Raw genomic sequence first — 119,133 nt, 5'->3', positions numbered from 1 at the left:
ACTCTCACGAACCTCTGCAGTTATAGCTGCACAGTTGGGTAATGGCGTGTTTGCTATCAAAAACAGTGACTTCTCTTATAGACGTCTCTTTTTTTCCCCTTCCTCTCAATTTATGAGTGGGTCGGTGTAGATGTAATGGACTTCGTGCTTGCTTGGTTGTCCTTGGCATTAAGGTTTGCACCCTCCAGATGAATTGACATTTTCTAAAATGAGGAGGAATGCTTTTCAGGCACACCTCCTGGGAAGCAGGGCTTGATTGAACCCTCTGCCCCCTCTTCTTACTCCAGCTTGCATGGCTATCTTTTCATGGGCTTTCTTTCCCTTTTACGTTAATTACTGCCTGTGTTTGGGGTGAGTGCCCTGTGTTATTTATGTTGTTCATTTGTGGGAAAAAAAAACTTTAATTCGCTTCATTAATAAGCTACAACATGCGCACACAAAAAAAAATATAATAGTATGAATCAGCAAGCACAGGAAAAATTTGATTTAGGTCTAAAACTTACATTAGTTGTGGACTGAAACATTTTCATCAGTTCTGCAGCAGTCGATTACAAAGTTTCCACTGGAATGACAAGATCTCATTTAAAAGCTGTGTGACACATGGTCCTTGCACCATTCCTCTTTTAGCAGTTTATATTAGGTTTATTTCAGTCTTTAGAGTACAAATATTGCACTAAGTGTTGGCATTTTTTTTTTCAAACTATGTCTGTTGGGTGTGTGGAATCGGTGTCATTTTGAGCTTGAATACCACAATCAGCAGCTGCAAAATAGCTGCTGATTGTGTTATAATGTAATCCACAATGTGGTATATATGTAATCCTGCTGGGTAATTGACCGTGTCAAAGTATAAATGCTTGTTCTGTGCCATTTAATAACTCTGTTATATATCACTTAAAGTACACACAAAGATCAGCCACTTGGGACAGCTCTCTATTGAGGATACTTGAAGCAGAATAAACCACCAACATATTCTTATTTGTTATACATTACTTACATATTACATTTTTTTTGTGCATGTGAAAAGCTGTGCATAACTTCCCATTTGATGTGTCTGCTTACTAGAGAAGCTGTAAAAACTAATTGTGTCTGCAAGTTTCAAGATTGCATCTGAACCTGTCACAGACAAAAACAAGCACTTTTGCTTTGACACAAACTGTTGACTCCATAAATTATATCGCAACAATTTTTTCCTCAAAAGACAGGAATATGGGCCCCCTCTTAGAAAAAAGAAAGTTTTCTTTAAGTGTAAGAGTTGTTTTCTATTTATTGCATGGCTGTAGATTCACTGTAATGTGCATTGAGTTTACTGGTCAGAGAGACAGCTGGTTACTCCTCCTTCTGTTTGTAGCCGTCTCATATGGAGCTGGAGGTCCTGTGCTACACCAACAGGATTTCCAGCGAAGCCCACAAAATGGTTAGATCCTCCTGAGTTAAACAAACCATCCTTGAACATACCAAAATTTCAAAAAGAAAGGATTCAAGGTGTTAGGATCCTTGTGATAATATTTGACCAATAAACTTTAACACTAAAGCAATTCCTTACGTCTTTCTTTAATGTTCATTGGAAATCATTTTTAGGAAAAACAGAAACAAGTAATTTTCAAGCTTGATAACTGCATATAGTTCTGCCCCCCTAATTAAAAATAGGGGGGCAGAAAAATATGAAATAGAGAGGTAAATGGGAATATTACTATTATTTTTTACATTTTACATTAGAAAGATGTAAGGGCTGTGTTTAGTGACAAGACATGGAAGCACAAGCAAATGGATTTATTCCACATTAACCTATGTAGATGTTATGCAGACACTTTCACTGTATTGTTGTGTGTGTGTGTGTGTGTGTGTGTGTGTGTGTGTGTGTGTGTGTGTGTGTGTGTGTGTGTACGCACACAACAATACAGTGAATGTATATATGGAATTAGCTGCCTATGGCTTTTAGTCAAGCCAAGACATTAGAGCAAAACACAGAAAAGCAATTTAAAATGATATTTCGGTTTATTTGGCTCATGCTTATTTTTATTTTATTATAAAAGCTATTATTTTAGTTTGGCTGACTTTCAATACTCTGCCGTCAGAGTAGCTTTCCATGAGACTTGTTTTTGTTTACCATGTGAGAGGAACTATTACCTGTAATAATCTTCTTGAGGTAACAGGTAATGCAATTTCCAGAAGAAGGGAAGCATGTACAAGTAGAGTAATTTTTACAAAAGTGGAGTTGGTCTTATGCAGACAGCACAGTCTGAAAAAGATAGGTGACTCCAGGGTGGTGGAAATGGTGCATGTAGCAAGGCAGCAGTGGATGGGGAGCAAGTGAAGGCAGAGGCAAGGATTAAATTGTAGATACTTAAAGATGAAGAATGATGCACAGAGTTCAGGGAGGAGCTGAGACAGGCTCTGGGTGGTAGGAAAGTGTCAACAGATGACATGGAAAGTATAGCTGAAGTGATGAGGGAAACATCCAAGAAGGTCTTTGGTGTATCATCTGGACAGAGGAAAGAGGGCAAGGAACTTGGTGGTGGAATGCAAAAGTACAGTAAAGCATTCATTGGAAGAGATTAGCAAAGAAAAAGTGGGATAGTCAGGGAGATGATGAAAGTAGACAGGAGCACTGGGAAGCTAAGCATACCAAAGGGGGAATGGAAAAGGAAGAGGCTATTAGTGAGTTGTATTTGAGCTGGACACTAAGTAAGGAGAAAAAGACTTGTATTGATTGGTTAGACAAAGAGATTTTGCTGGATGGTGCAGCCAGTCAGGGTGGTTAAGGACTGAGATGGAAATGTACTAATGAGTGAAAAGATGGAAGGAACACTTTAATAGCTGATTAATGAAGGAAACAGAGAGTAGGATGGATAAGAGAAAGCTGGTGAATCAGAAAGTGGACAGGGATTAGTAAGGCAGAAGTGAGGGCAACAATGAAGAGGATCAAGAGTGGAAAGACGGTTTGTCCTGTGGACATACTGTGCAGTGGAACAATGGTGATGAGAGGAGCTGTAGTAACTATGGATGAAGTGATGAGCCATACCATGAAGATATGAGGTATCAAGAGAATATCACAATGCCATTGTGCCTTTGTAAATACAGAGAAAGCACATGATCGGGTACCAGGAGAGGGACTGTAGTATTGTATTAGGAAGTCAGGAGTGGCAGAAAAGTATGTGAGGGTGGTGCAGTACATATGAGCACAGTGGTGAGGTGTGGAGTATTGCGACTGAGGTATTTCCTGTGCTTGACAATGTGGTGGTTAAAAAGTGAATGACTTCAACGAATTCTTAAAAAGCATGGAGTCAGGAAAAGGACAGCAAAAGTTCTTCTGCTAAAAATTATTTTTTCTTCTTTGCAGTCTCTTCCAACTCTACTGCTACACTAAAGGAGAAATGTGTCACAATTCGTATATGTGTGCTCTTCTTCCAGGAGAGGACAAGTGAACTTGAAACAAGGGAGCTCATATGACTCCTGTTTTAAAGTCACTACACTGGCTACCAATCAGATTTAGGTTCCATTTTAAAATTCTAGTTTTAACCTTTAGAGTACTACAGGGACAGGCCCCTCCCTGTATTGATGATTTGATTCGTACACATACCTCTTTTTATAACCTGAGGTCATCGAATCAAAACCTTTTAATGGTCCCCCACACTCGTTTTAGAATTCGAAAGGACCGATCTTTCCAAGCTGTTGCACTCAGACTGTGGAATGCACTATTTCTACGGTGTCTGGAGTCGGTGGAGACCTTCAAAAAGCAGCTAAAACCATTTTTATTTCAAAAAGCTTTTAATTAGACCAGGGTTTTTATGATGTATTTATAACTGTATTGTGTTTTCTTACCTTTCTTGTAAAGCACTTTGTGACACATGTCTGTGAAAGGTGCTATATAAATAAACTTTATTTGCTTATTTACTTATGTGTATCTGTGCATCATGAGGATTTATTAATTGATCCATTACCTGATTTATTTTTAAGGACTTCATACAAACAAAGAAAGTACAGATGTACCTGCACTTAGATCAGTCAAATGCTTGCAATGATATAATTAATTATATCTGCTTTATGTCTGCACCAAATGTGGCACTCTAAGACAGACAAAAAGTTAGCCTTCAGTTTTTAGATGATGCCATGTTTGTTGAGATGCTTGAGCACAACTGGTGCAAAGTTTAGATTTCACTTTTGGACCATCTTTGTCAACAAAATACAGCCACACAAACGACTCCTCAAATATAAAATCTATTAATCTCGAGAAGATGTTTAGTAAATATAAACGTGAAATAAATTGGACCATTTTAGGTTAAGTTAGTTAAAAAGGTATTTTCAGTCTGATCCTCCTGGTGCAAAAATTAATGAACAAAGATCATTGATGTAGTGTTTTTGTCTTTGGGAGTCTAATGTCGGTGATTGTAGCATATTGATCAAACATTCGAGCAGCTAACCCTGAGACCATAGCCCTAGGCATTAGAGCACCACATACTTTGTTCCTTTGTTCTTTTAGAGCACAAAATGCTGAGTTTATGACATAGTTGAGCAGGCTCCATGCATCTCTTCTGTATCCCTGGTGACTTGTTGGCAAAACAAACCGTGCTCATTAAAAAAAATACATTAACATCCCCCCTTTAGCTGTGACCTAGCAGCATCATTATGGGTGAAAAATTGGGAGATGTTGTTAATCATGTTCTGGCCTTTTGTGTTAAAGGCCATGTATTGTGAACATTGTAAGGATTAGTTGCCCGTAGATGAAAGCATTTTTCCTGGTTAAACTAGGAGCTTAAAACAAGAGACTGGAATCTGTTTGATGCTTTAATGTATTCTCTTCTTTGAAGATTAATAGTTATTTATGTTTTATTACTAGTTGTCTTTTTAATGTATGCATTGTTTATTCCCACCAGTGTCATTAATCCGTCTGTCATCTATTATGGTCATCCTGGGGCTCCTAATGACAGGACGATTACAAATGGAGATATGTGGTGAGTACCTTTTTGGGGGGTGGGGGGCTTTTTCTCCTACATGAGGAATTTTTCCACTCAACAATATTTAGTGAAGGCCATCAAGTGACATGGTTACGGTTCTTGTGACCTTTAGTGACTTCTGAAATCTATACACGTTTTTGCACTCAAGCATGTAAGATATGCAGTCTGTTTGACATGGGTGGAGAGTGCTATTGCTGTCCTCAGACATCACCTGCTCCTTCCTAGCTAACGGCAGGTTCAGAGGACCATCTATGAGGCCATCCTGAAATCTTCACATGCTGTAATGGCCGCGATCAGACCAGGCTATATTATTTTCTAATCAACTATGGAAATGGTCATGTAGAAAAACTTAAGGGTTACATGATAATATATTATAGAAATATGCTTTTGTTTTTAAGTACAAATCATAACTGTGATGTCTTTTTAAAATCTTTCAGTAGTTAGAAAAATATACAGTTGGAGTCTTGAAAATAATGTCCTTGTGAATTACACTGACAATTCAGTAAATTTTAAATAACATGCATAGTTACATTTTTAACACTTTTTCTGTTTATTGACAAAAATGTGTATTTCGAAGGTGTGAAGTGAACCGACATGCACGGCTTGGCTGACAGGGTTCACCTGGAAGAACTTGTAAAGATTGGCATCCTACATGGCAGCGTGAAGGACATGATGAAGGTCCACCTGGGCTCTGTAATCATGCCCCATGGCCTTGGACATTTGCTGGGTATTGATGTGGAGGATGTAGGAGGTTACCCTGAGGTTAGAACACAACTCATAAATTCTTAAGGTGGCCTACAATATAACAACTAGTCAGCAGTTATTTCCAGGACAGTCTTAGACTGGAGACAGTAGAGGATCAAAACGTTTCTGTTCCTGGAATATTGATGTGTCATCAATGATAAAGAGACCAATGGTGCAGACGTGAGAGAGGAGCAAAAAGAGGCAAAGCTGTGAAGAACAAGTTCAGGATGAGGGCAGCAGTGAGGGGAAGATAAAATGTTGTTTGAACTGTGAACATAAATAGTTTCATGCTGCAGTGGAGGGATTTGTACTGATATGCAGTAAATAAAGAAGACAGTTAACAGTATTTCCAGTAGAACTGCTAAATCTTCACAAGCTAAAATCAACAGTAAGAGAAACACACTTTTGGGGGGGGGGGGGGGGTCAGCTGAATGCAATCAGCATTCCTAATTATTTAAGACCATGTATGTGAGGAGCAGGGTTTTGAATTCAATTCTGGATGTAACAGGGAGCCAATGAAGGGAAGCCAATACAGGATAAATCTGCTCTCTCTTTCTAGTCCCTGTCAGTACTCTTACTGCAGCATTTTGGATTAGCTGAAGGCTTTTCAGGGAGTTTTTAGGAATTCCTGATAATTACAGTAGTCCAGCCTAGAAGTAATAAATGCATGAACTAGTTTTTCATCATCACTCAGAGACAGGATATTTCTAATTTAAGAGATGTTGCGCAAATGGAAGAAAGCAGTCTTACATGTGTGTTTAATATGTGCGTTGAAGGACATGTCTTGATCAAAAATGACTCCAAGGTTCCTCACAGGGTTACTGGAGGCCAAGGTAATGCCATCCAGAGTAAGAATCTGGTTATATACCATATTTCTAAGATTTTCAGGGCCGAGTAAAATACCAATAATTTACAATAATTTCCTTCTCTCACCCCAACTAGTTGCAGCATGGCCCCGCCCCTCCCTGAGCCTGATTCTACCTGTTAAAAAGGAGTTTTTCCTTTCCATTGTCGCCAAAGTGCTTGCTCATAGGAGGTCATATGATTGTTTTGGTTTTCTCTGTATCTATTATTGTAGGCTCTACTGTATAATAGAAAGCACCTTGAAGCGTCTGTTGTTGTGATTGGCGTTATATAAATAAAATTTAATTGAATTGGAAAAAAAAGAAACCGAGTGTGGAAATACCTTAAATCTGCGTTATTTCTGACAGCCGCCAGATCAATCCTTGAATGACAGATCATTCTTAAATGGTTTGACAAACAAACAAAAACCTTCTTCTGAAAATGAGCAAAACCACCCAGAGAAAAGCTTTGAATTCTTTCAGGAATCCTGGGGAACTGCTGCTAAAGACCAATATAAAAACTACAAGAAAGTCTGGTTTCTTTACTGTACTGTAGCTTAAAAAAGCCTCAATTTAGTCAGTGTACATTCACCACTACTGTTATTTACTGTTTAGGGCACTGAGTGAATTAACGAGCCTGGATCGAGGAATCTTCTGATGGGCCACCTGGTGCAAGAATGGATGGTTCTCATGGTGGAGGCTGGCACATACTTAATCAGCCACCTGCTGGACCAGGCTGGCTAACCCTGCCCAGAGCTCCTTCATCAACAATCAAGTGCTGGCTCACTTCTTTGGTTTTGGCGGGATTAGTATGCTTCTTTTTGTTTATGTTGGACCAATATGGTAACAGAACATAGGGCCAACTAATACAGAAATGAATTCAGCACAAAGTATGCACTTGATACTTGTACTGCAGTATGTCAGGATTGGTATTCTTTCATGATTTGCTAAAGGCCACATGTGCAACTTTGAAGAAAAAAGCTATAAAGACAGGATAATGTCACTTTAAGCATGAATACATCAGCGAGTTTAAAATTTAAAGCCCAACTATCTCTAAAATATGTCTATCAGGCCTGACTTTCCATGTCTTTTTACTTTGTCTTGTCTTTAAACACACACTTGCATATAATCACTTGCTTTGGGTGTGGACAAGTCAGACACTGTTGCATGTAGTGAATGAATTGAATAACTAACATTTTAACATATTTTTGATCAATTCAAAGTCATAACAGAACCTAGATTCTTATAGATTTTATAAACAACTTTATGAGCTGGAAATGATTATGGAGAATCACAAATTAGCTTTAACTAATGGTGTAAAACTAACTTATTTTTGTGTCAGAACCATGTTGGGAAATTTCAATTTCATATTGTGTTTTCATTGTCAATCTTGTGTGACTTTTTTGTGCAGTAAGTGGACTTGGTGATGTGAAGTGAAATGCCATGAGCCATGACATCACTATAAATAACATTAGGGCCTTCAGTTATTCTATTATTTGTAACTCATGTTAGTGAGAAGAATTAATATTAAACTAGTGCTCAGACCTTGCATAGTTGAGCTAGAAGTCAATCAACATTTTACTTCATTCACCTATTAATTATATAAGTAAATAATGTAACCATTGTCAAGTTAGAATCAAAAATGCTATGCTCAAATTAAGCATCAATATTAACTAATAGGCGACCGTGACTCAGGGGGTTGGGAAGCGTATCTGTAACCGGATGGTCGCCGGTTCGATCCCCGGGCTCTCTGTCCTGGTCGTTGTGTCCTTGGGCAAGACACTTTACCCTCCCGCCTACTGGTGTGGGCCAGAGGGGCCGATGGCGTGATATGGCAGCCTCGCTTCTGTCAGTCTGCCCCAGGGCAGCTGTGGCTACAACCAAATTCAAATTTTATTTGTCACGTACACAGTCATACACAGTACGATATGTAGTGAAATGCTTGGACAACTGCTCGTGACCTAAAGAAAACAAAAAAGGAAAAGGCTATGAATAAGATAGGAAATAAATATGAAAAATTAAAAAGGGTAAATTTAACTAGGAAGGAATAAAATATAAATTAAGGTTAAAAATGAAATAACTGTACAACACAAATTAGAATGAAGGGTAAATTTAACTGGGAGAATAAGATAAAATATATAAATTAAAGTTGAAAATAAAATAACTGTACAACAAAATACACAATATAGAACTATATAAGAATGTATGAAGAAATATAAATAAATATATACACAATAACAGCAGCATATACACAATAACAGCAGCGTGATTTAAGTAATGAAGTGAAACAATGTCCAGAATGTCCAGTGTGTGTAAGAACTGTATGTGTGGGTCAGTACTGTGTGGTGGTGTGATTGAGAGACCGTATCGCCTGCGGGAAGAAGCTCCTCCTCAGTCTCTCTGTGTTGGTCTTCAGGGAGCGGAATCGCTTTCCTGACCTCAACAGAGAGAACAGTCTGTTGTTGGGATGGCTGAGGTCCTTCACGATCTTCCTGGCCTTGGTCCAGCACCGCCTGCTGTAGATTGAGTGCAGGTCAGGGAGCTCGGAGCGGATGGTGCGCTCAGCTGACCGCACAACCCTCTGTAGAGCTCGTCTGTCCTGCATGGTGCTGTTCCCGAACCAGGTTAAGATGTTTCCCGTCAGGATGCTCTCTATGGTGCAGGAGTAAAAGTTCCTGAGCACCTTGGAGGGCAGTTGGAAGACTCTCAAGCGTCTGAGGTGATAGAGACGCTGACGGGCCTTTTTCACCACGGTGTTGATGTGACAGGACCATGACAGGTCCTGCGTGATGTGAACTCCGAGGTATTTGAAGCTGTCCACTCTCTCCACTGGGCACTCGTTGATGACAGGGGTCTGGTAGTTCCTTTCCTGCTTAGTGCTGAAGTCCACTATCAGCTCCTTTGTCTTACTGACGTTTAGAAGGAGGTTGTTCCTCTGGCACCAGTTCTCCAGATTCCTAATCTCCTTCAGGTAGGCCGTCTCGTTGTTATCAGAGATCAGGCCCACCACGACGGTGTCGTCAGCAAACTTGATGATGGTGGTGGAGCTGGTAGTGGCCACACAGTCATATGTGTACAAAGAGTACAGCAGGGGGCTCAGAACACACCCCTGGGGGGCTCCAGTGCTGAGAGTGGTGGAGGCTGAGACATGTCCGCCCATCCTTACTGCCTGTGGTCTGCCAGTTAGGAAGTTGGAGATCCACAGACACATAGATGAGCTGAGTCCCAGATGCTCCAGCTTGGTGGTGAGTGTGGAGGGAATTATGGTGTTAAATGCAGAGCTGTAGTCTATGAAGAGCATTTTAACATAATTCCCCCTTCTAGTGTCCAAGTGAGTGAGTGATGTGTGGAGGAGATGAGAGATGGCATTGTCTGTGGAACGATTTGGACAGTAAGCAAACTGTAGTGGGTCCAGTGTGTCTGGTAGTGAAGAAATGATGAAGTCTCTGACCAGGCGTTCAAAGCACTTCATCACTACTGAGGTGAGGGCTACAGGGCGATAGTCATTGAGAGAAGCAGGGTGGGGTTTCTTCGGGACAGGAACAATGATGGACTCTTTGAAGCATGTGGGGATCACCGACTGAGATAAAGAGATGTTGAATATCTCAGTGAACACAGGAGCTAGCTGGTATGCGCAGTCTCTTAGGATACGACCTGGGATGCTGTCTGGTCCTGCTGCTTTCCTGGTGTTCACTCTCTTGAAGGCTCTCCTTACTTCATGCTCGGAGATGACGAGCACGTTTCCGGTGCTGGCAGTATCTTCCTGTCTGCAGCCGTTAGCGCCGCTAACACTAGCATTGTTGGAGTCCTTAGCTGCAGCCTCGAAGCGAGCATAGAAAGTGTTCAGCTCGTCTGCCAGAGTCATGGCTGCGTTCGTCATACCGGTTGTTGGTGCTTTATAGTCCGTTATTGTCCTTAGTCCCCGCCACAGGCTCCTAGAGTCACTCTGTTGGAGTTGTGACTCTAGTTTCCTCCCGTAGCGCTGCTTCGCCTCTTTCACCGCCCTCCACACGTTATATGACGCGGCTTTGTACGGGTCCATGTCCCCCGTCATGAGTCCCGTGTTGTAGGCAGCGGTGCGGGATCTCAGAGCGTCGCGGATGGTTTTATCCACCCACGGCTTCTGGTTGGGAAACGTTGTGATAGTCTTTGTCTCCACGGTATCATCCGCTAGTTTCCCGATGAATCCCACAACCGCTTCCGTAAACACGTTGACGTCATCATCGGAGCTGTTTCTGAACATGCCCCAGTCTGCGTCATCGAGTGCGTCCTGTAACGCGGCCACCGATTGATCCGTCCAGCGCGCGACCTTCCTCTGAACCGGAACTTCCTGTTTCAGCCTTTGTTTGTATTTTGGGATGAGGAAGATGGCGGCGTGATCAGATTTGCCAAAAGGAGGGCAGGATTGTGCCTTGTAGCCGTCCTTGACTGTAGTGTAGCAGTGGTCCAGTGTCCTTTCACCTCTGGTGGGGCAGGAGATGTGTTGATAAAAGTTCGGCGCTGCGCGTTTGAGGTTGGCGCTATTAAAGTCCCCCGTCACAATAAGCGCAGCGTCCCGGTGTTGTGTCTGGTGCTGTGTGAGTGCCTCATGCAGCTCGCATAAGGCGGTGACCGTGTCCGCTTGTGGTGGAATATAAACGGCACTTATAATGACCGATGTAAATTCGCGAGGTAGATAAAAAAACCGTAGCTTGCCTCCACCAGTGTGTGAATGTGAGAGTGAATGAATAGTGGCATTGTAAAGCGCTTTGGGTGCCTTGAAAAGCGCTATATAAATCCAAGCCATCATTATTATTATTATTATTAATAATAAATACAAATTCACTTTAAACTGCGGTGTGTTTTGGCCCAGTAGTCGATGACTGCAAAACACTTCATTTTTCTACTTTTTCCACTGTAAGTCATGAAGCATGTGAAACCTGCACTAAATGATTATGAAACGTGAATGAAGCAGTGGAGAATGGGAAAACAAACTATGTCTCTACATGGCTTTGCTATGGTGTCAACAGCCACAAAAGTGTTGGTGTGCTTGACCATGTGATGATAAAAGATTAAGTGTTGAATGAAAATTTTTAAAAGAAGCAGGAAGACTGATAGTTATCAATTTTCTCCGATTTGCTAAATTTGTTTAATCACTTTTTAGTACCTCTGTTGTATCCATGGAACATAAGGTTTTTAGCTGTCAGCGCACAGCATTGTTATGGATGGAGTGTTTTCAGATGTTGCTTCTAATTTCGATTTAACCTTTTGGTATAAAGGTCACGCGTAATGAATAGTTCATGGGGGTTTTATTCCTGATCCAAACAAGCTTAAAAACAAGGACCTGAAAAGCACAGAAGAAATTATCTAGGTTTTATATCCATTCATTCATCCTTTCATCCATCGATTATCTTAGCCCCTTATCAAATTCAGGATGGGGGCTAGATTTTCTATTTTCTGCCATATTCACTTTTTACATGTTTTTATGGTTTTTTTTATTTATTGTTTTTGGTAAATAATAAACACTCAAACTATGCGTGAATATGGATAGAACATTTGTGGCCATAACTGTACAAATAGATAAATTACACAATTATTGAAAATATTATGTGTGTTAGATTATTAACTATCAAAGGTTTCAGTACAACTTAGTGCTGAACAGTTCATACACAATGTACAATGTTTGTTAGTGTTTATGGCTGATCTGTTCCCTGACTGGCCCTTGTTCCAACAATAAGTTGCACCTTTGTCTTTTGTGTTTTTCTTTCGATACCCCTCTGCTCCACCTTTTCTTTTTTTTACATTTCTATAACACCAGGAGTCTATTCTTCAGGAAAAGTGGGTATCTTGCATACATAAAGGATAGGTGAGCAAAAGAGAGCAGGCAAATTGATAGTCACATATGATGCATGGATTCTGAGAGCTCCCTCAGCTCTCCTTTAGCTTTATTATAATATTGCTATTCAAGCCTTTTGCTTTCGAGACATGCTCTGGATTCTGAAATAGCTGGAATATTGATGTTATGTCAAATCAGGATACAGCCACATTCATCGGTTTAACAATTTTTTTTTTTTTGGACAAGTCTGCCTGTGTCTGGTAATTTAAACACGCAATTGTATTTTGCATTCTCTGATGTTCATGGATCAAAGCTGGTGCAGGTCTTTCTGACAACATTAATGAAAAGGTTGTTTTTACCTTTCTGGCTTTGCACCATTCCAAGAGACAAACTCTTGAGTTGAAAAATAAAGCCAACAGAAATGCCCCAAAGTGTTTTTTCTCTAGTGCCAACTTGAGTTAGATTTGTCTCTTTATTAATTTATTGTAATTTTGCCTCTACAGCAGATTTTAAATCAAACAACCAGGCTCCGATTAAAGTGTAGTGTTTTAGCCTTCCCTAATGGGTTCTAACAAATTACAAAGAATTACTGTTTATTAAAGTCTGAAATCAAGTGACAAAAGTATATATATTTTAAAAAACAAAACATTGTCACATTGTCCAGAAACTTATAGGCTTAACTGTAGATGCCAGTTATCTGTGAATTAAATGATGCCAGATAAATCTATCATCACTAAACATTCAGACCTTTCTAAACTATAGACACAATGTGTATTTTATTTATTGTCTATAAAAGTTAAATTTTCAGAGCAGGTCAAACTGGAAGCATGTGAAATATTAACTTTATTTTCTGAAACTAAGAATTGGAGAAGAGACACAAACTGCTGCATCAGATGGTGAATTTTCAAAAATCCAATAAAAAAATGTATATGCAATGAGTGTGACCCCTCAAAACATTTTTTTAAAAACATTTAAAAGTAAGGTTGAAGAGTTTATGGAATTTTAGCATTTCACAAAAAGGAAGCATGAAATTTCACATTGTCATTCTCTATCATTTTTGACACCTCACATCTATCTTTGGAACACTTCAGGGTTCATAGAGAGTATAGGAGATGTAGCTACTGTAATAACTATCACTGGTTTTGGACTCTGCATTGTGAAGTGTCAGGACACCTGTCAATCAATGTGGCCCTGCCCCTAACTCAATTATCAAGGTGGATGAGTTATAAAATTGAAGACAAAAACTATCCATAGAGCACCAACTATTTCTAAACCAGGATTTAAATCTTTCTAATGCTGTAAAGTTGCATCTAGCTTCTAGTCCCACTCAGAGAAACTGCAGTTTTTAACACTCCCACATTGGCTTCAATTTTAAGATGCATTTTCCCCCTTGGGGTAATCCTAATTCGAAATCTATAAAGAACTTGAAAATACAGCAGTAAAATGCAGCCTTTTTGCAAATAACAGAAGAAATTAATGCTGCAGAAAATCGTTAGCTCAGCGGTGAAATAAACATTTTAATTTAAGTTTACTATTTTAACACTGAGTGTGCTCTCGCTGCTGTGTATTTCTAATTTGAGAACCGCAGAGCTCTGAAATGAGATTCATTTAAATATTAAAGGTTGCTGTCCCAGAGCCTAATAAAGAAAATGTGAAAATTGCTTTAGACTGTCAGCAAATCAAAGGGGAATTAATTTTATTGACTGAATCCTTGGTGATAAATAACCTGATCGATTTTCTATTGGTGTCTTTGCACATTGTTTTTTTTTTTTTTTTTTTTGGGGGGGGGGGGGGGTGTCAGGAAAATAAAGTAACCTGTTTTTGGTAATTCAGTTATACACTTTTTACTCAAAAATGTATTTTCCTGATTTCTAGGCTATTACCATGAAGGGTGGTTGGGTTACTATTTACTACATTGTTGTGTCTACCTTGCTTATTAATGGAGGTGTCACTGTTCTCACAGACGTCCAAACTCATTCAACCCAGAATTACACCTAAACCTGCCAGCCATGAAATTCTATGAGAACATATATTATCCTTTTGAATCAGATATCAGGCAAGATCCAGTCAGACACCAAGATTTATATTTACAACCTCACCTACCTGCTTGTTGAAGGAAGGTCAGACTGAGTATCATCTTGCTCTACTGAACAAATCCTGTGGATTACCTCCAGCTACAACTAAAAACATGCTAGAGCTTCTATCTTTGCTGAGCAGAGTAATTACTCTGGATATAATAGTTATAATATTGATTGTGGAATGAAATAATAACATCACATAACATCTATACCAGTCAGCCAAAAGATTAATATCACTGCCAGGCGCAGTGAATAGCAGCGATCACTTCTTTACAGTGCAGTTTCTGCTGGGAAATCTTGAATTCTGGTATTCTTGTGGATGTTACCTTGACATAAACTAACCACTTAAAAAATGTTGTAGACTAACTCCAAGAACTCCCAAGTGGCATCTACATGCCCAGCAGTGCTTGAGGAAAACAATAAAGAGCCCGGGGCACTGATGATGCAAACTCCCTGGATCCCAATCCGATCAAGCATCCGTGTTATGCACCAAAACAAGCCCAATCCTTGGAGGCCCAGGCCCACAACTCAAAGGACCCAAAGGATCCACTGGCAACATCCTGGTGCCAGAGAGATATGTCACTCTCAGAGGTCCCCTGTCCATGCCTCAGTGGGTCAGAGCTGTTTAGTTGACCTCAAGGGAGATCTACACAAGATCAGGCAGGTGGTTTTAATCCATCTACTAGATTAGCAGATTGGATCATCAGGACATTTACCAGTGACCAGGTAAGTCAGACATTAGCTGTGAAGATAAGAATTAAAATCCATTCAGAAGTCAAGGAGGTTCACAAACAGTTCAATTCAGAACAAATTAATTCATTTCACTGAAATCTGACAAACTCTAGAAGGACTAGCAGTTCTTGTGAATTTTGGAGGGACAAACAGATGGATGACTGGCCGTTGCAGAACCTCATCAGTCCTTTGGCAGGATGACCAAAAAAACAAAACAACCAGAAAAAAATATTCTATTGACATCCAGAGATATAATTACAATGAATTCTTTTTGGACACAAGAGTCAGGTAAAGAGCATCAGATGTCTGTGTTTTCTCAGACTTATCTGCTGGCTGGTTATTGTCATGTCGATGATAACTGCGCCACTCAGAGGTTATTTTATTAGAGTGCACAACGATCTCACCTATTCAAAGTCAGGGTTTGAAAATTTCCTTATGACTCATAATCACCATACTATACTCTGAAACAAAATTGTAGGCCAGCCTGCACACTTTGCATTTTGTTTTGACCAGAAATATTTTGGAATATTAAAGGTTCATTTTTATTTTCACTTGACATACAGTGTAAAGAAAAAAGCATTTTATATTTCTTATATTATGCAATAAATACAAGAAATGTCTGTCATGATCTTTAAAGCCCAGCTGTTCTAGTGTGACCTTCTTTTCTGTGCCATTACTGAACCTTAATGTTAATATCTTAATAACTTAAGACATATCTTAAAGGATATCAGTGCCTTAATAAGCCTTTTTAACACTTGCGCCGCATCCTTGAACTTTTCTAGACATTACCCTACATTCCACCAGAGACATTATAAGAGAAAGAAATGGCACTCAAAGAATCCAAAGTTGAATTCTGTTGTGGTAGACAGATAACTTCCAGCTGAAGAAAGCTTTCCCCAACAATTATTTTTCCCAAAACATTATTTTGGGGAAACTGAGACAATATTTTAAGCAGTTTTTGTCAGATTTTACTGGTGAATATATACATCAGTTTTTATATCCTGGTGACTACTAAAATTAAAGTTAAACTTAGATAACTATGGCCTTATTAGTAGGGCTGCCAAGTGACTAGATCTGCTTCTAGCACACTGACGACTATCAAAAAAAAACAGGAAGCATGAGACAAAAGCAGACTTGACACAGAGACGTGGACATGACAGGTTTAACACCAAGCACATAACGTAAAACTGAACAGACTAAACCTTCTCTAGGGATAAGACACCAGGCATACGAGGGAGGCACAGAGACAAAGAAGACACTGAACAGAGGGAGCACAGAATCAAAACCTAAGAGCTAAACTCTTAATGGGAATAAAACAGAAACACCAGGTAACAAAAACAGCAATACTAGAGAATCAGAACAAAACCCATAATACAGAATAACACCAGAGCTTAAAACATTAGGTCTCCGACCCAGGACTATGAAGAGAATTTTGATTAAATTGTCTTTAACCTGCTAGCTCCGTACTACCTGTATGCTCTACCAGATTCTAAACTACATTTCCTTTGGTGAGAATGTGGTTGAAACAAGTCATCCTATCCTTTGATGGAGGACAACTTCAAAAATTCTCCCAATCTGATTGGCCCAACATTATCCAGAGTTCATGTTGGAAAACAGTAATAGTGTTTGTAAATATGAAAGTGGTCATTTCAATTGTACCTCTTTGTAACAAAAAAAATTATCTGTGGCACCAGATATAGTGTTTGTACTACAATCTTCTAGAAGTTGTGATTGCATGAATCATTAGTGTAAGTCCTGTTCCATGTGCATCTCTTCAATAAAACACGTTTTTTAAAATTTGAATGAACATTCATGAAAAGTCATAAACTTTGATTTATTGGTGAATATATTTTATGGAAGTATGTAAAACCTCAACAGGAGTACATAATGTAGAGATGACATGTGGACAGTGCTTTGGGGTTACCCAGCTAAGAAGCTAGTTTTTAAAAAGATGAAAGTATTTTACATTATAAAGTCCATATTTTCTGAACATAGGGAACAGATGCATTAACTCTACAAACACTTGACTGGTCAGAATTTGATAAGAAATAATGTTTGCTTGTAAAGCAGCCCTTCTTTGGGTATCTGGTTTCTCCAGTTCTCCCCCCGTCTCACTAAAGATTCCACCCTTTTGTAAGAATGTGTAATTATGGACTGATCTACACAGACTGTGTTAGTCATTACGCAAATATAAATTGCTGCATTGTTAGTAGATCGCTCTCAAACATTTTCACTCCCATTACCTCTTTTTTGTGATGTGGTGTGAGAACAAATGTAAACCACTGATTCCTGTAAACATTTGAACGCTCTTGATGGGGACACGATGACTTGTTTGCATGTTTGCATTCTTGTTCTGCAGTGACGTCAAAATACAAATAGAGGGAGCATCTGCCATGAGAACTCCTTTGATGGGATTAGTTAGTATGTTTAATTGGCATCAAATTGCATAAACATAATTATAATTTGTTTGCTGATCTTGTTTTTCTATTTATATTTAAGGATGCAGCAAACTCTTAGATGTACTGAGTATTGATGATTAACATAATTTCATATATAATTAAATTAAGCAAGCATTTTTACTTTTGTTTTATTTGTTGATTAATAATGATGTTACTGTTGTTTTCTTTGCACTAGTATTTGTTCTTTTGTTAACTGTATGTGCTAACAATTTTAAATCAACCCAATCTGACCCTAAACCCTTTTGGAAAAAAAGTCTGAGATGGTTGTTTTATTAAACAAAATGTAACCATTTGTACCATATTGCATTTTTAAGTATAATGTGATCCTTTGTTGTTTTTCTGTTATTATTTTTTTGTACTAGCTTCTTAGTAAACAACACTCTTATACACCCAGTCATTGTGGAATGGTAAGTAATTAAAATGTATTACTAAGAAAGCCCATTTGCGATAAGAGCAAAATGGTTTTTGCCTAAGAGGTTGATCAGTCGGATTCTTGCAAACCTTGGCAATTACAGGAGCCCGGTCAGGTAATTATGTGTCTGCCATCATAATAAGAAATAGGAGCTTCTCTTTTGGTTGTTGTTGTCCTTTTTCCCCCCTCTTAGAATAAGAACTACATAATGGACTCTGTGCTCACCTGGTTGTCCTTGGCATTATTGGACTCTCCAGATGAATTGATGTTTCCTGCCTGTGATGAGGAGAAATGTTTTTCAGGCACAGCTCATGTGGAGCGAGGCTTGACTGAACCCTCTGATCCCTCTTCCTGCAGGGTTTTTTTTTTTTTTGTTGTTGTTGGTAGGCTTTAATTAGTTAAATGTTTCTTATGAGTGCCTTGTACTAGTTGTGTGGTTTATTTGTGTAGAAATCTTGAATCACAAGTGAACACAGAAACAAATAAGAACAATATGGAATGATAGCAGTTGAAAAAAGCAAAGTTTTGATTTAAGCAAAAAATACTGGTACATTTTATAGTGGATTGAAATATTTCCAGCTCCCCACCAATCAATATGTATTTACTGGGATGCCAAGAACGACATGACAATATCTGTCTTTTCTGGCTATATCAGTGCATGCATGAATTAAAGCAGTCCTTATTTGACTTGACTTTCAACTAGTCCCGTTTTATACAACTTCAATGCAAATGAAGTTACCACACTTTCAATGAAGCATATTTTATGTAAATGCATCTACTGTATGTATGTATAGATAAGTTGATAGATAGATATATTACTAATACCATATTACTAATATTTTAACTACATTCAAATAAATAATAATTGCCGTGGTTATAGGTGTGGTACAGTATTATGTAATGTTTGGCCTGTAATGTCTGTGATAGATCAGGAACTGCCAAGAATACATGAAACAGAGAACTGGTCAGGGATTTGATCTAGATTCAGAAAATGGTTGTGGTCATGTTGGACTCATTAGCAGACATATAACAGACACAGGCTTATAACATTTAGTCAGAGGCTTGAAATAGAAAATAAAAAAAGGATGATAAGGTTAATTATTTCAGTTTGATTTGTTCATGTTTTTAATATTGCTATGTCAGAGCGGCTTTCCATCGTGCTCACTTAATTGCATGATTACATGGAGGAACCATTAAACATCTTACACAGCTTGATCCACGAAGGTGTTTGATGGGCTTGACAGTGTGATGATTAAAGACTGTGTGCAGAATGAATTCTTAAAAAGCAGGGAGTCAGAAAAAGGGCAACAGAAGCTGATTAGTGTTTTCTCTTCTTTCTTTGCAATCTGTTACAGCACTACTGACACAACTCATAACCCTGCCTCTGTACAATGTAATGGTTTATCAGTTAGTTCATTGCCTGTTTTATTTCGGTTGACATCAGAAAGGTGTGCAATCAAATTAAAACTGACTGAAGTTATACTTACATTTTGCAGTGGAAGTATGTACATTATCTGTACATACCTGCTATCCCTATTTGTCTTACTGAATTATAAATAAAATGTCAGTATTTGCAGCATATTACATTTTAACTCCAAGTTGACGAGTTGTACCTTTTTAATTTACAAATTAATTCCAGCAATTGTAGCATATCAACTAGTCTCCAAGACTACAGCTCAATGTTAGAGCACCTTATACATACATTTTCTGTTTCACTGGGCACTCTTGTGAAAAAAAAAAAAATACTTTTTAGCATAATGCAGAATATATTACAAGTCTCTTTGTTACTCCTACCTTTAGAGAGCACTGTGTTGTTGTTTCCAGGTGAGTTGTGGTCAAAACTAAATCTTTATCACTACAACACTATATTAACATCCTCCCTTTAACAGGGTACCTGGATGAAAAAGCATCAAGAGGAAAAATTGTGAGACGGTGCTAATCATGCTCTGCCATTACTATTTAAGTCCATGCATATGTACATTCTAGGGATTAGTGGTCAATATTTGTAAATGATTTCCCTGTTTAGAATAATAGCTTGAAACATGAGATTGGAATACATTTGCTGCTTTAGATTATTCTCTCATTTTGAAGAAAAATAGTTTTATATTGTTATTTCTCTTTTTAATTTATTTATTCCCACTAGGGGCAATAATTTTCTATCATATGGCCATCAAGGCTCTCCCCACTGACAAGACAATTACAGGTGGAGATATGGTAGTACTTTTCAATGATTTTCAGCACTCCGGGCTTCCTGCTTTAAACTTAAACATGATAAAGATTCTCCTAAATGAGGAACTATTTTATTACTGCCAGACATTCCAACCAGCAGTCTTTTTAAAATACCCTTCAGCAAATCCCTTCAAGCGCTATTGTTACTGTTCTTGTGCTGTTAAGTCCCTTTGCCATCTATTTACATTTCTTGCCCTTAAAATAAAGTCTGCTTAATGACCTGATGTTTTGTGCCCAGCAGTCTGTTTGAGATTGTGGAGAGTACTACTGCTACCCCTCTGTTATCCTCTGCTCCTTCCCAACCAACAGCAAGTTCAACCCTGACCTGAGGACCATCTAAGACCCCATCCTGAAATCCTTAGACACTGTAATCACTGCTGTCAGGTCATATTCTTATCGGTTTTACTAAGGACACTTCATTTAACAACCAGATTTAAGGAAATGTCATTAAAAGTGAATCTTTTGTCCTTCCCTAGAGGGGCCAAAATTTGTCTTTATAGTTCCAGGATTATATTTTCAGGATTTAAGTACAGTTAAATATGTATTATTTTGTATTCACAAAAGTTGGAGTGATCTGAAAAGTAACGTCTTTGCAAATTACAGTCCTAAGTAACATGTAAAGCTGCCTGTAGCATGGAGGACATGATCAAGGTCACCATACTGGGTCTGTATTCGTGCCTTGTGCCGTCCGACACTTGCTGGGGATGTGTATGATGTATGAGGTTACATGTGAACAGAATTCTTAAATTCTGAGATTGCCCACATCACAACAAGTAGTCAGTAGTTGTTTCTGTAGCATTCTCGAGACAGTAGAGAATGAAAACGTTTCTGTTCCTGGAATATTGATGCGACATCAATAATAAAGAGCCCAATGGTGCAGAAGTGAGAGGGGAACAAAAAGAGGCCAAGCTGCAAGGAACAAGTTCAGGATGAGGGCAGGAGCGAGGGGAAGATGAAATGTTGTCTGAGCTATGAATCCAAAAGATTTCATGCTGTGTTGGAGGATTTGTACACAACACCTCCCATTAGACAAGTAAAGATAGAAAAACAGCTACTCCAGTGGAGCTGCATCAATGTTCACCAACGTTTTATGAAAATTGTGAAACGAATAATATTATTTCACCTATTTTTAGGGGCATCAAGCATATTGAACTGGCACTGTTTTGATGGGCCACCTGGTGCAGGATCAGAGGGTTATCAGCATAGCAGAGCCTGGCATATACTTCAGACATCAACTACCTGCTGGATTAGGCCCCGCTAACCCTTCCCTGAATTGCTTCATCAGCAACCAAGTGCTGGCTCACTTCTGCAGCTTTGTAGGGGTTTGTGTACAGTTGTTCCTAAAACCCTTTATGAGCTATTCATACTTGTGTAATTCTCTGTCTGGCATGTTATCAAAGTGAAGGAGAGAAAAACACTTCAGACATTTCAGTCTGGGGGTCTGTCATTTTTCAATTAAATAAATTATCAAAACCCACAACCTGCATTTTCTTGTAAAGTATCCCTAAAGCAGCTTCCAAGCCGTTTTGCTGATGGCTAAACCGAAATGTCAGATATACAGAACTGTGTATAATTGAATCCATCACAGAAAGCACTGATCAATATCCTCTTTGTCATTCTGAAACTGAAATTAAATTTATTTGACAAAATGTCAGACACCATGCTAAGTAGGACACATCTGACATTAAGCTTGATTATTGAATTTCCAGGATGTCAGAGTCCAAGACAAGTTGATAGTTCAGAATTAATTTGCAACCATTACAACTGTAACTCAACCACTTCAAAGTTAAGTCAATATTAGCTTGGAAACAGTGAGTTCAAGTATTTTCTGTTGTTTAACAGCTTATATGACCTTCATTTTATATTTCTTTCATTTTAGAACAATCACACCAACAGTTGTTACCTTCTCGCCAGGTTCTTGCCCATTCCAGCTTTGTGCAGATCTGCAATGCCCTTTAACAGCTTTTTGGTGTTGCCCACAATGATGGAGAGGTTAGAATGTTAGAGGTTAGAACTAATTCAACAGAATCAGAAAACTTTATTAATCCTCTAGGAAATTATTGTCTATGTATTTACAGTTATGTTTTATATACATAACGAGTTGGCAGGTCCACGGGAGCCAGACTTCTGGCTGGGTTGTAGGGCATCCCACAGTTATACATGTTATAATGTTTTGCTGATTTAAAAAACAATATTCTGAAATATCCTGAAATCCAGCTGTGTGTACTGTTTCAACATTGGATGTTTCAGGTTGGTGGAAAACACAAGTATTAATATTAATTAAAATCATCTTTCTTGGGATACAGTTTTTATGATTCAATCAATGGATTCACTTATCTACTCATTCCCTCCCTGTTAGCACAAACACTGCTAAACACTAAGCTATCCCCCCTCAACACATTATTTCCCAGCATCTTTATTTAGGTTTCTGTCTACACAGTGAAGTTAACATAAGATTTAACACAGAAACCCAGACAAGTGGACTAAACCATCTGCTGAGCCATTATAGGAAGAGGAAATAGGTTTCCTTATATTGAGACTGGCATTCTGTTTAGGCCATCTCTTTTATGGTCCACATATTTCTCATTTTCTTTCTCCTATTTTCTTTCTCACACACTTTTTGACAATTATGACTGCTTTACCACTAATCATGTTGGTTGGCCCCATCTAATATTGTAGGATATTTACTTTATACTTTAAAGCCATTTGGGACATTTGGATCTTTTACTTGCCTATTAATATCCTTCAAAATGTGAATCAGCAGTACTGCAGTGACTGAACATGACTGCTAAGGAGCCACTGACGGGGCCTCTTGCAAATCCATCCTTTTGGTTTAAAAAAAACTGCATGAGAGCTGTACAATATGGATGAAAGTAAGTCACACTAATCCCCCAAGAGCTGTGTGCACAGCCAGTAGTCATCATCAGCTAGTCCACAGATGTCAGCTGCGAACTAGCTCAAAGGCAAAGTCTTTATGTTATCACCCAAATAATCTCATGACACGTTTGACTACACATGCTGTAAATTTAGTTCATCTCCTCACACGGATCCTTTATCCCCCCATACTATCACATGACCTCTTTTAAAAACAAGAATATGAAACTAAGCTCTTTCTGTAGTTTATTGCACTTTTATCAGTTGTGCTTGCATCTGTTGACAGGATTGTTCCTGAAGACCACTTCAACATGAAAAAGGCCATTTATGAGGTGGAGCGTGATGCAAGTCTGTGTTGGTTTTGGTCTTTACTGCAGGTCTGATGTGACCTTTTTTTCTGTGCAGTAATTGAACCTTGATGATATGACATGAGCCATGACATTTCTACAAAGGACAACAAGGGTGGCTGTGGCAGGAAGTAGAGGAGGTCATCAACATTTGGACAGGCTTCTCTAGCGCACATATTGATGTACCTTACTTGAATCCTAAATTAACCCCAAACTATGTATAGGTGTGTGAGTATGCATGATATATAGATAGCAGCTACAGGAAAATAGTCACGAAGACTCACAAAATACAATATGAATTTCAACTAAATTCTAGGTGAGTAGCCAGACCTTCCATCCATTTTAATCCATTTACTTCATTTCAATTACAAAAGTGAAATTTAAAAATTAATTGCTTTTAGCCAAATATATTTAGCACAGCATTTCATTTAAATTATACACAAAGCTGCAGCCTTTCAGCACTCAGGTGGCATTGCTGCCTGGAAAAGACCTTAAAACCATTTTGCTCCAATCCCAGTGAAATCTCAGATCACACGCTGCAATTCAGCCCTCATTTTTTCTAGTCGTATAGCCATATCTTTGTGCAATTTTAGCAGAACTGAACTGACAAATTCATAAAATGCCAACTCAAAACACTAAGCTACCAGCGCCTCCAGGACAACTTTTGCCAGAATAACGTACACACTTCTGCAGACAAACTCACAAGTTGAAAATAGTACCAACTATGCTGTCAAAGCTGGCAATAATATATCTTTGTTGAAAATGTTTCATGATTTTTTTTTTAATAAAGCTGTCAGTGTACGCTGAGCATTGCCTCGATTAACTTGTAACTACTTTCTATTCTTGAATTCTGTCATTTTTAACGAGTAAGAATCCAAATATTTGGTTTCCCATCAGAAACCTTCCTAATAGCTACTAAAACACGGAATACCTTAAATGAATCAAGATACTAGGATCCCATAAGGCTGCAAACTGTTTAAGTGGTATTGATTTGAACTTGACACAAGTGCTCAGAGCAGAGCAGTTAACACAATTGCCTTTGACCAATAAGCTGTAACATTAGAGCAATATATTTGCAATACTGTCTCACGAAATTTCAGTTATGACCTCTTCTGGAGCTGTGCAATAATAAACAGTAAATCAGTTAGTGCCTGAGGGCTTACTCATTGACTTTCTCAACTTTTTGAAAACTCTGCTCAGGCTCCTCAGGGTTTGTACTTTTTGAGTTCCTTGAAATGTTTTATGTTTACTCTAAAAAATCTTAACCACACATGAGATAAGGACTTCACTTGGCAGGCCACAGTTCTCCCCGAGCCCCACATTGCATCTGAATGTTAAAGTCTCGTGTGGCAGGGGCTTCACTCCAGGAGCAGGGAATCCACTTTGAGGTAAGGCAAATCAGGCTGACACTGGCGCCATCACATGGTGATGTTAGGAATGACATCGTAAAAAGTCTGTTGAAGCAACATACACTATAGCCTTCATCAACAGGATGAGGATATTATGCTAAATATTTTTTAACAAAGCATTTGAGTCCAGGGCACAGCTTTCTGATAAGACATTTAAGGCCGTTCATACATACTATTAATAAGTAATAAATCATTTCCTAATGTTTTCAGAAGTGTAACTTTATTATCTTTATGAGAGTAAACGAATGGACTGTTTAATCACGTGTGTAATAAGACAAATCCTGAAAAAACAGAGACTAATATCACTTAAAATGGGGCACTTTATGCTCTATAATAGTACAGCTCAAAGACAAAATTATATTCAATGTAAAAAAAATTCTTTGCAAACATTTATTGCTTTAGGTTTGGAAGATTTTTATTAATTTTATGTTGAAATTCACTTAATTCAGATGTAGTGTTTTGATAGAAACATGCCTTTTTGATTGTACTGAGTGATGATACTGCTATTAAATCCACTAATGAATGGGGTTGTGCTTCTAAGTTTCTAATAATCCCTTAGCAGTGAGAATTTTGTTGTTGTACTGAACATATTAAAAAGCTCACTACAAAAACAAGGAGGATTTTCCATTGTAATAATGTTGGCATCAATAGGTTACAACTGAACTATAATGTAACAGTAAATTGTTTAACAACTAATAGCAAATACACCACCTTATAAACTCATTATAGACTGTGATTTGTTCAAATCTAGTATTATGATTGCATTTTCCCCCTACAAAAGAAGAAGCATGTGAAGGCTAGACAAACAGAGTATTAAAATTGATAATAAGCGGTGTATTTTACCAATGGAAACTAATGAGAAGACAATAAAACACCACATGTTGCTGTCAAGAGCCATAAAAGTGTTTGATGTGCCTGACCGTGTGATGATAAAAGATTGAGTAGTGAATTAATTTTTAAAAAGAATGGAGGCGGAAGAGGACAGTATAAATCCTTTATAAAAAAAAGAAATGTATTCTCTGATCTCTCCTTTGATAAATTATTATTATTTATTTTTAGCTTTTTTTCTACCTTTCAGCTTGTCAGAAAGCTGGAACACTACTGGAGGGATTTGTCGTAATCAAATATCTGTGGGACATAAGGTTTTTAACTGTCAGCACACAGCATTGTCATGGAAGAAGTGTTTTCAGATGTTGCTTCTAGTCATAGTTTGGTCTTAGAATGAAGGCCACAAGTAATGAATATTTCTTGGAGTGTTTTTCTCGGTCATGGAGAGCTTAAAAAACAGAGGCATAGTTGTTGGATTCTTTTTTCTTTTCTTTTTTTTACTAAAATCTAAGAAAGACTTAAACACTTAAAGGACTGCAATCCATATGATTATGGACTGAAATACTTTATTTAATTGTTTTAATCCCAGAAAATTATTCAGATATTTATTCAGATTTCAGACAAATGCTGACTCGACCTCAGTAATGAAATGATCTGGGCAGGGCTACTGTGACCTTGCAGAACACATTTTTACTGGGAACTCAAGTATTAACACGCCAGTTATAGCAAAATTTCACACAGTTTCATGTGCCAGTTAAACTGTTCAAAAGAAAAGTTGTCTTGCATCAACGTGGCATATTTGTGTCCAAACAAACAAAACATCATTTTTTAACTGCTTATTAGCTAAAAATTGATTTGAAAGAGTCCTGCAAATCACATTTTCTTAATAAATGCCACTCTTTTTTAGAGGCATACAATTCTAAAAATGCAATATGCAACTTAATGGAAATCATAACTTTTGTTTAAAAAAATAATTTGGACAATATTTTGATTTACAACAAAACTGTAGTTAAATTAAATAGTTAATTATAACTACTACTGTGCCATTTACAGTTAATATCTGTGTGTATGTGTATTAAATATCTGTAAATTTATATGTTAATGGAGTTATACAACCAAATACATGTAACAAATTGTAAGAAAGGATTTATGATAGGGTGGGGCATGAACAAAAAGAAAAAGTGGGTATTACTTACTGAAGGAGCCGGGATTAAAAGAAAGTATAAATAAAAAATAAGTATTATATTTTCTATATATATTGTTGTATTATTTTAAAATGTTCAAAATAAAGTCATACACTATATTACAGTAATGTACAGTCTGGTAAAATTGTATTACGTATTTGTTTGTCTTATCAAATTTTTATACCTGAGGTCATTATTATCTTGTCAACTGTATTTGTCAGCAGCTCCCCTATGATACTATGCACTGGTTAAGCAAAGATTTAATCCCTGCATCATGGTCTATATATGAAATAATTTAATTTTAGTTTTTTTTTCCAAAGAAGTTAAATGGGTTACTGCTCTTTATTTAAGAAGTTTGTAGTCTGACCGTACAAGAGTACTTCATGCATACACAGACTGGGTAAAGGTTGCACTTGGTTAAGAATTCACCCGGAAGAGATTGTGGAGACCATTATTCTGTATGGCAGTTTGGAGGATATAATGAAGTTTCACCGTGGGCTCTGTATTCATGCCTCATAGTCTAAGACACCTACTGACCGCCAATGTGCAAGGCGTAGGAGGTTACCCTGAGGTTAGAACAGAACACAGTTCTATGGTTGTCTGCATCACAACATGTAGTCAGTAAATATTCCTCTAATAGCCAATGTTTCAAGACAGTAGAGGATGAAAGCACTTTTCTGTTCCTGGAATTTTGATGTGTCATCAATAATAGAGAAAAGATTGGTGCAGAAGTGAGAGGGCAATAAAAAGGGGTCAAGCTGCAGGAAGAAGTTCATGATGAGGGCAGGAGTGAGGGGAAGATTAGATGTTGTTTGAGCTCTGAATACAGATGGTTTCATTCTGTGGTGATTTTTGCACACTTCCACAATTTCGACAGCTAAATACAGAAACGCTGTCGCTCCACTGGAGTTACTGAATGCGTACTAGCAGAAGAAAAATGCTGTGAACCAGGGCTAAGTCAGTGGATATATTAATGGCTCATATTGTGAGCAATAATTTGCTTCACTAATTTTATTTACAGTAATACAATAAATACAGATTAGATGGCAGAGTGAAATGTCATTAGTTTAAACCTGTTAATCTTTTCAATCGACCAGAAACAAAACAAAAACACTTTTGCAAGTTCAATGCTTATGCTTAAGCTCAATGTTTTAAAGTGTTAATATCTTCATAGGAAAGACTATAAGTAATTAGTGCATTGCTCCTTCTCCATCACTCCAGGATCTACCACAATTTCTGTGCTGTGCTGATTATATTTGTTGGGAGTGCTGAGCTCAGGGTCTACATGCCAAACTCTAACTGCTGCAAAAAAAGAATGCACAATGTGATGTGAAACTGATTCACAAGGAAAAGCTGCTGAAAAGTCTACTGCCTATTAGAGAAAATTTCCTCAAGAAAATTAACATCGGAACAGCTGGGATCTAAAATAAAGCAAATACAGATGTTTTATTAGTTGCAGTCATATATTGAATACTTAATTCAGTTGTTTCATGATTGAATTAAGATTTAAAAGAAATCATGCCATCATGTTGACACTTCAAAATAGTTATTTCTCTGATAGAGGAAAATATCTGCAAAATATCTGGATACAGTACTTATGAATCAGAGGTAAGTTAATCTTTCTTGGAGGGAAACAATAATAGCATTTACAACAAGAGCCGAGCATTTCAGAGGTACTGTGTGCACTTTTGTACAAAACTGAAAATGGCTGTTTTATGGTAGAAAAAGATTGGTCACTAATAAGGATTTACTATAAATGCAAACCAGATGTATGTATCACCATATCAAGAACTGTAAAACATTGAAATGATTTCTCTTTAGAGTCAAATGTAAATAATATATTATAGATAATTCAGTATATTTTGTTCATAGGAATTACACAGTGTGGAATGATCATATCCCACTAGAAATAAAGAAATATGTACAGTTAGTTTCAACTCTCCAAAAATGCAAAAGTTTTCTGATTATCTGCTTCTGTCATCCAGCAGGCTGTGAAATGCCTACACCGAGTTCAAAGTTGTGACTAGTTTAAAGGCAACAAAAGTTTTATCACCACAGCTAAAAAGAGGCCACGGGTGGTTCATGTAACAACAGGGAACCACACAAATAAATAAAGAGGGAGATTTTTCTTTCTCTTCAGTTACTGGCAGAGTGTTGGGCTGTCCAAGAAGCCTGAAAACCTTTTTTTTTTATCATTCACATTGTCATACATACATTTATACATACATATTACATAGGCTGCTTTTGGACCTCGTAGCTGTGTAGGGAGAAAAAGACATGGTTTGCCAGAAAACAGTCAAATATATGCAATTGGCAGCAGGGAAGGTGCACAGTATTTGTTTTTCAGGAAAAGGTGGTGATCTGCTACTGTCGGCAGTTTGGTGAGGTTACATATCTTTGGTCAGCAGTGGATGCGAAATAACTGACAACATGTGCGATTACATTAACTGCCATAAATCTGAGTTCTGCTGTGTAACCATATATGGTCCATGTTACACAGTCAGCTCGTGCTCTCCTCTTCATAAGTAATCCACAAGCGTCATTGTCGGTAAACAGTACCTGCAAACTGTTCCCACTGAAGCAAAGAAGAGGGATTCTTTGAATAAGACACAGATCAAATCCTTTAAGTGTTTTAGATTCTCCACTTTGATACTGATGCCTCTCACCACAGCTGACATCTGCAGTGAGTGGATTCTTGGCACACACCATTTTTCCCTCATAACAGCTGTCTTCAAATAAACCAACAAAAATGTCCCTTCTTCACTTTCCACAGTTGGCAAAAACAACAAGTGCCTATTTTAGGCAAGGTCCAGCCAGTCTATTCTTCCCAGCTGCCACAGGACCAGAGGGCCTCCAGGGGGTACTGACTCTGGACCACCATGGAGCGGAGTGACCCTGGTAGAGAGCGCTAGCTTTGTCGGCGATAGGTCGACTGTTTGTGGGCCACCCGGGAACATGAAGCACAGCATGTTGTCTTGTAGTAATCATACACGCAGAGGCGAGCCTGGACCACCACATTGCAGTTGAAGTATTTGTCTCTGCAGTTCTCATCTGAATACAAAATAAGAGTTGATAATATAATTCAATAAAGATATGGCAGTGGAGCCACAGAGTTTCAGGGAAACTGGGAGGACATTCCCTTTATTATGCTCACAATGTGTTGATGCTAAAAATCATCAATAAATATTCATTCAGGTCAATCGTATAAAACATTGACTGACCTATCAGAGGTATGCAGGGCTCTGGGTTGCAGTCCTCCTTCTCTTCTGGTTTCAACTGCACATCGCAGCCCTCTCTGGACAGCATGTCATCAGACAGACAGCGCACCTCTCTCACACGGAAACCTCCTTCACATGTTTTGGAGCACTTGAAGAGCAAGAGTCAGTGACAGTAATCATTCTCATATGCTTGCCCTAAAGTCAGTGAGGATATCACAGCGAATATTCTAAACATTACGATCAAAATTTGATCAACTATTTCAATTAAATTTCTAATAGGGAAAATGGGATAATCTGGTTTTGAGGTGTCAGATGTAAAAAGGTGATGCTAGGCACCAATCCGAGTTTAGTGGGCTGCTTGGGTACTGTCAGTTAAATCTGACCAGTCAGAATCCTGAAAAGAAAGGTTCAAGGGAAATTGTGCTATTGATGTCCTTTAATTAGTATTAATTAAACTTTACATTTATTTAATGTCAAAAACACCAGGACACATTTTAGAGGGTTTAAATAAAACTGTTACATATTAAACGGTAACAAAAATGGTACATAGCAAATAAAGATTTATAACCTACTTATTTATAAGTATTTATAAGTAGGTTATAAATCTTATTATAAAATAAGATACCTATAAATATAGGTTATAAATCTTATTTATAACCTATATTTATAACCTACTTATTACCTATTAATCAGGAGACTCATCAGCTAGCTCTCACAGATAGTTAGCTCTCGGAATGGGAAAGGGGCTAAAACCTGCAATCTTTTTAATGAACAGCAGGGAGCGACTCCTCTGCTTTAAAAAGACAGATAGTATAAAAGCCAAGAAAAAATAATTTATAATATATAATATATATAAACTCAAAATCCTGACGAGTTTGCAATCTCACGGGCAAGTTTCAAGAAATTTTAATAAGGCTTGACATTCATTACTATTTAGAGTAAAATAAATGACATAAATAGGATTGGCTTTAGAGCAGGGCTATGTGTGATTGGCAAGTCGCTGCTATTGGCTATGAAGTCTCCACAGAGACAGATCTACCAGTTGTGATATGCGGTTAAAAAAGTACCTAAGGGTTCAAAACAAAGTGCCCACAAACCAATGAGTGACATCACTGTGCCTACACCACTTTTATGTACAACTCAAACAACCATCTACGATAGATTTAAAGTGATTTCTTATCAGTCGTTTTAAGCACTGTGAGGATTCTAAGCATCTAAACTGTGATAGAGGGTTTTATATCTTACTCACAGCACTCCAGTCAGTGTGGTACCACTTTGCTCCACAGGCCTTGAGGCTACAGCTCTGCTGCCTGAGAGGTTTGTCCAGGGATGAGCACTCATATGGTGGCATGACAGTGAATCCTTCATTTGACTTCATCAAACACACCACTGACCTCTGCTGGGTGCCGGTGCCACACTCTGCAGAGCACTATGTTCAGTTAAACACAAAATCAGGAAAGAAAAACCCATGTGACATATTAATGTAAAGTCCTACATATCTGACAACTTCCCCGTACGTACAATGTAACCTCCAGTTGTGTTCATACCTGGCTCCAGGGTCCTGTGAACCACTCAATTCGATTCTCACACGGACCGTTGTTGCAGACCTGAGAGTCTGCGGGCCGTTCGCTGCCACATCCTTCCAGAGGGAGACTGCTGATTTGGTTGGTCAGGCAGAGAACTCCCCGTGTCCGTACACCCATACCACATTCAGCTGAGCACTGTGGAGCAAAACGTATTAGAGTTTAGGTCAAATTTTTGCACAAAGTAGAAACATAGGGTGAAAAATACATTAAAGAGAACGCACACAAGTCAAATGTGTGCAAAGGTGGTATGAGTTTGTGAGGAGGAAATAGAGAACCTAACTGTGCCCACTTTGAAACTTCATATCTTAGCTGGCTTTGTAGTTCGTATGTTTCAAATCAAGAGGAATCTAGGCAATCCTGCAAAATTAAAGTCATTCACTTTCTTCTTTTAGTCCTATTGTATTGCCGTAAAGTTAAATGGTATCATTACTGTAAAACAAAAAACACGTGCTTCTGTTGGATTCTCATGTCATCCACCGAGGTCTTCCTTTCCCTGCAAGAACTTAATATTTGTTCATGGCTAATCTGTTCTGCTGCTTACAAAAGTCATGCAATGTAACCTGAAAGCAGGAACAGCCTAAAGCACAGCCTATGATCGCGTGGCAACCACTGTCTTTATTGATTTTATTTTCTCATAGTTTTCCTCATAGGCATGAAACTTTCTACCTGACCTTAGTTGTATGTTTCCCTGCCAAAATCATCAAAAGGTATCTATATCAGCTGGCCATCAAGAATAGCTACTTGAGTGATGAAGACAGACCTTCTGTATACAAAGACTAGCTCTGTTATTAGAAATGAATGAAAGTTACTGTGTCTCCTGCTGACACTTACCCTGTTGCCCCACTCAGTGTAGAACCAGCTCTTGGCACAAGCTCCCATATCACAGTTCTCCACATCATTGGGCCGCAGATTCATGTTGCACTCCTCATCAGGAACAAAGTCGCCCACATTGCTGACACAGTGTACCTCTCGTGACCTCTGACCCAGCCCACATGGCACAGAGCACTATGAAGATACATACTACATGGATAGTGTTGTACTATGGAGGTATGTATAGCTAAGGAGACTGTACCATTTTCTTTTCATGAGTGTGCTTATTTGCTCAATTTAGATATAAGATATAAGAGTAGAGAACAGGAGTACAGATTCAAGATAACTTTCATAACTTCAGGGTCAGTTCAGAAAAGTCTTGTAAGTTAAATTAAGTCTGACTGCTGCCACTCACAGAAGTCCACTCTGAGCGAATCTGCCACTCACTGCAGATCTTTAGCTGGCAGGTACTGGCAGTTTCAGGCCGCTCCAGGTGTCGACAGCGGCTCGTGTGGACATTGAGGGTGCGGTTGGCGTAAACCTGGCGACACAAGACCTGCCGATGCTGCATGCCCAGACCGCAGGTTTTGCTGCACTCTGACCATTCTCCAATATCCCAGCTATTAAATAAAATGAAAAGCATTAGTGTCCAAAATGCGACATTCATTTGTTGTATTTTCTGTGATTTGTTCCTTTAGGGACAGAAACTGTACAAAATTAAGAGGATGTAAAAAACTTGGTTCACCTGAAAATCATCAATTTCTATATTTTAAAACAACAGTTTAAAAAAAATTGTATGAATATTTCCACATGGATGGTAAAATTTAAAATACATTCTTCCTCGTCATCTCTCAGTGTGATCTGAAATGCCTGGATAGAAAATTTGCTTAAAGGATCGAACCTTGGGGTGATATTTACAGCTTATATTAAGGCTTCATTGCGTACATGCATACTATTAAGTCAACTTGCATGTAGAATAAAAAACACTTTTTAAATTTAGACGTCTGCAATTTGCACTCTAGAAACAGAGGATAAATTTCTCACAATGCTGGGCAGGGCTGCAAGTTGCAGGCCTCTTCCTGTGGACTTGGTCGGCTGCTGCTGTCACACAAAGAGTCCGATACCTGGACCTGAGTCAGCCGGTTGACACAGTGAAAGATGGAATATCTGAAACCTAAAAAGTAGAAATTTAGGCACTAACTCCTGAAACAAATTTTGATTGTTGTATATACCGCATGGGGAAATCTTTTGTGCAATTAAAAGTTCAGTAAAGTCATATTTTACTCAATGTCATAAAGACCAAATGATTAATGTTTTAGCAATGCAACTTTTGAGTTTTGACTTTAGGTATAGTTTAACATGCACATGGAGACACATAATTTTTACATAATTGATAACTGGATGTAACATAATTTTAATGCCATATAAATGCAGACTTGCATCACAAACAGATATATATACACATCAAAAAAAAAAAACTGTAAAACCTCAAGCAAACTTTTTTCACCGTTTTGTTATTTTATTACTCTCTCTGTAACTAAAAAGAAAAAAAAAAGCTCAACATAAACTTCTTTAACTGACCTTTACCACAGGAAGCACTGCACTCTGTAGCACCAGTCAGTTTCCAGTTGTATTCTCTCTCACGTCTGGGTGGCTGTACGGAGGGTACCTGGTTTTCAGTGGGAGGAGGCGAATATCTTCCACTGCCAGCTGGATTAAAGTTTTCCTGATGATTCTGCTGGTCGTATCCATCCTGTCCATTCACAGCATTCCCTAAGATGTGAAGTGTCATCAATTTGATATACTCTATGGATAGATATAGCTAGCTATATATAGGCCTGCAACGAACACGCACTTATTAATTTATCTAAAAGTTATTTTCTCCACTGGTTGTTTGCTTGGTCGTTTGTACACAGTAGGAGGGGCCAAAAGTGGGTCTTATTTACCTTCCGGCCTGCGGCTTGGTTGCTGAGGGCTCACGAGCTTCTCAGATGGGAGAATGTACTCATAGTGAACACCAGGATTTGGCTGCTGGAAGATCATCTGAGTGAAAGTAGATGAGACTTAGACAACAATTTCAAAACAGAACTGTAAGCCTTTCAACATTTGCACTTTCAAAATTTTACGCCGTTTCTCAGGTCAGCAAAAACAAAACAAACAAACAAACAAAAAAAAAAACAAGGAGACCCAACACCGTAACTTTCCTGGGGTTCAAGCTGATTTTTTTACTCACATAAACGTCCAGAATCTCATTTGTGGGGCCTTCAGCGAGAAAGGATTCCCCAGCTGTGCTACTGATTTCATTGGGTCGGCGGTAGGTGAACATGGTCCCTGCACCCTCATACTTTCCTGGCCGGTCAATTGCCCAGTTTCCATTAATGATTGATCGCCCTGATCGGCTTCGCAAAGCTGGTAGACACAGAGAGACTGACAATCAAGACTGACAAACACATGAGAAAAACATGTAACCAAAAAGCTCTTCTATATAATTATTGTTTAATGTAAAACTATTTGGCATAATGGGATCTGTATTCTTTTTAAAAGTGGCTCAAACCCAAAAAGGTAATTACAGTAGCTAACTGAATAAAAGCTCTCACATGCACTTTCAGAGCAATGTCTTTTTCAAATGTGACAATCTGTTTGTGCTGGCAAATCTTTCATGCAAATCCTGTAACAAAATCTCCCAAGAGGTTTTTCCACTGATTTCATGGATTAAATACAAAAGGGCCATTAGAAAGACATTAGAAGTGTAACATTAGACAGGCTTGTAAAAGAGTGTTTGGACAACTAAAAGCACTATTAGAGATGCAGAGCGTAGAACAAAGGCCTATTGAAGGGAAAATCAGGGACGTGATGAGGATATAGTTGATGGCTCCTGCCTGATTCTAGTCTCGTTTGCATTTTAAAACATATGTTGCTCCCTGGAACTGTGTAATCTTTTTATAAATTCAATGCATAACACCTTCAGATCATTCCTCTTTATTTTACCTTTATAAATGTGCCACAGATTTTTAAACTGAAAACATATCCACTTAGAGAACACACGTTTTTTTTCTTGCTATGTGTGAATGAAGAATGAAGAGTTTGTAAATGCTGTATAAGGTGCAGCAAAGTTTTTCATATAAATACTAGTATTTTTTGTCTGTACATAACTCTGTGTACTTGTGTATATAAATGGTCAGTTCAAATTAAAGAAAGCTGAGCATACTTGGCATCTAAGCAGCTGGGGTTTGAAAGACAGCCACTGAATTCGTCGTCTTAATGTTTCCAGTTTTTTATTTTTTTTATTGGGTGGTGAAATTCCGCACTTTAATTAAAAAAGATTGTGAGTCCTGAAGGGTAAGATCCTCTGATGAAAGCATGTTTATGCACTTTCCTCAGGGAAAGCAGTTGCGGGTGGGTGGATGGGGGGTGGTGGGGTGGACTAGGACTGCTCTCCTCTTCCTCTAAACCCAATGCTGAGTCAGGGCAAGGTTCTCAGTAAACAATGTCTGACATTCCAACAGCCATTTCTGAATAAATAAGCCTCTACTGTCCCACTGTTGCACCTCAGTAAAAAGTGTGGGTCACTCAAAGGCTCCACTAAACAACATTAAGACACAGTGGGTGGCGATATAGGCATAAGGCCAAAGAAATCCTAAAAAGCAAAATGGTGTTTAATAAAACAAATGTAACAAAACAGCTCCTACCTGCTCAGGCTTATTTAGTGCTAATGTAACAAACATTTCTCACATTCATCATTTAATGATTTCTTTTCATGACTTTCTTTTCACTGGTGTCATACATGTAACACTACGCATGGCAGATGGCGGTTTTCTGACGTATGTTCTGAGCTGCTGAAAGCAGAACTCTGCAGCAAACTGTGACTAATGGAACTGTAAACCAGGATGGAAACTAAAATGCTCTATTTGCTGCGAGACAGCTAAATTAGCAGTTACCAACGACAAGCACTCTTAGAGGCCTCTTATTTAAAGTATATGGCCAACATTCAAGCATTTCTATACTGTTCACACAGTTTTAGCAACTAATACCTAAAACCTCTTTTCTCAAGCAAACTAGCAGATGTCAAAATATTATTATAGTATGACTGATGTGCTGCTAAGAAACGATCTCTGTTATTTTTTTCCCAAACATAATTCATTTAGCTGTCACATATGCAATGAAATATAATGTGATGTGAACGGAAACATTTTTATATTTGGCATCTGCGTTTAAATAAAGAATATGCCCAGCACAGCATGGCAGAGAGTAAAGACTGAGTAGGAGTAAGCACTATGGAGGAAGGTGGGGCTTTTAGATTACAGGTCATTCAGGGCCACTGTAGTCAAAAGAACATTTAAATTACTGTAGAAAGAAATAACACTCTCTTTGGCTCTATTAGGAGAGCACACGTCTCCACAATTCCACAAAGCCACAGGAGGAGATACCAGCTGTAAGACTGTACAGAACATCAGGCTTCAGTGACAACAGGTATGGCCCCGAAAGAACATGAAAGGAAGATGGAGTCGAGGGGAGTTACAACGCGACTTCAGGCACAACTGTGGTCAGGCTAATGCAGCTTAAAACACAGAGTGTATTAGTTGATATAGAGCATAGCTGAGATCCACTGAAGATTATGACTGATCTTGACTGCCTGAACGAATGCTGAACTAATAAAGAGTAACAAAAAAGTGGGAAAAAGGGTGTAATTTTAATTTAGGTGCTTTAAATTACTTGTTAGTGCTCATAATCAAAACAGTGAAATGCTAAAGCAGTTCTGTTGGCTAAAATGCTAAACTTAACTTATACATTCACCCAGCTGCAATACAGCAGCTAGAATAAAATTAAGGAAACCAGCCATGAGCAAGAAGACAAAACTGCACTAACTGGCTATTCTTCGTCAGTACAGCCACAGCACAGTATCCTGTGAGTATGTTTACCACCCACCTAGGTAGTTTCTGCTCTTCACCATCTCAGTAACATTGATCTTGGTGGCTCCTTCTGGGATCTCCACTATCTTGTGATAGCCGATCTTGGATAAACTATGTTTGAACACTCCTGAAACCAGCCTACAGGTTGAGTTGTCACCTCCACACACGCCACACTTGTCCACCACCCTTCCTGATCCGAGATACTCATCGCATCCTAGACTCTGCGGGACAGAGAGAGAAGTAATGAGGTAATGAGATATAGTGATAATCTTTACTTAGTGAAAGAGCAGTAAAGTGTGCTAATCATAAAACATTTTTAGTGAAAAAAATAGGAATAACAGAGATTATGCAGAATAAACACAGATCATATAGATCAAAAAATCTGCTAAATAAACACAATGAAGTCATTTACTTAACTATAACATAAGAAAGGCTAATTAGCATGATCATCGTTACTTTCCAGAAGGCATCGTTTTGGAATGACAGCCTCTGAATTGATGGCAAATTTCCTCTCGACAGTATGAGGTTTCTTCATCACACTGGTGGCAATAAATTACAGGATACTTGGTCACAGTAAAAATAGAACAGTTAACATCAGCAATCCATAAATTGAGTCAAAGCAGCAGTAAAAGTCTGTCGCTGTTAAACAGGTGGCCCAGAAGTCAAAACTGGTTGCAGTGCGCTACCGTACAGTCAGACATGCTAAGCTTTAGCATGTCTGACAAGCTTAAGTCCAGTACAACCACATTTACCAACATAACGGTAGGGAAAGAAATTGTGACACGAAAGAGCCACCTTCAAAACTCTAAATCAGATTACAACTTTCACCAGGCGTTAATGTAAATTCACAGATGCAGCTGATGCATTCCACTTGGTGTAACCCCAGCATACTCCACTCAGCATAAAAAACTGTTAAATATAACCCTCAACGAAGAAGACCAATACTGGTCGATTTCACCATTTCACATATGTTCCTGTAGTGAAATGATCTAAACAAAAATAAAGGAAGTATATAAGAAAAAAATAGGATCATCCCCATGGATTTTGCAGAAATAGATCACCATAAATCAGTTGCAGAACAGTGAAAATACAGAAACACAGTGGAAAATGGAGAAACAGGTGGAGAAGGGTATAAGAAAGTGATGAAAAGAGAGAGAACGGAGAGGTGGAAGAAGAAATAGTGGCCATGGGTGGACTAAGGGGGTGAACTCAAAATGAAATTCTTGCTCTCTCCCACCCATAGCAGGCCAGTCAGCTCTTGGCCAAAGCATCAGCTGGGCCAAAGCAAACATGAAATGCCTTCTTCAACACAGGAAATAAGTGATGGGAGAAAAGAACAGCAAACTAAGAGTGCTGAAATTTTTTTAAATAAAACTCCCAAAAGCTTTGGTGGTCAGCATGGAATTATGTTGGAAACTCTGTATGAAAATCACTAAACATAACAGAATAACATTCAGAGAAGCACCGTTGCACTTTATGATCTCACTTTACAGATCGACGAATACAGAGCAATTCAAAAGCTACAATCTGGCTGTAACGAAATGCATAATATATGGTAAAACGCATCTGAGGACATTTAAACTGGCTACAGCACAGCATATCTACCATGGAAAACAAATTAAAATGGAGTCAAGTAGGGCTGTCTGTTTAAATGACTACCAATGAATGAATATCTCCTCTGCATCTCCATTTTCATCGTAAATCCCTTCAAACTAAAACAACACCATTATAGAAGCGAGGCAGCATTTGCCTGAAAAAGGGAAAAAAGTTCCTCTCATAAAACAGATGCTGACATGGTGAGAGGTTATCTGTGGACGTTTGGATGGGAAAATGTTTAAACCAAAACACGTTAATGTAGGAGTGGAGAATTTATTGACTTCAAATCTGAATAGTTAGTGTAATATATTGTGACTGTGGATGTAAAAACAACCAGGATTTTCATTCTTCTGATATGAGGAAGGGCCAAGAGATTCTACACTCTGTACACATATTAGAAAGGTAAGGAATTTCTCGATATCGATATCTCGATTAAAATCAAGGTTTTTTTGGTCTTGTAAGTTGTACAAAGCACTAACATTGCTCTGCATACTTTTCTGACAAACATGAGTCCATCAAAATGATGTGAAGACGGTGACATTTGAATACATCTTTAACATCTATATATCACTAGCTGCTACAAGTTAAACTCAAACAGAAATCTCAGTGTGGCTGTTAAAAAAAAAGAGACAACTTTTAAACCTCACCCTAGTTTCTGAGAACACGTCAATGTTTTTTTCGCCTTCTCTCTGTGGGTGGTTTGTGCCATCTGTTGAGGAAAACCACCCTGTTTTTAGTGGAACTGTAACAGGATTTTGAAAATGTCGCTAAAGCCCACCTTCATCTGGAAATGGTTACATGTGTCAGGACAGTGGAGTCGACCTTAAGTTAACTCATGAACACTGAAAACAGCATCATCTTAAAGCAGATCCTGATGATATTTTCCCATGCAATGCAGCTGGGTTAAAGTCATCACATTGCAGAGTTTTCTGTAACAAACTGAATTCTACACAGTTTTGCCAAAGGCACTTGTCACTGGAGATATCATCTACTCCCAGAAAACACAACAAGACATTTAGAATTAGACACAGATCCTGAGAAGTGAGCCTGAGAAGTTAGTCTCTTTCTTATTGAACAGCAAGTCTATCCTTAGTGGCCTATATTTCAATGTACTTCTCGCTGCAGCTTTAATATTTGAATACTGAAAAACAGTAGAGCAGAGACCTCAGGACCCACTGCTTAGTATTGTGGTCATGACTGAAAATCCTAAAATGATTTAATATAAATAAATAATAAAACACTAATGACGTCATGTAAATGCAGAGACATTAACCTCTTGAACCCAATAATCTATTGTACTCCTTTGCTTTAATGCTTTATTGCATAGCCAATACATGTCTTCTTCTTACGGCCACTCATATATGACACTGTTTGTTCATTAAAAGTAGTATTATTGTTCATATTCCAGCTTTATAACTTTGCTGTCATCAGATGATTATTTATGTTTTTAATAGGTCAAGACAATATATATAATTCTATTTTAGATTTGTTATTAAGTCGATTTTGTAGTAGAAGTATGTAAAATAGAAACGTTACAGTGTGTAAAATCTCACCACTAGATGTCAGTAGACTGCAGATTGCAGTCACCTAAGTTCTGTTTTCCCCTCTCAATTAAAGTGCATAATCCTAGCTATGGTGGCGTCTGTAGAGCTCTGTTTATCTGTATTGAGGGAAGGCTTTCGATCTGCTGTCAGCTGTCAATGTGTGTTCACGTCTATTTACTTTGGACAGACGGTTCAAATTCTTTAAGGAGTCCAATGCTCTTCAATTACACCTTTACCTTTACCTAGAACGTTTCTACCTATCTAGTCACATACATAAAGAGCCATTAGGCAGAACAATTCAATTAAATTCAGTTTTAATTATATAGTGCCAAATTACAACAACAACTGCCCTGAGGCACTGTATACTGTAAGGTTAACACTCTATTAACAGGGAAAGCTCAGTAGGTAGGGTGGAAGCCCCATGATCAGAAGGTCGGTGGTCCGAATCCACTGAATGGCTACCCTGAGATACCCCTGAGCAAGGTACCGTCCCTACACATTGCTGCCCACTGCTTCACTGAGTGAATGGGTTAAATGCAGAGAGGAAGTATACCTTCTTTCTTTCTATAATAATACAACAGTGATGCCCATCTCAGGCGCTGATGGTGGGCAACGTGGCACAAACCAGCACCCCTACCATTGTATTTTTAATGGATTCATTCCAAGTTAATGAGAATGGATCAATTAATGCATCATTTTGTTGGAAGCCATAATTAACAATGTACATTTATGAGTACAATATACTTTTTTATTAAACAAACCCAAAAATGGCTTCCTGTGACTTAAAGTATTTCTTAAACAATTTTTATATTAATTATCTTATAATTATTGACCTAAAAAATTATCAATTTTAAACATCAACCACGTGATAACAGTGACTGTAGACCACCATAATCAGCTGCTTTTTCTAATATTCCAGTTTATCTAAACTCCGGTCAGTATACAGTACTGTATAGAGAGTATACGAGGCCAACAAGGGAGTGTGTCCTGATCTATAGTTTTGAGCAGGACATTACTAGATATATATTATTTTTGGATCTTTTTTGTACACTGTTTTAATTAACCTAACAACCAGATGACTAAAAAACTGGTGACAGACTAGACTTAAAAAGGTATACATCTATGTCTGTAACTGACTAATCCATATATATTTGCAGAATTTGAGAACCAAAATGAACATTTTGTAAAAAAACAAAAAAACAACAAAAAAACAAAACAAAAAAACCCACAGAAGCCATTAGTGTAGATTAAAAATTCTCATTTTTGAACTACAGCAATAAAATTATTTTATGAAGTTAAATGTCAATTTAAAATAATTACAGATAGAACAAATGTCCTGCTATATCCGCCAGTAAGCTGCTAAACATTCTAGTCTACAATTTGGCACCACGGTGATAATTTGCAGTGGATTTATCACCACACAGTGCTGTATCTTTGTTTCAACAACAACTTCCTAGAAATTAGGATGATAACAAGAAAAGAAAACCAGTAAATGGATTTGAATTATCTACAGTTTTGGCACAGAAAACCAAAATACAAAGTGAGCAAATCTGTACACTGTACTGCAGAGACACGTTGTGCACTGTTAATGTAAAATAATGATTATTGAAGTTATAAAGTGTTTAAAAGAGTCAATATGCAAATCTGATGTCACATGTGCTCATATACACTACTCTTTATTGTTATTGTAACTAAAACCTTTATCAAAACATTGCAACTAAATTCTTATAAGTCTCTTAATGAGTTTAACATTATATTAAAAGGATATAAAGGGACAATACAGTAAATGATTAACACAGTGCCCATGATCAGTTTGTTGCAATTTTGCTCTTACAGAGGCCACGCAGCTGTAAGGGCAATACATGTTTAGAGGGAGCGAATGAATAAAATATCAGATTTGCGAAGAATGCAAAGAAATGATATTTTCTTCCTAATAGCAGCTGGCATAATTTTACAATTACCTTGCAATAATATCCATGCTGGAGGCCTGGTTTGTGGCTACACATTATGAATAAAAAGTTAATGCTCTGAATGATATCATCCTGAAATTAACAACAGTGCTAGATGTAGCTCATCTGTACTGTAGTAAATCAAGTTAGAAATGTCATGGGGGTGGGGGTGGGCACGTTTTACAGCATCCAGAGGATGGTCGGTGTACTCCAACCCACCTCTGGCGCTGGTGCCCTACTCTCAATTTTGTTTGTGTCCGTTTGTGTCCGCGTGCGCCTGTTCGTCTGTGTCTATATGTCAGGTTGGGTCTTAGACTCAACCTCTCTGGGTACATCTCAGGCCCTCTAAAGTACGAAGGCCTATCTCCCCTCACCACACTCCCTGCCGGTGGCTGATGCCCTCAGACGTTGGTGTGTTGGTGGTCTTTGTCGTCTGGGGCTGTACCGGCTCACTCCTGGTGGCCGATTGGCGGGGCCGGGCGCCTGTGGCCCGGCTGGGCTCCTTCCGGGGGGTGGGGTGCCCTCAGGCCTCTGGCCTCTGGGCCTGAAGCTCGGTCCTCTCTGGCACAGCTGGCTGCCGGCAGAGCCCGCGGGCACGCCACTGCAACCCCCTCTGGTCTCTGCTCCGTAGCTGCGGGATGACCTCTCCTTTGGGGCTCTACTCAGCTCTTCCCAGGAGGGTGGCACGGTTTCCCCCCCCCTTTGGTGGTCCTCCTCGGGTCCTTGTACTCTGGGGCCTCTGGATATCTGGGGCCTGGATCTCCTCCATACCTGCTTCATACCCTGGTGGACGGGGCTATGGCTCCCCACACTCCCTAGCAGATCGTTACATGGAGAAACCTTTGGAATACAAGCATGCTGATCCACACAGATGTGCACACAGGTGTACACACGGGTGTTCACTGATGCGGACTACACCTTTCTTGGCTGCTGCCTCAAAGCACATTGTGCGCTGTCTATCGTGCGTGCTGCACAATATCGTTTATTATTTAGTATCTACTGTTATCTACTGCTAGCTAGTTTATTGTGATGGTGCTGTTTTTTTTATTATGTTGCTCTTTGTTTGCTTTCTCTTCTGTTTTTTTTCTCCACACAGGTGATCCAGGTGTTTTGTTTGTTTGTGGGGTTTTTTTGGTTTCTTTCTTCCCCCCTTCTCACCGTCTCTTCTCCCCTTTGGTTTTCTTTCTCTCCCTCTCTTTCTTTCATTCTTTCTCCCTGTCCTATCCCCCAGTCATGTCTGTCCCGTTTGTAGCAACCGAAATTAAAATAAATTCATAATTATAATAAAGGTCAATCAAATGGACCAATATGGCAAGGCCATGATGATCCACTTGGTAAAATAAATCCGCTTGGCATCTTTCTTGGCCTTAAGACATCAATTCTGATGGCTAAAGATCCAAACGGGACACAAAAAAAAAGAAAAAAGAAAAAAGAAAAAGAAAAGAAATGTCATGGAAAACAGGCACTCCTTGGCAGAGGAACCTCTCAAAGCAGAAAAACACTGTAACTGCTGCAGAAACTAAATCTTTTGTGAGGTTTCGCCAGGCAGGGTTATTTGTGTTTTTGCACTTTGAAAGTTTGCCACATATTAACAGGGATAACAGCTCTTTGTGACACATGTCTGGAGCCTGACAACACATTTAAAGCAATTTAATCCTTGGTTGAAATGATGCTTACTTCTCAACATCATGATTTACTCACATGAAATAAATTCTTGACATTAACAGGCTTATAGAAGGCAGTGGCCTACATCTTATTTCTTACAAACTACCCGAACTACAAAGCTCCAAGCTTGGGAAAACAAAGGCACCAGTTTCTGCACATTGTCAGATGGTGTTTAGGGTGCTGAGACAGAATCATCTGCAGCTGACAGACACATCCAGTCCTGGGGTGACAGACTGACTTACAGCAGCACATGCTTGCGGCTAGACCACCGAGCTACACTGCAACGTAGCATCCAGATGTGGGCAGCTGCACTATACCAACTAGGATCTAGGAGACTACATGAGGTCCATTGATGTGTTTTCAGTTTTAGGCTCAACATAACACAGTGATTTACATGTTATGCATTGCCAATATAAATTTGCATATTTCAGCTTCAAAGACTTGTTTATTTGTTATGTCCAGATATAAGTAAATTCTGTCCAACTGTCTTACACAGATAGCATGGACACAGCTACTGCAAGTATGATATTTATGTCATTCCTATAGCTTTCTTCTTTCTGTTTAATGATATGAATGCAGTAAAGCATTTAGACTTCAACAGTACATAAAAGGGTCGGCAGAAAGCACAGACAGCTGGCAGCAAGTTATAAGAAAAGAAAGCGAAAAAACCTTAAAGTGAGTAAAACTGCAGTTCCTTGAAATAGCAGTTGAGACTGGTTTCAAAAGCTAGCATTAAAATAATGATATGACAAATAATTTGTCACACTGTGTAGTCAGGCGGTACAAGACCCCTGTGCTCTGTTTTAGTGAGTAAAATTCTAGTGTTTTATTTGTTTTATTTGTACGATACACACGCCTGTAGGACGCACCCACAGTCGATATATGTACTGTGTTATTGTTTTAAGCTATAGTGTTAGCTGATAACGGAGAACTCCACTTGAAAATATGCTTCCTCCAGGCTTGAAAAAAAACCCATAAAACAAATAAAAAGAAATCAGAGCATCAAACAATGACGGTCATAAGCCAGAGGGTGACATAGTGGCTGTATCACATTGTTCTGCGGTTGGTTTTTTTTTTATGGCAATTTGAGTTTAAAATGACAACTCTCAGGTCTGACTTTCTTACCCTGAATAACTCACATCTTGCTGGGCCAAACTCTGCAGAGAAAAAAAAATGTAATGGAGGCGGTTATGAATAAAAGGATGTTTTCTCAGTCTGGAGAGGCTGCGGTGGTTAAGCCCCCCCAAGTCTTAATCCACATGAATCCACACTGGATCCCCACCATAACCTTTTAACCTGTGTTTTGGCAGTTTTTCCCTCAGCTTTCCTATCAACCCCAAAAGAAAAGCAAAATAACAATACTGTGAGCCATGAACTGCTGTCTCCTTTTCTCTATTTTCATTATACCAAATATACCAAAGCAATATTACTAACACTTGTGTAAACAAAACTGACACAAAAGTGGAGGTTTTAACTCTTTAACTGACAATGAATTAGACATCGTGCTTTCCACCAAGACGCTTCTCACAATAAAACTACTCTTACATAAAACTGCATCCTGTGATGGAATTAGTCCAGTACTGTAAAACATATTTATGAGCATAAGGTTAAAGGAGCCTGTTTGGTGCACATGTTGGGCATTTCTACAGATTCACACATAGAAAGGTTGTAAAATTCTTTGGAAAATGGCCAATGAAGTGATCATGACTTGGTCAGCTGTGACGCTCAAGTTCATCTGGAAATTCAATACAGCCCCGACTTGGCTTCCAGGTTGAGAATACAGAGGCAGTATCATCCCAACGACAAAGAATTTACAGTGGAAGTAATTTCAAGACGTGATGTTGTGTCTGGAAATGACATTATGGATATTGTACAAACATTTCTAGGACCAAAAAACAAAAAATCTGTAAAGATTGATATCAAATATGGTTGGAGGTTTGGTTTGGATTTAAATAAAATACACAAAGCGCACATCAGACCATAGTAGCATCTGTCCCCCACATGTTAAGATGCTATGGAACTTTAATTGGCTTTAATGAGGAAAGGCCTGCGACACTGCTTTTATCTCAGTCAGCACTTCAAACACATCTGTATCTGTGGAGTTAACATTACTATTGAGCTCTCGCATGACAATCTTAAACATAAACTGACATGACCGAATGATTTAGTCTTTCCTGTGTAAACAATTTAGTTTAACAACAGAGAAAGAAAATCCTCCTTCACTGTTTTGCAGATCACATTAACCTTTATGCTAATTTCTATATTTAATAATAGACTTTTCTGGAAGTAAATCAACAATATGACCAAAACTTGCAGATTTATTTTAGTTTTGGAAATCTGGTTTATAAAAAAAGAGATGACTTTTCTCTAAGCCAGTCCTCTAAACAATGTTTGCCTTGTTTTTATTTTTGAGTTTGTCCACATGTCTGTGTCCTTGGGGTTGTAGTATTTCAGACAAGAATTTAAAGAGACTGAAGGATAGTCTTTTCTGTGTCCTTTAAAACCCCAAAACAAAAAGCTGTTATTGTTCAGCTTATTACCAGCAGAGCCTTAGTTAAGGAGGACAAGGAATATTAATTGCATTAAAATATAAAGCAGCAAGTTACAGTTAAAAAAAAAGACCCACTCTGATACCTCATACACTGTTTACTATTTCTCCCTGCGGTGACAGCTAGTGCTGGATGATAGCATATTCATTAAAAACCAAAGTTACAAAAGGCTGAGTAAACAGACTTCCAGCAAACACTCTTTATCACACAGCTTTGCACAAAAACAAAAACCTGCAAAGGTCACTTTATAAGGGAAAGCTAGAGTCTTTTAACACAATATAATGTGTCCAGCTATCAAGCTTATGCAGTATTTAAGAGTTCGTTTACAAGTTTCTCCTTTAAAAAAACAAAAAACACTGAACAGCCCGTCTTTAAGCTTAATTAAACATTAAGTGTACATGGTAGAAAAGAAACAAACTGAGATTGTCCACTGACTCTAACCCTAATTATTTCAAGATAACAATCATATTCAGTTCTGTTTAATTCAATTACATTTATATAAGCACCAAAACACAACAGTTGCCTCAAGGTATTTTATATTGTAAGGTAAAGACCCTACAGAGAAAACGCCAACAATTAGCCCCTAAGAGCAAACACTTGGCAACAGTGGGAAGGAAAAACTCATTTTTAACAGGAAGAAACCAGGCTCAGGGAGAGGCAGCCATCTGCCATGACAAGTTGGGGTTGAGGACTCGTGCAATCAATGTGTTTTCATTATAGTTACACCAGTCACCTAGAAAGTGCATGTTCTTAGCAAGTGGTCAATTGCCACTTATTTATTTTTATATATATATATATATATATATATATATATATATATATATATATATATATATATATATATATCGCAAGTTCGATTCCTGCCTGGGGCGTCTGTATCCAGTAAGGGTCCTAAGGCTAGACCCCCTATGCTAAGCGAGCCTACCGCAGACATGAGTGAGACAGATAAATATGAAGGCATGCCGGCTCGGACGTCGCCCGGATCAACAAGGTCCGCGTCAGGTGTTGAGGAACCAGGGCACCCTGACGAAAAGTGGGCTACTGGAACAAGAAGGCATCGGTGGGCAATACATTGGGAAGATGGCCCCAACTGACCGAGTGCTCAGTGAATACCTCAGGCAGCAGAAACCCAAGAAAGAGGGAGACGAGGAACCATCATGGAAGGACAGGCCCCTGCACGGTATGTACCACCGGCAGATAGAGGAGGTGGCTGATATCCAGAAATCCTACCAGTGGCTGGACAAAGCTGGACTGAAAGACAGCACAGAGGCACTAATCATGGCAGCACAAGAACAAGCTCTGAGCACAAGATCCATAGAGGCTGGGGTCTATCACACCAGGCAAGACCCCAGGTGCAGGCTGTGTAAAGATGCCCCAGAGACAATCCAGCACATAACAGCAGGGTGCAAGATGCTAGCAGGCAAGGCATACATGGAACGCCATAACCAAGTGGCCGGCATAGTGTACAGGAACATCTGTGCCGAGTATAACCTGGAAGTCCCGAGGTCAAAATGGGAGATGCCCCCAAGGGTGGTGGAGAATGACCGAGCTAAGATCCTGTGGGACTTCCAGATACAGACGGACAAAATGGTGGTGGCTAACCAACCGGACATAGTGGTGGTAGACAAACAGAAGAAGACGGCCGTAGTGATCGATGTAGCGGTTCCGAATGACAGCAATATCAGGAAGAAGGAACACGAAAAGCTGGAGAAATACCAAGGGCTCAGAGAAGAGCTCGAGAGGATGTGGAGGGTGAAGGTAACGGTGGTCCCCGTGGTAATCGGAGCACTAGGTGCGGTGACTCCCAAGCTAGGCGAGTGGCTCCAGCAGATCCCGGGAACAACATCGGAGATCTCTGTCCAGAAGAGCGCAGTCCTGGAAACAGCTAAGATACTGCGCAGGACCCTCAAGCTCCCAGGCCTCTGGTAGAGGACCCGAGATATATATCTCTCTATAGATAGCTATATATCTCTCTATAGATAGCTATATAGCTATCTATAGAGAGATATAGCTATCACTTCATCAATATCTCAATACTTGCAGATTTGATCAGTTTAGAACTTTTTCTCAGATTTTGCTTCTATCTCGAATATGCTGGTTTGAAGCCATAAATAGAAACCAAAGCTCTAGTGGGGGTTTTTTATGATAATCACTCAGCCTTCCACTCTCCAAAACACAGTATGTTTTGAAATCAATAACAAAAAAAGTTCAACCAAAATGGGCTGACAAGCTGGAATTAAAGTATTTACTGTAACATTGGATAAGCAGTAAGGACAAAACACCTGTGGTTTAAAAAAATACAAATTGCATTGCATTTCTGTTTCTGCTGATAAAATAAACAAATAAGCAACTTACCAAAATGTTATTTTTGAATTTACAAGGTTCCACACTTGATTTCAGGCTACTGCATGAAAGCACATCTGTAACCTTTTATGTACAGAGAGAGTGGCAAGATGTTTGATCCCAACAGTAAAAAAGAAGCCTCATCCAAACCACAAAATGCCCTCACAGACTATAGAGCAAAGGGCACAGTTACTTCACTAAAGGCATCCATGCTTGTAAAACACTCAGAAATAGAAGTGTGATCAATCTACAGCCATTAAAACGTATAGAGTTTCTCCTGACTTCACAGCCCTGATTTAGAAGAACTGCTTTGGAAAGAGAATCACAGACTCTGAACAGCTCCTGCTGAGAACATCCACAAAAAGACAGAGACTAATCACAGGGGCTGAACAAACTAAATACTGCCAGAATTTTGCAGTGTGTGCCAGTAAAACGTATGTGATATAAACCACAATACTGCTGTAACCATAATATTCTGTTTGGGGGCCTCTGAGACTTCAGGTGGCCTTTAAGAACTCAAAAACTGAATATGAGCTGATTGCTCTGTTGTCTCCATCTGTCAATTACTGTCCCAGTTTTAACAAAAATCAGCCTCAAAACATTCATTACGCATTATATATGCTTCACAGTGGGTGCTTAATGTAGCCAGTATATTTGGGGGTTTCCTCAGCAATACATTTATCAGCCAGTTTTATCAGGATGAAACTGACAATTGTTTTGCAATTATCTGTGAATGGCTTTGTGGCAAGTAAAATCATTGTATTCTACTGTTTTGTCAACATATCTGGTTTACAAAAAAGTCAAAATAAAACTATCTAAAGGAAAACTAAATATATGAATTGAGTTGATTTTAAATGTTGTGTTTGCAAGTAGAGCAGTGGGGTCAGTCTAATATCATATAGATATTCACAGAAAATACAGGCAAATAGTAGATATAACAGAGTTATTCCTGCACGAGGCAGTGTCAGCTGTCTTTATCCTGTAGTTATTGAGAATGTAAATTAACATCAAAGGGGTTTTCATCAATTCAGCCACGTCTTACCAACTGTTTATGTACTGATATATTATAATGTTTATTTAAGCTTGATAGGCATGTAGTTTAAAGTCATATAAAATTTGGAAAGACATCCTCATCAAGCCTGTTGGCACATCATGAGTTTACATTAACACCCGCAGGCATCTCACACTGGCCTCATTAATTCCAGGCAAATACAGGTGATGTAAAACCAGATGAGCTGATGCACAAGTGGTGACAGGCTAATGCAGGATGACAGTCTATCCTTAATAGAGCTTTAAGTACATCTTTATAGTCCCAAGACAGGCCTGACTCACTGAGTCTTCCACTAGGAGGGAAATCTAACTCCACAAGCAGCCAGTGAATGTGCTGTGGAAAAATAAACAGCCCAGAGAGCAAGCAGAGCCACAGTGAGAACAGCAATACTGTAAATACTTCCACTCAGTAGTTGGACCACAAGATCATGGGGCTATAATGACAGTTCAAGTTATGGAGTGACACTGCCCAGTACTAATTGCAACCACAGGACACTAGATGGAAAGAAGTACCAGGCTTACTTGCAACTAACTCTATAGATTTGGATGTTTTACTCAGACCTCTAATCAATAAAGTAAATAGCATTTCTCATGGTGACAGGCATGAAGCCACATATCAGCAACATATCAGCAACTGTAAAGAGTACAAAACAAACTGAAAAAGATGAAGAAATCCCCCTTCTGTCATGGCCAGAGTATTGGTATCAATGAAAATCGCCCCTCTCTACCAGGTTCCCCCAGGACTCAGAGGTGAGGCAGATCCTACCTGTGACCGCAGCTTCCCCTGCACACGCATGTGGAGGCAGACGAGCAGCAGAAGAGCCAGTCCTGACAGCATTCTCTCATGTGGGCACGGAAATGTTCAAGCGGTCACTGAGGCGTCCACACGGGTCCAGTGGCTGCTCCCGTCAGCCTCTTCTATACCGCTGTAGCTCAGAGAATGCCAAAAGAACTCAACCCTCTCACTATTGAACTGATCTCTATGAGCTCCCCTTGTAAACTGAGCTGGGGGAGGTGCAGCTGGGGGAGGTAAGGGGGACCAGGTTTTTTTTTGTTTTTTTTTTAGAGGAGGGAGGGTGAGCGGTAGAGAATGAACTGGAGGGAGAGAGAAAAGAGATGAAAAGCAGGCAGAGTGTAAGAGTGTGGCAGCTACAACTACAGTAAATTGGAAGTTAGAGAGGAAGTTTTGAAGACTTTTTTTCAGTTTGGCAAAAAGAGAGGAAGGAAATTCTTGAGGGTCTAAAATGAAAGTGTAAGATAACCCGCAGGGTTATGTGCTACGACAGGTAGGCATGCAATCTTCAAAAGATGCCAAAAAAAGTCAATTACAGAATTACACACTTAAGTAGAAGTTCACCTTCATGCTTGTTGCTAATACTACAATGACACAATGCAGAAAAAACTTCACCTACAAGTGAAAAAGACCCCATATGAAAAACACATTTTGTTCGCGAACAACAACTCAAAAACAATAAGATTCTTGTGTCCTATTGGAGCCACATTGCAGCGCTGGAAGGATAACTGCTGCAGCCAAGAAGACCTGACTCATCATATGGTTTTCCTATATTGCACCACCATTGTTTCCACAACATTAAATCCTAATTCACCAGGACATTTTGAGGTAAGGAAGACACTCTTCATCATACTATGTGACAGTTGGTTTTCACATAATATAATATACACAGCACAAGCACATTGGGGCCGTTGTGGCTGGACCTATCGGAGCACAAAGAGACCCTTGCAAACACAGGCCAGAAATAAGCTTAAGATAATTGAAAACTTTTCTATTTTGAAAAGGCACATGGAAACCATGGAAACATGCTGCTGCAAATGGCTTATTGACTATAAGGTTATACCTCTGATGAGCAAACAAAGGTCAGACATTCTGTTTAATAACAGAAAGAAAAACTAAACTGATAAAGCCCTTAAATCTTGTGCCCAAAGTTCAGCAAGTTATTTCAAGACTTTATGTTTTAATATCTAACATATTGTTATTTATGTTGTATTGTGAAAGTGTGTGGAGACTGTAGGTCTGAGTTGTAATTACTACAAACGACCAGTCACTCACTGATTCTTTGTTTTCAAAGATTTTGACAGTGATGTGTATTTGTGAGCCTTGTGATGAATACCATGTGACTACTTTGAAAACATGATATGTTTGCAAGAAACGGAATCAGACATTTATTCAAACAATCGTATCATTGTGTAACACAGCATTTTTTTCCTCAATAGAAAAAAAATTGAATTTAGTTCACAGTAAGGTATCACGCACATACCAACATTCAAAATTACATTATGACTGCTGCACATGACTTGTATTTTGTCCACTCACATCAAATGTTTAACTGCACAACAATTAAAACTACAGACTCTGCAATTTATGCCACTCCTTTTTGGGAAAAACCATGACACCTTAAGCTGAGGTGCGATTCTGCCTCACAACTGTTTAGTGTAAGGTGGTCATATTCAGATTCAGTCACAGCTGACTTAAGGCAGTTTCTGTCTCTTTTTTTGTTTCCGAAAATGGTTAGAATTACTTTAACGGGGGGGAGGGGGGGGGGGGGGGGGCTATGTAAATAGTAAAACTCAGTGACGTGAACATTTTCAACAGCCATTAGGTGTGCGCTTTCCATTCTGTCAGCCAGTTTCTTGTCCACATTATGCCGTGTGTTCTTTTTCTTTTGGTTTTCAGAACAAAGCACTCCAACATGCAGCTGTAGCCAAAAGCCCCTTCTCCTTCTGCTCCACTGTACAACAGTTTTGCTTCCTGTAAATTTCCACCAGGGGCAAGAAGAGAAAGAGCATTGTAATATGTTTAGTTATTCTCTACACTGATCACTTGGACTAGTGACATGCTTTCCTCAGAAGTGAAAGTCTTTTAAAAGCCTTTCAGTGCTTGATAGGAAAGAAATTTAACCAAATACATATATGTAACTTGTTTTAAAAGACTACTACAATCTCAGGAAATAGGAACAGGATAAAAAAAACTACACAGGTTTACACAGAAGAACTGAAAATGTTTATTTAATAAACTGAATAACCGGACACCAAGACTCGCTTTGTCTTGATACAACTAACTGCAAATTTGAAATGCTTTCAACAGCAGCTCATGCCTAATCTGCTTCCAGTAAAACTATTAGCTACTATGAAGCTTGGAACCTAAAATTTATGTGTGCAGTCACATGTTTTAAGTGAGCTGAACAGCGTGCCAAATATTTGCTTGGTAATGATATGTATTTTGGCAGTATTCTTAATAAATCACACCCTTCCACCACCTTCTTTTTAATATGCTGTTAAACTGTTTCACAGAGCTAGGCACTGAGTGCAAGGAGGACCAAGAAACAAATATCTGCACACCTGCATCTGGCTTCGATTGTGTTGGAAGTATGTCAGCAAACACACACATGCACAAACACACACACACACACATACACGCACACAAAGTATTGTATTGAACCACTCTAACTGTAAACACAGCTACTACTTCCCTAACCTTCCCCTTTAGTTAAAACTTATCTTCTCCTTAAAACTGATCGATTTCCAGATTTGCTTTTTTTCACCATGGGCCACACACATACAGTACATACCATGAACCAGCATGTACATCTTGCACAGTAAGCAACCAAGTGACAATAATCTCTCCAGTCAAGCACAGCTGCAGACACATAGGATGGGAATGGCCCCTTTCAGCAGCACATCTGTCATGATGAACATACAGACATCATCTTCTTCTCCCTTGATGTTTCTCTTTCATTACGGAGGCATAGCCCAGAGGTTGGACAGAGCCAGACTGATTCTCCAGTATATCCCAGGATCCTTCCCTCTACAAGTGGGTCAGCTCTGAAGCAAGCTTGGCTTAAGGCGACTGATTCCTCCAGTTTCCAGCCCACACACGCCAGAGTCATGCTCTACTGCAGGTGGGCTCAACATTACTGTATACTGTCAGAGTCCAACAGACACATGCTCATATAACCCTGTATTCAGCTTCTGTTCTTATTCTCTGTCATGTTTTTAATTTCTTGCCATTTGCTGTTTGGGTGGTATTTAAATCTAAAGTTAAGTAGCCAAAACTTGACAGCAAACATTTTTAGCAAGTGTGTCGTCAGGGACTGTCTACCTGACAGCTGTAATATCTTTGTTACTACTCTTTTACACTTACATCATTCTTTCCTTGTGTTACTTTAGAGTAGAAAGAAGAATACCTGCAGAAATTCAACCCCTCCAATGATCTTTATAGACCTCTTGTAAACACTTTACACTGATTTTAATTTGGTCATTAAAAGTCAAGAAAAGGCAGAAAGTAGGAAGGAGAGAAAACATCATCATTTTGGTGCATCTGGGATACATATTAGTCAGCAAGGCCAGACATGTAGGTCCCATGATTGTTCCCTTCAAGCAATGTGTTTGACTGAAGAAGGCAGGTTTGGAGTGGAGGAAGGCAAGTTAATGAATAAAGCAGGCTGAGAAGGGAGTTAGGATGGGAGGGGCAAGGTGTGGCTGAAGTAAGCTGCTGCTTCTATTTGTCCTTGGCCTGTGATGGACAGACTCTGCAGCTGAAGTTATATTCCTGCCACGAGCTGTGCAAAGCCAAGTGTAAAAGTCTTCACTAAACACTATAGCAGCCATTGTCAAACATTAGTCCCTCATCGTTGCCTGTGCTGTTTGAATTAGCATAATGGACTACGTGTCCTCCTACGTGGCTATCACTGTAGCTTGATGCTATACTGTACATCTACTGTAAATGTCAGAGGTAGTACCTGCATTCATGTTATAGGTTCATCTTCTTTTGACTTGCTCAACTCCACCCACTTTTATAGTTTATAGTTATAGTTTATTTATTTATATAGCACATTTTATTACAACAGGAGCGTTGACCAAAGTGCTGTACAAAAATACAACACACCTAATAAAATAACTGTACAAGAATACAACACACCTAATAAAATAACTTAGAGTATTGAGATAGCAAAACACCAAATATGAATTAACAAATAACTCTCATGCTGTAATAAAAGCCAGTAAGTACAAATGTGTTTTAAGATAAGATTTAAAAAGATTGACAGTAGGAGCCTGTCTGATGTGTAGGGGTAAATTATTCCACAGCTTAGGCGCTATGACTGCAAATGCTTTTGTGTAATGAAATAAGATTTGATGTGATAGAGTCAAAGTTTACTTTGATTCTTATAGGACTAACCTAATGACATGTTGCCATACTAGATGACAATATCAAATTGTAGTAAATAATATTTCTGCAGATATATAATAATTTGAATTCAGTGGGTCAGTAAAGTCAGTAGGGGGGTGGGGTGGGGGTTGGTTCCCTGTATTTTCTTATGGAGCAATGGGAAGCCTCTGCATGAGCAATCACATTCCAAACAAATACCTTTTTGCTTTGATAATATCAATACCTTTATCTGAGACAGATGAAGATAAAACAGAAGCTGCAGACGGAGGAATGTAATGTGGGAATGATGTATTTTCATAGTTCTTAATTAGACCCTCCCTGTTTACATCATTCAAATGCAAAAGCCCAAAGTCTCTAACGAAGGATTCCGTAAACAAACTTCACAACGATATCATTTTTTAAACCAGACTTTAAAATACAAAGCCTGAGGAGATATTAAATCAAAGCTCTTCACAATATGTTCACATAAACTACCTTTCTAAGGGCTCCCACACACTGTGAGATTTCATGCAACATCGATGATTTAATGCATGCTTAGTGTACTATAATAATACCTAGTGAATCACACACTACAATAACAGTGACAGTTTGTCTTCCTGCTGTGTTCTCATCAGTACAGTCACGACAACAGCTGCTGTCAAACATAAAAACAAAGTTCTGCTGCCGCAACTACACTAGACTTCTTTACTTCTTTACTTTAATGGCAAACATGTTTTTTTTTCATATTTTGTTTGTTGTGGGTTTTTTGCTTTTCACAATTGAATTGATTGTTCAGTCTTTCACATGAGTATCTTCATTTTTTGGCTCTGTCATAATTTTTTCCCAGATAATCTTTGGTGTCAGTGTCTTTAAACAACTTTGAACCTCTCTCACTAACCTGGTGATTATGATGTACCATGTATGATGGACCACAGTTGTGAAACCACAGCCAAAGATATTACTATAATTCTTTTATTGTCTTGTCTTTTGTATGAGGCAGCTCAAAACTGCACAGTGTTTATCCTGCTTAAGTGATAAGTGAAGAAAGCGTATAAGAGTTTTTGATAGCTAATGTCAAAGTCAAATGAGTTTATACATCTGCTGGCGGTGTTTAATTAATAAAGCTGTTAGAATTAGACGTCATCAGATAAAATCGTATTCACGGTGGAGTTTGACCCTGAACAGCAAGAACCTGGAAGAGAGCACAGAAAACCCATACATACCTATTCACACCTGCAGTTCTTAACTTATTTTAAAATAAGTCCTCCTGACCACATATTGAGTGCTTGAGATCACTGACATTCCAAACAAACCGATGAGGCATTAAATGTCCTCAACTGTCTCTTCATTTGACAGCCACCCAGACAGCAGCAAATTACTGTCAACAGCCGTCTCTCTGAAGAAGACCTCTGTGACTCCTGAGTGCTAAAAATACAGTTTTGTATCCATATAGTATAGCCTCATAAACCTGTATGGGAGACCGGGAGATATTAGGAGTCATTGCTCCATTTGTAGTTCAACAGGTTGTTTATCATCCATCTAATGTACCATACATTAGCTAAAGCCCACTCATTGCTGTTAATCTGTTGTATCAGCCAATTATCCCCCTACCTCCAACAGCCTTGTTTTCCAGCTATTCCATTCCTATACAGAAACTCCAAAACTATTCAAAGCTATTTAGAAACGTTAGTTTCTATCTGGTGTCCTCCTTAACCAAACATGTTGAGCCCACAGCTTAGTTAGTGGAAGGCAAAGTGCCAAACTGTGAAAAAAAAAAAGCATCACAGGCTGAAAAATGAGACCAATATTAAATCTACAGCTCAGTAGATACAGAGAAACAATGTGGTTCTATAAAACCAATTATGTAAGTATTTAGTATATAAATGATAATTTCCTCATAAAAGTCAACGTTTTCCTTAGTTTTTGGTTGCTTATCATGTAAAGTTATTTATCTACCAATATCTAGGGAAGGTATTTTAAGAGGAAAAGTGCTTGTACAAATAGTTTATTTCTGCTGACACCCATATTTAATGTGCCAGCCCAGATGTTGTTTAGCTGAGCTGTGAGAATATGATCAGGAAATGGAAGTTCAAACACTTTTGCTCTTCCTGTGGTCATATAGCCCCATGTGGAGGCTAAAGACTCAGACAACACAGCAACAAAAGTCTACAGCTAGTCCAGCAGCTCTTACAGTAACCTTATAGCACTGACACTGATGGTTACTATGTTCAGCTACTCAGTTTAATGTGTTAATATGCCAACTTCTCTTAATTTGAAGTAAACAAAAAGCCCTCGATTAGCATTCATTTACATTTGATCATGAACTAATGGACAAATTGAAATGTCCTGTAAAAGTTAAGGAAACCTATTATATAATAAAATTGCCCACAGTGGGCATTAATGAGTATACCAAATTTAATGCCAATCAAAGCAACAGTTGTCTGAATATGATGGCAAAACATAAAAGAATCACGAACCACAAAATTATTAGTCACTCTAGGTATCAGCCATGTAATTAATGTAATTCAATAACTGCCAAGACATTTTCTTATTTAAAAACCAAACAAACCTGACCCCACAAATGGAAAACCAAGCTAAGGTTATCAAGATTCTATCTGAAAATGTCATTGCAACTCCTCACTTAACCAAAAGTAAAATACAGGAAATACATCAAATGGAGATCCCATCAAATGCAGACACTTTTCTTTCTCACAGCTTGATTGAGGCCCAAGGTTAAATACCCCCAATCTCCTGAGGAAAGACTTTATGAGCTGTAGCAGAAACCAGCAGAGACCAGGAGAGACGTGATGGAGCAGAACAAGTGTCTGACCCCGAACCTGAAGTGCTGAAGCCTGCTGAAGCTCCACAGGTCACACAGAGGCAGTAACCAGGCCGATGTGGGCCAGTTAGAGCCGGTGGGGGGCAGCAGGGGCCCATTAAGATCCAGGAAGCTGAGGCCTGACTAAGACATTAATCTGTCATCTCCCTCACATCTTTATATTCATTTGTCTTAACTGTCATCCAACTGGAATTTCTATATCCAAGACCCCTGACAGCGACAAGTGCCATAACAAGTGTCTCAGTAACTCTGGTAGGTCCAGTGCTGTGGCTGTATACATGAACCTGACGTTCCATTCCCTGTATAATAGAGCAAGAACCTGTGTCTCAGGAATTTTGTAAGAAATTTGTGTCTTGTTTTCTGTACATTTTATGCTACATTTTGTTTAAAAAATTGAAAATGCAGAGTTAAAAATGGAATTACAAGCACATTTCAAGAGCTTTGTGTCTGTGTTAGGAGAGACACCTAATATAAAGCCTTGACAACAAAGGCAAGATGGACCACTATACACCATAACGAACTGAAATACACAAAGAAGTAAACGCAGGCCCAACCACACCAAAGAACCAAACAAAACAAAAAAAACATGGATACAAAAACTCAGAACTGGTTCAAAGTCCCAGGAACTTGACAGAAGCATCAAAAAGCAACACACCATGCCACAATCTAAAGAAACAGCTGACAAGCATAATTCACACCTATCAGTCTGCAAAGGGTTTGGGACTCCAGTGAACTACACTGAGAGCCATTATCTACACATGGTTAAAACTTCAACAATGGTGAATCTTCCCAGCAGTGGCCGACCTATCAGAATGATTCCAAGAGCACATCAGCGACTCATCTATGAGGTCACAATAGAACCCAGAACAACATCTAAACAACTGGAGGCCTCTCAGCTCTCAGTTAAGGTCATTAAGGTAATTCTGTTTTCTACCAGAAAATCCTGGATGATAGTGTCCAGCCATGGGTTCATGCCCTGAAGCTCAAGCAGTGATTATAAAGACACTAGGAAGTCCACTACTGAATGAAAGAAAATTCAGGGTCCAAGTGATTGTCCATAATCATATCCAATTGTGATGCTTTGAAAAGACATTTAAAAACTTAATGTGCTTTTTTCAAGTTTTATATTAAACACTTTAACCTCCATGCCAGGTCATACACCATGCTGAAGTATCAGAAGAGCTAAAAGTAAGAATTTCATATCATATCTTTTGACGTATGTCTATTAGCTGAAGACAGGCTCTGTAACCATGCAGTGAGTGATGACGGGGAACACCCTATGAGTGTGCAGCTGGGGCTTGTACTGACAGAGATGGGATTGAGGTATCTCTGCCAGTCTGTGCCAGGTTGGCAGCATTGCAGAGCTCTCATCCCCTTTTTAACAAGTCTGTCTGTCCACTACAGTTGGGGATGCATAAAACAGATGCAGCTGTCAGAGTAAAGAAGTGAGGAGTGGCCTTGGCTGTTGTTTGATGAGTTTTGGCCTGAGCCATGCTCTGGGATCTGGATGCTGGGAAACATGCCAGTCAGGGAGGAAGGCCATTGCTAAGACCTCACCATTGCACCGGGTTGGATATCCCATAATTCTGTCATCTTCATTAGGAAAGAACAATTCATCAAAACCTGTACTGGAATCTGCCTGGTCAACCTTTCAGTTCTTATCAGCAAACATTAATCCTAAGAGAGACCAAATCAAAAATATTTTAAAGACCAATACGAGACATAATCAATTTATTGTCCACACAGATCAAGAAAATTTAAACTTCAGCTTTCAGAACTGGATTTCCTGATTTAGATGGTTCCTGCCTAACTGTGTTGAACGGCAGGGAGTAGTGCAAATCCACTACTGCCTCTGTAATAGTTTAGAAAAGATAGATTTTCTTTCCTCAGGTGGGCCCACCACCATCAGAAGAAAAGTGTGTGGTCAGTGATCGCCCTTTAAAAATATACACACCCTTCTCAAATGCACTTCCTCAGTATAAAAAGGAGAGAACTCACAGCTGCACTGAATTCTCAACATAAAGGGATCTTTCTTTCACTGTTCATCTGAAATGAGTAACTACATTCATAGGACCTGGACTTTCCCATGTGCACATGGCACATACAGCTCATTGGAAATATTAAATGTTTCGGCTTTTAAAAGATAAAGGTGATCGTACAAAAACTTATCAGTCAGGATATTAAATGTCCTTAACAAGTCAAAAATTCTGATCATAGAGACATAGTCTTATAATTTTACCAAAATTGTTAACCAGTTTCTTAAACTATTATATATGTCACATGTAAAGTTAAACAGTCTAACCTAATCCCTATGGAACCAAAAGAACCTTTTGATTACATGTCCATAGCCATTTATGTGTTAATGTCCTGAACAATGACTAACTGTTTAGCTTGACTTTTCTGTGTGGAGTTAGCATGTTCTCCTCATGCATGAGGACTCCTGGAGCCCAGCTTCCTCCCACAGTCTAAAGACACGCACGTTAGGTTCACTGGTGAACCTGAACTAGCTGTAGGAGTCAATGAGAGCATGAATGGTGGTCTGTGTTTCTCATTTATCTTCTCTTTCCCATCGTTTGTATTTTGTCCTTTTTCTTTAATGGTCTCATTTTTTTTCTCCTTCTCTTACCCCTCACCCCAGAGTGATCACAGTAGATAGCTGACGCATCATCCAATTTAAAAGAGGTTATTTCTCACTACTGTCACCTGATGCTCGATCATACGTTATCATCTGATTGTTGGGGTTTTCTTACTAATATTGTGGGGGGCTCTAGGAATGTTGACCTATCCAGGATGAATGAGACGAGAACTGGAACTTAGGCTAAGTAAATTGCTGGATGGATACTGTAAAAACAAATGGAAAGCAAGGGCAAGAACAAGAAAGTAATCCTGAAATCTGCCAAGCACTTTACCATACAGAACAAATGATCCATGTGAAGCCACCAACCAAAGGGTCCAATCTCTGGGGCATGTTACCCACAATAATAGACTGACCACTAAACCCACGAGCGGCATGCGTTAAGCCTGTAACCAAGCACATTTCCAAAATGTTATGCCATTTTAAGTGCACATGCAGCAAGAAATTTCAATATAGTCAGTGAATTGAGAATAAAATACCATAAATTTGTCCAATCAGAAGAAAATAAATCATAATCAATTAGGTGTTTGTCCATCAGGTTAAAAAATATGTGACCAAGTCCAAAGGTCAGAGGAAGAGAAAGAACAGAGGAGGGCAGTTATATGCATAATATCAAAGATGTCATGGACCACAGTAACTATGAACTGTGTGGTAAAAGGCCACGTTTTCTCTGTAATCAGTAACAGATCATCACCACAGCAAGCGCATAACTTTTATGGTTTGAATATGGAGAGATAAAATAACAAACTCATTGAGAGACATTTCCTCCTAACCCAAAAATATAGTCCAAATGTTATGAATTAATTTTTCATTATTATGATTAAGTGTCAAAAATTTGCTTGTGGTCACGGTTGCAAACCACAATGAGACCAATATGAATTCCACAGCTAAAATTACGTCCAGACACTAGTGCAAAGGTTTGTGGGGTTTGTTTTTAAAAAAAAGAAGAAGAAGAAAAAAAGAAAAACAGCTCAAGATTTAAAGAGATATTAAAGAACTGTGAGGTAGTGGTTGTAACATGGGACTGTAACAATGATTTAAACTCATGACTTTGTTCCCTTGCTCTTCCTGACCGCTCATCTCTGTTGTTACATGTCAGGGGTGGGCAGCCTTTTCCTCCTGCCGGCCACGAGGACTTAGATAAAGCAAAAAAGCCATAAACTGGATGAATCAAAATGTAGGTAAAGGTTACACTGAAACTGTTATTAACGTTACAATAACCCAAATGCTATTTTGACAGTTAAATTGCCCTACATCTTGCCAACTATCTCATGCACTACTGAACAGGTCACATATAAAACACATTGCACTGGAATCAAACTACCAGCAGCAGAGTCGCTGCAGTAATCTCCCTAGAGATTGCTCAGTATAATGTTGCCTTGAGCATAATGCTAGGGGTTATTTTGATCCTTTTTCAGTATGTGTGAGATGGTCTAGTTCCAGCACAATGATGCACACATATTCACACACAGCTTAAAAAGAGAATTTCCAACAGAGGGAAGGTTCACTCAGTCAGAAAATAGACTATAAGCCTAATAATAATTAATTTTTAAAAAAATCACCTGAGGCAATAATTTGCGCTCCTCATTCTACAAAACGAAGAGCTTGATGTATAAAACACCATGTATCATTTGAGAAATGTTATATTAATTTATCTTGTCAGGTGTAAGAGAACGTGTTGGGGTAGTCAATCAATACTGTAAAAAAAAAAATAAAACTGCCCAAGTTATCCAGTAACAATCCATATACAACAACGTATGCAAGTACTTTTAATCAAGCATCATATTTAATTAAATGTGTTCTTCTTATCAAGCTTTATTCTATTAGAATTTAAAGGAAAATAATGTACTTAGTAGGGCATGACAATTATCTAACAGCTCCAGTTACAAGTACAATTATTTATACAATAAAAGTAAGAAAAATTCATAAAATGTAATGATTGGATATAAATTAAACAACTACATGAGTTAAACTAAAAATAATTAATCTATTAGTTATCTGAAAAAAATGGGATAACTGTTTGAGCCCTTGTTTAAAGGAAAACATAGTTTTAGATTTGTCACTTTTCATATTTAGTTTAATTTTTAAAAAAGTAAAAAAATTGATACATTATCTAAAAGATCCATAAAAATGATCCTACAGTCCTGTATGAAACATTTGCTCCAACTCAACTAAATACAACAACAATATTCGGCTTTCACTTTATCTCACGATTAACAATAATTTATTGATCTAATCATTGGTGTAATATGCATGAACCTTGGACTTTTAGTGATATTTACCGATGCCTCCCCCTTAATGAACCCATTTTTAATGCAGGACTTGAGAGTATTTATAGTGCTTCAGGAAACACTCTGAACCCCTCTCTCATCTGTGGTATCATTTGCTAAAATGATGAATGCTTTAAATATTTACTTTGGAAACATGATACACAAACACTAACTATAAACAGCAAACGTTACACATAACAATTTTTTCCTTCTCGAGAATAGCACACAGTTGGACAAATACCTTTTTTCTCTGGTAATGTGCTTTGGACGTGTTGAAAAATGTACAACAGTAGTATGTGCTATGTACAGACGGGCTCTGACCTGCTGGATCGACTAAGTTTGAATAACTGGTGAAAAATTATTGTATGATTTGGCTCTCATCCAAATACAGAAGCATCAGAGTCTCTGGCAGAGCTCTAGGAGTATATCCGTAACACTTCTCTGTGCCTTGGGGACAGTTTAACAGTTTGTGCAGTAGCTTTGTGTGAGATATCTTCTGATTAATTTGGTGTCAGAGTCTTTTTCTTCACAGAAATGTAATAAGTATTAAGTTTACTTTATATTAATTTAGTCTAGTCTAGCAAATAGCCAACGAAAACTGTTTGAGACAAAAGAAAGTACGCAGATTTTGATGAGACAAAGAGAACACGGAAAACTGCAATTAAAGAAACACAGAGCTTTAAGTGGTGCTATAACAACCATCCAAACACAGACCAAACTCAATTTGTTAGAGCCAACATTTCCCATATGAGCTAAAAAATAATAATAATATCCATCTTGGCCTGTCATTGTTGTTGTCTTTTTGGCCTTCCCATATGGAAAAGAAATAGAAATGACTTATGCCAAACATTTGGGTTTTTTTTATGTCTTATAACATTTACTTGTCTCTTTCAAAAATTTCTAATGTAATTATCAGAATTAAGTATTTAAAAAAAAGGTTTGTGTTTTTCTATTCCATGTGGATTACCATGGAGAAGCAACTGAAAACAGCAATGAATGTATGAAACATGTCGTAAAATACAATCTGGTATTTAACTCTAAAGCGCTCCTGTTGTAACTTTCAATCATGCAGCTTCAATCTCCAAAAAAACTCAGCAAAGTGGCAATAATGTTATGTATTTCAGAGGTAACACATTACCCACTATCACACCAGCACGATTGACATTTCCTCTCCAATAAAATGCCAGAAATAGTATACATTATAATGCGTTTTAACAGGAAACAATGCATGGATATCCAAAATAGATATAGAGTGAATGGCAATAAAAATATCATTATTATCATCACCAATCTGGGTTTTAGGCCAGTTACTGGTCAGGTATGGAAATGTTACTTCCATACTTGACCTGACCTTGCAGTACTCTCTGCTCATCTATAGAGCATAGTAGTTGGTTGGCTCCTGGGTCCAACTGGGCTTTTAAAAGCAGAGCAGCAGCAGAGCAAACTAAATCACTGAGTAATTTGGTATTTTGATCTGTTGCTCGCGTTAAAAAATAGATGAGTAGAAAGTTTTAAAATTTTATGTTGAGTGGGACTTAATATCCTGAGCAAACCACTGAATATCAATAGCTATGATACGTGACTCTAGAAGACAAGGATCAAGTTAGAGGATCACATTTATGTCAGCAGGACTAATCCTGTGGGGATCATTACAATCTCCATCAGAAAAAGTCTTATTATTGAAATACTTGACACCACTAATACATTTGACTTCACAAACATTGTGCTACTGATTTGATTTTTAATGTATTCTACTTAGGGCGACTGTGGCTCAGGGGGTTGGGAATCGCATCTGTAACCGGAAGGTCGCCGGTTCGATCCGTGGACTCTCTGTCCTGGTCATTGTGTCCTTGGGCAAGACACTTTACCCTACTTGCCTACTGGTGTTAGCCAGAGGGGCCAATGGCGCGATATGGCAGCCTCACTTCTGTCAGTCTGCCCCAGGGCAGCTGTGGCTACAACTGTAGCTGCCTCCACCAGTGTATGAATGTGAGAGTGAATGAATAGTGGTATTGTAAAGCGCTTTGGGTGCCTAGAAAAGCGCTATATAAATCCAATCCATTATTATTAAAGGTTTTTAGGTTAGTTTTTTTTTTTTTTTATCAATTAGTTATTGCAGCATTTTGACAAGCTACAGGGTATCATGTGGGTCAAGCAGAGTGCATCAAACCAGCTGACTATCAGCTGATCCAAAGAGGTACCAATGATGACTGACACTTCAAACAGTCTGTTCAAGCAGCCAACTTCCCCGCGATTCCTTCCTGCTCCATGCTGTTGCTGTTGCTACTTATGATTGGATCTGCTGCTTTTCCCCTCTACCTGCCCTGCCTCTTTCTACTGTGGTCTTTTTTATCAATATAGTTGCAATGATATCTCTTGTTTCAGAGATTATGTATATTCCATATGTCAGGTATATATCTTCAAGGTCCTGTAACCTCCAGGAGGGGAGGGAAAACCTTCAGCGTCAACTGCAAACATTTATAAATTCCCACAATAATATGAAATTCCAATCATGACTCTGATTAAATTAAATTATCCAGATGTTTTCACATTATATCTTGGCTTGTAGCTGGGGGGATGTCCTGTTCAGAAGCCTGGACCAGCTGAGAAAATCTCAGTGGAGAAAGAGATGCAGAACAAAATCTCCTTTTCCGAAAAAACTTCTTATGAGTTTCAGTTTTTAAATAATAAGCCAGAACATGAGAAACTGGAACATAAATGGGCATTTGCAGATTAATCATTTTTTGATTCAGACACGCAAAACAATTTATTTTTGATGATTCAACAGTACCCATGTGAAGGATAACAATGCCGATGAATAGTGTGCGTTAGCAGTGAAATGTGAGATCAGAAGGCTTTCTGTCTTGATTAAATCTTAATGTCGCAAAGACTGTTGCTGGATTACAGTTCATGGGAAAGACACTGGGTTAAAAGAGTAAGGTCAGCACAACCAATTGCAATTGAGCCGTGTTTTAAACACATTTCTTGGAGTTAAACCCTGATCAAACAACAGTCACAGTGAATCCAGCACAATGAATACATACCTAACTATAAGCCCACACAGCAACAGCGTCCTGTTTCCAGTAGGGTAATTTTTTTATTTTTGCTGCTTTGCGTCACAGATACTGTACAGTCATGATTCTTATGCTGTGCTGCCCTCTGGTGCTCAAAGCCATCTTTACACCAGTGCTACCGCCTAAGTGTGTAAAGGTTTACTTATATTATAAATGTTTTACACTCCATCTGTACATTTGAATCACTGCTGCTTTACCCAAAAAAGAGGTCATGAAGAGAAAGTGAAGCTCCACTCTAAGGTCATGAAGGATGCAGCAGAAATGCAGCATGAAAACATACAGAGCTTGATGATGACATATTATGTTTGATACAAGTGAGAACAGTTAGAACAAAATGTTGCCCATCTCAGCAAAGCCCTGCAGGATCTTGTAAATAGATGTAATCATGTAGCATGTAGCATTACAATAAATAATACAAAATCCTTCTCTTTTCTACAGTATGTCAGAAAAAGGGTCAGTGTGTGGCCTACCGTACACTTTCCTGCCACACAGAGAGAAGTTTCATTCTGTCCACATGGCGTCCCGTCGATCACCCTTTCTGATTGTCGCACGTAGAACCTGAACCCTATGGCCCGGCAGTTGAGTTCACACTGCTGCTCAATAGGAACTGTAAACAGATTTAGGTATCATGATATAAAGACATATTTCAAGATATGAAAATATGCTGGTTTCACAATACACACAAACAAAAGTAAATTAAAAAAAAACATCAACACATCACTGATGAATGTGCTGACATCCATCTTTAAATATGTGTAAAAAGTTTTGACACTCTCATTGTGTGAATGAAATAAACGTAGATTTTACCATTAAATTTATTATTTTGTAACTACATGAAATCCAGCTGGATTTAAAGACTGAATCCACATTGAAATAAATTGCATATGCATATATGATACATGGGGAGTAACTGTACTTTGATCATATATTTAAATTTGCTAATCTTTTCAAGCACATATCCTTTTGGACACTTTCCAGGCACCATCCTGACCAGGCATATTAAACTACTGTTTTTGCCTTTTATGGTCATATTCACCAAGTTTTTTAAATCATAAGAGTTGTTATGGTCATTACAATATAATGTTTAAGCGCATAATTTACCAAAACATTAGAGTTCTGTGAAAAAAACAAGTGTTACAGTTTTACCCTGTGGCTGTATTCTGAAAAGAACTAAAACAGCACTGGACTGGCCTTGGCTGCTGTTTTAAAACTAAAAGGACAAATTCTCTCTCTTTAAAATGTTAAACATGTTCTACAAAAAAAGATCTTTAATATTGACAAAGGATTATGTTTGATGCAATAAAAGCTGCAAAGTCTAACCTCTGCTTTCCTTTATTCGTGTGCTTTACCAATTAGATATGCTACAAGCCCAAAAGCCAGGCATTTCTTAAACAGATGTACAAGAGTATGTTTAAGCACTGCTCAAGATGGGTGTCAAATGACCCAGACTTAACCTCGTATGTGTACCTGAGGTTATTTAATCTTTATATCTGTCTTATCCATCAGTTAAGGCCACAGCACACAGACAAGATCTCACAATACACATCTGTTTGACAGGATATTATCTCTGGAGGCTGGTATTTCCATTAGCTCAGACAAATGACAGATAGTCAGTTGTTTTGACTGTTGCCTGGATACTTCAGGTGAGTACGTTAAATGAGTTCGTACGTATGAACATTCATCAGTAAGCCTACGGACAGGTGGCATACCGTAGTCCTTACATCAAGCTACACATCAGTTTAAATACGTCATGGGTCAGGGAGCTGAAGGTGTAACACAGTGTGAACATGCAGTTAACTGTGAAATGTGTGACCTCAGGGTTAGGTGAAGCTACTGACTTTGAGCGGCATTTATTACTTCTTCAACAACACTTTACAGGTATTTAGTCATCTCTGTGTTTTAAACTGAGGTTTAGGTTTGCTTTTTTTTCTTTTTTTTTGCCTGTCCCGTTTGGATCTTTAGCCATCAGAATTGTTGTCTGAAGGCCAAGAAAGATGCCAAGCGGCTTTACTTTACCATTTGGATCATCATGGCCTTGCCATATTGGTCCATATGATTGACCTTTATTGTAATTATGTATTTATTTGATTAGATTTTTGGTTGTTACAGACGGGACAGACATGACTGGCGGATAGGACAGGGAGAAAAAAATGAAAGAAAGAGAGGGAGAGAAAAAAAATAGAGGGGAGAAGAAATGGTGAGAAAGGGGGGGAAGAAAAGAAATGGCCAGCACCTCCTCCCAGCCCCTCAGCCCTGACGGTTCACAGAACAGGGGTGAGTGGAGACCCCAAACCTCCCTCCGCCCGCTCATATGTAGTGTTGCTGGGTGTTGTTCTAAAGTGCATTTAAAACACAGGAGGGCATGGTGCTTCCTGCCAGAGAGCAGCAGGCTCCTCCCGAAAACCCTCAGTGCATTTAAAATTGAGGGTAGGGCACCAGCACCAGAGGTGGGTTTGAATACACAGACCATCCTGTGGATGCTGTATAACGTGTCCACCCCCAAGGCCCTATATGTATGTGTTATGAGAGTATGAGTAATGCAGATGTCTAGGTTGTGGATGGTGTAACACAGTGTGAACATGCAGTTAACTGTGAAATGTATGACCTCAGGGGGTTAGGTGAAGCTACTGACTTTGAGCAGCATTTATTACTTCTTCAACAACACTTTACAGGTATTCAGTCATTTGTGTATGTGACATACATACACAAAAGAAGCAAAAAATAATCCTAATATTGACAGCGCTAAACCCCTGCTTTAGTTTTTACGGGGGATTAATTGAGTACTGTCAGTCTCAAAGTCTGAAACGTTTGTCTCTGTCAAGAGATTTCATGGCTCAAGCCTTTTGACTTAATCATGTTGCCCTCAGGATGAACTGTTAGCGGCCTCTCAGCTTTTCATCAAGTGGCATCATTAACTCAAAATTTTTAATAGTAAAAAGTCAGACTTGGGATTAGAATATTTTTTATCTACCTGCAAATTAGGAGAGTGCAAGGGCAAGACCATTACAGTGACGGTAGCCCAAATCAATACTGACTGCAAAATTGACATATGTGAGGAAATTTTGCCCTTTTTGCTCAGTTAAAGACAGTAGAGACACAGTGTCCTTGTTATATGCTATCTGTTATTCTGGGGTAAATATGCATTTAATTCTAAAATAAAGTGAAAATTAATTTATTTGTAGCTCTGGCTCTATATACCACTACAATAGATTTTAAAATCAAATCAGTTATATGACAATGAAGCCATGAGCTTTGAGCTTTATTTCAAGGGGTTTAACAAAAACTCTGCATTAACTGTAACTGTCCAAAGTTTTGAATTAGTGTTTTATAGGATTCCACTGTAATTTTAAATATGAGGCCCAAACAGATGCCAGTGCAAGTGAAGGTGCCATCATGAGATTGAAAGACCAAAATAAGCCTCAGAGAGAGAACAAAAAACTGTAGGACTAGCCAGATCAAAAATCTGGTATATTGTTAAAAAGAAGGAGTGCTTTGGCCAACTCAGTACTAAAGAACACAATGACCATTATTTTCATGGTTAAGAAAAATTATTTTACAACTAGTCAATTAGTCGATACTGCAAGAGTTTCTCAAGGTAAATAAATGGGATCAGTCACCTGATCTCAATCCAACAGAGTATGCTTTTCAGTTATGAAATATAAAAAAGTAGCAACTGAGGGCAGCTGCAGAAAAGGCCTGGCAAAGAATCTCCAGAAGGGAAACACAGCATTTCATGATGTCCATGGGCTCTAGACCTCAGGTGGTCACTGACTAAAAAGGATTTTCATCCAAGTATTAAAAACAATATATACAATCCTTACAGACAGTCATCTCGTTCTCGTCTCTAACAAAAACTAATATGTCAGGATGTACAATCCTAACATATTAGTTTCCTGCTTATATGTTTTGCATTTTAAAGAGAAAAAAAGTCATACTGCTTGTATATACAATCCTTACAGGTAATACAAAGTTATGTGACAACTCTGAATTAAAGCAGAAACTCTACATTTTGATCATATATCGACTGTCTGATTGACTGTCAACTATGGTGGTGTACAGAGGCAAAACTACAAGAAATTTTGTCTTTGTCCCGCAGATTATGAACCTAACCATATATACAGTTTATGTATGCTCACACTGCTCATAAATGTAACCTACCCTCATTAAAAGGTTCCCACTCGTACAGTCTGCCCATGAAAGGCTGGTTGTTGTAAGATGAACACTGGACAGCCCGGATGTGCCTGCTGGATGGGGGACAGGCCTGTGGAAGGACCAGTGAAATACAAACATGCATTTATTTTCCATGAAAACACCAAGTCCGACAGGTAAATCCCTTTGTAACTACAACCGCGTCTCACTGTCACGCTCTGTAGCCACTGATTTACTGATTGCTACAGTGAGCCTTCACTGTTTTAACTGTTTCCACTCCTCCACTTGTAGCGCTGTCTTTTTAACAAAAGCACTTAGATTCCAAGCATATATGAAGGCTCCAGAGTGAAACCCAACCTCCTTTAAGTCTCCATACATTATATCATTTGTCTAAACAAGACTGGTCTGCTTTACTTTACTTGAATATCTGTCATCACACAACATAGAGATAATGTGCAGAACCAGAGGTTGTTTCAATTCATTTTAATGCACAGAATCAATTCAATAACCTAGAAGATTATCCACATACTCATGCATTTAAGCTGGTGTTAAACTCGTGAAGGTGCTTATGATTAAGATTGATCATAAGCTAATGATTAAGATTATGGGTTTTTCCCTAGTAATTTAAATAAGGTTTAATGTTTGATTCAAACACACAGACAAGTGCAGCTCTCTGGTGAGCTCTGCTATAAAACATCCACTCATAAGTTCAGTATCTCAATCAAAAACTTTACAAAAATAGATTCTGAGATGGTTTTGAAGATTGGTTTCAAGTTTGAGCGGTGGCCATGTGGCTCTGGAAAAGTATAAACTATTCACACCCAAAGCTAATGAGTCCACTACAGTGCAATAAATAGCATAGGCTTTCTAGTTTCTAATTAATATTAGGTGTTCTTGTTCAATTCTTCAACTCAGTCATTGACAATTTGACTAATAAACTCTAAACACATTTGAACCAGGTCTAATTATCCAAATTAAACTGTTATGGTAGTAGAGGACACATCTACTACATGTCTAAACAGTATAGGGCTTCAAAGTTAAAACTAATGGTTTATAATTTGAATGCTAGCTTTTCCTTTGCACACACAAACAAAAGGAGCATTAAAAATAATGAAATCCAGATTACTAACAAACCAGTCTGAGAATACAAACAAAACGCAGACTTGCATACATTACTGTTGCAGATCCTGTAGCGAGCATGCTCCCCAGCACAGAAGGAAGAAGGCAGAGGGTTGTAAGGTCTCACTTGATGCTGCTTAGGATTGGACATGTGGCTGCCTGTATGGTGCTCCTGTTGGACCTCAGCCTTGTTGGCTGAACTAGGCTGGTAAAGGGGAGCCCAGACTTGGTTATTTCTGGGATGCTGTGTCCTGGCATTAATGTCGGGTCTGCTGTAGAGATGGAGATTGCTGGAAGCATTAGGGTTGTTTAACCTGTGGCTACCATGGCCTCTAGCTGTGGGGTGGTGGGAATTAGCTGCAGCAGAGCGTCTGTGTCTGTGTGGGCGAGGGATCTTAGAGCCCTGGCCTGTATCCGTCTGCAGTGAAGTAACATAGGGCGCCCTTCCATAGCCATACTTCCCTGGGATAATGTTTGTTACCCTCCTGAAAACACAAACATATTAACACTTAGTGTGCAAGTGTAGTTATCACTTCATCTCTAGGCTACACATGTCCCTATCGAATACCACAGAACTGAATCCAGTCTGCTACCGTATTTCTACCGACAATGTTTTAAACTTGAATCAATATCTTTTTTTATTGGAAAGGTTTAGGTTTAGCGAAATGCCATCTTTTATTGAAGAAAATGTCAAGGCCCGTCTTCTGAACTACAACTTTTGTGATGCACCAGGATCTCATGGGCAGAATTCTGGGAGCTTTTGTTGTTATTTGGCTCCTTCGATTCCAACTCAAACAACCCCCCATTACTCAGCTGTCAGTGCTATTTGTTTAAAGGCAACCACAACAGGAAGGAGGTCACAAAGCTGCCAAGCACAAGCCGGGCTTTTGATTCCAACCATAAAAGACTAGTTTCCACTGCAGGGCAGTCAGATGTGCCCACAATGATGGCTCCAAACAGTCACTTTTAGGCTGCGCTGCTCAGCATGCAGCACAGCCATACATGACTCACTGAAAAAGCACAGAAGCTGAAATACTTTTATTTAAAAAAGGCTCATTGTGCCTTATAACACATCAACATAGTCGCATAAAATGCATAGATATAGAAATATGAATTGCAATATTTGTTCAAATGTTAAACATTTTGTAATTTTCAGATAAAAAGTTTAGTAGTTTAAGTAGTCGCAGGGTCATGAATTCTGACAGTAACCTGGTCATAAGTCATAGCAGACTGCCCTTTTAACTAGTGTGTGGTTGTGGAAAAGGGGGTAGGGGAGGTTGTATACAGAAGACACAGAGGGGAAAGGATGATGTTCATTTCGTATAATGGTCTTGACCGATAACGTTGCCAAACAGTTATGAGTTGACTGAAATTAAGTAAAACATCCTCATTCACTCCAACATATTTACATAGTGTGTCTAACCATCAGTGTCACAGAGTATGTCACAGTCAAGCAAGATGAAATATGGAAAATAATTTTTGACATTGTACTTTTTGTCAGGATAGCTCAACCTGTGCCAGATGCTACATTAGTCATCTTCCACCATGACACGCTATATGGACTAAAAGCAGTAATTGCTGGGCCCAACTTCTTTTCATTTGCAATGCCCCTGTCTGTTGGGTCAGATTGCTATTGTGCTGGCAATCCTACAATTAATCCCATGTCTCTGTGCAGAATAATATCTGCTAAAAGTGTGTACCTGCGCCCACCAGGCCTGTTCTCCTTCTCTTTTCTCAGCTCTCCACGGCTGCTGCTGTTGTAGGGTCTGACTGTGCTGCGGCGCAGAGGAACTGTAGGCCGAAGAGCTGAAACTATATGGCCTGGTTGATGAGGCTGAACACCAGCCCCTCTGGAGGGGTACTGAGATGGAGCGTACACGGGTAGGCACGGCCTAGTCTGTTCTTGTACTCCTTTTCCACAGGTCCGGGAGCAAGCTGACCAGGGACCCCAGACACCCCAAGATCCCTGAATTTCTCCATGCTCTGCCCTAACTTCCTCGTGGTGCTCTGCCCTCTGAGGAACCTGCATGGAAATGAAACATCAATTAAGGGCATCACAAAGTGCAAAGAAGTGGAAAAGTGCTGCAAGATCTGAATGTCAAAGATTTGTGGAAAGCCTCAGCAAGACTTTAATCTTTAAAGATAATGGCTTTGAATAAAAGCTTACATTGGGGACCTCATCACATCACCACAACTATCCTGCCTCTCTGCCCCCCACCAGTGCTCATGAAATAGACCTCTGTTCATGGGAATAAAGGCCTGATTTGGCTGATTAGTGGGTGTCTGTTTGTGGTCTATCCCCTATTGGCTACCTGTGCTTCTCACTATTGACTGTGTCGCTGTGCCAGGGACATATTAGCAGCGATCACTCTCTGCTCTCTGTTTGAGGAATTTGCCAGCAGGAGTCCTTTTCCAAGCTGCCTTTATCCGCAAAGTTGCGTGGAAATCCTGTCTTTAAGGAGTGCTTTGTCGCCTTTCACAACAACCTCTCTGGGCAAACACATGGCTGTAGTAAAAGCTCAGCTGCCTTTGACTTTTAGTGGATGGAAAGAGAATACAAAAGCAGTAGGGAGAGTTGGCAGGGAGCTTCTTCTGCTGTCAGTCAGCCTGTGCAGCTATTCAGGGAAGCCCTGGACCACCCCTCCGCCTCTTCTGCAGCTTCGGCTTTTGTAACCCAAAGCCACTGTCATCTCTGGGTCACCCAAAGGTCACACAGCTGGACCCCCAGTAGAAACACACGGAGGCAATTCACACACACACCCTTCTTTCTGACAGTTCTGTTGGTCAGCCATCTTCCATTACTTGTGTCTCTGCGGGGGTCAAGAGGTGGATTGCTGACAACTAAAATCAGCCCTCTTTGTTTGGCTAAGGCCGACAGATGTTTTCACTTTCCGTCTCTACAAGTACAGATTATCACCGTGGTCAGGTTACCCCTGGGAATACTCTTATTCACTGTTTTGGGTGGCATTTGGCTGTGCTGGTGAGAAACAATCATGCATGCCATCTTTGGAGATGAGCATTCCTGTCTCTTTTTCCAACCAAGCAATTAGACTAAAAGATAAAACACCAAAAAGAAAAATTCCAGGAAACATTTGATGGAGGTCTACCATCATGAGAATTAGGACATCAAGAAAATCACACATGTTAGAACACTGACATATTTTTTCTAGTAGCTCCATCTCCCATGCTCACCTTTCTGTGGTCTGTTGTGTGCTGGCTGCCCAGGGGATCTGACCAAAGTAACAATAGCAGCATAGACAGTCTGTAGGAACCAGAGAGAAGTAATTACTGGTCATATTTACAGCTTTACTCCAACTGGTTTATTGGCTTACAATATAAATTATGATTTGCTGATACTACTATTGAAATATTGCTGAAATACTGACATACTGTTATTCAGCTTCTATTAAGGATAATCAGAGAATGAGTCAGTCTCACAAAAAATGGGAACACAGACATAAATCTGAGGTTAACCACAACTGAATGCACCCGATATTAATTTACCTGACAGTCCAGACACAGCCTCCTTTCATACTTCCTGGTTTCTTAAAGCTGTACACTTAAATGTAAAAAGAGAAGTTGACATTAGCATGCACCTGAGTGGTGGTGACATTTTCAGCTCTGATGTGAGGCTACAGTCCAGAAGCTTCAGAGAGTTGGATTCTGTCTAATCACGGTCCATCTACAGAACAGACTCAGTTTACCTTTTTAGCTTGGCATATATTCAAAGGAAACGTTGATTCTATCAAAACTGGTACCTTTTTTTCCTACCACTTCACTCTAGAATCCATTTGAAAAAGACTTTTACCCACCTGACCCTGTAATGACCTCTTAACTTCTGGAATCTAAAAACTGCATCACCGCTGACAGCAGGTTTGAGTTGCGGTCAGAGAAAAGCTTTCACCTGTCACCCCTTACCCTATAACCTAGGCCTTCTTTGCACATTTCCTACATGAATTTTATTGACACAAATGAAATGGTCAAAAAGACCTGAGAACTGCCACTTAGCAAACACCGGGAAAACACTGAAAGGTGAATGGGGGTGGTAGATAATTAGTTGTGCTGAATATCATAGAGTTTAACCTCAGAGCACACTTTTGGATAGAATAATGCTTTTTGAAGGTCGCCCAGCAGACAGTAACGTTTGATTAATTACTGCGATTCTTCCCTCAGAACGCAGGACGCCACTTCCCGTAATACACATTCACTTTACTTGCTGTGAGGATTCATTTATTATAGTTAAAGAAAAATAACAAGAAATGATAACAGTATGACAGAAAGGCCTATAGCATCATCTCCACCTACCTGTACTTTTAGTTACTGACGCGTGTATGGTGAAGTTATTTGCTGCCTCACTGTAAGCTCTAAGTAGTAGGTCCTATCAACGCGCAATCCTCATGGTCGAAACATTAATCCAGGTAGAAATGCAGGGCTTCCCTCTAGAAACCTGCTGCTGAGCCATGTAAATCAGTTAATCCGTACCAGAGTTGTGAAACAAATCCAGGCAGAGTGTAAGCTCCAGACTCTAATCATCACGGTGACTCCGGTGGTTCTACTTTTACGCACAAAGCCACTGAATGACAGAAAGCTGGAAACTGACACAACCCACAGAATGCGCCCTCTGCTGCGCCCCCTGCCGCTATGACTACGTTGTCTGACTGTGTGTGTTTGTGTCTCGTGTAAATATTGAGGTGTGCGCCTCCTTTCCAATTCCGCGAAAGGTGGTGGTGAGCTTGGATGTATTTATGTGTAAAGTGAGAGGGAAGTGGGGGGTTTATGTTCCTCTCCAAAGTCTTTTCGACACTTCTCTCGCCGTGAGCTGCCCATGTTGGAGCCACATGCAGGTAAACGATCTCCTTAATCAAGTCAAAGCTACTCCCATGTCTCTGTCAGAGGTCACAAAAAGGATCTAAGTGCTGAAAAACTGAAATGCTAGTGTATTAGCTGCATTTAGCTTTTGTTCTCTAACACTGCATACATACAACGCCGCAAGGACGCCAGTAACTCATATTTGTGAGGGTTATTTTGAAATACAACTTTCAAAATATTGCTCGAGTCTTTGTAAAACTTGCAATAGTTTTAATCAGCAGCAATTAAAAACAAACTCAATATATAAAATAACAAAACAGCAAAGTTAAAGGGCAGTTTTATCAAAATAATGTTTCCCCTTCTTGCCACAAATAAAATACAGCCAGGACTTATTAGATAATCTAGTTCATGCCTCTGTAACATGATCATTTTTTATCTAACTTCTACAAAATGACATAGAGTCATTGAAGAAACTGTTCTGAAAGAAATGCAATTTGCACAGTTTTGTTTGCATGGATTTATTGTTTGGTCATCCAATAAACCAACTCATAGTGCTATATGTACAGCTTCACCTATACTGTTTCAATACTGGGAAAATGCAGAAAACCACAAAACAGTGAATTTAAACTATAATTCACAAGAATTGTCTTGATTTTTTCCAGGATGTCTCAAAGGAGCAGACTTCATTAAGTGGGATTGGTACTCAGATGCAGCCAAAGCAAATATACAAAAACTGGATAAAAGACTTTTTAGCTAAATGAAAACTGGAGGCATTTTTATATGAGGTAGATCACATGTGGAGTAACATTTGGCTTCAGGCTTGAATCACAGACATTTGCTGTTTTATTTTTGCAGAGTAAAAAAGCTCAGTGTATTGTTCTTTTCAGTCTGTTTATTTAGTTTGAAAAACAGAGCTATGCATAGCAGAGTGGTTTATACCACAGCAGCTTATTATAGCCATCCTTCATAAACATGCAGCCTTTATTATAGAGTATAGCCAACATAATCTACAAATATTGTGAAATCAGTATACCAATATGTCTGTGCAGCCTAAGTCTGTGCATAGAGATCCATCACCAGTGGCACTAGTGGCACTAGGTACCACTGCACTGCAGCATGTCTCTTTGCAGTATGGGGAGTAAAGTAAAGGGAGCTTGCCCCCACTGACTTTTCTCACTAGTGCATAGATGCTGAGACTGCTCAGGCATTTAACCTTGAAGTTTTTAAACCTTTCTTAGACAAACAATACTGTTTCAGATGATTGGCTGACAGTCTGTCTAGACAAGATTTAAAGACAGTGGACACTACTGTCTCACACAAGGTGAACATGTACACTGTCTCTGGACAACACTCAAAAAAATTTCATGAATGTGTCTAAAGGGAGCAGTAGAATGACAAGCTATAGTAAAGCACCATCTCCCTTTATTTATTTACATTTTTTTTAAGGGTTAATGTAAGTTGATCTTCGGGGGAAATTTATTTTGCAATCTACATCTAACTCATAATTCTGAAATGCAATTGATTAACTAACAAGTCAAACCACTGTTTCAGATCATTATTTTTTGCAGCACATGGCTCACAATAAACAATACACTTGGTTCATTCCAGCAGAAACTAATAGTTGGTTCTGTGAGGTGGAACGAATTGGCAGCCGGCTCTCCAGACTGCAGAAAAATCTATCAGAGTTGAGCATATCAACACTGCAGCTTCTAAACCAGCTCTTAGGATTTTAGTTTGTCATTCACCCAAACAGAGATTATACAGATAATATTGCATGGGTTTAGTCAACTATTTTATAATAAGTACAATAATGAATTCACTCTCATTTTACTCCCCCTTTTGGGTTTACTGTGACCTTCTACGTGTGTCTACATTATAATTACACCATTACACTCATAAACAGACAACTGTAAGCTTTAAACCACAGCTGAATCAATCAAGCCTGTAGCGTGGAGGTTTAAAGTTGTCTGAGAAATCAGAGGTACACAAAGATGGAAAGAAAGTTAGTCCATTATTTGCATTCTGAAAATGAGATTGTCTTCACAGCCTTGCAGAAATCCTCACACTAGTTTGCCTCTCATTATCCAAGCTCTTCTTGGCTGATGGCCACTGTGCATTGGCAGCTGAGACGTACAGTGCTGCTGTTGTGACAGAAAAAAAGTGCATTGATTTACTGTGAGCAAGGATCCAAGTGCTCAGTTTTCAGGCGTAGATAAAAGCTATTTTGATGATCTACTGTAGCCAGTGCTAACTGAGATAAATTGAAAACCTTATGCTTTAATCACCCACTTTAAGTATTACAGCTATAGATTACTATCATGTAACCAGACTAATCCTTGCTGCAAACTCAGCAACTCTAATTGAAAAAAGAACTATATATATTTTAATATTCAGACATAATAAAATTGCATTTAATACACATTGCACATTTAATACAAATGTCAGTGTAACGTCCTATGATAAACAAATATGTATTTAATTTGTGCCGCAGATTGATTGACAGTTATTTCTCACCAAGACATATGGAGCACATATTCATGTGTGTAGCTTTCTAGACTGGATGGAGCTCAGGAAATACTAAACTGTCTGGACTTCTCTCCAGCGATGAGACATTGCTCTCATTTTGTGGCTCTGCATCTGTTTGCTGTCACTAGTCACAAAGTTCTGTCAGTCCTTTGGGACTAGACTTTTCTTGCAGTGTTGACACCTGTAGTCTCACAAACTGACAAAATATAACAACAGTGCATTGCTGATAGGCAGCAATGTTGTGCATCAGACGTGTTCAAAGTAAACAAGTTGTCGCTTTCTGATAGCAGGCATTTGCACTGAGAGCTTTCCTGTCAAAGCAGAACAATGAGCCTTCATATGAAATCATCATGGGACAGTTGCCCCAAAAACAACACATTATACCGTGTTTCTTTTTATACAACAACTGCGATGTTCTGGTTCTTAGATTTAACTGCTCTATCAGAACAGATGCTGAACTATACTCTGTAGCATGGGCAGAAGATTGTTGTGGGAGAAAAGTAAATATGAATGTCACTCACATTACTTTTTTTTACCAGGAAATAGCCACCGGGCACGGATGTTCTTGCCTTCTTCAAGTCAAATGCCCCAAGAAAGGCACTGATCTCCAGTGAGGTGGATGACATATGACAACACGACCCATCAGCTTGTGTGGGGCTGTTTGACACTCGTGGTGTTACTCCTCTGGCTTGGTGCCATTCCCTGCTGACTGTCAGATTAAATAAGGGTTAAGCATTTTTTGTAGGGTTAAAGAGCAGGTGGTGGGAAACAGGTGAAGCCTCTACACCTTCGGGGACATTCCAGTCTTAGTTCACACTACCTTCCTAGTTTTTGGACCTCCTAGCATGAATGTAGAGCCTCCGCCTTCTGAAATACCAATGGCTTGTGACTGACTTTCAAAGTGAGAATGGCATATTTTAAGAAATGATCTAACTGGATGACCTAGCCCCTTCACTGCAGTAGAAACATTTATCAGAAAAATAATTAGGCATACTATGCAGACAATCTCAGTGTTAATGCAGAATTGTTTAATACTAAGCACAATACAGAAAATCAGTGGTAAACAAAGAAAAGACCTTGTCCTTGTTTGTGCCCTTGCATTTATGCCCCGCAGGAAGAAATGAGAGAGCAATGGATGAGACAGGCTTTAAGACAGAAAAATCATTCTAGTCTCAAGAAAAGAGACACTGGTCATTTTCAGCTGATGATATTAATGGTGTAGAAGGGTCATTCAGATGGATTTTAAAGTGCAGACAATGCTCCCTAGGGGCAACAATGCACATTGAGTCACTAAGTCTCTTTAACATTCTTCAAGTATTATTTACCTTCAAGCTCTGAAGACTCAAACTGTGGGTTTTTAGTGAAAAATCTACATTCAGACAATTTCTTCAGACACCTATAAAATAGTCTACGTACATTTCAAGCAGAAGCTTCCAACAGACTAAGGAAATACACCCTTGTGTTTCCAAATGCATTAAAACTGATAAAGTGATTATGTGTTATCCATTTTGAAATTAAAGGACGAAGATGCCCAAGAAAGCTCTGTCCACGTGTGCATGTATGTTGCCTAACAGTGAACCTTTGGTCCTTTTCACTTGGTCTCAGAGAGCTTTGCCAGGCTGGCTTGGCGGAAGGTCGCTTGGTCCCTCATCTCCAAGACACAGTCTCTCACCATCTCTGCAAACATGGAAGGCCAGAGCTTGTGTAAAGCCTCGCCCTTCAGGTTGGTGTCTGATGCACTTTGGACCAACTCCTGTAGGTACTGCTCTACCATAGTAGCACGCTCTGACGACTCCACACTGCCCTCCTGTGAAAGGAAAGAGAGCTCATTGTTGTTGATTCTGTTTTTCTATGGCATGGGAACATGTGAAACCATTGAGATTGTCTATTTTCTCTATGAACTGCTCACAATGGGCTGAAAAATATAATAAGTACACAAACTTCAGATAATAACACACAGACAGTAATAATCCTACATGTCTTTATTAAACACACCCATAATACAATCATAGTGCAAAAGTGAAACCTTAGATTCTTAGTTCACAAGGAAAATTTGCACTATTCGGATCGGATCAATTCTAATGATCTCTGGTGCAAAAAGCTTTCTTGACACTTTCTACTGCTGCAACACCCAACATCTACTAAGCTTTGTTTCAAGGACAGCTAACGACATATTATCCTGTAAGACACGTTAATAAAAGATGGGAAGTCTAGAAAAACTTATAAATGACTTATAAATGACAAAAAAGTTGTTTTGTTTTTTCCTTTAAAGTTATCAAAATTTACCTGGCCTTGTGCGAAAAAAGCTATTGCTCAAAAAACTGTTTGGCTCAAAAAACGAATTCAAAAACAAATTTAAGGTTTTGGAGTGCCTGAATCACAGTCCACACTTAAATCCTACTGACACACTTTGACATGAACTTAAACAGGCCACTCATGCTTGAAAACCCTTCAATGTGGTTGAATTGAAACAATTCTGCAAAGACGAGTTGGCAAAAATTCCTCCACAGTTTTTTTTTCACATGGAGGTAGGTAGGTTTGGATAACTTTTTTCCCCTCAATAAATGAAATCATCTCGTAAAAGTGCACTTTATATTTTCTGGAATCATCTTTGTCTAACATTAAAATGTGCATAATGATCTGAAACATGTAATTGTGACAAATTTTCAAAAAAGGAAAAAATCACTAAGAGGGCAAATTCTTTTTCACAGCACTGTGGTTGAGCAGACAACTAATATGCCGAAGGCTATGCTTCTCTCTGCTGTGCCCTGTGTTTGAGTCTACTTCAGAGTATTTCCTGCAAGCCACTCTCACTCTCTCTCTTCATTTTACGGTCTACCCTACACTGTGTGTAATAAAGCTCTTTCTTCATTGAGCATGCCATGCTTCACTGTTGGAGATGTTAAGATGATAGTTTACTCCCATTCCTCTATTCCACTAAGCTGTTTCTTGAGTCAACATTCAAATGATTTCCATACTTATTTAAACATACGTATAGACTGTGAACAGAACAACATAATTTGCATGTTTGCGTTACAAATTCTAATACATTTGGTTTGTTCATTTTTCTATCTTATAAATACATTTGTTTTTCAAACAGAAATGATAGGAGTGTCTTAGATTAGTGGAAACAGAGGTCTTACATATCGCAGTACGCTTTTGTTAAACATACAACTAAATTATAAAGTCAATGCTGGTGTTGATGTTATAATGAAATTGGGTAAAAAGCCTTTATCTAACTTTAAAAGAGAGGTGAAAGAGGTGACCTGAACATGGGGCAGAAAAGCAAGAGTACTGTCATGCCAAAACAGGTACTGGTGCCTGATCTGCACAAACATGTCAGATGCTCCACTCTTTCCTCAGTAAAAGGAGGTTAAATTGCACCCAAATAAAGCAGGATGAAACTGCATTAGTGCAAGTGCCAGTTACTAAGAGGCTACAGTAGCTAGAGGCTTAGGCTTCTCCAATGTGCTGTTATCCCAAGTTCACTGTATTTATTGTTGCTGAATTTAAGAGAAAATAGAAATTTGAGTAATATTAAGTAATCCCAAGTGGAACCATGTTAACTGTATCTGGTTGAGGAAAGTAATTTTAAGATTTCAGAAATTGCTGTTTTTTCTTCGGCTTATAATGTGTGTTTTATAAGCTATGCCATCCAATGCAAAGTTTCTGCAAAGCAACACTGGTGGTATTAGTTGCACTTGTTAGTGAAACCTTTAGCAATGATGATGATAAAACAGCATGCACAATATCTTTTATTGCTATAATAGTTGAAAACCAACTTTCAGTCCATCTCACCCATACTGCTCACTCCTGCTTTATCTGACTTAATCAATGCCATAACTGTTGCAACAGAGGCCTGCTTTGTTCTCTGAATATAAATGACTGCAGATCAAGATACAAGTTTCACAGTACAGTAGTCCTGCATGAATTAGAAAGGACTGATTCTGTCAGTCCTTTGGGACTAGACTTTTCTTGCAGTGTTGACACCTGTAGTAGAGATGGACCGATCCGATATTACGTATCGGTATCGGTCCGATACTGACCTAAATTACTGGATCGGATATCGGAGAAAAATAAAAAATGTAATCCGATCCATTAAATATCACGAAAGCACCTCACAAAACTTGCAACACACCGTAACTCACCTCAGAACGTTAGCAGTCGGAGCAGTATGCGTCACGTGATAGAGCGGCTGTGGCATGCGGGACCTGTCGGTGGTCTGGATAGCATTTGGAGCTTCGCTAGCAACCTGGCATTTCATCTCCGACAAAGTTATCCCCGAGAGAAGTAAAGCACGTGTGTAAGTCCATCTCTGAATGTTTGTAAAGCATTCCCACGTTAAGCTTAACGAGCGACTGCCTCTCGCTCTCCGGCTGCTACTTCAATCGTGAAACTGCTTAAATGATCAGCTGATCGGCTTTTCTGTCGCGAGTCTGTCTCTCTTGTTTGTTTTTGGTCCACTTTGCACCAGAAAGAGGAAACCAGCGGCTGAACAACAGCAGCACGTTTAAGCTTGATAAGCTGTTGTTACAATTTATTTAATCTTACTTTCTACTCCAGGATCTTTTTCTACGTAGCTGACGGCTGGTAACTGTGCAGGGGCGGATCTAGCAAAGTTTAGCCAGGGGGGCCGATAGGGCATTAACTGGGAAAAGGGGGCACAAAGACATACTTTTCTTTCTTATTCTCATTTAAAATGTCTAGCTTTTAATAAATAATTATCTGACACCCAAAGTTTTAATTTGATGTAAAATGAATAGAAGTCAATTACTGTACATAGTGACTATTAAGTCTAATATATATACCCTAGTAAGCTATAGTACTTTTTACTTTGGGAAGGTACCATCTGTGCAGTCTGCAATTTTGTTGAAGAAAGATGTTGAATCTATTTAATATTTCTTGAAAAAGAATTGATTTCTGTGCATTTTTTTTCACACTGCATCAAATTAAGGTTGATTACGTCGATTAAGCATCATGAGGTGGAGCGTGAGGGGTGGTTCCCTATTTTTTATTTATTTATTTTTGTTGTTGCTGGGAGTTGGAACCCTATTAGTTAGGTTGCCATATATTTACGCTAAGTACTCTTTAAAATACCAGAATAGGGAGGATGGTGTAGGTCTAAGTTTATTAGATTGATCAGTATTGCTGAACTATGAAATATTTTTTTTGTATACAGGTATAACAGAATAGCTTTAGTGTAGTTGTTGTTTTAAACTTGAGTATGAACTTATACAAAATGCAGCAAGATATTTTAAAAAACAGTTTTGTTGATTAAAAAACACTATATCGGATTCATATCGGTATCGGCAGATATCCAAATTTATGATATCGGTATCGGACATAAAAAAGTGGTATCGTGCCATCTCTAACCTGTAGTCTCACAAACTGACAAAATATAACAACAACTCAAATACTGATTCCTGTTCGATGGTGCATTAATGACCTGTGTGTTATTTGTATGAATGACACCAGAAGCTGACTCCTGTTCAAGTCATTGTTTGTATTTTCTCTTAACCTTCTTTTGAAGATGAAGTACAGTCAGCACTATAAATAAGAACTAACCTCAGGGCTCTCTGCACTGCAGTCTCTGCTTGGATAGTTAAACAACGCTCTGCTCAGGCCTTCTCCCAGGAGTTTCCCATTATCACGCAGCTCCTCTGGACTGAGTCCTGCCCGCCGGCCACGCCCCTCCAACAGGAACTGCAACTGCCGCTTCCTTCAGGGTGAAGAAAGACAAGAAAGAAGAGTAAGTCAGATATAGACTGAAAAAACACAAAGACACCTGGGGAGAAACAGTGGCTGCAAGTGAGTGGCACCACTATAATAAAGGCATGTTTTTGTATCCATCAAATGGCACTATCTCAACTTAATACTGTGAAAACAGTTTCTTGAGAAATAAGGGAAAGGGCTCACTTAAGAAGTCGTCAGAAATGACAGCATTTAAACAAACACTGACAGTTCAGAAAGGTCAGTAACACTCAGATACTTTGAACAAAAAAACACCATAATGGATTAAATCCAAGAAAACAGGCAAACAATATGTAAAATGTTAATAGTCTTTTTGAACTATTTCCATGAATATTTTAATGTCTTTAACACAGAGAAGTACAATACACTTATTAAAGCAGTACAGCGCTCTAACATAAACTACATCAAATGTTGCTGTCTATCAAAAGTAAATGTCATGTGATACACTACTGCACCAACATGTACCACAGGTCAGTGCCAGGATGCTGAAACTGTCTTTTCAGAGGAAGCTGGAGGCAAACATTCCTTTTAAGATAAGACAGTTTGTAGAGTGTGTGAATGCATGTGTATGCCAAAACACATCAGTGTGTGTCATTCACACATTATAATGACTAACACAATAATACAGATACGTGGAAGTTAGATCTGATAAAAAATTCAAAAAAAAAAACTTGAAACAACACCTTGGGTTTGATATATGATCCCACAGTTTCAGCCTGAATTTTACAAACACAATGCAGATGGCATCTGTTTAATGCTGAGGAATTTAGTTGTATTTTGTCCATCAGAGACCTTAAGCAATATAGCAAGCATGCCCAGTTACAGCATTAGTTTCCCTTTGATGTCTTCACCACTCAGACTGAAGTTAAAGAACCCTGACAGGTGTGGGTGGGGGAGGTAACTTAACTTAACCTAACTGATTAAAGGTAGATAGATCAATAAATGGGCCATTCTCTCTCTCAGCTTGTTCACAGTGCATCAGTTCTTTATTACTATATTTTATACTTTATATTACTATACTCTATACTTTATTACGATATTCTATTATCTTTATTACTTATCCAGATAAATGACATTATAACTCTCTTTTTCAAGAAATGGCCACGAGGATATTACAACCATTATAAACGCATACAAACACAAATACAACTGTCACACACTACAAATGAGTGAAAATGAACAGTTGTTGAAAGCAGAGAATACACACTACTGAATCTTGCACATGTAACTTTATACTGAGAGGAAGTATGAAATATGCTTAATGCAGGTATAACACATGTTATATGAGAAGGAGAAGCAAGGGACAGAGAGAGGACATTAGCATTTTATAAATGATTTTATAAATGAAAAAAATATATATTATTGATTGGTGATAGCAATCTCTGTTCTGGTCCATTAAAGGACTATTCACATCTATTACAGGAAAGACAAGAAGCACAGATTTTGTATGAAATTAAGGCAATTAAATGATTAGATAAGTAAGCGATGACTATAGACTGACTCAATGCCAAATTTTAGAGGAGCTCGTGTGCACAGAAAAATCAGATAGCTAATATATGCAATATAAACAGCATCACATGTGTTTCCAGTGTCAGCTCCTTATGATGCAAAACAAAGTGTGATAAACTGAAAGTGTTTATTATAATGAGATCATAAATTCCATAGTGTAGGATGATGTGGGTTTTTTGGGTTTTTTTACTAGAACGCCTGTGGCGCACAGATAAACGCAGTCTGAATGCATACCTTTGCCACGGCTACAAATGCTGCATGAATTGAGTCCCTGGATCCAGAGGCATATCTGACTACATAAAAAATTATGTACAATAATTTTTAGTATTTCTATTAGCTATTTATTTTTTGCAAAATGTGATGCACATGATTTTTTTGCCATATCTTGCAGGTCAAATCAGTCCATAACTTTTAAAATCATTTTGCAAAGAAACCCATCAAAACATCTTACTGATAAAGGCACTGATGCAGAGTTATGCAGCCATCCATAACTCTGCATCGAGGAGACGCTGCAGTGACAGAATCCCAGTGGGGACAAATCCTGAAATGCGCAGAATGCCTAAACTTACTGACCATGCAGGAACTTAATTCCTCACTAGTGTTTAAGGTAACTCTTCTAAACAAAATAGGCATAACAAGAGCTCAGCATTAATTTACCATCTTTTAATACTGTTTGCTCACTCATAATCCCTGTTTCCAGTAATTTCTTTTTTATTATTATTCATGCTGGGAAACTAAAACCACATTTTATGTGAGAAACAATCTACAGCAGTTTTCAGATTTTTTTTAAAATAAGTGAGTCAGATGGATACAAATTATTCAAGATCCTGCATGCGGATAACAGTGAGTAAGATTTCTGCACTGATATGAAATTAATCTTTGGCCTTGGGCTGTTGTGTGTTATATATTCATAACAGACTCCATGAAGCAGAGGTGAGATACAAAGGATACAAAGGCAGTTGAAATTGAGTTCTAGGTTGTTTAAAATAAATTTGTTTACATTTTATTCAACGTGCATTAGTGTGCCCATCTCCTGATGGCTGTTTCCAGCAGGATAGTGTCACAAAGCTCAAATCGTGTCAAACTGGTTTCTTGAAGATGACAATGAGCTCACTGTACTCAAATAACTTACACAGTCACCAGATCTCAATCCAGTAGAACCAGATCCAGTAGAGATTTTCAATCTTTTTCAATCTTTTTTTTTTTCAATCTTTTTCAATAAATGTTTCCTGTCAATATAACTAAAATCTATGAGGAATGTTTCCTTTGTGATCTGTGCAATCAAAAATTAAGGCAGTTCTGATGCCAACATGGGGTAAAACCTGTTACAGGCAAGAGGTATTCAATTATCTGGGAAGTATATAATCCTTAATTTATTTATTATCCAGGTAGATATCACTGAGTTCAAAAAATGTCTTTACAAGAAATCTGGCCAAAGTAGTCTTGTGCGTGACAAGCAGATTTCTTTTCCTTGTTGGGATGTTTTTTAATTGACCCTGAGAGACAGACCTCAAGAGTTTTTTGGCTGGGGAGAGAAAGGAATGTTTGTGTCTAAATGCCAAGTACCCACCCTTATCCTGAGACACATAGTCTAATTCCCCTGGCTCCTCAGTGCCAGGCTCTGTCTCACTGTTACTCACACTCATATACCCACAAAACGCTATGCACAGGCATGTACACACATGTACAGAAGCCTACATCTGACACACATTTAAGGATCCACACATTTTTGACATACTTAAACAAACAATCTACATGGTCCAAGACACAGCACACACCTGCCATTAATCTGTAGTTAATGCTATGTTATGGTTAAACATCTGGAATCAAGTTCTCACCTGGACTCCTCAAGCAGCAGAAGGAGCCGGCAACGTGGAGTTTCGGTGGCTGCTATATGGCCCAGTGTTCCAAATACACGTTCTGCAGCGATAACGTCGTTCATGGTCACCTAAGGTGAATACACAAAGCACATACATACACACAGCACAATATATTTCAGTGACAAGCTTTTTCATGTATTTCCCAATACGAAATGAAGATTTACAACTTTATTCATGGCTTCGGCTTAGCAAAAAGGTTTGATACCATTTAACAGATGCAAGATAGGATAAGACATGAAAGTGGCAGCTAACACAGAGACAAGACCTTTGATAAAGGTCATTTATCAAATCAAGTCTAAAATGGGATCTAATGTAGAGGCAATATCCTCAGGTACAGCATTCCAGGAGACACAGACCTATAATTTATAATTGTATCTATGAAGCACCTTGAGGCGACTTTTGTTGTGATTTGGTGCTATATAAATAAAATTGAATTGAATTGAATTGAATTCATTTAGGGCTGGCAACAGTAAATTAATGGTTTGACATGTTTTAATTAATTAATTGCCCCTCTGTGAATCTCCACCTTATCATGGTGGAGGGATGCATGTGTCCGAGGGATTCCATGGACCATGTTGTCAGGGGGCTTTTGCCAAAATATCTCACTATCTATAAGCACCAGGAATGTGTTAACAGACCAAGCTAATCCTCACCTCCTGGCCATTTATCCTCTGCAGGTTGAAGTGGTGAAGACGATAGATGACAAAGGAGCGCCAAAGAGTCAAACTGACCACTGGGTTGCCGTCTGGGTGTATGGTCAGCTGGTCTAGGCGCCTCACCTGAGCCAGGGCTGCCAGCTGCGGCAGACGGCTGATGTTGGTTTCCAGGAATATCATATGCTACCGAAAAGAAACAAAAGTTGGTACGTGTTAAAGCAATAAGTAGTTGTTTATATCAATAACTCACTAAATTCAACTAGGACTTAAAAGATTGGCCTTTGGCAAAAAGGGTTTAAAAGATATATACAATATATTAAAATATTAAATGATGTGATTTTTTTATACTGCCTTAATTTACACTGCCTCAACAATATACCTGTGAGGCAGCTATAAGTATAAATTATGAGCCCTACCACTGACTATTAAATTTATTTGTCTATTGTATATTGGGTTAATGTGGCGCTCTACAAGATACATTACGTAATAAGAGAAATTAACTAAAGGTTCAGGGACAATAACTATGTACTATGATCTGGCAAATAGCCACTAGCCAAGACCGTCTTTTGGTGTCATGTCATGGAACTTTGGTGAGTAAGGTAAATAAAAAATGCATTGAGCGTATTCCTTCCTTCCTTCCTTCCGTATTCCTTCCTGATTAATTAATTAATTAAGTCATCACAGCTGCACAGCTAATAATATAACATGGCCTCACCGACAGATTTGGGAACTTGACTCTTATTCGTGGCAGTGTTGGTACTATGGCATCAAAGTTGATGTAGCGGAAGGTTATTACAGTGACAGCACCAGCAGTCTGAACACCCCAGCCCCTCTCCAGGGCCTCCAGGGCTCCAAGTCCAAATAAACGCAGGGTGTCTCCATCCAGCTCTGCCAGGTGACTGTCAGACAAGGACAAGCTTTGAACACTGCCACTCCCTGCCTCCACAAGCCTGCAAATTACATACAAACACACACGAAAACACTCCTTAAGTTAATTTTCTGATACTAAATGCGCAAATTGTGGGGTTTTTTTTGTGAAACTTGAAGAATGTCTTCATGAAAAAAGTGTATGCTACATTTGCTTGAAAATTCAGGCATTGTTGCTAAGAGAAGTGGAACACAAGAGAACACTCACTGGTCTAGTCAATGTCCTGTTTGTGCTGCCCAATTACTTTCTATACTCCTAGACAACAGTTGAAGTGCCCTTCTCTGATAAGAGAGTCGTGAGAGTAGAGAATCTTGGCGAGTCTCAAGGAGACATAATCTCCGTCTGGGTCTGCTGACACTCAAGGGACTTTTCAGCATAGCAGGGCATCAGATGGCTACTGGCTCCACCCTTCAACAGTGATCATCCTGACTTCAGGCCGCCAATAGACAAATCACCCCTATTCATGTTTCATATCCTCTTGACAAAATGCAACAGAAAGCCAAAGTACTTTTAAGATTAATCCCTTGATTACTGAAGTCTAATCCAAGATTACACAGAGACCAAACTTTAGAAAGTGTGAGTTTGAGTTGTGACCTTAGATAGGTTTTAAATAGATAGTCAGGGGCACAAAATATAATGTGAACAAAAAGAGTATATTTAGTTTTCCATAATGAGGCTGCAGAGGTGTGGACTCGAGTCACATGACTTGGACTTGAGTCAGACTCGAGTCATTAATTTTATGACTTTAGACTTGACTTGAAAAAATGTTCTAAGACTTGTGACTTGACTTGGACTTTTACACCAATGACTTGGGACTTGAATTGGACTTGAACCGGTTTACTTGAAAAGACTTGATATTTTACCCCAAATATAAAATTTAACATGCATATTATATAGAGATTGAAAATGTGACGTCATTCACGGGTAGAACCGCAAAGGATTCTGGGAACTCGTGGCAAGCGGTACTAGCGCACGCAGGCTTTCAATTAAAATCAGTTATACAGCGATAAAAAGAAACACAAAAATGTCAAGAAGCCGCTGTATTATTAACTGCAATAGCCGGTCGCATGACAGCCACGGGAAGCCGACGGGTAAAGAGATCGGTTGTTATCGGATTACGTCGTTGAAGAGAAATTGTTCAAGCCATGTTTCCGAAGTAACAAGGACGCGACGGATGGCCTGGATTGCAGCCATTCAAAGATCAAATATAACGTCCCAGAACACTCCAGCTCACAGGTTAGTCTGCTCCAAGCAGTGTTGGGGAGTAACGGAATACATGTACCGCCGTTACGTATTTAAAATACAAAATATGAGTAACTGTATTCCGTTACAGTTACCGTTTAAAAAGGTGGTATTCAGAATACAGTTACTTTGTTGAAATAAATGGATTACACTGCGGTACTTTCCTGTTTCATATTGTCGCGGGTCAGGACTGTTTGGGTTTTGTTTGACAGCTACGTTCTGTTGTTCCAGGCGGCAGCGTTACGGTTGCCATGGTTACAGGGCGACGCTCTCTCTCTCTGCGACTGTGTGTTTCCTGGGTGAGAGAGCGCCTTTTCGTTGTTGTTGTCGTTGTTGTTGTGCTAAGCTAACAGGCAGAATGCTACAAGCATAGCTCTAAAGAATGTAGCATCATGGGCAGTGTAGTCCGTGTTGCAGGGAGAATGGACTGCCATACACGTTATGGGTCTGTGAGCGCGAGGAGGGAGAAAAAGGGGAGTGGAAAGGTACGAGTTGTCATCGAGGAAAAACGGGAGCTGGAAGAATGTAAATATAATAATAACCACTTCAGCCAAGAAGAGTGCCTGACGAGCCCAGTTGTAAGTAAGCTATTAAGACTCGACTGTACACCGTGTTCGTGTTTTCCTCCGAAAACAATAAGTTCTGTTGGAGCAGCCTTTCAACGCCTCTCTCTGTCTCTCGCAAGAAAAGTTGACCCAGACAACAAAGTAAAGCTAGTTTTCGGCTACAAGCCGACAGGGACCCCGCCGCATTAGTCAGAGGTCCCTTTACTACAGTTCGGAGTCGCGGACCTTCAGTAATAATAATAAATCACACAGCAATAGTACATTCACGTTGTTGTAAAAAGCATGATAATATATTAAGTAATCCAAAGTATTCAGAATACGTTACTGTCATTGAGTAACGTAACGGAATACGTTACAGAATACATTTTGGGGCATGTATTCTGTATTCTGTAATGGAATACATTTTAAAAGTAACCTTCCCAACACTGGCTCCAAGCATTTACACGAAGGTCACTGTTTTTTAGTAGTTAATACGTCATTTTTCTTAACATAATTGGTGATATAGGTTACAAGCAAGTCTGGCGCTGAACAGAAATTGTCGCGCTATGCTCCTTTATTTATTGTGCATAAATAGTGAATTGTCCTGACACGATATTGCGTTTCGCTTCTGTTATTATGGTACATTGACAAAAACATATACTTTTATTCACAGGATAAAACAGTTGTTTTGTATCACTAATTGCCCAGTACGATTACAGCATACAGTATTATTGTCACTGCTACATTTCTGTGATGGGTACCAGAAATTATTTCCACTACTAATTAATTACCGTTGAGCTCAAAGGTCCTATTAATAAACGGTTAAGGAATGTGTATTTATGAAGACGATTTGTGAGACTGGTAAACTTATGATACGTACGATGGTCTTTCGTTCTACACGGTGCATTTCAAGGTCCTGTACCCATCCGTCGGTAAACTGTACCTGGGCTTGTTGCAGTGACCTGAAGTTACTAAACTTCATGAGTGTATGCACTCACTCCAAGAACCGTATGATTATAAATATGCATATAAATATGCTACGATGAGATAGCTGACTTCATCTAACTAGCAAATGTTGTCCAGGCTACGTTGGTGATACAGTTTTTTTTAATGTGTATGATATTTTTGTCATGCGATTTTAAAGCTGGTCCTACAACCGCATCCAAGAATAACATGCAGCTTATCTCAGAACTGTCGGTGAAAATTATTCTTGGAGCTAGGTTTAATTGAGCTGCATTTTAAAGAGGTGCAATTTCACAATTTGTGTATATTTTCTAAGTTCACTATTTTGTCATGTGTTGAGAAAAACACAGATTTAAAAATTACATGGTCTAATATTTACATTTAGCATAACTGCAACATTATTTTTTCGTTTTTTTTTTTTTTAAGACTCGAAAGGACTTGAAATTTCAAAATTTCAGACTTGTGACTTGACTCGGACTTTTACACCAGTGACTTGAGACTCGACTCTGACTTGCCTGACATTACTTGAGACTTGACTTGAGACTTGCAAAACAATGACTTGGTCCCACCTCTGTGAGGCTGTCTCATATATACGGCTTGTTTAAAAAGTCACCATTTTTGGAGAGTGGCCCTCAAACAAAAGCTTTTTCTATAGCCCCGGGTAGGTGCAGTTTCCTCTCCTAGGTTGAAAAAAGGTTGCCATAGATTTTTAAAAACCAAACAAGTACTGTCAATGAATAATTGAACTAAATCAGTAACATGCCTTTTTAAAATGAGCAGTTTGCTACAGGAAGTGTTGTGTCTCAACTAGATTGACAAGCTTGACCAAGTAAAGGAAATGCAAACACATTTTTGTGTGTATTAGTGTGTAATTTCATACTTTCAAAATCTGTAACGTGTTTACTCTTTGGACAGAAATATTGGTATTAGTATTTTATTTTTTTGTGAATCTGCAGTTTGTTGTCTCAATCTATTAACCACTGGTCTAAAAGCTGTTAAAACTAATAAACAGTAAGCAAATTGGAAGAAATTAAAATCATAAAGTCCATGTGTTGTCTACAAATTTCATACTTACAGAATTCATATGCTGATTAATTAACTGTGTAGCCACACAAATAAGATGAAAAAAATGAGACAGAACTACTACATGTTCCACTAATTATATTAAAAAGTGAAGACAGTGAGAATGATTATATAAGATTATCAGAGTGTCATAGTGAAACCTTATAGTTATCAATATAACATGTTCAGCCTGCTAGGGGAATAAGTGACACAACTGACTGACAATGTGCTTCTCATCAGGTGATGGATTGATCTTGGTGATGGATTTATTTTTGTGTTAATGTACAGTCGTAAATAAATACAGTAGTCTACATAAGACTTCTGTGAGTTAAACACAGTTTAATTAGTGTTAAAAATAAGCTCACTTGCTTCAAATTATGCTTTCCAGTAATCACAACAAATCAGGCACTGTGTCATTTCAGGCCGGAAATATATATATATATATATATATATATATATATATATATATATATATATATATATATATATATATAAATTCTTGCAGTTGGAAGTAACATTTTCAAGCTATACTGTTCCAGGCTGAACTAAATTAATCATGTAATACAACCTGAACCTCTCACAATGCACCACTCACTGATGAGGAGTGTCCCCCTCAATCATTATGTTTTTACCTAGACATATTACTCCAACATAGCGAATGTGATCCACCACTCACTCTGTGGCTTGTTAGTCAAATGTCAAGGGACGGTCATGGTGTGGGGGATTCCACAGATGTATTAAAGAAACTGATATGTGTAACAGTCAGCCTTTCTGTCATTTTTTCCCCAGTGGCCAAAAATTGAACTTACACTCAAAAGAAAAACCCTGAAAGTTTAAAAAGCATTTTCTTAAGTACAGCGATTACATCGTATTCAGTCATGTGAAAAACTAGGAACACCCCATCATGTAATAGCTTGCAGAACAACCTTCAAGCCTGGACATTGACTTGGCCATTCAAATACCTTGATTGTTTCCTTTTCAGCCATTCTGTTGTACATTTGATGCTGTGACATGGCCTCACATAAAATACACTGGCATACAGAGGAGTTCATAGTTGACTCAGTGGCTACATGGTACCCATGTTTTGCAGCTGTAAAAGGAACACAAATCTGCACTACTATGAATGACAGCTGGTCTGTGAATGTACTGATATTGTGTTTACTTTTTGCCAAATGTGGTGTTGTGCGGTATGGCAAAACAACGCCACTTTGTTCATGTTTGTCAAAAAGACACTGTTCCAGAAATCTTATGGCTGCTATGTTCTTTTCAGAGAAAATAGATTTTTGCTTGGTAACCTTTTCAAACAAGCCACAATTTTTCAGTCTTTTTATAATTGTACTGTCATGAACTTTAACATTTAACATTCATACTTGCTAGGAAGGCCACTACTAGGAAAACTGTGGAATTCCGTTAACATGCACTTGAATGCTACAAACCAGAAATCTGCCACAAACTCTACACTTATAAAGGTGGTCACACATGCTGATGATCAGTTAATTAGATGCATTTGATTAGTAGTATCTTCTTGCAACTTATCCTCCTAGTTCCTAAGAATGTTCTTAGTTTTGTACAAGACTGCACAGACTGCTGTGCAAATGTTTTTTTGTATTGTTTTTTTTTCCACAACTGTATAAAAACAGTACAAAAACAGTACAAAAGGTCAGAATTATGCTTTTTATATTAGTACATATACCAACCTTACAAACATGGATGCCAACATGTACAAAGGGTTCAAATAATTCTTGCAACAAGTGCAGTAGAAGGAGTGCATCCATTTTTTTACATTTTTATTTTAAAAACATGTGTGGACATTGATAGATGACTATTTCAGATGACAAGATCTCTAAATCAAAATCTCACTGACTGCAAGCATATATGTTAGATAAAGTAGTAGCAAAGAAGTTTTAAAACCGTAAAATTCAAGTGGGTCGTGTTTCAAGTGCACACATGGACAAAAACATGGAACTAGACGGGGAGACGCCAGACTCTGAAAGGCAGTTTAATATATTTAAGGAACATGCCACGCCTCCAAGATGCAAGAATGCCAAAGGCTATAAATCAGAAGGAGTTGAAGAACAGTGCAGGAGATGGAGTGTAGTATGTAGATAAGTCACATCAAGAATGAGAGTAACTTCTAAACACCTGGCAGCATGCCATCAACACAATCTGCACTGTCACATACTGTTCAGCACAGCTGAAGGCTCCAGGTGGCCCTGAATCCCCTTATGACATGAACCCATGTACACATGCTGAGAGAAGAAGAGAGCAAGGCGGGGAAGACGGAGTGAAGAATCTATCACAATTATACAGCTCCTGCTCGCTCAAGGAATTATAGGGAACAACATTTCATTTAATTAGCGTTATTTAACATAATCCAAAAGAGGTTTTAAAAGGGACATCTGTCATCTCTTAACAACTGAATTCCACCACAGAAACAGCTTGTACAAATGCCTAAATATTGTGAGGTAGTGACACATATGAAACTTTGAACCGAGCTGTTATTTTAACACGCCACTCCATCATTTCCATCTTGTAAAAAGTGAATGCAATTTATTAAGATGCAGGCTTACTGGGTACTTAGTGTTGCACAGAACAGTCCTGTTTCTGTAAAGTATTCCTACAGCTTGCACTGGTTTAAAACGTCTTAAGTTCTTCCTTCACTCATATAGCCCACTAAATCTTTTTCTCACCATTGTTCCGGTATCTAACTGATTTATGTGCCTCAAAAAAACAAACACCTGTTCAGGATCTCTCAATTTCATCAATGTATAAACACTACAAAGCCCCTTCCATCTCTTCCCAACTCAATTGCTGAATTTCTGGGTAATAACTCTTCTATTGCCATGCAACCCTTATTGCATCTGTCAGGGGTAATGAGGTTAATTAAATCTAAGATTTCACAAAAATGAATACAATCAAGCCTACATAACAGCCATAATTTGGCAATGATACAAACTATTGTCCCATAAATTTTAGGAGCACGATGATACTATCAAGCTAAAAGTGGCATCAACATTTGTTTCATTCGTTCCTTTCATTGGAAAGGGGTGATTTATCTCTGTATTTAAAGAAAGAACCAGAGATGACATTATGTATCCATGCACTCTATGGGGGAGGATGTTGTAATTTTCTTCAGGGTGTAGTACTTCAACAGCTCTTCGAGGTAATCAGGACCACACTGTGTAGGCATTACAACATTCTGTACACCCACCCAGTGGTGAACAAAACAAGTTTTAAATTTCCTAATTCTCATATTTCCAAGCATTTTGATTTTTTACCCCTTGACCCTTTCATACATGTTGCTTCTCTTTCGTGTTAGTAGTGGTGCCATGGTTTGTAAATTCCCTTTGTATTTTGTCACACAGTACAAGCCAAAGTAATTCAAGTCTTAGCTGATAAGACTATGGCAGACTTCGCATCACTATGACCTGTTAAGCTACGTTAGTAAAGTTATAATAGACCAGTAAAAGAAAACCACTGGCACTGAAGATTTTGCTTTAGGGCCATTTTCATATCCTGGTGCAGGAAGAAAGGGCCCTCTTTGAAACATGTAATAATAGCCCTTAACACAGCGCACACATTCATCTCAACCCTCCCACTTATAATTCATCCAGACTTGTATCAGTCTTGATAGGAAAGAATATAAGGGCATTACTTCCACATTATACTGAGTCCACACTACTGATTTAAACTTTTTGCAATGTCATGTTGTAAATATTTGAAAGAAAAGAACTGTTTTCAGACATCTACATGTGCATCTGCTCATCTTACCAGAGTTCAGAGAGCTGAGGAGTAACCAAAGGCAACATGCCTGAAGTAAATAAAGGGGTAACTGTGCTGTAAAATAATATTTTAAGGTATGTTTCACACACCAGCTGTTGCAGTATCTGAATATATTACCAGAATGATCCCTACATGTTCTGTCTAGGCCATTCTGCCATCTGTTAATAAGTTAAAATGGTACAGCAGCTGCTAAAACACTGCATTTAAATGTGACAAACAGTACTTTGTTAATAGATGTTTCAAGGGGGCAGGAGTCAAATTATGTGAGATTTTTTTCAGTGCCTGTGATCACTTTAAATATTTAAGTAAAATATATCATTGTGGCATTTTTGTCTTACTTGGGGTCTCGTGGGCTGTTTGGACGGCTGTTGGTCTGGAGTCTGATTTCTGTTCCCCCAGATGGCCGCTCTGGTCCTGAACCTGGGCTTACCCGCCTGATGAAAAATAAACAAAAATTTTCAACAACGGACAAAAACAATTCTTTCTAAAATCCTATAAGATAAAAAATAACAAGTAATAAAAGATAAGTAATAGTGATAATAAGCCGGAATCACAAAAACAATCATTGTTATATTGTCTCATCTTTCTACTTAAAAATATCTGCACACAGGATGAACTGTGACAATTATATGCAACACAAAAGTTTACACAGCAATGTATACAGTTCCCTCACTGTTGCATTTTTCGCTTTTCTCTCCTCCCACCTACACACACGATGCTAATTTACTTCTATCAGTTACCAAAAAGACTACATTTTTCATTCATGATCACTAATTTAAGTATTAACTGCTCTGCTCAACTTCATTGAATTGTTTTTCATTGATTTGTTTTGTGTACAGTCAGGAAGAACTGCCATATTTAATTTTTTCTTAAATAACTCATGAATGATGGAAATGTTTTTAGTTTTGCATGTACTTGTTTATCAACCATAGAACTAGTTAAATGAAAATACATTTTTTGACTCAGTTACGGTGGTAGATGAATTATGAGCATAATTACTTTGGTAATTATGTAATTACCAAAGTAATTACAATTATTCCTGAGGGAGGCATGAATCGCTGTGCCAAAATTCTGGCTCAAAAGGAAAATTAAAAAGTTGGCTAAAGGCAACACTGTATGTATCCATGAGTTACTTCATTCAAAACCAAGTTGGTAGATCGATCAACTGGAAACCAATCTCCATTGTGAAAAGCTAAAAAGGTAGTAAAAACAGTTAAAAATAAACCATGACTGAAACCACAATTCTAACTAGACCAGGAATATGTAGTATAACATAGTTTGCTCATAACGTCAGTATCTTAACCAGTCACTGTCTAATTTTTACTTCTAAAATCCATCTTAATTTTCTGTACATGCTGTGTGTACCTCGGTTCATCAGGGGAAGGTTCCTGTGTAAGGCCATTGGTCTGGGCGGGGCTGTGAGCCGGGCTGTTCTCTGGACTGACTTCTTCTTTAGCGCCATTTGTGGATGGGAGCTCCAGGCAGGCCCTGACACCCTCCCACTGCTGTGCAGCATTACGGATTGCTAGACGCCGCTTCTCCTTGATGAACAGAACACACACACAAACATACACAGAACAAAGAAGGTTTCAAGTGTCAAATCTCCTGAGCAGGACAGAGCTAGCATGCTAATAGAACCTCTGTGTGTTTTCATCAGGTCACAGAAAATCATATCCTTCTTGCCTTCCTCATATATATATTTTACTGGGATACATTGTTAAAGAAAGCATATACAATAAAGTACAATAAAGTAAGACATTTTACTAAAGCAGATATAGAACTCAATTTATATTAGATTTGAAATTATATAGTGATTTCTTAGTCCAATTCATTTGCTTCTTTTGTCACACTACAGCATTATGATTTAACAGTGTTTGCCTTTTACACCAGAAAAATGTGACATCCCACCCTGCAAGAGAGAAGATTTCTGCCTCTCTGTTCTATTTCAATTACTCTTACTTGGACAGCTGGAGTTGCAATATACTCAGCTAAGGAATGTGCCACTCCTTGAAGCAGGGATGAGTATCAGTTCATGGTAAGTCCTTGGCCTTTGTGAACCCTTGGCTGTGGCATTCACTATAAAATTTTCTCAACACCAGGGATTAAAGAGAGTTAGGTAACTGAGAGACAACGAGTTTCGGCATAGGGTCCATCTAACAGTTAAAGCAGCAGGAGCTTTGGCACACACACACAAACATATTTACCGCAAAACAGATGCATGTGCAAAGCAGAACATCTTAGATCATTTAAAGCTATAAAGTGTCATTTATAGACTCCTTTACAAATACAGTACCCCTGTGAACTCTGTACAATACTCCAGATTCCATCTAAAAGGGTTTTTGTATCATACAGAAGAAAAGAGAATGCATTAAAAGAAATTCACATCTATGAAGCATCCAAAATATGTACACTATTAATGAGCTTCATCAGTCCCAAGAGACATATGTCAAAAGAAAAAAATAAACTCATAAATAAAAATCCTTATCATGACCTAAATATTTTAGAGCCTTCTCATTAAATATGTTTTGAAGGGCAGACTGATGTCTGATGAGCTGCTTTTTTTCTTTAAATGCACATTTAAGCCTGAACCTGAATCTCATAATTATGAGTAATTCAAAAGATGAATAAACTACAAATCAGATATCATCACCTATATGTGGCATTTTAAGAATGTTAAAACCTTACTGCTTATTATTGTCCTTCTACATACTAACTATATAAAGGGTAATTATGAGTTTATTCACTTCTTAACAGACTGTTGTGTTGCTGTCGTCTACAACGTGCATTTGTATCCTGCCAGCTAAAGACAGCAAGAGTGAATCTTGTCAAACTGGTACCTTATGAATGGTCTGCTTGTGACTCTCCTTCTTCTTTTCCTCCTCTTTTCGAGCCTGTACACCTGCCATGCGCCGATCCTCGTCCTGAAAAAGAAAGCCGGTGCAATCAGAGTGTCGCTCCATTCAAGAGTTCTGAATTATTCAAGAGAGAGGGGAACCACAAAAGACCCTGTCAGGACAACTGTTCTCTACACTAGAAATGGACCATTATGGAGGCTGGTAGATAGTCTCACATAAACCGGCTGCATCACTGGATTATCTGTCTGATTTTCAGTCTCAGATAAACTGAGCCCAGCTGTTGGGGAAAGCCAAAACTCCCAGAATGCAATGCAGCCAACACAGTCTGAGTGTGCCAGCAAAGAGCAGGGGGATATTCAGCTGTCTATGGCGAGCTAGTAATGACGCAAAATGATGCTCAATTCTGATAAAGACAGGCAAAATGCTGTCAGCTGGTAGAGACAGTTAAGAATCCAAACCCATATAACAATCCTTAAAATTAATTTTATAATAAAAACAACATATAATATCAAAATTAAAAAGCTGTTTTAACCTGATGAATAACTTCTTGACTGCAAAGGATGCTATTGTTCAGTGTCAATACATTCTTTGTTTGTGCACTTGCCAAAACAATGAATGTTTGGACAACAGCTCTCGGTTATGAGGCTGTTAAGATTTTCAATAACGTTCCCAGTTAAAATTTGAATGTTAAACATATTCAGGTATTTTTCTGAAACATAATAGTTGACTATTAATGCTCTAGTCTAGCGGATGTGTGTTATCTGAATTTTTTTATTCTCATTTTCCGTTTTTGATTCATAAAGAACCGTCTACCCACCAGTCACCCAGGCATGGGCTTTCACAGCATAGAGGTAGTATGGTTCCCTGGAGACATATATTCCAAATCAGTTATAATATGCTTAAAGAAATAGAAACCCCAATGCTAGACAAACATTTCTGTCATTAAGTCAATGCTGTGTGTCTCCCTAAAGTAAACTCTGAAAATGTAACTGATTTGTATCAGGAATTGGCAGCTGAAATGTGGTGGAGGTGCTTTTATTGGACCACAATAATCCTGAAATTTGCTAATCCTGAAACCTCTTATGATTCAAGTAAAAACATTTTGAAATCTGAGTTACATGTTTTGTTTTTTGGGGGTTTGGTTTTACTTCATATCAGCACTATGTTTTGAGGGCAAGGTGTGTGGTACTTACAGATTCCTTTAAAGTGCAAGCTCAGACCTGGGTGCTCTCTGCCTGACAGCTTCTAAAAGCACGCTGACATTTCATGATAGCACATTTCTGGCAAACTGTACGACAAAAATGATTTCATGTTTTCTGAGAATAATCACTGTTTTGCTACATACACTGTGTGTAAAATATATGTAAATGTGTAGCTTAGAGTCATAACTTAGTCACTGAACCACTTTGCTTTTAGCATAAAACAGAGCATAATGAATGCAGTACCACAGTCAGACTCCAGAATATAGCACTGTAAAGTTGTTCATACAACTTGGTGATACAGAGTGACAGTGAATGGGAAACTATGTGGGTTCAAAATAAATTTTAAGTGTGAAATCATAAAAACATTTATTTCAAGAATGAGTCGCTCTCAAGAATCAACATGTAGGAACATCAGAGGGACAAAAAGTTTGGACCATTAGCTTAACATGCAAGTGTAATGAGAATATGGCATAGGTTTATTAAATATCAACCACAGCAAAGTCATAAGCTGTGAAGGTTTAATCGCTTTAAGGCAGCTCTTTGCTTCTAAAAGTATTTGTGAATATTTCTTCCCTATTTTTAATAAGCAAAATATAGCAAAACAAACAGTGTAACACAGTGTTCTCTGATTGTAGCCGTGCAATTTGTTGTAAGAAGAAAATAAAAATATCTGAAAGGACAACAAAATATCTTAACAGTCACAGCTGAACTGGTTAACTGGTGGCTGATGTCCTGTTTATCACTTTTAAACACACACAGTCGAACACGTCAGTCTTACTGTGATGCGCTTCATGTCCAGCTGTCTGAGATGAAGCACACAGCGCAGGACGGCCTGCTTGTACCATGTCTCCAGGGCTACAGGATTCCCATCCAGCGTGAGCTCAGAAAGGGAGCACGACTCTCCAAGGCAGGCTAGCTGGTCAAAACTAGAAACAAAGGATGAATGTTTTAAACACACTCGTGAATTTCAGTGGGGGGGGGTACTTTTCCAGTACAAAGACTGGCTACGCTAAATGCTTTACGGTCAGTAGCAAATACTGGGAAGTCATGCAGACACTTGAATTCCTGCACTCTGCCTGAGTGCCATTTAACTCAACATAAGTTAGTCATATCCAAGTTTGATTCTCATAAAGCAAAGAACTCTTATCAATTATAATTTGTTGTATTACACATTACAGAAAACATTGCAATCTACAACTACTGATCAGCACCTTAGCTAAGGAGTTAGACAATCCTTACCCTATGTTTTATGTTCTCTGTTACTGGTTGTCGAAATCAGATAGGCCACTGTTCAGTGTGGAATATGCTGCTAAAAAGTGGCTGTCTCTGTATGTTTATATGCTTTTATACATCAGTCTCTAATTTTTTGGTTCCCTCTCTGGTTCCCTCCCTTTTTTAAATGCATGTGTAAAAAATTAAATTATTATGGCTTTAGCTCTCACAAAATTTCACCAGGATTTTTCCCCAGAGTCAGAACAACATTAGGCAAAAAAGCTTTCAAATATAAGCTACAGATGGACCTGAAATTGTACAGCTGGGAATTTGGGTACTCTTGGTCAATGGACTGCTCTCAAAGCTCTACTGTAATTTATTTGAAATTTGATCTATTTTTACCTTATTGCATGTAATTTGAATTTGTATGACAACTGTGCATGTGTTTTATACAATGTCCCCTGCCCTCAGGTCACTTTTGAAAAAAATTGACAATTTTAAATGAGACTTTGAGTAAATGATATTAAAAATATATATATAAAAATACATTTTGCAGAACCTGAATCATCCACCAGACAATCTCACTATCTTCGTTTTATTCCTGACACATTTTGTCTTGCTTCGTATTGACAGAATGGAGCCGGGCTAACACATGCCATGTTAAGCTGGTAATTCAGCAGGCACTCTGGCAGCCTGACATTACTCAGGGGGCAATGAAGAGAGACAAATCTGCTACACTGTTGATATCACCCTATGGCAAAAGGAAACATGAAAAAGCAAAGTCACGCCATGCACAGCAGGGGATATTCTATCATTGCTAATTTATGATAATAACCTTGATGAATCATTTGCCTGGAACCACTCAAAGTCCTAGTACACTGTGCCTGTTCCTAGCCAGAGGTTTAACTAAATGCTAAACACCATGCTGGAGATACCAGGGGTCTTCCAATCTCAAACACTTGCAGTAGCTTAGACCCTTTCTGTTACGGAATATTAATTCCTACCATAAAAATATAAAAGAGATAATAAACATAATAAAGAGGTGCTTGAGTGCATCTAACACATTCTGCCTAATTGGTGTATTCATAATAAGGAATAATAATAACATTAATGATGAAGACCAAAACCTTTACAAAAACAGAACTTCTAATTCTTGCACCATCCACCAGTTTCTGATTGCTACTAATGGTCCAATAAAAAGTGAATATCAAAACTATTTTTTAAGATGTGAGTACAGAGTGCGGTGTGAATGAAAACTGTAGCTTCAGGCTTTATCTATACTAGCACTACCCTGCACATATTCTTCAATGACTTATTGGTAATTATTAGTTCTGCTTTGATCCTATTTTCATAGGGTGTCTTGTTTTGTTTTGTTTTGTTTTGTTTTGTTTTAAAAATCAATATCAATGTAAGCTCAAATGAATATTTCAGTCTTAATATTATTTCATGAGAGATGTTTGATCCAAGATCCTGAACTGGGTAAACTGACTCCATCAAGGTGATGAGTGTGCTCTGTCTCTTTACCTAGCAACAGAGCACAGCTGTTCTCCTATCAGCACTAAAGAGTTCAAAAAGGTGCACACACGCTAACCAGCCTTCTATACTGCCACTACATGAGTACATTAAAGACGATACATTAAAATACCCTATCATGGAGCAGGATAAATGATACATATATGTTTCGCATAATCAAAATTTACTTATATTTTTATTCACATATTATATTTGGAACTAGATGTCACTGTAAAATCAGAAGTTTAAGAATATAGGATTTTATTCCTTGCGACTATGTCATGATTCTCACAATGTGTGAAGCATGGAGACACAAGAACAGCAAAGCTGGTTTGGACTGTCAGCTCAGATCTATCAGAGCACAAGGTGACTATGGTCAAGGGAGCCAATGATCCCACAGAAATTATCCTCCACTAGGCAAAAATAAAGCAAATGGCCTCATTTAGTGCCAAGATGATGCTGTGTTAAGTTTATTCTATGAGGTTTTTATTGCTGGGCTCAGAAATGAAGAAGAAAAGAAAAGAAAGGAGGACAGATACTGGAAAAAAGTGTGTAAAGCTGTCTGACAGTTAGCACTAAGACAAAAAAAAATCATACCTCTCATTCATCCTACATGCCCTTACCTAGGTATATTTTCCATTAATTCATCCAACCTCCAAATCTGTCATCAATAATTATCTTCTCACAACCTGCTTCTTTGTTGCCCAAATAACTTTAAACATTCTCACACCCATTTCTTAGGTAACAGATGATTAAATACTAACAATAAAGAGCACATCGAGGATTTGTTATTTTCTAGGTTGCAGAAATTGCCCACTACAGCAAATCTGTGAGTGTGTCTGGCTGTGGGTGTGTATTCTCTGCCCAAAGCCATGGGAGGGGACGTGGCACTGTCCGGCCACCATCCCTATTTCTATCCTGCGGGGAGGAGGGAGTTAAGCGGTACAAGCTCTTACCTGGTGATGTTGTTGCAGCTGAGAAAGAGGCGCTGCAACAAGGGCAGGCGGTCCACCTCAGTCTATAAAGAGAAAGAGGGAGAGGGAAGACAGAGAGATGGAGGGATGTGAAGATGAGAAGGTGCTCAGGAAGAGGGCACTGCATCGTCACTGTCGTCAAGGCTCTGTATCCCTCTCCATTCCCTCAGTCACCTTGCAGCTCTCAGCTCCAGCATGCAGCATCCCCATCCACCCTGCGCATGCACACACACATACACACACACACACACACACATATAGCATGCTGCCTTGTCTGCACATGGAGAGGAGGGGCAACAGAGAGAGAGAGAGAGGAAGAGAGCGAGAATAGATAGAATATGAGGAGGAAAGGGGGGAGGGGAGAGTGGAGAATGTGCTGCGCTAATGCAGAGATCCCCTGCTGCAGGAAGCTAACTTGAAATGCTCAGTGGAAAGCATAGTGATATAAAACGAGCAGCTTACTAAGGTAGTGCACCTCATTATGCAATAGCTGGAGAAAATTCAGTGGAAACTGACAGGGATGTGGAGAGTTTTACCATCAGGCAGGCTCAGCATCAAAAATCGATGCACAATTTACTGAGGGGGTGGGGGAAAAGCAGCAGCTGGGCAGCTGGCACGCTGAATTGGACACACAGGGACAAGTGCAATGTCATAATCACGTAAACTATTTGGATGACAGCATGGGGTAAATCACATTCTCTAGTATCAAGGTCTGGGCTTTCTTTATGTGTGTCGCTGGACAATGTTGGCTATACTGGAAGCAAAGAGGACACTCCCATCAGCAGTCTGACTGGGCTGCGTCACTATCCACCCACACTGCAGCCAATGCCTCACAAACCTCCTTCAGTTTCCTGCTAGGCTCTGTTCTATTATGAGGTTAGACTGGTGTTCAGGTCATGCTAGCACCCCTGCAGAAGAACAGTGCAGCCAGGTTTCGTCATTTAGAAATCCACAAAATTCCCTCCCACACAAGCATATAGATATAACACAGTTATGCAACACTGCGTTATCAACTGCATATAAGACCAACAAGCTGAGTACAGTATATTTACTACAGATAGAGTAGTAGGCTATGCAACATCAGCAGTAGTGCTAGAGATACTGATAACTGTGAAAGATTTCTACAGAAAAAACTGGGGAGGAGGTTTTTCCTGCTGACAATAGGCTGGGCTAACCTTAGATTGGTCATCAGTCCATCACATGACCAACACAAAACTCACAAGGCCAATGCCAAAGATCATCTGTAGGAAGCTGGAGTACCGAGAGAAAATCCATACAGACACAGTGCTAACAATGGTAACCACTGCATCACTGTGCCGTTCCTCCCCTACAATTATACACATCAAAACTCAGTTAAAAGAAACATTTAATATTTACAACTTGGCTTTTTTAAGCTAGTAACAACCTACACATAATTTTTAAGTTCTGCATGAGATTTTAGCAAGATGTTTTAGCTTGTTTAACACATTAATTTACATTAGTTTACACTATGCCTCCTTATCTAGACTTCTGCGTCATGATAACCAAAAATGTTGAATTAGAAATACGTGCATGAAATAGTGGTGAGACAAGGAGTTAGTAAACACTAAATCAAGGTTGTAAACTCAAATTTCTAATTGGCACATAAGGTGGGTCCTGTGCGGTATATGTAATAAATAATCATTTATACATTATTGATCCCCGTGGGATCCACCTTGCATAGGGGTACCTCAGGGTAGACGTTCAGTGGATTTGAACCCCTGACTTTCCGATCATGGGGCCAGCAACATCTAACAACACATACGAGAGCTATTGCTCAAAGGAGATAATTCAATAGAAATGAGATAGATAGATAGATAGATAGATAGATAGATAGATAGATAGATAGATAGATAGATAGATAGATAGATAGATAGATAGATAGATAGATAGATAGATAGATAGATAGATAGATAGATAGATAGATAAGCAGGGTTTATTTATTTATTTCTTCTATGACAAATGCAAGTCATGCTATGCAGTGCTCAACCAACTCAACCATCAATCACATTTACAGTCTCTGTCTATGCCTGCTTTTGTATGGATGCTAGTGAACTAGTAGCCACTCCTGGCTGTCTGAAACTAAATATAGCAGCCCTGTCTCAGACAGAATGATGTCATCACTGAGCTGATGAGCTGCATAACAATCGCCCACCAATGTGGTCCTTTTTTAGGAAGTCTCATAAGAGATCAGCTTACAGGATCTCTTATGAGGCTGGGTAGAGCGGTGTGTGTGTGTATTCTTGTTTGCCTGTATGCCTGCGGGTGTGTATTTATGTATCTGTGTGCCCGTGCCTTCACCTCTTTATCCCAGCTCCACCCTCTCTTTACTGACAGCTTGCGTGTCTTCATTTTCACACTCATACTCAGCTCTGGCTGAGGCATTATTCAATAAACACAGAAAAACCTCTCATCACCGCTGTCTCATCTGCATGCAATACCAACACACCACAAAAGAGCAAGAAAGCTGCTCATGTAAACACAGGTACATGTGGCTGCTGGGAGGGTTTCTAAGACCGTAAGCTGGTGGGTTTTGTGGAAGTTCCTTCAATAGCACAGGCTTGAGATGTGATTTCATCTGCTTTATGCGACTGCGCATTATAACTGCAGATGCTGTGACATGGGGCACACTCCTGTGTTGTTCTTGCATGACCTTTGAGACACTTCACATGTCAGCCAAAACATTTTGTGGTCCTCACTTGGCTTTTAAGTTGTAGAAGTTAAGAGTTTCTCCCTGCAACAACATAACATAACACACAGTTTCCATGTTCCCAGGCCATACTGGAAAAACATAGAAATTACTAAGTTGCGGTTACTGTTTACTGACCTGTTTTGGGAAACACTTCAAGCTATTTACTCAGGAACATCCAAAAATCCTCTTTCCCATAAACCGTGTCAATATATAAAACTCACCTAATTAATTACTCTACAGTAAAACTACCAAAGAGCAATATAGAGTTTCTACATTTTTCTATGTAGTCTTTTGGCTCACAGACAAACCCTTCTGTTAATGCATAAAGTCAGTCTGCCAGTGCCATGCCTTTTTTTCTTAGGCTGCTTTATCACTGCTCAAGCTGACTGCACTTTTCTTTCAAACAAATCATCATTCCCACAGCCAAAAATATAAAATGGATCCCTTAGTGACATGCAGCGAATTTCATAATGGAAAGGAACACCTAAGAGGAAGGATGGATGACTGGGTGCAAAGTAATCAAGTTTAAGAGTTGCTTTCAAAGAAAGACAGTGTCAGTGTTTTTTTCAGGTTAAGAATTTCACTTTTTATCTGCTTTCCCTTTCATGACAGAGAGAAAACCTGAGCACCTGGAACGTGGTTATTTAGTTTGTACAAGGTATAAGCACTTGGCAGCAAGCAGCAATAATGACAGAGACCAAGAAACTGCTGAGGGGTAGCATTTTTCCTCTCCTGTGTATCAAATAAAGTACAACATCCGATAATTAGGACTGGAAGTGTTTTGTGATCAGAAATTGCAGGCAGACGGCAGGCTGAGTGACGGGAAGGGCTTTCAACTGATTCAAAATGTTGAAATCCGTTTTTATTTTCTATCTTAAAAAGCATGAAAGGGCTTAGGGGATTTGCATACAAATGAAGGGGCCTGTTTTGGCATGCACTGTTGTGTTTATCAGATTAAAACTATAGAAACCAAAGGGAGTAAGTTTCCGTGTTTAGAATATCCAGTTTCTCTTTCAGCGTGCCAGAAAGTCGGTGGGAGGTTGTGGGTAATGAGTTATGTCTCCCTAGGTAACACCAACAGTGATATACTCCACCACCACTTTCTCACAAAGGTTCCATTAATGTTATTTTTATTTTTGTTATTTTGTGGCTGTAAAAACTGATATGTTGATCCATAGCAAAGGTAACAGTAACCATCCAAGGGACCTGGTCCACAAGTGGTAATTTGAACATGAAAGATAAAGTACAATTGCTATTGCTTTCATCTTCAGAGGCACATTTTCTGAACAGTAATAAGAAAAAAAATAATTGGTAGCTGCAGGAACTTCAAAGAACCACAGGGTAGCTGTAGTGTTGGGATATAGCTGTGTGCTGCATCACACTAGGGTCTACAAGTCGGATATAGCTAAGTTAAATCAATGCACAATGTAAGATCTAAGCGTGCAAACATTTTTGTATTTGTACTTTCAAACTGATGGAAATAAGGGAACTGAATAAGCGAACAGAAAGAAAGGCCAAAAAGCAGGAAGTGCTTTTGCTTTTTGTTTTTTAACATGAAGGAAAAGGACAGTACGCATGCAAAACACTTACATACAAAAATCTATAATTAGTTGGAAAAGAGTTCCCTCACCACAACAGAGATGCAGTTCTGCCCTAGGTTCAGTTCAGTCAAAGAGTCAAGACCCTGCAAGTTTTCCATTTTGGAGATGTTGTTTCCTGCTAGGTTCAACACTCTTAATTCACTCAGATGAGACACATTTTCTATCCTGCAGATCTAAAGGAAAGCACAGTATGACAAAATTAGTTAAAAACAAAACTAAAATGCATGTAAAAGAGCAATCATATCATATATTACCCAATTCTATGCAGTGAGGCACAGATTAAGGCTGGATTAGCAGAGTATAACATACTTGAATTGTATATTTGAATTTCTTTCTCTAAAATGACACACATGCTGTCTGGCTAACCAAATCATGAAAACAAAAGAAATAACTAAGAGTCAGTCAATGGTGGAATCTTACCCCACCTTCTCCATCACACTGCTTGGAGAAAAACATTTATAAACCTCTGTAAGAGTGACATTTTTAATACTTCACACAAATTCCCAGTGGCTGTTATCAAGATGGTGATGTATTTGCCTATTCCTACTGTGCACACTATAAATATTAAGAAAAGGCGGACAATGCTTTACGAGTTGACGATTCTGTGAAAACACAAAATCCAAACATAACTGCTGTTTAAATGGTAAACAGAACAGATGGATTGAAAATCTATATTGAATATGAGACTAAAAAAGTTCTTGTCTAGGATATCTTTTCAGATGGTCTGAAATATCAGTGTTTATAAATGTAAAAGCTAAAGAGACATTTATTTAGTAATATAAAGCAGAAACACTGCAGTATGATCTTAGTCAGCACCACAGCATAAATTGCATCTGATTTATATCTTGTTTTAGAATAGAATAGAATAGAATTCAACTTTATTGTCATTGCACATGCACAGGTACAGGGCAACGAAATGCAGTTTTGGGAGCTTAGATAGGTGTTCATTAAAATAGGAATAAATAGATTATGAATTTTGGCCCGAAATACAGTCTGCACACTGTAAGTGTTCATCAATTTAAACAATCGAGCCACCATAATAAATGTTGCTGAGAATCATTAAACAAAGGGGCAAGTGTAGACTTTTTACCTATATCTCACTTTGGGAATTGATAAAACTAATTGTTCTGTAACACGCATTTTAAAATCAAAGGACATAACCTTTACAACGGACAGACACATGGATATGAATTCATAAACTCTGTATCTCTGTACACACTGAAATAGATTTTGGATAGCCCCATTCTAAAATATATGAGAATCTTAAGTTACAGACTATGAATTTGGTGATTTCCAGTGAAGAAGGTCAGGACCCGGAGTTTGGCAAGAGGCTTCTGTCTCACAGGTAAAGGCCTGTTCTTCTACACTTGGTATGTTTATTTCAAATGACATAGGAAAAATAAGTATGTGTCACAAGTATCGTTGGTCACGGATATTCTTGTGGGGAAATCCTGTCTAAACTTCACCTCATCCCAGAGTGATGTGCCAACCAAACATGGCAGACAGAGTCAAACTTAATCAACATCATCATTTGTAGGAGCGAGAGTTCTACATGACTTTAGCCAACTTCTCTAAGAGAGTGATATTTTTTGTCTTTCAATTCAGTGACCCCACAGGGCATTCTCAGCTATTTCTTGAGAACATTTAAGTCAAACAGTTCAAGTGGAAAACATCACAGCCTAAGTAAAGAATTGGTTATTCAACAATCTCAGTTCACATTGTAACCCCAAGACTTGGTCACTGAGACTGAGTGGGTTGAAGGCCGACTCCCAGAGAGAATATCTCATTCTGAATAGCTCCAGCAAACTGGAAAAGAAACCTCTCGCTGGTACAGCAATAAATGGGTAAAATGGCTGAGTTTTAGATGTTTGTGAGCTTCCCAGCTCAAGGATGGGGGGAAGAAAGGATAACAGTGATGCAAAGCTTGTGGTCAAAAGGGGGGGGGGGGGGGGAGACAAGCAGCTGGTGTTCTGTGGCCAAAAGTCACTAAACAACAACTATAATTCATCCACTTCATAATCTTGAATTATCATTATGCAGCAATTCAGAATACATTTGGGTGGTCAGATCTCTTGTGAGTTTGGAAAATGTGTTAAAAATATGACTGAACAGTTATTGAGCTGCACAAAACAGAAGGTTTTAAGTTCAGTGTTTGAAAGACAAACTGGCCCTGTGAGAATGATAGATTTATCATCTGCTTTACAATAGGTGTCTGCCAGAGTACGAGCCTAAATATAATGTGCTTGCATTACAAAGAAGAGCAAAAGAGCTAAAGAAGTTTCATTATTAATTCAACTGCAAGATTATAAAAACTGCTAAAATTAACCATATATATGTAGTTAGTAAGCACAAGTCAACACTGTTGAGGCAACAGAGAAATCTCTGTCAGGAAAAATAACGTAAAACTAACAATCATTGAATGGCAACTGTAATGCTTGCTCGTGTAAAGAGCAACCGACCTCAGAAAGAGAGCAAGTCTTACCAGAGCTCTGGAGTAGCTCTCTGAGGAGGCGTGTAGGCGGCATTCTGGCAAAACACTAATTTGACCAAGGGAAGCCTTTCTATGTTGTCTTCCTTTTCCATTAGTTGTTAAAATTCTCATTTGACATAATTTTATTTCTCAGGCTTTTAATATCATTAAGCAGGCTCTATTCTCAAGGAACAAAACAGTATAATAATAGATAATAATAGAATGAGACAATTTAGGAACACTATAATCTACAAGAGTTCAAAACATTACCCAGTGCTGAAAACATAAAAAAAACAGTTCCATCTGTTCGATAAATTATGCGATGGCCACTGAGGAAATTAATGTGGGAGTAGGTATTAGACAACAGCTTGTGGGTTCTGATGGTTTTCAGTGCTTTCTTCTCTTAGAGTGCTGTGAACTATGTGAAAAGCTGAAGTTAAGTGCCCAAAACAACGAGCCAGATTTCTGGCTTTAAAAACAAACCTCAGTATTAAAGTGAATTAACTGCTCCTAATACATGGTTTAGAACATGGAAGAGTCAATCCGCTCATACTGAACTTTGAAGCCTACAACCATGATCAGCCTTTACACCACTGGCAACTAAATTAACACTGTTTAATACACATGTCCTGTAGGAGGGATGACGGTAAAGGAACAGCACCTGATTGTCATGCAAATCCAACATATTCAGTTTAGACAAGCTGTCCAGGCAGCAGATTTCATGAATTCTGCAAAGTACAAGGAAAAATGTGACACATAATGGGAAAACACAACATGAAACAGAATTTGTCTGTAGAGTGGCAACAGTTACGTAACACGTATTATGTTAATTCTGGCTTAATGAAAAACCAACAGGAAAATTTAAAAAGGTTGCAGTTTTTGAGGGAACAGCAGCAGTACAGGTAATATCCAGTAATATATTGTTCAGAGCTCTCCATGTGGATGGAGATCATATAACACTGAACAATAATTTGCTGTGGTCTTTTGAAAATGCCAACAAATAAAGTAGAGGAATTTCTTACTGTTCAGTTACTATGACCTCAGATACTGATTTGCAACGACAAATGTCATGTTTGAAAGAAAGTAGTGGAAGAAATGCCAGAGTTCACCTGTAAGATCTTTATGTCAAAAAGATGTGACTTTGATCCTGAACCTGCTGACGATTGCTTTTCAAATGAAACTGGGTTTAATCATTTCTGATGCTGACCATGTAGCCGTACCTAGTTAATTCAAATGTATTAAATGCTAAATGTAAACAACATTTTCATTTCATGGCAGCACTGTTGAACCCCTTTTAACTATTAATAAATGCTGCAACTTTCATTGCATATTAGAGATGTTTAACAAAAGAACAATAAAGCTACTCAACTGGTTATCTTGCACTAGCACAACTGAACTGCACATTGTCAAAGTCAATTAAGTTTTTATCATACTAAAAATAAGCTTCATAATATCTATAATTGTACTATCTGTGCTGTCTTTGTTTGTTTACACTTCCTGTCATGGCAACTAACCTGTTCTTCCCCAGTATGAGGATCTTGAGAGACCTCAGAACTTCAATGCCAGCCATGTCACTGATGTGATTGTCATGCAAATTCAGTAAAACCAGCTGCTGCAAATGTGACAAATTTTGGATCTTTGTAATTAGATTGTGCTGAAGGTTGAGAAACTGCAGTTCTTTTACAAAGTCCAACTGTGGGCATTCCTCCAGAGATTGTCTAAAGTATTGGGGGGGAAAACATATCACAAGATTTAGACTTTAAATAAAATCTATACATTTTTGTAACAGAATTAATGAAACAAATATTGTCAGCTCAGGTTAATGATTCAAATAACTAGATCAGTTTTTCAATATACATATTAACTAAGTGATTTCTGCTCAGTCTGTCAGTAGAATATTTAGTCAGAATTACTGCCATTTTATCTGGAGATACTGGTTAGTTATTTAAAGAGACTCTGCTGCTCCCTTGTGGCAATCTTAAGCCTTTGCCATTTTAGTTAGTCTCATGGTTCCTACAGCAAATGATGACTGTGAAGGTCAGAATGAGTTAATAAAATTCAGTGGCATAAGCATGTCAGAAGAATATGAATGCCTTTGCAGGTAAAAGATTCAAAGAACAGCTGATACATGTGACATGTTAAAGATAGTTCCAGCTTACAGTGACTTTAAGCTAGACAGCAATGTACTACAACTCTGTACTACAACACATACACTTTACAGATAATATAGAATACATAGGCAGATAAAGGGTACCTTTCCAAGTCAATTCGTTGAAAACTGGATGTGAAAGGCAATTGAGTGGAGAGAAAACCAGGCACAGCACTGTAATTACATCCAGGAAAATCACCTGAAATAGATATCACAAACTGAAATCAGGGTACACTTAAAAGCAAAGTGCACAACATAAAATATGTCTACAAAACTGTGCATGCAAAGGTTATCTTAATTCTATCATTTTTTAATTGAATAGTACCTGCAGGTTTTGCATTTTTTAAGGCATGGCCAAAAGTTTCCCCCGTACACTGGGTTTGTCTCCTTGCTGTGTGTCTTGCTTTGTATGCAGCATTTGAAACGGCAGCTCCACTGAGCAGCACTTTTTGATTATATGTACATTTGTCACTTGCAAATAGTTCCTGTACAACTCTTTTCTGGATGCCTGCATGTAAACTGTTTTCTACGAAAGATAAAATATAGTAAATAAGTGCAAAGAAAACATTTTTACACAGCAGTTGCATGTCAGTGGTTCTAAAACTGCGGAGCAGGCCCCACTGATTAGACTTTAAGCCACTGCAAGTGGGCTGTGGACAACCAGAGAAATGTGTGATGTAAACTTTGGTTAAATTAATATGACTCTGAAGGGAAAATGCACAAAACAGATTTTTCCTGAGACTATTATGATGACTTTTATTTCTCTATAATCCAAAATAGATACTTACTATTGTTGATGATTTATTTTAAAACTGTAGCATGTCAGATGACCTTTATTGTCTTCTGAAGCAGGGCATCTCCAGAGAAAGTTTGAGAACCACAGCCATGCCCAGTAATTAATATATGCAAATATGCTGCTGAATCACACAAAATCCTCTTGGGTGGTGAGTACTTGAATGAGTTAAGTGGGTCAAACCTACCTAGGTCAGAGTGGTTAAATGTTTCTTTTACATGATCTTGAGATTCACTCTGAAAAAAGATAAAGAGACCAACCTCTAAACGCCTTGAAAACTATAAGCACTACATAGCCATTACTATTCCAGTGTGCTCTTTTAATGACTCACCATCGCTTGTGCTCTCGCTGGCACGAGAGATTTCACAGTCGTGAGGTGCAACTTGCAGCTGTTGATCTACAGAAATATTGAACAGTGTTTATCTAATAAGACACAGGCAAATATGCTCAGACATAACCGTGTATCGACACTTTAAGTAGTGTTTGGAAAGCGTCCGTAAAATTATTAAAAACGGTATTTACCATAGGGGTGAGAAACATCCATTTTTCGCTTGTGTTCTGTTTATGAGAGCGGATGATTTTACCCTCGGCCAAATCCTGCTCCATCTAGCTAACGTTTACTGAAGATGGCAGTTAAAGCACACCTGACAAAACAAAACAAAAGAAAACTCGTATTATTTATGAATGATTAAAATAAATATGTGAATTCAACTGCTACAGCTAAGTTATAGCCTAGATTCGTTTCTCGTACAGAATAGCTCTTCACCTCTGCAGCTACAAACTTCCCCGAGGGCAACACTGTTACCACGGCAACGACGGGCGTTGCTTGGTTACACTCACTTCCGGTGTCGCTAATAAGCACTGTGCAAGGAAATGAGAACACTTTTCCCGCTTCGGTGGTGTTTAATTAAGTCAACGTGGGTTTTTCTAAGTAATAAGACTTAATAATAATCGGGAATTTACATGGGTCTCCTTACCCTTTTTCAAAAACTGATCCTGAATATTTCTTATTTAATATTACTGCTAGTGAGTCAAGATACATAGCCTATAGAAAACATCTACTGTGCTCTGGTGTCAGAGTGCATCCTGCCTGATTGATGCTTTTGTGTCTTGTGGGGTTTTTTTTGTTTGTTTGTTTGAGAAATAGCCTGCTGAAATATGTGCATGACAAGGAAAAACAATTCATATTACTTTATCAACTCCCGGTTTTTAACTGCTCATATCTGTTTCAGGAAGAATTCTGCCCTCTTTCAAGTCTTTCCATATATTTAAAACATGCCATTCCTAAGTTTGGGAATAATTTTAGGAATAAATATGATGTAGACTATGTTAGAAAAATCTATACTAACACAATAAGGGCAGGCAAAATTACCTAGAATTGTCTAGAAAAGTAGCAACATCTAACAACTTGCTTACTATTTAGACTTTGAGGGAAAACTTCCTAATGGCAGACCTCCTTCTCCTTCTCCCTTCTAAATCCTTCTTAGCTATTATTCTGCTTTCATGCACATAGAATTACAGCAGAAGTTGTGCTGCTTCTGAATTTGATCGCAATAAATTCTTTATCAAAATATGTGTCAGGAATAATCACAGTTTGCCACAAAAGGTTCAGCTGTGTTCATGTATTCATATTTTTGTCTTTTAAAAAAAGCCCAGTTGTTGAAGAAAAAAGACCCGGCCATCATTTAGTGTTATGTAAGTGTTTTTGTCATTCTCCTGTTTAAACATATGTTTAAAATGTTGCCAAATTATTAAACATAAAAATTATAAATACAAATTTTAACTTAAAATCATATATCCTGATCTAGATACTTAAAGTTGGTAAAAAATAAATAAATAAATAAATAAATAAATAAATAAAAATAAATCCCTTAAAAATAGCAAACAATGGATTCCCTATCAAATTGTCATTTTTGAAAGAATACATAATATATATAAAGAACCAAGACTCTGTAACAGCTGACCGCATCAGTTCAGTTTAGCTGACTGTGGACTCTTTAAAAAACTGCTAAAACCTTTTCTATTTAATCATTCCTTCTGTCGACATTCTTTTGTAATTTCAGTTGTACAGTGCTTTGACTGTGAAAAACAATATCTAAATAAACTTTACTTACTTATTAAGTAATCAAAATACAATCAAGTACTGTAACTATAACCTGGTCTCACATCTTGCAAATCTAATTCAGGCTAATTATGTTTACTTTTTTTTGTGTTTGGGTTATATAATTGTGATTACATGTAATCCATTACTAAACACCCCTTAATTTGTTTATCTTTTAATAGAATATATTATTGCCTTGTAAGCTATTATTTCATACCATGTTTACATCAAGGTTATGTCACAAGTTAATTTGTTTTTGGTCAAATTATCATGAAACAGTAGAACTGGGGTACTGAAAGTAGTATCCCAAAGCAGCAGCACTGGCTCTCTAAGCTGCTGTAATTAGTCTTTCACTTTATAAGCTGCATCTGACAAAGTACATAAATAACAGAGAGTGGGCAGTACGAGGGTCACTTGGGGCTATCCGTGTTTACAGAGTATTGAGTCTTGTTTCCATTTTACATCACACTGAAGATCATTCTCAGTTAAACAGGTCAGGGATAGCATTCAGCCAATCAAATATCCCCTCTCAGAAGACACCTATCTCAAAGTTAATGCAGAAGAAAAAAGCACTGCTTTGACATAGAGGTAGACCAAGCAAAAACTATTAACCTTTGCCCTGGTCAGTCACACCAACTTTTGAGACTGAGGTAGAGTCAGTGTTTTCAAGCCAGCCAACCAACAGAAGAAAGTTAGATAGGTCGAAAGAATATGAGCAGCAGTATCTTCCGCATATCCTAATTGTAGTGTAATGTGTAATATGTAACACAACTAAACAACATTTGCATATAAAACACATTAGCTGTGTATTGTATGCACTTCTCCCATCAAATTTCTGAATACAATTAAACCAAAGTATTTCAAAACCCTGTAATTACTTCGACCTGCACCTGTGAAAATATTGAGGGGTTTTTTTTCACTACTTTATTGCACTCCATATAATTGATGCAGTGCTGACAAAAAATAAAATTAAACACACATTAACACTCGTAGCAGACCTTCTGCACTGTTTTTCTCTGTAAGTATAAGAAAAGGCACAGGTGCAACACATAGCACTAATTATGTTCTATTTAGCTGTGTCGCTAAGTCATAGCTGCAATTTTGGAATTTCTCAGAATGCTGATTCATCCACAGCATTAGCTTCCTGTGCCCTCTTAACATTTTATCTGTGCAGCTACCTGAATTTGAATGACAGTTAGTTAGTTAAAAGTATGTGGTGTATGTAACACAGGCCTAATAGATCTAAACTAGTTTATAGACATAGCCATACTTTATATGGCTGCTACAGAAAGTACACAACATGTATGAGTACTAAGCTGAAAACAAAAAAAACAAAAAAAGGGAACTGAATTAAAAACACAAATTGCTATACTGAGTTGATGACTGTAGAATCAGAATAAGAAAATACACTGGCCCTGTTCCCAAACTGCTTTTTTAGTGTCTACTTGACCATTGTCAAGTAGAGATGGAAAAATACTATTTCAAATGTATTATTATTGAGAGGGATTATTATTGATTGGTGTATTTTGGAGAGCATATGTACAGTTTTTTCTCTTAAAGACAATGAACTAGATGACCTTGTGGTGCTCAAAGGCCAAAAAAATGATTTTGAAAAACTCATCCACGGTGTTTCTTCCCAGAAATCATCCACTTGTTCACAGAAAATGATGCAGAACCCTTGCTGATAATCCAGTGAATGCTTCACTTGTTTCATCATGTTACAGCCTTATTCCAAAATGGATTCAGTTCATTTTACCTCAATATTCCATTCTCAATACCCCAAAATGACAATGTGTAGAAAGTTTGTTTGAATTTCTTGCAAATCTTTAAAAAAAAAAAACAAAAAAAAAACATTAACAAACAGTACATAAGTATTCACAGTCCATCTGTAGGATGCTCAGTTGATTGGACATGAGATTGGACATAGAACACACCTGTCTATGTAAGGTCTCATACTCGACAGTCCCTGTCAAAGCAAGGAAGGGAACAGAAAAATTCCTGTGGCACTGAAGGACCCAATAAGCACAGTGGCCTCCATCCTCCATCATCAAATGGAAGAAATTTGGAACCACTAGGTCTCTTCCAGGCTTGTATTGTAGAGAGGACTCAATAAAAAACACACCCTGTGTGGACTTTACCAGAAGGCATCTGAAGGACTCGACCATGAGAAATGAAATCTTGTGGTCTGAGACAAAGAATGAACACCTTGGAGTGAATGCTGAGTGTCATGTCTGGAGGAAACCAGGCACCACTCATCACCTGGCCAAAATCATCCCTGTAGTGAAGCATGGTGGTGGCAGCATTATGCTGTGGGGATATCTTTTTGGCAGCAAAAAGTGGGAGGGTTGAGTCAGGGTAGAGGGAAAGATGGGTGGAGGAATGTACATGCTTGATGATAACCTGCTCCAGAATACCCCATCTCCCAACAGTACAACAAGCCTAAGCACACAGCTAAGATAATAAAGGAGTGGCTTCAAGACCACTCTGTGAATGTCCTATCAGAACCAGAGCCCAGACTTGAA

At 38.5% G+C, this 119,133-nt stretch overlaps 2 protein-coding genes and 1 pseudogene across 5 annotated transcripts; 1 reads left to right on the top strand and 2 right to left on the bottom strand.

The window, feature by feature from the left end:
* The first annotated feature begins 1,357 nt into the window (after positions 1-1,357).
* LOC101481195 (xaa-Pro dipeptidase-like) lies at positions 1,358-7,978 on the top strand (annotated as a pseudogene).
* Positions 7,979-27,904: 19,926 nt separating this feature from the next.
* On the bottom strand, positions 27,905-76,185 carry thsd4 (thrombospondin type 1 domain containing 4). 2 transcript variants are annotated; one of them, XM_004539719.2, is made up of 18 exons: positions 75,684-76,185; positions 74,883-74,937; positions 74,571-74,640; positions 73,079-73,401; positions 71,431-71,863; positions 70,269-70,371; positions 66,581-66,717; positions 37,449-37,653; positions 34,756-34,931; positions 34,469-34,565; positions 34,104-34,295; positions 33,567-33,696; positions 32,938-33,142; positions 32,544-32,717; positions 31,674-31,847; positions 31,376-31,555; positions 30,130-30,274; positions 27,905-29,959 (listed from the first exon to the last, which is right to left on the bottom strand). In XM_004539719.2, the coding sequence occupies exons 2-18, from the start codon at positions 74,909-74,911 to the stop codon at positions 29,817-29,819; spliced, it is 2,916 nt and encodes a 971-aa protein (XP_004539776.2). In that variant the 5' UTR covers positions 74,912-74,937; positions 75,684-76,185; the 3' UTR covers positions 27,905-29,816. The 2 variants fall into 2 exon arrangements, with proteins under 2 accessions (XP_004539776.2, XP_012775252.1); XM_012919798.2 differs by lacking the exons at positions 66,581-66,717; positions 70,269-70,371; positions 71,431-71,863; ... (2 more) ...; positions 74,883-74,937; positions 75,684-76,185 and adding an exon at positions 50,895-51,096.
* Positions 76,186-79,718: 3,533 nt separating this feature from the next.
* Positions 79,719-115,331, bottom strand: lrrc49 (leucine rich repeat containing 49). Of its 3 annotated transcripts, none has more exons than XM_023152510.2 (19): positions 115,277-115,331; positions 115,033-115,154; positions 114,842-114,907; positions 114,698-114,746; positions 114,043-114,243; positions 113,823-113,916; positions 113,083-113,286; positions 112,230-112,296; positions 109,128-109,271; positions 104,770-104,831; positions 101,868-102,015; positions 99,870-99,953; positions 98,398-98,573; positions 97,371-97,466; positions 89,225-89,459; positions 88,507-88,692; positions 87,812-87,921; positions 84,279-84,432; positions 79,719-80,520 (listed from the first exon to the last, which is right to left on the bottom strand). In XM_023152510.2, the coding sequence occupies exons 2-19, from the start codon at positions 115,114-115,116 to the stop codon at positions 80,305-80,307; spliced, it is 2,376 nt and encodes a 791-aa protein (XP_023008278.2). In that variant the 5' UTR covers positions 115,117-115,154; positions 115,277-115,331; the 3' UTR covers positions 79,719-80,304. The 3 variants fall into 3 exon arrangements, with proteins under 3 accessions (XP_023008278.2, XP_004539777.2, XP_076730816.1); XM_004539720.2 differs by having other exon boundaries at positions 115,262-115,321; XM_076874701.1 differs by having other exon boundaries at positions 89,225-89,408; positions 115,262-115,321.
* Positions 115,332-119,133: the final 3,802 nt, after the last annotated feature.

The sequence above is a fragment of the Maylandia zebra genome, linkage group LG1 (assembly GCF_041146795.1).
Source record: "Maylandia zebra isolate NMK-2024a linkage group LG1, Mzebra_GT3a, whole genome shotgun sequence".
Lineage (NCBI taxonomy): Eukaryota > Metazoa > Chordata > Actinopteri > Cichliformes > Cichlidae > Maylandia > Maylandia zebra.
This window is presented reverse-complemented; position numbering and strand designations above follow the sequence as displayed.

Excerpts from the sequence above, each read along its gene's own strand:
- thsd4 (XM_004539719.2), bottom strand. The coding sequence starts at position 74,911 with ATGAAAGGAGGCTGTGTCTGGACTGTCAG. Across the intron at positions 74,641-74,882 it reads GGCTGTGTCTGGACTGTCAG|ACTGTCTATGCTGCTATTGT; the intron begins GTAAATTAATAT and ends TGGTTCCTACAG. Across the intron at positions 32,718-32,937 it reads TTCGCTCAGAGTGGACTTCT|TGCTCTGTGCCATGTGGGCT; the intron begins GTGAGTGGCAGC and ends GTATCTTCATAG.
- lrrc49 (XM_023152510.2), bottom strand. The coding sequence starts at position 115,116 with ATGGAGCAGGATTTGGCCGAGGGTAAAATCATCCGCTCTCATAAACAG. Across the intron at positions 113,917-114,042 it reads AAAAAATGCAAAACCTGCAG|GTGATTTTCCTGGATGTAAT; the intron begins GTACTATTCAAT and ends TATCTATTTCAG. Across the intron at positions 97,467-98,397 it reads CCTTCCCCTGATGAACCGAG|GCGGGTAAGCCCAGGTTCAG; the intron begins GTACACACAGCA and ends ATTTTTCATCAG.